At 45.5% G+C, this 144179-nt stretch overlaps 3 protein-coding genes and 1 pseudogene across 3 annotated transcripts; all 4 read right to left on the minus strand.

Annotated features, from left to right (window-relative positions):
• Window positions 1-18587: 18587 nt before the first annotated feature.
• On the minus strand, window positions 18588-37650 carry LOC136647747 (cytochrome P450 4B1-like). Its single transcript, XM_066623494.1, has 12 exons — window positions 37451-37650; window positions 34594-34738; window positions 32815-32859; window positions 31779-31906; window positions 31324-31448; window positions 29953-30104; window positions 29301-29407; window positions 27160-27350; window positions 26243-26376; window positions 23900-23964; window positions 21695-21777; window positions 18588-18822 (listed from the first exon to the last, which is right to left on the minus strand). Exons 1-12 carry the CDS (start codon window positions 37607-37609, stop codon window positions 18651-18653), a joined length of 1506 nt encoding a protein of 501 aa, XP_066479591.1. The 5' UTR covers window positions 37610-37650; the 3' UTR covers window positions 18588-18650.
• Window positions 37651-41769: 4119 nt separating this feature from the next.
• LOC136647748 (cytochrome P450 4B1-like) lies at window positions 41770-72439 on the minus strand. Its single transcript, XM_066623495.1, has 12 exons — window positions 72281-72439; window positions 62542-62686; window positions 60486-60530; window positions 56183-56310; window positions 55853-55977; window positions 51016-51167; window positions 49261-49367; window positions 47284-47474; window positions 45570-45703; window positions 44801-44865; window positions 43644-43726; window positions 41770-41941 (listed from the first exon to the last, which is right to left on the minus strand). The coding sequence occupies exons 1-12, from the start codon at window positions 72437-72439 to the stop codon at window positions 41770-41772; spliced, it is 1506 nt and encodes a 501-aa protein (XP_066479592.1).
• Window positions 72440-88125: 15686 nt separating this feature from the next.
• Window positions 88126-103815, minus strand: LOC136648506 (cytochrome P450 4B1-like; annotated as a pseudogene).
• A 5835-nt stretch (window positions 103816-109650) lies between these two features.
• Window positions 109651-133938, minus strand: LOC136647414 (cytochrome P450 4B1-like). Its single transcript, XM_066622940.1, has 12 exons — window positions 133729-133938; window positions 132351-132492; window positions 129653-129697; window positions 126835-126962; window positions 126383-126513; window positions 124581-124732; window positions 122942-123048; window positions 116289-116479; window positions 114443-114576; window positions 112031-112095; window positions 110148-110230; window positions 109651-109865 (listed from the first exon to the last, which is right to left on the minus strand). Exons 1-12 carry the CDS (start codon window positions 133936-133938, stop codon window positions 109697-109699), a joined length of 1557 nt encoding a protein of 518 aa, XP_066479037.1. The 3' UTR covers window positions 109651-109696.
• Between the last annotated feature and the right edge of the window lie 10241 nt (window positions 133939-144179).

A 144179-nucleotide genomic window follows, 5' to 3' on the forward strand; every position in this document is an offset into this window, starting at 1 on the left:
ATTGGCTCTGATTTACATACAGGTGGGGTTTCACCTTAAAACCTAGAAAAGTACAAAAGTTTCTAAATCCCAGCAGGGTGCACTATAATTTCATTTATCCAGTGTTGAATTTCATTCACATAAATCAGGCCAATTATACAGATTGTTTGACATCATTAAAAAAATCAGGTAACGTCATTAAAAAAGAGTTGGCAACCTTCAGTCTTGAGAGACTATGGTATCGTGCTCTGAATGGTGGTTCTGGAACAGCGTCTAGTGTGGCTGAAAAGGCCGATTCGGGAGTAACAATCCCTTCCACACTGGGAGCAAGTGCAGTCTGTCCCTGGTCTGTCTCCTTGGCTATGGGCCTTCCTTCTTTGCCTCAGTCTGTTGGCCAAGTGTCTCTTCAAACTAGGAAAGGCCTGCCTCCAAGCGGGCTGCTCAGAGGCCAGGGTTTCCCACCTGTTGAGGTCCACTCCTAAGGCCCACATCCCTCTTGCAGATGTCCTTGTATCGCAGCTGTGGTCTACCTGTAGGGTGCTTTCCTTGCAAGAGTTCTCCATAGAGGAGATCCTTTGGGATCCGGCCAGCAACCATTCTCAGGACATGACCGAACCAACACAGGCATCTCTGTTTCAGCAGTGCATACATGATAGGGATTCCAGCTCGTTCCAGGACTGTGTTGTTTGGAACTTTGTCCTGCCAGGATGCGTCGGAGGCAGCGCATGTGGAAAGCGTTCAGTTTTCTCTCCTGTTGTGAGCAAAGAGTCCATGACTCGCTGCAGTACAGAAGTGTACTCAGGATGCAAGCTCTGTAGACCTGGATCTTGGTATGTTCCGTCAGCTTCTTGTTGGACCAGACTCTCTTTGTGAGTCTGGAAAACATGGTAGCTGCTTTACCGATGCGCTTGTTTAGCTCAGTATCGAGAGAAAGAGTGTCGGAGATCGTTGAGCCAAGGTACACAAAGTCATGGACAACCTCCAGTTCATGCGCAGAGATTGTAATGCAGGGAGGTGAGTCTACATCCTGAACCATGACCTGTGTTTTCTTCAGGCTGATCGTCAGTCCAAAATCTTGGCAGGCCTTGCTAAAACGATCCATGAGCTGCTGGAGGTCTTTGGCAGAGTGGGTTGTGACAGCTGCATCGTCGGCAAAGAGGAAGTCCATGACACCTGGCTTCTCTGATGACCTGCAAGAAACAGACCACGCACGCAAAACAGCTGACATCGACATGGAGCTGAGCAGACTGCAGATGGACATCGTCACCCTTCAAGAGAGTAGTATAACACAAATACCGAGCAGTGTAGTATAACAGAGTATATAGTATAGTATAGTATACTCTATACTATAGTATATAGCAGGGGTGTCCAAACCCCGGCCCGGGGGCCACTTGCGGCCCTCAAGGCCTCTCAATGCGGCCCTCAGGGAGCCCCCTGTCTCCAATGAGCATCTGGCCCTCCAGAGATTTGTTGAAGCCCACACTGGCCCAATGCAACTTCTCTCAGTGTGAGGGCAACTGTTTGACCTCTCATGTGAGCTGTGGGATGAGAGCTCCCTTCACTGCTTGCTCTTTCACATCTGTGATGCAGCAGCGGCAGCTAAGGAAATGTCAGCCTTGCTTTTTGCAAGGCCTCTTATAGGCATTGAGCTATTGCAAGACCTTGATTCATTCATGTTCATGAATGAATCATGAACCTTATGTTCATCTTTATATGAAAGATGAACCTTATGTTCATCTTTAATATATTCATTTATGTAAACTTATGTAAATTTATTCAAATTTTAAATGTAAATTAATTCTTTATTTCCCCGGCCCCTGGCACAGTGTCAGAGAGATGATGTGGCCCTCCTGCCAAAAACTTTGGACACCCCTGGTATATAGAGTATACTAGTATACTCTATACTAGTATACAGAGTATACAGTATACTGTATACAGAGTAGAGTATAGAGTATATTATAGTGTACAGAGTATAGTAGTATAGCAGAGTATTATAACACAAATACCGAGCAGTGGAGGACGGGCGCCTGCCCAGCACTAGTCCAGTGCCGGCCAGCGCTAGGCTAGCATGGGCGCTGGCCCAGCGGTAAGCCTCGCAGATGTGCCTTACAACATGTTTGCAACAGTGCGCTCCAGTGGAAAGTCGGAGTGCCGAGCTCAGGATTGAGCTCTAAGTCTTCTCTCAATACCCGGTTAACTTTACGCGAAACATCTTCTGTCCAAACTTACTGCTTGGATGAAGGAAGAGAGGATTCTAGGACCAGAACAAATCGGTTTTCACCAGGGAGTTTCTATTTTTGATCATTGGACATGATCCCCTCTTTTTGTGTCCTAGACATTCATGTCCCGATACAAGTACAGTGGGCCTGCTGTACCTACAGATTTGGTATCCAAACCCACAGATTTCAGTATTCACGGGTCCCTGAACCTGCAGGTTGGATCCACACGGACCTTGCGAAGGCAAGGGAATCTGTGTTCCCCTTGCCTCTGGAGGGGATTCTGAGAGCCAGGGAGGCTACATGTGGCCTCCCCGCCAGTCAGAAATTATTCTAAGGCCTCTGAGAGGCCTCCAAAGATCATTCCAGTTTTACGGAACAACCGGCCTTAAAAGTCATTTGATGGGTCGAGGAAGCTCTCTCCAGCTCTCCAAAGGACTCTTAAGGCCTTAAAACATTACTTGTAGTTTTTCCATAAAACTGGAAATGACCCTCTAAGGTCCCTGGGAGGCCCTATACATTTATATTAGATGTACTTTTTAATGTGTAAAGTGCAAACGTAGGGTTAGGGCTGGGATAATAGGGTTAGGGATTTGTTGCCCAGTTATAACGAGATACAAATAACCAAGACCCCCCTCCCCCCCAAAAAAGACTCGAATGTCCAAGGATGCCAATGAGTAGGACGTATTTGACAGGCAGTGCAATCCCAACGTTTGCTGGAGCAGGCAGGGCATCAGGCCTGCGCTATATCCAGCACAAGGTCGGGCCTGGCTGAGGCTCTGCCTGGGGCAATTGGAAAAAATTCCCCTTGCCCCGGGAAGAGCCACGGTGGCCCCAATAAGTCTTTAAGGAGCTTTATAGGCATGGTTTGAAGAAAGCAGAAAGAACCTCAAAAAGTCACAATGGGGAGGGCCCCTATCCATGGATCTCATATCTGGGGTTTCACATAACCGCAGATGTGGGGCCCCCCACACCTCCCACACTCTCCATAGGCGAGGGGAGCTCTTCTGAGCCCTGCAAAGGCTATGTGTATCTTTCCATGGCCTCCGAGGGTGTCAGATGGTCATTTAGGCCAAAGAAGTCACTTCTCGGTTTTTTGTAAAAAAGGAAGTGATGTGTTTATGCCTTAAAAAGACATTAGGAGGGCCAGGAAAGTCTTCCAGGCTTTTTAAAGCCATAAAAATGTCACTTCCTGTTTTACAAAGAAAGGAAGTGACTTTATTTGGCCTAAATGGCCATTCTGAGCCCCACAGAGAGTGCAGGGAAGGCGCACATGGCCTCTGCAGGGGTCAGAGAAGCCTCTGGAGGCCAGGGGAGTGAAGCTTTCCTCCCCACTGAAGGGCAGGGGTTGACCTCAATATATGCTGATTTAGGTTTCCACGTTTAGGTTTTTGGATGTTTGAAATGTTTATATTACATCCTTGTGGATTACATAACAATCTAAGAACCATGAGAATGAACTTTAGAAGGGGAAGGTCCGCCCACCTTCTGGTAGTAAGAACACAGAGTTAAAAAAAACCCACACTCAGAAGGTATAATTGACTTGATTGGTGGTTCCAGTTAGGGGTGGGCAAACTCTGGCCCAGGGACCATTTGAGGCCCTCGGGGACCTTCAACCCAGCTCACAGGGAGCCCCCAATCTCCAATGAGCCTCTAGCCCATTGGAGACTGTTGGAGCCTGTGCTGGCCTGCAACTGCTGGTCACGACCGCCAGATGCAAGCCACGGGCCAAGTTAGAGCAAGGCCTTTTATAGTCTCCATGTGTTTTCTGCTTTTCTCTGGGCATTATTTTGAAACCCCCCTTGCCTCTGAACAACTTATGTCTCTGTGTGTTTCTGGCTTGATCTGTATGTTTTCACGGTGCAAGAGGTATGTGGCAAACAGTTCATAGTTCTCATGTGGTTCTCGTACATGCCTGTATTATAATTCTCATGTGTATTATAAATAAGCTCAGTAAAATTCATTCATTCATATTAGTTTCTTCTCCAATATATTAATTTATGCACATTTATTCAAATTTTAATGCAAATAAATTTTTTTCCCAGCCCTGACACAGTGTCCAAGAGAAGATGTGACCCTCCTGCCAAAATGTTTACGCACCCCTTTTCTAGTTCTATAAAGGTCAGCAGCAAGTAAATGGAGTAACAGTGACATCTGCTGGTGCAAAGTGGAAATACGTCTGGATTTTTTTTCTTTTTTTCCCCTTTGAGAAATATAGAGAAATATACTGACATTTTAAATTTATACAAACATGTACGAATGTAAGCACATCAATATGACGACACAGAAAAGAGCTAATACTATGGAGTAAGTTAAAGAACGATCGAAAGTGCAGAGATCTCTGTCAAGAGATCACCAACAAAGTGGAGCTTACTCTCAATACAGGGCACATATTGGAGGCAGTGGCGTAGCTAACCAAGTTGCTGCCAGGTGCCAAAACAAATTCTGTAGCCCCCCTCCATGGCAATGACATCAAATTGAATTAATTACATTGGGTCTTTCTATTTGTTAAAGTGAGTGAGAAATGTTAGCTAATATTTTGAAATAGCAAACACTTGTTGAAAGTACTTGTTGCACTTTTAAAGTGAAATCTATTCATGCCTACTCAAAAGTAAGTTCCATTATGTTCAATGGGCTTACTCCCTGGTAAGTGAAGTAAGGTAGGATTGCAGACTTACACAGTTTGAGATGTGCAGAAGACAATCATAAGAGCCAGCAGCTTAGAAAGTGGAATTGAGGAATTAATTAATTAATACTAATACTATTACTAATACTAATAATAAATGATGAGGCCAAGTCACGTGCTGCTCAGTGCTCCTGCTGCAACTTCCCTCCCATGCTGCTGTGCCTTGTGTGCTACCCTCTTCAGATTCCTGCACATGCACAGGTAGCATATCACAGTCCACCAACTCAGAGCCCAATTCTCTGCATGTCTACTTGGAAGCAAGCCCATTATAGTCAATAGGGCTTACTCCCAGGAAAGTGGGGAGAGGATTGCAGCCTCAGAGGGGAGCCCAATCCTTTGCATGAAGGAGACGGGGGGGGGAGAAATAGAGAGAGGATGTGTGGGGAGCAGAGAGAGCGCACCCTCCCGAGTGCCTGGCACTGGAAGGGCTGCCAGCAGCAGCCCAATTGTCGTGCACAGGCGCTGTTGCCTGCAAGTTGTTGCCCCCTCAGCCACGTTATTGTACATAACATAACAGCGTAATCCTAACCAGCACCAATGCAGTGGGGCCACCACAGCCATGCAGCATCCTATGCTAAAAGTGAGCAAGCAGGAAATCTCATCGCGGTCAGGGAATAACCTGTATGATGGGTCTACTTGTACCTGTGCCAGCAAAATCACTGGTGCATGTCCCAACAGCCTTGTGTCAGCAAGTGTGGCCTGGGAAGGGGAATAGGATAAGTGCGTGCCAGCGCTGCCAATCCTGCCCCTTCCCAGGCCTGATTTGCACACCCTGCCCTGGAACCTGGAACCACGGGGTTCTCTCTCTCTCGCTCTCTCTCTCTCCATCCTGGCAGAAAGATCTGCCTCTAAGGGATTATGATGAGACTTGGCTGCTCCTACAGATGGAATGGAGTGAACATCACCCAAGGACTTTTTCACTCTCATTTTTGTTTTTATTATTATTGTTATACTTTATTTTTACCCCGCCTTTCTCCCCAAAGGAACTCAAGGCGGCTTACAAACAAGGTTAAAACAAGTTAAAAACATTATTTAAAAGCAGATAAAAACATAACCTATCATAAAAACAGTAGTCAGATAAAAACTAATCAGGTAAGAGCATAGGGCAGCAAATTAGAAAAGGATCAGGCCTGTGAGCAGATGTTAAAAAATGTTAAGAGATGTTAAAAAGATGTTTACAAGGCCAGAAACTCAGAAGGCTTGTCTAAACAGAAGGGTCTTCAGGCCTCGCCGGAAAGTTACAAGAGAGGGAGCCGTTCTTAAGACAAGGGGAAGGGAATTCCATAGTGTTAGTGCCACTACTGAGAAGGCCTTTTAATAGCTGAAACATAGAAAAGGAGAGGTCAACACAACAGAAAACAAGGCTGTACTCCAACTTTGGTAGGTTTCTTTGCCTTTACCTTAAGCTATTTGCCTGTCCTCGCCAGTGGCATAGCTAATGAACGTGTAGCCTGGTGCAGATCTCAAAATGATGCCCCGGAAGTGACATCACACCCGGGCTTTCTAAAAAGTGCAAATTTGGGGGGGGAACCTACCTCCTTCCCCCAGCAGCTCACCACCCACTTAATCTGCTACCTCTCCCCAGCCAATAGCATAGCTAAGGCATCTATCTGCTACCTGATAGATGTCAGAAAATTTTGTAGCCCCCCATGACAAAATCAAATTTAATTAAGTAAACAAATAAAAAGTGTAACCCTTCTTGGTTAGAGACACTATGATGGGGTGAAGAGGGATGGTAATTCTCTTTCTGCTATATATAAGTTAACAGGAGTAGCTGTATTATGATACATGGAAATGAGAGCTGACTCATACTAACACCTTATTGGGTCCATACTATATCATAATAACATGTCATTGGCTCTCAGAACTTCCAGTGTCATAGGTCAATTAAGGTCAGTTTCAATTAAGAAAATCTACTTTAAGGCAGTTGTGTATTAGTTTTCTGGTTAATTGGCCATAACTTTTGATAGAATACAGATATTACAATGTGGTTTGTTTCATTGCATTCTGCATTAAATTACCTTTCCAATGATATATAACATGATGGTATTATTTGTACATACCAATATTTTCTCAATTTTTGCCACTCGTGTCAAACTCAGCTTGTTGCCCCCCTAAAGCTTGCTTCCCAGTGTGACGGCTACCCCCTGCATCCCCTTAGCTACACCACTGGTCCTCACAGCTGCTACCGCTCAGTGGTGGCTCTGTTGGCACACCCATCACCCCCCAAAGTGTCACCCAGGGTGGACTGCCCTCACCCTCCATTTGCGACACTACTGGCACAGTATTTCATTTTCCAAATACTACAATTTGCAGCATTTCCAGATTTGGCATGATGCATTTAAAACTCTGATTCCCAAGTAAGGCAGGCTGAAATGCACTAGCCAAACAAGAACAGCAAGCAGGCAGTGGCATAGCTAATGATCATGTAGCCCAGTACTAAGCTGAAAATGATGCCCCGGAAGTGATACCACAGCTGGAAGTGATGTCATGGCAAGGCTTTTAAAAAAGTGAAAATTGGGGGAAAACCCACCTCCTGCAGCTCACCACATACTTGCTCTGCCGCCTCCCCCAGCCAGTGGAATAGCTAAGACATCTATCTGCTTCCTGAGATCAAAGAAGGTTTTGTACCCCCCATGACAAAATCAAATTTAATTAAGTAAATAAATAAAAGCTGTGCCCCTTATTGGTTAGAGACACTGTGCTGGTGTGAAGAGGAATGGGTATTCTCCCCCTGCTAAAAATAAGAGGAGTACCACTGGAAACAGTGCCACTTTACCCTGTTAATGTAACTGTATGGAAATGAGATCTGCCTCAATATGACCTTATTGGTCATAACACCTTATTACACCTTATTGGTTCCATGCTGTATCATAAAAACAACTCATTGGCTCTTGGAACAATCAGTTTCATAGGTCAGTTGGGATTTAAGAAAATCCACTTTTTAGTCCATACGGCAGCTGCGTTTTCATTTTTGGTTAATTGGCCATAACTTCTGATAGAATTCAGATATTCCAGTGCAGTTTGTTTCATTTCATTCTGCATTAAACTACCTTTCCAATGACAGATAACATGGTGGTTTTATTCATATATACCAAAGTGTTCACACTTTTGGCCACTAGTATCAAGTTCAGCTTGTTGCCCCCGTGAAGCTTGTTGCTCAGTGCAATTGCTACCCCCTGCACTCCCATCGCTACACAACGGCAGACAGGTAATGCCACTGGCAGGCACCAGTTTGGTCAAAAACAGTAACCTCCTATTGGGTCTTTGAATTGCAGGATGCGGTCATGTAATACAGAGACAGCTGCAGTTTAACAAGGATGACAGAATATATGGAAAGTTATATATTTAATGAAAGACAATACATACCAATCCATGGAATTAAGAAGTTGCACATTATAAAAGGTTTAGAGTCTGAATAACACAATGAATAAAAAAAAACAGATACTGGCATGAGATGACATAAAGTGTTGGAAAAAGCAATGCTTAAGTAAATAAAAGCACAATCCTATCCAGTCCAATCCAGTGACTGCTCTGTAGACGCTAAGCATTTCAAACATGCTGTAAAGTACGAGCTGTAAACATGCTCGTACATTTGTGGCACTATTCAAGTAAGCAATGCCAGCGGAGAAGTCTGTGCCATCCCACCAATACTGCATCTTGTGGAAGGGCCAATGGATGTTATAAGAAATGTGCCAGGCAGCCAGGGCCTAGGGGTAATTTGTACCTGGGCCCAGGGTCAGAAAGGGGGCCCAGAAATTTCCTGGGATCTTACGTTCTCCAATCTCACCAGACCGCTACCCACACGGGATGCTGGGTGCATTACCATGAGCATGTGGCGGCGACTACAGCCACAAACCAAATGCACCAAGTCCAGGTATGCATACATTCCCTAACAGTGTCACATCTGGGAGGAAACTGACCTGCTACATTGTGGATTCGCTTCCCATGAAGGAGTGTAGAGGAGCTCACGCACACAGCTGCGGCACTACAGCTGCTGCTTAAGTCAGTTTTGGTGTACACAAGATTCTTTCCATTCTAGTGTGAGTCTAAATACAATGATACTAATCTCCTGCAATGATTTTCTATATTTGAAAGATTTTAAAGAGACTTAGGAGTGTGTTTGACTTTCTGTATTACTGAATCTGGCTGCCAACACTGGGCAGGCAGGTAGACCTGAACTCTGCATTGGGAAGACTGGTAGACCTGGGCTCCAAAGACTATTCTGGCTGTTGCCACTTTTCCTCTGCTTGTTTTGCCCCCGTTCTGCCCACTCCCACTGCCACCCCCCACTTTGTTTCAGCCCCTCCCTCTTTGGGAAGAGGCCCAAAGAAACTTTGTACCCCCTGATAAAATTCCTCTCAGAGGTCCTGCAGGAAGTGGAGGGGGCAGCAGGAGGGTGTAATGGAGGAGGGGAAGAAGCACTTCAGGATGGTGCGGGGGTGAATGGTGGTGGATCAGGCCCAGGAGGTTGCATGATCTGCAGAGCAGGTCACCACTGTATCCTGACTCATGTGGTGCACCTACCAGCCTCACATGGGACTCTTCAGACTTGCGCCTGCTATTTAGCAAATACAGATCTGATTAGCCCCAATGGGGCACTAATCAGGTCAAGGGGAAAAAGTATCCCCTTACCCCAAGGCCTCCAGCCTACCATAGTTGCACTGGATAGAGGCCATGCAGATCCATTACACCAGCAGCTAAACTTAGGATTTCACTGAAATTTCTAAATTGTTCTATCCTGCCTCCATCTAGGGAAGTGTTGGGAGGACAACATTTGGCATGCCACTTCTTGAAAAGAGCCTTTAAAAGCTCTGTTGTCAGGAAGTCTTGGACAAGCCCGGAGTTGGAACTCTTGAGCTGTAGCAAATGTAGCAATTTTAGGGTTAAATTGCCACTTTGTAGAGGCAATTTTCAGCAGAAAAAAACAAGCTAGTGATCATGTTGCTCCCTGCCCTCTGCAGTGCAGTCCCAGTCTATGTTGTGGCCCCATGCAGCTGATTACAAGAGCAAACTTCAGCCTGTAATCTGAGGCTTGATGGTTTAAAAGTCCAAGGAGACTGGAGCGTTTCACATCGTGTACTGTATACATACACATGCAATTGCTCAGGGTATTTTGATCAATAAATGGGTCCATCACAAACACTAGCACAGGCAGAGGTCACCTGTAAACTGAAGAGTTCACATTTTTATTTTTCAAATTGTAACATGTATCTGAAATTTGAATAAATCTAATTTGCATATGATTTTAGTGACTCTCTCTCTCTCACACACACACACACACAATCAAATTTTGTTCACAGGTACTTAAAATACACTTTTCTTACTGCCTTTGCATATTCAGGGTGGTTGATAAACAGCAAACCAAAGACTTCTCCAAGCCGTACTTGATGACAGTGTGGGTATTTTTTTGTCCATATTGCATTGTTCAAGAACTCTTCCTCTGGATCCATCTGCATTATTTTTGTTTAAAGGTCAGTTTGGATCATCATCATCATCACCATCACTGCGTGTTAATTAGTGTGCACTGTACCATGAGGCAATGTGTCACAATCTGCCGGAGGGGGTTCAGGAAAGTGGATCAGTCAACAATATAGGGTTCCCCTCTGTGGTTGGGTGGCAGCATGGTTGGCTCTAGGACTGCCCACTTCCTCTATGCTGGCTTTGGCAGGTTACCCCTCTGCCCCATAGGTGTCTTTAGACTTCAGATGGGGAGACGGTTTACCACGCCCTTAGCCTCCTCCACCTTGCTGGAGTTGACTCTCATCAGGCCCAGGACTAAGTCCTCAACACTGGCCCTCCAGTCACCTTGATGTCACTGAATTTAAGGAGACTTCTGTCTGTATCACAAAAAAAAAGTGGAAGACCACCACCTTTCAGCAACAGCCTCCCATTCTCATAGCAAATTTCAACCCCAAAACCCAAGGAAATGCTAAAATGCTCTCTTCTACATTGTAGGGTATAGGTTGAGTCTCATTATTTGGGAGGGTTCCATTCCCAGAACTCAGTGGATGGCAAAAATAGCATTAAAGCAAATCCATTTAAAAAACAAAGTCCCTTTGCTAGGTGATTTAAAAGCAGCCTTGCTAACTTTTGTGATGTAAAACAGGGTCATTAGGCAAACAATCCATCAATCAGTCTGTCTCTGGTCGGTTAGAAAGGCTTCACTCTGAGCCAGAGAACCCTCCCTTCACCAATGCAAAGTGACTATGTGACTGTCAGGTGCCAATGAGAAAGGGAGGGGTCATTTGCCTTTGAGAGAGTGTCTGGAGAGAGAATGATTGTTAAAGGACTGTTTTCCTTTAATTTAAAGGGTCCTTCTCATTGCATTGAGATAGAAAAATCCATGGATTTTTCCATGGGTGAAAAATCTGTGGATAATTAGGTTATACCTGTAATCACTTGCATGAATGTCTCTCTATAACAGTAATACCCCCCTCCCCCGTCAGCCTGGGAAGGCAGCTCATCTGAGAGAAGGAAAACTCTGATCCCAAACCTCCACTGCCTTGTGGCTACATCCAGTTATGGAAAAGGCTTCAGGAGGCAACCTCGAGGCAAAATCCGGAGCGGGAGTCCCTGAGGCAGTTCATGTCTGAACACAGTCACGTTCTGGCAACTCCTGCGACGCTGCTGGAACCAACCGTATTGGCCTCTGCCTTTCCATTGGGCGATTTCAGCGACGTGGAGAGGGGGGATTTGCTGCATGGGTAACAGCCTATCCTCCATACCTACTTTACTCAAGGCCATGTTACCCAGTTTGACATGGCCATAAGGCCATTGGCGAGGTGGATCTGGAAAACAGCTAAGGACTTTGACCATATTCTGCCTCTTCTGATACAATTGGATGGCTTTCAAGATCACAGAGAAAAGACCCAAAATAACCAGCAAGTAGAAAACTTGAGGAAAATTCTCAGGCATCCAAAACCAAGAAAAGTTTATATGGGTGTCTGGTACAGATTCCATTCCTCCTTCTGTGGAAGATGTGGTGCAGGTTGCTACAAAATGCCTACTGCTCACTGTGCCAGATGTTATCAGAATTCCCACCATTAAATATCCACATCCATGTTAAAAATGACTCAGGGCATTCCAAGACTCAGAACAAAGAGTGACTGTTTTAAAGGAGTACTCAGCAATGAAACCTCACAGAAGAGAATGTACCGCCTCTTAAGGCTGTACATGCCAAAAAGGGTGAAACGACAGAAGGACAGAACAGCCAATAGAATTCTTGATTTTACAAGGCAACAGAATCCTTTACAGCAGTGTTATTCAAACTGTGAGGCACAGCTCTTTAGGGAGGCACCAGGAACTCAAAGAGGATGTTCTCTCACAGTGATACAGTCACATCCCTGGGCAGAATAGGAGCCCGTCTTCTGACCGTTGTCTGCCCTTTTTTTTAAAGCAGAAGGAACAGGAGTTGCTCAGCTGCGAGAGGGGCTGCTGCCGCCCCGCCTCTTCTCCCTCCACTCCGGGGAGTAAGCCCCATTGACTCTAATGGGACTTACTTCTGAGTAGACACGCATAGGCTTGAGCTGTGCATCTCCTAGTATAGGAGACAAATCAGCTTCCTAACCAAACCCTTATCAGTTCTGATATATTTTCATGGTCTATTTTTGTTTTCCCCACCAGCTGCTGGAAAAATTTAATTTCATTAAATTAATAAAGGGTTCAGTCCTATCCAAGGAGAATGGGAGAAATGACTAGTTGAATTGGGGTCCACAGGGGTGTGTGTGTGTGTGTGTGTGTGTAATGTTGGTCAGACTGGTTGTTCACAAAGTTCATTTGATAAAACAATTCTATTGGTATGCTTACAAAGTTAAAAAATGAGTCCTCCTGGCCCAGACAAATCTACCTACTCCAGCATCCTGTCTCCAACAGTGATCAGCAGCTGATCATTTATAAAGCACGTATATTGCTGTGTATTAATAATATATAGCCCAATGGAGAGTGCTTGGCTGTGGAGCACAAGGTTAGAGGTCGAATCCCTCCCTAGCCAGCAGTGCGGGGCGGTGCGGCACAGGGAGGGAAAAAAGGTGGGGGCAGGAGGGAGGGGGAAAAAAGGTGCTGGATCATGCGTTCCATTACAAAAAAAGCCCTGATTAATATAATTAATATTAATATAGTTTATATATTTAATAGTTAATATAGTTAATATTTCTGGCCACCTCACTTCCTGTTTAATGATGTCACTTCCAGCCCTCAGGAACATGATGGGGAGTCATGGCCAACAGCCACAGGGGTCAAGGGAGCCACTGGCCAGAAAAGTTTGAGTACCACTGCTTTACAGGGTGACCGGATACAATGGAAGACAGAGTGCCTATACCTTTAACCATAGTATAGAAGAGGGAATTTTGGCACATCAAAAGGGATGCATGCATGTTAACCACTAGGTGCTACTCCACTTGGCAAGCCTGGTTTCTCCCAGGCATTCCTATTTCATAAAAGGGATACATTAGAACTCTGTGAATCCCCATACCACTTTGGCAAGAGCTACAAACAGGCACTCCACAGCACCATCCACTGAGATGCTGGCCAAAAAAAGAATAGAACCACTGCAAAGTAGTGCCCCCAGCCCCAACTCAGCCAACTGTACCAGAAGGTCACCATGGTAGATTTAACACTGAAATCTGCTGAAAAGTCCCCACAGGACCAACAAGGATGCACTCTTCCTACCCAGTTCCTGTTTTGGGTTGTCCATCAAGACAACTAGGGCTATCTCCATCTCAGAGCACAGCCCAAAGCTGAACTGAAGAGATCTAGATAAACCTCAGATAAATCATCAGGGGCTAAGTTCAATCCTACGGTATCCTACTACAATATATCAATCCTACAGTTCAAATATGGCTACTCAGATGTAAACGCCATTGAGTTTTCTGGAACTAAATTCCAGAGAAGTGCAGTTGTATGGCCCAATCCTAGAAGCCATTTACAACAGTGGATCTCACAGTCTGCCATCATAAATGACCCTAAGACAGTGCAAACCTCACACTGTTGTTGTTTGGGATGAGGACCCCAAAGGAAATGGCTGGAGGCTCTGTTCTCACACCAGAGCTGACCAGATGCTCTGCCTATCCAGGTAAGAAGAGGATGGTGGTGGCTTGGAAAAGGGGCATGTCTCCTTGGAACTGCTTGAATTTATGGTAGCAAAAAGCAGTCAAAGACCATTGCGTCCTGGACAATTGCAACCTGGTCAACTGAATCATGGCATTGGACATTTGTGTCCCCTCTTTTTGTGACCTAGACATTTGTGTCTCAATATATGTACACTGGGCCTGCTGTACCCACAGAATTGGGACCCACAGACTTCAGTATCCACATGGTCCTGAACCTGTAGGTTGGACCCACATGGACTTTCCAGAGGCAAGGGAATCTGTGCTCCCCTTGCCTCTGGAGGGGATTCTGAGAGCCAGGGAGGCTACATGTGATCTCCCCGGTACTCAGAAATCATTCTAAGGCCTCTGCCTTCCCTGTCTCTTCATGCCTGACACACGTACTATATCTTCAGTCCCAAGTAATGGAAGAGATGTTACGTGAAAATCCCCTTTTTCCCTTCCAAGTTGTGATTTTATATATATATCATGGACTAAGATACCTTACAGGCCACAAAAGGAGTCAAATCATAAGCTCACTCATTTCTCATGTTGTTGGCCACCTCCAGTCTGAAAGACTCATTTTCTCCAGAGACACTGGAAATATAATAATAATAATATAATATACAGTATTTATATACCGCCTTTCTTGGTCTTTATTCAAGACTTTATTCAAGGCGGTTTACACAGGCAGGCTTATTAAATCCACGCAGGGATTTTTACAAATTGAAAGAAGGTTCTCTCTTTCAAGAACCACCACATTCAAGATGTTACACTCCGATCTGGTTTAACATTCTGGCCTCCATCCTCCCACGCTCTGAGCAGATGGAACAGCTCAGCTGCAGCTTGCCAGCTGCTTCAAGGTCGCACGGTGCCGGTGGCCTCGAACTGGCGACCTTGTGGATGTTAATCTTCAGGCAAATGGAGGCTCTACCCTCTAAGTCAATCACTGAATATGCAAACACATTAAAGGAGGAGGACTTTGGCAGCAAAGTCTATTGTTAACTAAATCACAGCCATTAAGCCACCTCCAGACTCCAAAATCCAGTAGCAACAGGAAGCAAGCTACTCCCCCCTCCCCCAGAGTCAGGCTTTGCTGATAGCTGGTTTCTGGACCCTTCCACCTTTTTTTTCACCTGGTGTTACTGAGTATGTGCACAGCTCTGGGATACTTCCGGTCATTTCTAGATCAACTTCCAGGTCAGACAACCCTTATAAGAGAGAACTCAGAGCACATGTCTCTCTCTGACTGCCCTCCTGCCGGAGTGGCCATACACAGGACTCTCTCCCATCCAACTGCCCCCCCCCCAGACAGGTAAATATATCTTGCGTCTAAACTCCCTCCCTTCTTCCCTATCTATTCCTCCCTTCTCCCCCATCTTTAGTCAGCAACTGGGTTTAGCAGATTAAGGAACCCCTAAAATACTTCCCTACACCCTATCAGTTTCTGATTCCTTTTCGGATGCACCTAAATACATGGTACATGCAGCCACCACTAGCTAGGTACACTAGACAAGTACTAGAAATCTATACTCATCAATTCTCCATGTGTATTATGTTTACATTTGTGTGTTTTTGCAATAAAAATATATAATCCTTTGATTGAAAGTTACCTTTCTCCCAGTCTCCTCATTAAGCTAGACAAGGAATCTCTTTGCTTAACGCTGTCTTGGTATCCAGCCTATGGTCCCAAAAGTTTCCAAAAGGCTAATATACTAATTCCCCTAAACAAAGCAGCCTTTTTGGTAACAGAGAACCTGCCAATGGGGTCAATGACAGTCTAGTGCAACGTTAATCTTCACAGAAAAGACTGTTAACATAACTCTCACTAGTGACTGTAGTTAGCAAGCCTCGTGGATAGCAGCTGATGGGATACGATTTGCCTGGTCAGAACACCTATGATTCCTCCTCAGTTGGGAACTTATTTTTTAAAAGACATCAGGTAGACATTGTAAGAAGCACCATCTCTCCATTACATCTGATCCATCCTTATGAAGAGTAGGGATACGTATACAGCACAATCCTATATATGCCTACTTGAAAGTAAGCCTGATTAGGTTAAATGGAGCATACTCCCAATTAAATGGGTAGAGGACTGCAGCCTTAGGACCCAGTACTATCCTTGCCCACGTCCCAGCAGTACATGCGGCACCAAAATGGACACCTCTATATCCAGTGGGTCACGGAAGCTGCTGAAGGTCTCCTTGGGAACCGCAGTTCCTTTACCAGTGTCGAGCATGCCTGGCCCCCATGGGTCTACTTGGATCAGCGCCACCTCTTGAGCTGGTGCAGTTCTGAGGATACCCGTGTTGGGCAGCTTGGCTTGGGAGGCATAGGATTTGGAGGCAGCCTCTGCTGCTGTCCCCACCTCCTGTTCCCTGCGTCTCACCTGCTCCTGCCTTGTTTACAGATGGGATGGGACATCAGGGGGGTGTTTAAAGAGAATTCTGACACACACACAGACCAGCAGCAGCTCCATTTTTTTTCCATAACTGCATCTGGCTTTTTAAAGGTAGAGACTCGTGACTAGAGTCTTTTCACCAAAAGGCTCTAGGCGACTGGGAAAATCCCCCGTTAGGATTCGATTTTGAGTCAAGTCACAGTTGGATGGAGACTCGTAACTCAACTCAAGCGGTGTTGGACTTGCCCATGCCTGCTATTCCCTCTTCCCAACCTGGATCCTCTCTTCTTGGCTAACAGAGAGGTAAATAAACATGTTCTTTACTTATCTATCCTTGGCTGCCTGGTCTCCTTCCAGCTCATAGTATGCAGCACACATTCTGTCGGTGGCAGCACATACTCTAGGCAGCGGGGGATAGGATTGGGCAGTGGGAGTCATAAAGATGTACAGCTATTGTGGCAGCTATGCAGGTTCCCAGTGTTAAGGCCCAGTTCAAGATGCTGGTACTTGCCTTTTTAAGCATTACATAGATAGGGGTCTGTGTGACACAGGTGACTCCTCTCCTGACATGAGCACCTCACTTCTGACCACTTTTTTTTTAGTGAGGGGCTGGGGGCTGGTCCAAGTCTCTTCCATTTAAGAGTAGAGATCAGTGATGGCTAATAGCAAGGCCTTCTGTCTGATGTTCGGATGAGCAACTAGAGGAAGTGCATGACACACAGGCTGCATGGTTTTTATGCTACAGACAGCATGAGAAAAGGGCCCTGTCTGGAAAAACCCTTAAATATCTTCCAGCCCAACTGGAAGTGAAACTACCAATGAGTTGCTACAACATTCACCTTTGAACAAAGAAGAATATCCAGAAAGTCCAAGCACCTCTTCTTTAGGATCTTTTCAAGTTCTTGCTCATTCTTGAGGGACTCCTTCTTTGGATACTGGTGTATTTACGACCTGGACTACTGCGTCTTAGTCAAATGGCCTCAGTCATTGGCGTCCCTGGATATTTGTGTCTTCTTTTTGGGGGCATCCTGGTTCTTTGTGTTCCACTATAACTGGGCAACAAACCTCATGTTATATATCCCAAGCCTCTTATCCCAGCTCTAACCTTACCTCTGTGTTTTAAAAATTAAAAAGTACATCTAATATAAATATACGGTGCCTCCCACATTGTCCACAGGGGTTCCGTCCTAGAAACGCTCACAGATATGAAAACCCACGGATAATGAATGACCCAATCAATTGCAGCTCTACTCAGATGTAGTTCCATTTGCGCTGGTCATTCAGTGAGGCTTCCTCCTCATAAATAACAATGGAGCACACTAGGAGTACAGCTAGAGAAGGTGCAAAGCACTAATTTTTGCAGGAAGCCTCACCTCAGCTTGCAAAGCACTATGTGTTGCATGACCAGAGCAGAGCAGACATGCAAGTTGAGCAAGATGCAAGCACTGGAAGTTTCCAGGAGGTTTCTCCACATAGACATGAGGCAGAGGAGAATTGGCTAGTCATCCTTTTGATGAAAAAAAAAAATCCTTTTGAAAGCTGCTTCACCAAACCTTGGTGAAGAGGACCCGAGTCAGGTTTAAGTGTTGTGGCATTCTGGCACTTGCCCTGGGCCAGAGATATATAGGGGACAGCCCCTAAATAGCAGGGTGATTTTGTAACACTATTCTTTTTCATTTTTTAGATTGGATAATTACTTTCCACAGTGTTGGCCATCTTTGCACCTACACTTTTCCAGGACATGCTACATTTTCAAAACATCTTTTGTGTGATCAAAACACAGGCCATGGGAGCAACTGCAATGAGTCAAGAGAGAACTCTGCAAAAGATTTTCCTACAATCCACAGTGACAAGAATGGGTGCAAAGAGCCCTTTGTTAGTGACTTGGAGTGAGCAGCTCAGGTCCTGCTGCTTATAATCAGTTGTGAGAAATGCTTCATCAAATGCTTGCCTCAGCACCCGCCTCTGCAGTTGACTCTGTTTCTGGCACCGTGGATTGAGTTGCGGCTCCCCCAGAACACTGCCCAATCCCTGGCAAATGGTCATTTGAGCCCCTCCTTCTTAGCTTATAATAAGTTACAAGATGGTGGCAGTCTTGCAGGCCCTCAGCTTCTCTTCAGTCGTTAGACCTGAACATGCTTAAAAATTTAATTGCAGATCAACATTCTACGGCTTCAAAATGTTCACTAGCAAATGATTTAATTTGACAATCAATGACCACAAGAAGCACTTTCCCTACTTTCCTCCACCCATCACTACTTATTTCCTCTGCAGTGCCAATATCACACCACCTTCTCCAAGTGAAGATGTATCCCGTTCTCAGACCGCATGACAAGCTGAGGAACAGGCATTGGGGGAGGGTTAGTAGAATCAGGTAAAAGCTGAAATCGGAGCAAAGTCATGGCCAGAGCCACTTTCAGCTCATTCATGGCAAACTGTTGCCCGATGCAGTTCCTGGAAAGACAAGAGAGGACTGATTACAAAAGGGAACTTCTGCCTTGATACTCTTTTCCAGACTTGTAACCTTCCTCTTATCTCCTTAGATCAAGAGCAATAGCATTTCCATGGTCCCAACAATACACAGGAAAAATTTATCTAATACCACCAAGGATAATGGCATGGATCAGGTAGGCTCCTGTCTGGTTAATAAAGGGAAGGGGTGAGCAGCACATATGCCCCCCACATCACTGAGGGGTGCGCACACACACACATTGAGAGGTGGCACTGGGGCAGTACAGGGGCACACTGCCTCAGGTGCTGGGATGTTTTCAGCTGGTCCTAAAGAGTGGTATTGAAAGTTCAGCCTTACATTGTTCTAATCAGGAAGAAGAGGTTTTCTCAAGAAATCAGAATGGCTCCATAGGGAGTTTTCAGAGGAGTTCACAAGTAAGAAGGTGTGACAGCCACTGAAAGAGAGGAGCAGGGAAGCCCTCCCGGCCTTTTAAAGACATAAGAAGTCACTTTCTGTTTTACTAACAAACTGGGTTTTCTTTTGCCTATACGGCCATTCTGAACCCCACAGAGACTGCAGGCAGGAGCACGTGGCCCCTTCAGGGCTCAGAAGAGCCTCCACAGGCCAGGGGAGTGCAGCTTCCCTCACCACTGCAGGGCAGTGGGAGTCCCGGGTATCCTCTGATTCAGGTTTCAGCAGTGGCCTCACTACGATTCGAGTCACCCAGTGCGAGAGGCCTGCACGTCAGCCCATGTAGTGGGTGGGGCAATGCCCCAGGTGGGCGTGGTGATGTACCACTGCCCCTCCCCCACCGGCTTTTTGGCTGCACCTTTTGTTAGAACACAGATATTTCAATGTGGTTTCTTTCATTGCATTCTGCATGAAATTATGCATTGATTGATATATAACATGATGGTCTTATTCCTCCAAACTCTGATTTTAGTGATTTTGAAAACTTGTAGAGTCTCACATACACACACCCCATGTCAACTTACTAACACCTTATTGCAGCAGTTCTCAAACTTTTAGCACTGGGACCCACTTTTTAGAATGACAATCTGTCCAGGACCCATTGGAAGTGATGTCATGGCCAGATGTGACATCATCAAGCAAATTAAAATAAATAATTATAAATAATTAAATTAAAATAAAATAAATAATTAAATAAGGGGGAGCCAGTCTTGTTCCACCAAGTGAATATACGCTGAAGTAAGTCCCATAGTGGTCAATGGGGCTTACTCTTAGGAAAGTGTGGGTAGGATTGGAGCCTGTGAGCCCAATCCTATGCATGTCTACTCAGAAGTAAGTTCCATAGTGGTCAATGGAGCTCACTCTGTAGTCTGCCTGCAATAACAACCTCCCCAAAAGAATCAGTGAGATTTCCAGCCCTCCCAGTGCCCAGTTTAAAGTCCTTCTACTTCAAGATTATCAAGGTAAAGACCCACCTGACTTTGCAAGCACAAAATAGAAAACGTGCCCCTTACCAGTTCAAGCAACTTTTTTGTCCTTTTTAGTGGGGGGGGAGGCTGCCTCCGGACATTTGTTGCACTCCAGCTCCATTGGATCAGGACCATTCTGGTGTCCTCACATTCCCCTTTGCCTGGCCTGACCACCAGCCAAGGCACGTCTGCCTACTCATGAGTAAAAGCGACATGAGGCTGCTTCACTTTCCATAGGGCTTCATAGACTCACTGCTGGGAGGGGGGGCCTCCTTCTCCATGTTTTGGGGGGCTGCATTCATTGGAACAGGACCATTCTGACCTCTTTGGAGTCCACTCAGCCTGCCTCTCAGCCTGCCTTGACTAAGGCAAGTCCGTCTACTTACGAGTAAACGCGACCACATGGCTTCGTTTTGGGCTCAGACTCACAGCTGGGAGAGGGGAGCTTCTCAGGTGTTTTTGGGGGGCTGCATTCATTGGATCAGGACCATTGTGGTGTCGGATTCCTCTCAGCCTGCCCTTTCCGGCAGACTATGGCAAGTATGCCTACTCACTAGTAAACATGCGATAAGGCTCACTTTCACGTTCCATAGGGCTCCATGCATTTTTCCTTCCAGTTTTTTTACCATAACGTTTGAACGAAAGGAACTATTTCAATTCTGTTTTTTGCACTGCACTCCACCAGCCTTTCTGCATCCAAAGGTGTATGGCATGACGGGGTAACTCCTAACGCCACAAAGTTAGCGCGTCCTCCCCCAGGGCACGTCACCGGGTACGGCCCGCACCCCCCGCACCTCCCTAGTGACGCCAGTGGATTTCTGCAGGAGGTTCTGGAACAGAAACCCCCCCCCCCCAAGGATACCAGGGCACGTCTGTATATGTTAACTGGGCAAAGAGGCACTTTTTCAACTAGTGCTCCTCTTAGATTTAGTAGGGGGACAGTAACAGTCCTTCACCCCAGGAAAGTGTATTTTCTACAGGCTGTTTGCTGGTGTTCTGCATTTTTTTAGACTGTAAGCCCCTCTGGAACAGGGAGCCATTTAGTTATTTGATTTTCCTCTGTAAATCACTTTGTGAACTTTTTTGTTGAAAAATGATAGATGAGCATTCTTATTCTTATTTATAAGTATATTAATATCTCTATGAATACCACCCCGAAAGACACAACATCTGAAGGAAGATTATTCAAGATAAGGCTGCACTTCCAGCTTCAAACCTTGGCATGCCCAGGTAGGATCATGGTGACAGGATCATGTGCATGCAGATCAACCTCCTTTTTCCCCCAATCCACCCTTGCCCCTGCTTTGAAATTCCCTGAGCCTAGGTCTCTTTCAACTCTATGAACTGTTCCTTTATAGCCAGTGATTGTTTTTGTCTGTAATATTTAATATCTTAAGGGCTGTATTGACTGCCAGCAATATTATGCAAACTTTACCTTGGTCCAGCAGAGAAAGGCAAGAAAGCATGGGAGTTTCTGTTGGATATATTCTCAGGAGAAAACCTCAGAGGGTCATATGCCTAAGTAAGTAACAAACAAAATGACATTAAAAAAAACAAAAAACCTGTTTGCAAAAATAGGTTGACACAGCAAAATATATTTTTCTAATTCTCCTGCTATTTTAGTAGGTCTGGTTAACAGAGACTATCAATCTATTTTGTGGTCTGTCTGAGATGCCATGTAAAGGGCTAGCTCCCTAAGGCTGTAGTCCTGGACTGGATACACTTAGCTGGTAGTAAGCCCCAACAAACATAGTGGGACTCACTTCTCACTCACTTGTTGGTCCTGCTGGACGTCTTGGCGGCTTTCAATACCATCGACCATGGTATCCTTCTGGGCCGATTGGCCGAGCTGGGAGTTGGAGGCACTGTTTTGCAGTGGTTCCGCTCCTACTTGGAAGGTCGGTCCCAGATGGTGGTGCTGGGGGATGCCTGTTTGACACCCTGGCCACTGAGGTGCGGGGTGCCGCAGAGTTCAATTCTGTCCCCCATGCTATTTAATATCTATATGAAACCACTGGGTGAGGTCATCCGGGGGTTTGGAGTGGGGTGTCATCAATACGCTGATGACACCCAGCTTTATCTCTCCTTTCCTCCAGACTCCAGGGTGGCGGTTGAGGGCCTGGAGCGCTGTCTGGAAGCAGTGAGGATCTGGATGGGGGCTAACAAGCTGAAATTAAATCCGGATAAGACAGAGGCTCTCCTGGTTCGGAAATCCTCGATGCAGGTGCTGGATTATCGGCTTGCTCTGAATGGGGTTGCACTCCCTCTGAAGGAGCAGGTCCGCAGCTTGGGGGTCCACCTGGACTCGCAGCTGCTCCTGGATTCCCAGGTGGCGGCTGTGGCTAGGGGGGCCTTTGCTCAGCTTCGGCTGGTGCGCCAGCTGCATCCGTACTTGGATCGTGCAGACCTAGCCACGGTGATCCATGCTACGGTGACATCGAGGTTAGATTATTGTAAAGCGCTTTATGTGGGGCTGCCCCTGAAGACGGTTCGGAAACTGCAATTAGTGCAGAATGCGGCGGCCCGTGTGGTCACTGGAGGTAGGCAGTTTGACTCTGTCAGCCCGCTTCTCCGGGGGCTACATTGGCTGCCCATTCGTTTCTGGGCCCAATTCAAGGTGCTGGTTTTGACCTTTAAAGCCTTCTACTGCTCTGGGCCAGGTTATCTTAGAGATCGCCTACTTCCACACAATCCGGTTCGTCCTCTCAGGTCATCAGAGAAGGCCTTTTTACAAGTGCCGCCACCCAAGGAGGTTCGTGGGGCGGCGGCAAGAAATAGGGCCTTCTCAGTAGTGGCACCAACGTTGTGGAACTCCCTTCCCCTTGACTTGAGAATGGCTCCCTCTCAGGAGACCTTTCGGCGAGGCCTGAAGACCTTGTTGTTTAACCAAGCCTTCTGACTTTATGGCCTTTTTAACATCTTTTATACATCTTTTAGTTGCTTTTTTACAGGCCCGATTCCTCTAAGAACTGCTGTTTTATGCTCTTTTATTCTGACTTTTATCTGACTACTGTTTTTATGGGTTCTGCTAATGTGTTTTTTAATATGTTTTTATCTGTTGTGAAATTATGTTTTAATCTGTTTTATATGTTGTTAGCCGCCCTGGGTCCCTTTGGGGAGAAGGGCGGGATAAAAATAAAGTTTTTTTTTTATTATTATTATTATTCTAAGGAAACATGTATAGGATTCCACTGAAAATAGTTAGTCACTGGAAAGTACCATGCAAGGAAAGAACAAGAAAGGTGAGTGAAGTGGCTCACGGCTGACCATGATGTCTTTTCATGCTGTCCAATTGTGTGAGGAAGGAACTAAGGGACCCATTTCTCACTTGCTTTTAGTGAGTGGGAAGCAGATCAATGAGCTTACATGTGCAGTAGGCAGAAGGGAGTAGGAGGAAGATGTGGGGTGCAGGACATCCACCACCTGACCTGATGCAAACCACATCAGGTCACTCATGGTTTGTCAAGCCCTGCTCCATTTGAAGATTTTTTTAGATTTATGAGGAGGCATCTGCAGGATTCCCGAATGCCTGCTATATTGCTTTTGAGGCAGTTTCACATAGCCAGGACAAGTGCATCAGAAGTCAATTTTGGTGGAATGAATGGTGTCTGGCAACAACTTTCCATTCTTAACAACATACCTCTGGATCATTCCATATGCTGGGATTTCTGTGGATGAGATAAATGCTTAGCACAACCCAAGCACCTGAAAAGCAATTAATATAATAAAATAATCAAGTTTACTTTTGTTTTTAATTTATTCATGGGTTTAAATCTTGCCTTTCCTATGAATTAGAGTCCAATATAACAATATTAACATAGAAAAACACTTTAAAATACAAATAGAGATTGCAGAACTACATGGAAAGCACAAGAGACAAAATCAAGAAGCAAAAACAGATGATTTCAAAGTATAATTTAGCTGATTGACACCAAGATTTGGCACTAAGAATGGCTGCCGCCGGATCCTGCACCTCCCGGGCTACCGTGGGCTACCTACTTTCATCCCCTTCTCCCGGGTAAAGGCGCACAGCCCTACACGAGCACCTTGGATCCTGCAGAGCACAGCAGAGCTCCGCGGACCCACCTCCCATGCCTGCCCCCAGCCCCCGCCCAACCCCCTCCCTGCATCACAACTCCCTGCTACACCTCCTCCCCACCCTCTCTCCGCCCCCCGCCAGCCTCCCTCCTCCCCGGAATGCCTCCTCCCCACCCCCGTCCCCGCTTGCTGTGCCGCTGCTTGGCGGTCCAGGAGACCGCCGAGCTGCGGAAGCTGGGCGACTGCCCCGTGCTAGCCCAGCACCGGCGGGAGCCCAGCAGTAAAGCTGGCAAATGCGCCTTATGGCATATTTGCGACAGTGCTCGGCAGCATGGAGCCATGCAGCCGAGCACAGGACTGAGCTCTAAAACCAGTCTGGCAAAAAGGAAAAGCTCTCCATGTTGGTTTTAAAGATCAGAACTACTCTCAACCACCAGGAGACTCCAGAGCTGCCTTTGTTTCATCCACTTTCACTCTCTCTTCTCTCACACCAGTTTCATAATGGAGAATTCAAACCATTTTGCATCTTTCTCATCTGTACACTGAATATGCACAGCTACATCGAGAATGCATATATGCTTTAAAAAAGGTTCCCTTCCACTTTCCGTAGAACGTTAACAAGGTTCACACAGTAGCATTCCGGGGGGGGGGGCGTGACTGATAAGTTTTGTAGGCCTCTCAATGTGCCATACAAGTGGCTTCTTGCCTTCAGAGCTATTCTGGGGAGCAAGCGCAAAGTGGAGGAGATGCCTCTGCTTTGCTTTCACTGTGCAGAATGGCTCTGAAGGGGAGGGGCTGCTCACACAGGATGTTGAGGCACCTGCAAAACTTAGTGCTGTGCCCCCCCCTGGTCATTTGAGTTCACAAATGATGCAACCCAGACTAAAAGTGATCCAATTATGTGGTTCTCAGTATGTTTATTCAGTAAAGAGCCCCACTAAGTTCAATGGGGCTGGTTTCCTCTGAATTTATTCAGGGCAGCAGCCTTAGCTTCACCTGAAATATGCTCCAAAACTTACAGCATCACTTAAGCTTCTAAAATGTCTTTCATTCTACATAGATGTCAGTTCTATCAATGTGTTGCATCTAAAACAGATGTCTAGAAAGAAATTATGTCCATTAGGGCAGTGGTTCCCAAACTTTTTAGCACCAGGGCCCACTTTTTAAAACACTCTATTGCAGGAGTGCTCACACTTTTTTGGCTCAAGAGCTACTTTGAAACCCAGCAAGGCCCGGAGATCTACCAGAGTTTTTTTTACAATGTTCGCGCCATCATAACATATAACATTTATGTGTACAATGTATGTTGGTGTACCTTGAGCCCCACTGAGTATAACAGGACTTACTCCTGAGTAGACATGCCTAGGATTAGGCTGTGAGGCTGCAATCCTAGCTACACTTACCTGGGAGTAAGCCCCATTGAGTACAATGGGCCTTACTCCCGGCGTTTCCTCCCAGAGGCACCTGAAGGGGGGGGGGTCGGCACTCCGCGATCTACTCATTTTGCCTCGCGATCTACCGGTAGATCGCGATCCACCTATTGAGCACCCCTGCTCTATTGGGACCCACCTAGGTTTGCCAAAATTAAAAAAGGAGATCTAGAAAGAAATATTGTATTTCTTTCTTTGTTTATAAATAATAATAACCAGAAAAAGACCTTCAAACTTTATCTCTCTATACTTACATATGCTTATAAACCGCAGTAGCTCAGCAACTTGCAGGGTAGTTAGCAGCTATTTTGCAAATTGCAGGAGCTGAGCATTTTGCAGGGTAATTAGCCGCTCCAGTATCTGATTTTTCAGCAGCCTCAGGGATTGCGGCAATTAGCTATCTGATCTTTCCATCACTCTTTGGTGACCCACCAAAAATCAGGTCATGACCAACCAGTGGGCTCCGACCCACAGTTTGGGAACCACTGCATTAGGAAACATGAAGGGAATTGCACCTTCTGGTAAGCTGCGGCCATCAAAAAATGTGATGGGTTTGCTGAGCTGCCGGGACACTCCTGGTACGGGAGGGTAAAGGCGGAGGCTCTCTTTAATGCACATGGTGCAGTAAGTCATCTTACTGAGGTCATCCCTGGAATCAGGCAAAGACAGAGTGAGTCAGACAATAAGCAAAATCTGCACAGGCATTTCAGTTGGGAATATCTATTGTATTTTCAGTCCCTTTTCGAATGATTCCTCAAATGGAGATTTCACAACTACTGTTCACTATGATCCCATGCTCCTTTCCTGGTTAGCCACTGATAACTCTGACCCTATCAGTGTTTACGTTTATCAGTGTTGATGGGATATTTCCCTTATGTCTACGGGAAACTCCCTCATTTAAAAAATCTGAAACACAAGCTTTCCAAAGAGTGCCTCTAGCAGACAGAGTTTGGCACCTTGGTACTCCCTATAGCTTGAACTCCAAAGATTCACAAATGATTCCCAAATACAGTCATTTGATGCCTTGAAGCAAGCTGAGTGGATCCCGGAAGCTATGGCAAATATTGTAACAGGAACAAGAAGGTAGTCTTGGCCTCTGGCCTCCAACTTCTCTTTCACACTTACACACCCTTTCCTTCTCACTGTCATTGGTGGGCAACTGCAAATCACAGCAGAGACAGCAGAGCACTGAAAAGTGGCCATGTCTAGGGAGGCTACAAGAACCCCACTCTGATGCTCAGTTCTGGGCCATGAAACCATTGAGTGAACAGCCAATAGCTGGCACTGAAGTTAACCATGGAAATTTAAATGGGCTAATTTGGTCCCTCCTGCCAGTTCAGTACTATTCCTTGCTGCATCCATAGTTTCCCAAAGCACATAAGCTTATACTTACAATGTTATGAAGAAAGATTGATCAGACATGAGAACTCACCACTGAATGTAATCACGGTCCCCCATAATGGCCTTGACCTCCTCCCTGCATTTCTGCTGGTGTTCTGGGTTTTGCGCCATACAGTACAACAGCCAGGAGATCCCACTGGCCGTGGTATCGTGACCCCTAAACATGAAAGTGTCTACCTCTGCCCGGAGGTCTTCATCTGACAGTGGATTTCCCTTATCATCCTAAAAATGGAAACACTAGATGAGCAGAGGGATTTTATCCAGGAATTTGCTGCCTGTTGATGCAGCCACACATTATTATGGTGAAATTTGGTACATGCCAGACTGCATGATTTGCAACATTTATGTAGCAGAAGTTGGATTTTCTTTGCACGGAATATAGATGTTCATAATCTTTCTACGTAGGGTATGACACAGACATGGGAGAAAAAAGGAACATGAAGAAAGAATGCAGGATCAAACCTAAAACTGAAGAAAGGCACAAAATATCAGTCGGGTAAAACTTCATAGAGAACCTGGACAAGGCAAGCTGAATGCTCAAGGACACACTAGGGAACTGTACACAGGAGCACAGGGTTGCTACATCTAGATGCAGACAGGGCTCCTGTATTATTGTTTTGTAGCTGCAGAGAAGGAATAATTTTGCCAAAGGCAGCTTCTCCTATCATTCTAACACTGGAACCTGGAACCACAGTCACGTGCAAGCCACTTTTCAGGATATGATTCAACAAGGGTATGGCTGCACCAGCGTGAAGCAGCTACTTGGGTGGACTGACCGTGGGGGCCCTCTATCACCCAGTAAGCTTCTGGTGACTACCAAAGTCTCCACCTACCTGTGAATTACGGGGACAGTGACAGCACAGAGGCAAGAAAGAGTGAATTTCATATCCCCGTTTCAAGTAATTAGATATAGTGGGACCTCGGTATCCAAAGAGGGTTGTTTCCAAGACCCCCTGTGAATACCAAAATCTGTGGATCCTGAAGTCTCAGATAAAGGGGGCAGGGTCACAGCACCACAATACCTTGTTCTGAGGTCACACCAGGCCCACCGGAGGTTATGCTGAGCCCACAGCCCACTCCTTGACCTCCCAGCACCTCAGAGCACATCTGGGAAGTGACTTCTGGTTTATGTAAACTACAACAGGAACATACAGGTTAAATCTGGGACATTGACAGAAGCCTCCTTGGCTAAATAAGTAAACTTTAAGAAACATCTTGAATGGTGAGTGGAAGCCACATTTATTTATTTAGTGTATGGCATATAACACATGGGCTTACATAACAATTAAACTAGATCAAATATCTTTGTCCAGTTCGTCCAGCCATTCAAGGACAGAGTTAACTTTGGTAAAAAAAAGTCAGACCATGGACCAGTATAAGCCTTCAGTTTGCTGCCAGACACAATATATGGTTTGGCAGGGAAACCTGCAATCACACTGTGGGGAAGATACTAGCCCCCATTTAAACACTGAATCCTGACAAACACCACGTAGGGTACAAATCCTGTTCAAAGTTTTCCAATGCTGGCGAGGTAAGTTGAAACCTGGTCCCTTAAGTATAGGATTGTCTATATATCTCCCTGTTTCTGGACGTTCGACTGCCCATTTAACTTTCCACTGGGCATTGATGTTGAAATTATTGTGCAGAGGTTGTGTGAGTGCCATAGAAGGTTTCTGGGATTTAAGCCTACCAATTGATAGATGAGGGAGATCACTGCACTGGTAAAAGTGGATTGTTGGTGATTTTTCTCCATTCTTTCACTAAAGCCTCTTATCTTCGTAGGGCTGGTGGTGCTATGTGGCTCAAAAAGGGGAACCAACAAATAGGAGTGGATTTTATACAGCCACTTGTGATCCTCATGGTTTCATTTAATCTGGCACCAATCTTGCTAGTATGATGGCTATTATGCCATACTGGAGCACAGTATTCTGCTACTGCAGAATAGATCAATCCTAATGCTGATGTTCTGAGAGTAGTGGCTGAAGCGCCCCATCTTATTCCTATTAATTTCTGGAGTATGTTGTTCCTGGAAGTGGAAGCCACTGTTGACATGCTAGACACAGCATAACATTAGGTTCCTAGAATGTCTTTGATTCTTTCCCTCTGTTCTCCAACACACACACAAAAAATAAGGATAAAATGGAATTTCACACTTTCTGCCCCATTACTTACTTTGGCAAAGAGAAGAATATCAAGGAAATCCAAGTATCTTTTCCTCTGGATCTTCTGAAGTTCTGTCTCATCCTTCAGATATTTCTTTCTCTCCTTGATGATCTCATCTGTGTTAGAAAGCAGCTTTTATCATTTGTCAACTGCCGACACCTGTGCACATTACATAAGAAAAGCCCTGGAGTCCAGCTTTGTGCTTCTCACGGTGGCGACCAGCTTCTTCCATGAAGATGACAAGTTGGAGCCAACGGCATGCTTCTCTCCTGCTCACTGGGAAATTTTGAAGTGCAGGAACAAACACATCATGACACCCCATAGCCCTGCCTCTATAATACTATGCCACAACATAGTGGGAGAGGGGCCTCATGTCAACCTGAGCTGGGCAAGGAGACTGCATGTCTTGGCAGCAAATACCACTGCCTCTCACCCTTGGGCTTGGTGAGGCAGAGAGAGCTTCCAGGGATGCCAGGTGAGTCTGATATCAGATATTTTCCTTCAACCACTATGCTGAGGTTTACCTCATTTTGTTTTTCTGGCCACCTTGTTCATTTTGGGCGCTGCCTTCATTTATATTGTTCTACAATGAGTGTGTCCAGGAATGTTTTTCCTATTGCCCCACATTTAAAGCTAACAGAAAAAATACCAGGAAATGTACCAGTATGGAGGTGAGCAACTTGACATGCCTTCCGGAACCGAAATCCTTGTGGAGTGAACCAGTAAGTCAGGTCACTCAGACCCAGGATAGAGTGCATTCTGTCAAACAGCAGGGAGCAAAGGTCCAAGACAGCTTGGACATAGGGATTCTTCCTGAGGAAAAAGAAGAAAATCAAGCAACATGCAGAATTGGACGATCTCATCACTGTATAGTCCTAAAGCAGCCTTGAAACTACAGTGGGAACAATACAATCTAGGAACTTGGAAGCTGCCTTACACAGAGTGGGTTCACTGGCCCATCTGCTCAGTATTATCTATACCAGAGGTCCAACAGGTGTGTTAAAACCCAGAAGCGGGTCAACACCTGATCTCAGGTGGTTTGCAGCAGTGCTGCTGGTACACATTGTTTTGAAGCTTAGGACTACACAGTTTGAACAGCAGTCAGGTTTAGAGGTCCTCCATGATGCAAACCATGCCACAGACTTTGGTTCTGGAGGCCTTACTTTGGCCAAGCCTCGCAATTCTCTAGCACGTCCTCACAGTCTCCCACCTGCCTGCCTGCCTGCCTCCCTCCCTTGCTGCAGCATTCCCCTACTCTCTGCTTGGCCTAGCTTCCACTTTCTCTCCATCCTCCTTTCAAAACTGAATTCACTCTGTTGCCGCTCTCCTCTTTTTCCAAGAGGCCTGGAAGTACAGCCGGCCCTTCTGCGAAGTGAACAATGCCTTTTGTATCAGGCAGCAGGCAGGAACCCAGTCTGCTGTCAATGGAGCAAGCTTCCTTATCTGCCCCCTCCTCCATGTGGGCTCTTTAAACAAAGCAGGAAAAGTCAAGCATGCTGGAATTGCTCCCAGTATGCTCTGCATCTCCTTCTTAGTTGAAAAAGCCCACACAGAGAAAGGAGCCAAGTAAAGGGTGCACAAGGGGCAGAGACATTCCCAGTGCAGAGGGCAGCACTACACAGCTGTAGTGGTAAAAAAGTAGCACATCCCAACTGAGCACTGCCACACAGGAGCTTGGCACCTTGCCTGTCCTCCTGCCTGCTAGGCTCTTGAAGGGGAGGAGAGTCCTCCTCATGGCAAGCTGGAGACCAATGATCTATTCTTGGGTTAGACAGGAAAAGATCACATTAGAGATTGTGGTGAAATATTTACCAGCCTACAAGTGATACGTAAATAGTAACATGCCATATGTGGGAGAATACATGGCTCTGGGAAGGATGAACTGGGCGTTTCACAACCATGAACTATTATTTGGAAGGAAAATCCAGTATTCCTGGGAGACAGCTGATAGTTTTCTATCACTGCACAGTGTATCCTGAGCCAATAAGTTAGGTTGAATTAGTCTAATTACCCAGTGGTTTTCAATACTGACCTGTCCATTTGACAATTGCTGCTGTGACTGAAGGCACATTTCATGATGCTGTCAAGAGTCATCAAGCTCACATGTTCAAAGAGCTCCACTGATTTCCCCTGTGTGACCAGCTGCTCCCATTTATCCTGTCAGTGAGAAAAATAGTTATTATTATTATTAACAGTATTTATATACCGCTTTTCAACTAAAAGTTCACAAAGCGGTTTACAGAGAAAAATCAAATAACTAAATGGCTCCCTGTCCCAAAAGGGCTCACAATCTAAAAAATGAGTTTAGAGCTCATCCTGCCTCACAAGCTCTCCAAGGGTGCAAAGCTTCTTCTCTTGGTCCAAATGAGCAGTGTGACCACAGAAAAAGCTCACTGCACAGAGCATCCCTGTAAGGGGAATGTTGCTTCTCGGCTCCCATAACTGACTAGAGAGCAACAGTCACAGAACTGGAGAAATGGCACCTACCAGCATCACTTTTGTCGACTCTGCCATCAGTGTGACGTAGGGTTTCAGAATTGTATAATGGAAACCTGGAGTCAGCAGTTTTCGATGCTGAACCCACTTCGGCCCATCGAGGACCAGCAAGCCTTTTCCTGAGGAACAAATGAATCTGATCACTGAATCCACTTAGATCAACAGAGGAAAAATTTCATTTTAGGTGCAACTGTGTTTGTTTTTTTTTTGGGGGGGGGGGTTGCCATATCAGTTTCATGTTCCCCAGTAAGTGAAGGTGCAAGTTTTAAGCACAAAAATGAGAGGGCCAAAACTGGACCTTACTTCAATCACATCTTTGGCCCCAGCTATGCTCCTCATCCCTCACCATCACTAGCACACATAGCAGGGAGGTTGATCTGGATTGGGCCTCTCCATACATGCTATCTGCAAAGGAGGGAAAGTATGCCAATGATGTAATTGAGGTCACTTGTATCAATAAAGTCCCAGGAAGCTTCTAGACATTGCAACATCCTACCACTGTTGTCTCCATTCAAACTATTAGAAGCGACTCTGGTTTAAAACTAAAGAGCAGGATAAGAGTCTGTTAGTAGTCAAGCACAGTATTTTAGAAGCCTTACATTACACTTATAATACAACATTCATGTCAATATATTTTGTACTCTCCCCTCCCAAATCCTTAACGTGGGCGAGGTCAAAATTGAAGTTGTATTTGAAATGAAAACTAGAGGTGTGAACATGCACTCCAACTACCTTTCCAATGTCTCCATGTCCCAGGGGATTGTGCATTGCCCTGTACAATATTTTGCATAATTTTTCCTCCCTTTAAAAACTGGTGGGGAAGTTGCAACTCCAACTTGAACTATCTGGATCCAATCCTGCATTCTAATGGATGTCCTCCCTTATCAGAGTTGTCTTGTCAAGTTCTGTCCTAGTCAATAGACTCAGCATGCAGACCTTGAATGTAATTCAGGAACTAGAAAAGCCAGGCTACCTGTTTTTATCTGACTGTAACCTTTTGACACAAGAAGCCCTTGACTATACTTACCAATCCACGCAATCATGTTCCGATAGGTCATATTATCTTTTGGATCTATAAAGGACAAATGAAAAATAATTTTCATTAGTAACTCATAGCATCCAGCCATATTTAGGGAATTGACCACAACCTATAAGTAGAGGTGGGAGAAAATGATAATAAAGAAATAAAAACCATATAACACCACCTTTTGCACTTCTCATTTTTGTTTAAAAAAAGATGCTGGGAAAAATAAAACTGTTTGATTTTTATTTATTATTTAATGGGGGATGGGTAATGACTGTGACTGATGACCTATTATCATCAACCTAGTACCCTTTTAAACCAATTATGTTTATATAATTGTATTCAAAATTGTAATGCAAAATTTGAATAAAAAACGTAACACCACTTCCTGTATTTCTAACTTTGGAAAACATCAAAATCTGTGAAAAAATAAAACTGTTTTCACCCACCGCTAGCTATAAGAACTATATTGCTACAACAATATGCAGATGATTCACTTGTGAGCACTATATAAGAAGGAAGAACACAACTGAAAGACAGGGAGGATATACAAACATGCACATTGCCATGCTCATGGGATATGCTTTTTGGGAATACTAGCAGTGTTTTCATGCCTTATGAAATTAGCATCTCATGATTAGAATCTCCATTAGAGATACAGCTGTAAAGTCCTCTAAATAACTATGCTGCCTAACAGTGATGTGACTGATGGGGTGGTGGTGACTGGGGCGGATGCACCGCCCAAACTCCCTCCAAGTGGAGCTCCATGCCACATTTGGCAGCGAAAGGGCACCTCTCACGTCCCGCTCGCCCTTGTGTCCAAACCTTGAGAAGCAACTGCCAGTGGCACCAGGATGCCCCAACACAACTGCATCCAGCAGCACCCATTGCTTGGTAAGGTGAGTAAAGAGGGTGCTGGCAGCAGGGGGTGTTGTGCGGCATTGAGTGGGTGATACCTGCCTGGGAGAGAGAACACACTGGCAAACTACTGATGCCCACCATGAATATAGCCCATTTTCTCAGCATGTCCCTGCATCCTCATGAGGGTCTCTGTGAAAAACTTTTTCCTATATGCTAAGAGAGAAATCACCAGAAAAAAACTGTCAGTATCTCACTCACCTCCCAAGTCCTCCCTCTCTTTCATTGCCCTTTGGAAGAGTATGATGCCCAGTTCTCTGCCATAAACGTCTCACTTGCCAAGCAGAGTTTACCCCACACACCAGTACATCTCAGGTAGCTAATCACACTTCTGTTCCCCTTATGTTATGCTGGCCCCTGCACACCAGTGAACATGTGGCAACACTACTGTGTATGAATTCATGGCATGGACTCCTCTCAGGAGGTCCGGTTAATATAGCAGTACAGAAAGATGGTGCAATTTAAGGGGCTCCCATGTACTGCTTGCATAATGAACAAAGAGGACCTAGAAAGCTCTTACACAGCTAATTATCTAAATCAAACAACACAGAACATATCCTGGACTCTGAGCACTGCTCAAAGGACATTACAAAATGATCATAAAAGAGCTGAAGAGCCAATCACATAAACATTATCATCATCAAACATTATCAAACATCACCTGGTCATAAACATCTTGTCCAATTATGCACAGCTGCTGTTGCAAGCATCTCTAGTTTCTTTCCTTACTAAAGATGAATAACTAGAAATCGAAGCAGATAACTAGGAATTAACCTGGTATCTGTAGTGTGCAATTGTATTACAATCACTATGAAAGCAGATATACACACACTTATTTAAGAGATCCAATACATTGTCCTTTACCTGTTCTAGCAAGTAATGTCTTTGCATAATCAGGATGGGTGATGGTTAAACATGCAGAGAAGCTCCCATGCCATACTGGAAGGGCAAATGGGTACAGGCCACTCCATTTTTCATATTTCTTGAAAATCTCAGAAAGGGATGCAAACTGCAACAATACAAGAGAGCAAAGGAGAAGGTGAAGAAGACTGTGACAGTTTATGAAGCATTTTCGTGAGCTGATGAACATAAATATCGCTACACATGACAGCTATAGAGGACTGTCCAAATAAACATGTCCTGCACCCAAAAGGGCCCCCTTCCATGGTGATATGACAGCCTTGCCTCTACCTGTTTTCACCACTTTGATTGGGAAAGGAAGAGGGGGACCAAGAGGGAGAGGAAGAGAGAAGGAGTGTGCCAGAGCATCAATCAGTAAGTCCTCCCTCCTCCAAGTGTCCATTTCTGCACCTTTTCCAATTCACAGAGTGGCCAGTATTGGAATCGCAGAAGATCTGGAGAGGAGGTAGGATGTGGTATCAACAGTGGCCCCTTTAAGGGTAAGGCCTGGGCATCCAGTAGAGAGTGTGCTGCACAGCTGCAGCCACTTGAAGGCAATAGGTCCATCAGGCATAAAAGCACCTGATGAAGGGTGGTGTGGGTAGCAGAAGGAAAAAAAGCTTGAGGCAGGATAGAGGAATTGATGGCTAATAGTCTGATGTGTGAATGGACTTTGGAAGCTGCTGGAGCAGAAACTACTGGAGACACTAAGACTGGTGTTTGGCTGCTGTGCCCAAGATCTGCTGAGGACCAAGGGGCTGCTGTAGTGGCGGGAGCCTGCTGGCAGGAAGGAGGACCTCTGTAGGTTAAACAGGCAAGCTACCCTGGTGGTGGGGTCCTGCAGTACTGCAGGGCAGAACCAGGGTCATTTTTGAGGAAAGAAGGGGAGCTAACTAGCTAAAAGTGGGCATAATTCTCTAGGCAGAGCCTGGACTGGGAATCTGGCAGAACATGGCCCTGGTTTGTTACAGAGAAAAACTGGAAAGCCTCTTGGAGTGGGTTCTTTTATTGCACCAAATTCATGCCTGCTTGAAAGAATGTCTCAAGACTTGGTAAGCCTCTTCATGAAAGCTGTTCCACCCTTCACTCCCCCCCCCCACACTCACAGGGGTGGATTGGGTGCTGGGGGGCACGAGCACTACCTTAAACAATTTCTATCCAACATTGCATATACACAAGAAGGATAAACTGTGTACACCTGTGGGCTGGGCAGAAATGGGCTATAACTCCAGAGCCCAGTTCAATGAGGTGGGTAGACCTGGGTGCCCGGTTGCCTCCCCTGCCAATGTTTTGCTGGGCAGGTAGATCTGAGGTCCTGCCCAGACCTACCTGCTGGGTAGATTTGGGCTCTCATTTCAACTCAGCTTGCTGGCAGCGCCCTGCCCAGTGGGCATTCCTCTGTGTCGTGAATATGCACATGTTAGGCCTTGGTTAGTATGTGGAGCCTGAACCAAACTAAGTCAGTAATGGAGAAGTTGCTAGCGGTTCCTAGCTGCAAGAATGTGAGTAAACAAACAAAAAGATTGTTGTCTTTCCTCTGCTGGCCAGAAAGGACAGACAAGAATTACAACCATTGGAATGCAGCACCTTTGCAGACAGACTGGTGCCTTATCAAGCTGATGAAATGCAGCTGTGGATCTCCAGTTGGGAGGGGTAAGAACTAAGAGGGCTAGCAACCAGGCCCTCTACTTTTTGTCCTTTCTGTTGAGGACAGAAGGTTCTGTCCTCAAAGGTTTCTGATTGGACAGTCTAAATAAGTATGAAGTCACCTCAGCACTATTAGGGTAAGAAGTATAATAATGAGTGCCCCAAGGGGTGTGCTGCTCCTTCTTGGACAGAGGTTTTGGGTGCAACATCCTACATGAGGTGAGCTCTATTGTCCACCACGGGCATCTGGACTCACAGGTAGCCTGGAGCTAAGAGATCTACAAGAGTAACTGACCCAGGTGAGAGAGAGGGATTAATAGAGATAGCCAGCTAGCTTTATTATTTTATTGCTGATAAGTTTTGTAGATGTTTATGCCTCTAGCATTTGCTGCCTTATGTACTTAATAAACTAAAATCTCTCTTACCAAGTTGTTTCATTGTCTGTTGGGGGCACAGGTTCAGAATCCTGCCTAGCTGTTCAGCAAGTTACCAAGTGCTCATTGAGGTCTAGTAACTTGAGGACTGAAGCTTTAATTGGAGAAAGAGCTCAATGCCTGCAAGGGATAGAGTTAAGCCTAGAGGGTCTCAGTGTCCCTGGACTGAGGCACTGGCACATACAGGGTGGTGGCAGTACTACTGGACGGGGGGGGGGCCTTTAGGGCTTTAGGGTTTGAGAACCAAGAACTCTGAGCACCCCATACCCCCCCAAGTTTGCGACACTCTGCTGCCCAACTTTGCTGCCCATCCCTGCGGGGAAGGTGCAACAGTTGGGAGGGGAAACGCACCCATCCCCCCCATCCACCCCTGCACACACAACCACACCTTCATGTTTGCACGTGGCTAGTGCCATCTCCCTAAGTTTGCTGGGACATCTCAGCTGTCTCAGCTTCCCCGAGTTCAACGACGGAGTTTCCTTTCCAGGCTGGCGTTCAGACAAGGGCAGGTGAGTCCGCAGGGCACAAGAAGGACCCTGCAGGGGGGAGCGCGCGGTGTCCCCCATCTCCGCGTGGCTTGCACCGCTTTCCCAAGCTTGACCCGCCCCTGTCTGAAGCCTGGCTGGGACATCGCGTCCAAGGTGGGCACCTCCTCTCCTTCGGTGCAGGGGAACTCGGACTACTCCGAAGGGGAGGACGTTTGGCTGGTTGCAGGATGCAGCTCAGCTGGAGAAACCTACCTCGTGTATATGGCCGTACAGCCAGTGCGTGGGAGCCCCGGGGAAGCTGCTCAGCGTGGCCAGGAGCTCCTGCCTTCGGCGATACAGCTGCAGGGCTTTGAGCAGCAGGAAAGTCAGGCAGAAAACAGCTGCCAGGTGCCAGATCCGCCCGAGGTCCATGGAGCATTCAATGGAGATCCATTCAATCCTGCTTGCAAACGCCCGCTGGGGGACTGGCTGGCAGGCAAAAGAAGCCTCTTCTCCACCAACCAGCTGGGAGGCGCCAGACCAACCAAAGAGGAGCGTCAGCCACGAGGCCAGACTGCACATCAGAGCCACGCCTCCTGCCCTGCCCACTTTCCCGCAGCAGAGCGTGGGGTAGACTGCACGTCACAGTCCGCTAGGTACTGTGGTTCGGCGTTGGGGCCTCTTCAGCCTAGAAAAGAGGCGCCTGAGGGGGGACATGATTGAGACATACAAAATTATGCAGGGGATGGACAGAGTGGGTAGGGAGATGCTCTTCACACTCTCACATAATACCAGAACCAGGGGACATCCACTAAAATAGAGTGTTGGGCGGGTTAGGACAGACAAAAGAAAATATTTCTTTACTCAGCGTGTGGTTGGTCTGTGGAACTCCTTGCCACAGGATGTGGTGATGGCGTCTAGCCTGGACACCTTTAAAAGGGGATTGGACAAGTTTCTGGAGGAAAAATCCATTACAGGGTACAAGCCATGATGTGTATGTGCAACCTCCTGATTTTAGAAATGGGTTATGTCAGAATGCCAGGTGCAAGGGAGGGCACCAGGACGAGGTCTCTTGTTATCTGGTGTGCTCCCTGGGGCATTTGGTGAGCTGCTGTGAGATACAGGAAGCTGGACTAGATGGGCCTATGGCCTGATCCAGTGGGGCTGTTCTTATGTTCCTACGAAAGCCTCTGCCAGGGACTCCAGCACCACTTACCCTGGAGTATACGTCTATGGTCCCAGGTCATGCACACGAATGGTACGTGCGTAAACACCCATATCAATGCACTCCTGCATGTAAAGCCTGGTGATGGGAACTACGAAGCAAGAGCATTTGGCACACAAAGGGAACACTGTGTACGAACAGCCAGCTTCCCCTCATGGAGGCGGTGAATCGGACAACAGTCACACACTGTCTGGTTCTTATAAACCTCCCTGCCTCTCTTCTGTTCTCAGACAAAAATCACCTAAATGGGTGCTGCATGTCCAAGAAGACCCACAGGCATCCTGAGAGCTTGCGTGGAGGTGAACCACTCACTTTGAAACGGGCAGTGATTCGCCACCTCCTGAAGAAGCCCTCCCTGGATTCCACTGTGTTGGATAACTACCGGCCAGTCTCCAACATCCCGTTTCTGGGCAAGGTAATTGAGCGGGTGGTGGTGTCCCAACTCCAGAGGGTCTTGGATGAAGCGGATTATCTGGATCCTTTTCAATCTGGTTTCAGGCCGGGCTTTGGGACGGAAACTGCCTTGGTCGCCTTGGTGGATGACCTACGCCGGGGACTGGACGGGGGAGTATGTCCCTGTTGGTCCTGCTGGACCTCTCAGCGGCTTTCAATACCATCGACCATGGTATCCTTCTGGGTCGATTGGCCGAGTTGGGAGTTGGAGGCACTGTTTTGCGGTGGTTCCACTCCTACTTGGAGGATCGTTCCCAGATGGTGGTGCTAGGGGATGCCTGTTCGACACCCTGGCCCTTGAGGTGCGGGGTGCCACAGGGCTCAATTCTGTCCCTCTGCTATTTAACATCTACATGAAACCGCTGGGGAGGTCATCCTGGGGTTTGGAGTGGGGTGCCATCAATATGCCGATGACACCCAGCTCTATCTCTCCTTTCCTCCAGACTCCAGGGTGGCGGTTGAGGGCCTGGAGCGCTGCCTGGAGGCAGTGAGAATCTGGATCGGGGCTAACAAGCTGAAATTTAAATCAGGATAAGACAGAGGCTCTCCTGGTTCGGAAATCCTCGATGCAGGTGCTGGACTATCACCTTGCGCTGAATGGGGTTGCACTCCCCCTGAAGGAGCAGGTCCGCAGCTTGGGGGTCCACCTGGACTCGCAGCTGCTCCTGGATTCCCAGGTGGCGGCTGTGGCTAGGGGGAGCTTTTGCTCAGCTTCGGCTGGTGCACCAGCTGCGGCCATACTTGGATTGTGCAGACCTGGCCACAGTGATCCATGCCTCAGTGACATCGAGGTTAAATTACTGTAACACACTCTATGTGGGGCTGCCCTTGAAGACGGTTCGGAAACTGCAACTAGTGCAGAATGCGGCGGCCTGTGTGGTTACTGGAGGTAGGCGGTTCGACTCTGTCAGTCTGCTTCTCCAGCAGCTGCATTGGCTGCCCATTCGTTTCCGGGCCCAATTCAAGTTGCTGGTTTTGACCTTTAAAGCCCTATACTGCTCTGGGCCAGGTTATCTTAGAGATCGCCTACTTCCGCACAATCTGGCTCGTCCTCTTAGGTCATCAGTGAAGGCCTTTTTGCAAGTGCCACTGCCTAGGGAGGTTACGTGGGGCGGCGGCAAGAAATAGGGCCTTCTCCGTAGTGGCACCAACGCTATGGAACTCCCTTCCCCTTGACTTAAGAATGGCTCCCTCTCTTGAGACTTTTTGTCGAGGCCTGAAGACCCTTCTGTTTAAACAAGCCTTCTGAGTTCTCGGCCTTTTTAACATCTTAATCTTTTAATCTTTAATCTTTTAATATTTTTTACAGGCCTGGTTCTTTTATGATTTGCTGCTGCTCTATGCTCTTTTTACCTGACTATTTTTTATCTGACTGCTGTTTTTATGATATGTGTTAATATGTTTTTATTTGTTTTAAATTATGTTTTTAATCTGTTTTAACCTGTTGTAAGCTACCTTGAGTCCCTTCGGGAAGAAAGGCGGTGTAAAAATAAAGTTTTATTGTTGTTGTTGTTGTTGTTGTTGTTATATTCTTGGTAGAGAAAAAGGGTCAAAGGACAGGCATGCAGCTGGTGTTTTGCTTGTTGCTTTACCTGCTAACAAGCTTTCATTCCAAGGTATACAGGTAGATTGCTCCTTATTCGGACATCTGAAATCTAGACTATTCTGAAATAGATATTTCAGACAGATATTTTTGTCTAAGATTTGTTTGCTGTAGTGTGATCATTAGATTCTTAGAAGGTCTTGTGCTCATTCCTCTGTATAGATACAGGCTGCAAGTTCTGTTTTCTGCTCCATGGTGTGTACCTGTACAGATATTGTTGAAAAATATCAGAGGCCTATAGAAACCCATATGGGTAACAGTGAAAAGAGCAAGAGGAAGCATTGCTCATTTTATTTAAGCAATTATTCTGAAATCCAGACAAATCTGAAATCAGACACCTTTCATCCCAAGCAGTCTGGATAAGGGATACTCAACCTATATTATAATACAGTATATAGTACTTTTGCTAAGCACTTAGTTAGATTTGTCCTTATCAGTGGGGTGGGCTATCTATACCAGAAAAGCACCAGTGCTTCACCATTAGATTTGTTCATTAAATATATTGATACTCACTACAACTCCACTTATGTTGTAATGCTTCATTATTTTATGCAATACAACTTGTAGTTATGGCAGTAATCACATCAGATATATGTGTTTTGTCATTTTATGTATCTTTGTCTGGACTTTACAATGGTTTGCAGCTTGCTGTCCATACCCGCTTATTGAGTGAATGCTTATATTGTAAGTTACTCAATAAATGTATCCTTGTAAGTAAATCTGGATCTGACAAACTCTGACAAGGAGTTTGTTAGGCTTCTTGGCATCCCACAAACCTTTCAGCCCATAGGCAGGGCACACAAGGACATAAATGAGACTCAGCCCAAATCCTAACCAACTTTCCAGCACTGGCATAGCTGTGCCAATGGGACATGTGCTACATCCTGCAGTTGGGTGGCACTCATGGAGGCCTCCTCAAAGTAAGGGAATGTTTGTGCATTGCCTTTATGTCGGTGCTGGAAAGTGGGTTATGACTGTGCCCTCAGTCATTCAGGAGCTTGCTTGCAGACTCTGTTTTTGGCTCTGTGGTTTAAGTCGTGCTGCCCCGTAACACTGCCTATCCCTTGGTAAATGATCACTTGGTCACCTCCTTCACTTGTGCAGGAATGAGTTGGTAGGTAGAAGCAAACTTGCAGGCCCTTCAGCTGTTCTTCAATACAAAATGTGGCCACAGTTAAAAATTAATTGCAGATCAATATTCCATGGCTTCAAAATGTTCATTGCCAAATGATTTAATTGAACAACCCAGGAAATTGTCACTTTCTCTGCTTTCCTCCCCTATCAGCACTTGCTTCCTCTGCAGTGTCAATATCACACCACTTTCTCCAAGCGAAGGTGTATCCCGTTCTCAGAACGCAAGACAATCTGAGGGATAGGAATTGGGGGTGGATTAGTAGGATCTGGTGAAAGCTGAAATCGGAGCAAAGTCATGGCCAGAGCCACTTTCAGTTCATTCATGGCAAATTGCTGCCCAATGCAGTTCCTGAAAAGACAAGAGAGCTGGTTACAAAAGGAAACTTCTGCCCTGATACTCTTTTCCAAATGTGTAACTTTCCTCTGATCTCCTTGGGTCAAGAGGAATAGCATCTTTAACAATACCTAACTAAATTTGTCTAATGCCACCATGGATCATAAACCGTCCAATAAGTCAGCTTTAATACTGTACTTAAAACTGCAAAACAACTATTTACTGGCATTATTTTTAAAGTAAATATTCCTAAATTCAACAAACATATACCTTGTATCATTAAAACCATTTGCAATACAAGTTCTGTCCTTTACATGATTGAAAAGATGTTTTCATTTCAATATAAGAAGTCCTGTCCAGTCTCTCTCTGATAAGAATTTTAGGAGTCCCTATAATTTTTGCCAATTTCATTTTAATTGTGACTAAAAGCTTTTGAGCTATGACTCTACTTGTGTTGGAAAGGTCAAAGGGTTCTTCTTAATTTGTTGTAAGTTATCCCTTCATTACTCTGATATGGAAAAGCCAATCAACACAACAGGCTAGATCAGTGGTTCCCAAACTGTACAGGAATTTGGGAACTGGGGTAAGTGCTTGAGGGGGAGGGGCGAAGACAGCAATGTGATCACCACAATCATGTCACTGCCAGGACCAAAAGGGTTTTTTTGAGACTTATATACCTGACAGCACCAACCCTCCAGTTGGTGCAGGGAACCCACAGACCCCTTTGCATGGCTTCCCAAGCCTCCAAAATGCTAAAAATAGCAATTGCGACTCACTTCTGGTTTTGTATTGCAAACCGGCTCACAACTGCAGAGGAGTCTGCAAGCTTCCTGTACTATCCGGAGGGCCAACCCTGTCAAAGTCTAAAAAAATATTTTGGCCCCGACAGCAATGCGATTGTGGTGACTGTGTCACTGTCTTTGCCAACACCCTGCCCTTTAAGGGAGCAGAGATAGGGTTTCCCTGGCTGGGGCATCATGTCTTCCCAGTTTGGGAACCTCTGGGCTAGATCAATGTTTTTCAGATTCTTCCTGTCTTAACTTCCTTATCTCGCCATCTTGCAGTCTTGCCTGATCTCTTATACCTCTACAACCAAATCCCTCAATCTGGAGGTGTTCCCTTCTCTGTTATCATTGATTTGCTGTTACGATTTCAAGGAAGATGGGCAGCTTTGGGTCTGGCAGGTGAGTCTCAAGGGGATTTTGGAGATCACCCAATTGAATATTTGGTTCATTGAAGTCAGTATTGTGCAAGTCCATGTTGAATAATGTCAGCAGATCAGGCCTGAGAAGGGGAATAGGATACAGCATGTACCACCAGCACCAATCCTGACTCTCCCAGGCCCATTCCGCCCAATCCCTGTCCCCATTGTTTCCCTCCCCCTGCCCTATTTAACCCCCAGTCCAGCCCCCACCCCAACTCCACCCTCGCATTGCACAGTGCTAGACTTACCTGCTCCAGCAAGGGTCCTCTGCTGTGCTCTGGCTTTCCCACTGGCACCACAGGATACTGTGCTGGTGCAAAATGCTTTATGGCACTTTACAACAGGTTGTGCCAGCGGAGCGTGTGCTCCACCGGTGCTAGTAATGAATAGGATTGTGCCAAAAATTTCAGAATGTGTTACTGCAGGAACTGCCCCTATGTAACCAGTGATTAGTTGTCCATGATGTCTCATAACCTATTGGATATTCTGATGTCTATATTATACAAAGTTCACCTTGGTCCAGCAGAGAAAGGCAAGAAAGCATGGGAGTTTCGGCTAGCTGTGTTGTCTGGTGAAAACCGCAGAGGGTCAAATACCTAAAGTAAATAACATGAGAAAATTTTTAAAAACCTCTTTATAAAAGTATTTTTCCCCCAAAATATAATTTTCTTTTTCTCTTTTTTGAAGTCTCACTGAAATGCCATAAAAAAGAGTGAACTCCCTACGTCAGCAGTGCTCACACCGTGGACCATGACCAGATTTTTGGTGGGTTGCAAAAGGAAAAGCTGACAAGGAAAAGTATTGAACCCTGTGGAAACTGAAATGGAGCTGCTTGTGGGTGTTTACTCATGAGTAGGCAATTGTGACTCATTTCACTTTGAAGGGCAGGAACACAACACCACTAGAAAGGAACACAACTGAAAGGAACACAACACTACTAGAATGGTCCCCATCTGATGAATGCAGGCCCAAAAAACAATCAGCTTGGAGGGGGAGAAGGAAGTCCCCCCCCTCCAAGCTGACAAGAAAAATGTATTGAGCCCTATGAAAAGCTAAACAGAGCCACACGTGTGTCTACTCTCAAGTAGGTGATGATGCCTTTGCTATTATTGAAGATCCAGCAAAGGGGGATGAAAGATCACCAGAATGGTCCCAATTTGATGAATGTGGAGCTCAACAAACTCTCCAGGAGTGGGTCCCCCCAACCATAATAAAAAGAATTAAAACAGAGGCTTGAGCAGCTAGTAAAGTTTTTTTTTTTATATACTCATAAAGACTCATAAAGCTAGGCGGGTCCTGATAGAGTGTCATTTTAAAAAGTGAATCCTGGTGATAAAAAGTTTGGGAAGTACTACCCTAATTCACTGTATACTTTTGGTCATTTGGGGAACAAGATCCCAATGTTTCTCATTGCAAGGGTCAATCCAGTCTTGGATTCATTTGTTACAAGTGTCCCAACTCGATTGATGTAACTATCAAATATGGAGAGCTATGCTAATATCTAAACAGGGACTTCTCAGTTTGCTAAGAGGTGGAAAAGGATGTAATTTCAAGCTCCTTTTCAGTTCTGTGAGATGCCATTTGTAGTGTTCCTGATTTTTTTAGGCCTCCAGTTTGACCTAGCCAGGACAAGCTTGTAGGTAAATTGTTGTAATGTTAAAACAGCATACCTCTGGATCATTCCATATGGCAGGGTTCTTATGGATGAGATGAATGCTTAACACAACCCAAGCTCCTAGGAAGCAGTTAATGTGAGAAAGGAATTGAGTTTAGTTTAGTTTTTATGGTTATGTCCTACCTTTCCTATAAATTACAACCCAATACCATAATTACACAACATAAACATAAAAAGCATTTAAAATACAAGTACAGATTGCAGAATAACATGAAAAGCACAAGAGATAAAATCAAGAAGCAAAAACAGATGAGTCCAAAGTATAATTTAGCTAATTAAAACCAGTCTTGCAAAAAGGAAAAGCTTTCTGTGTTGGTTTTAAAAGTCAGCACCACTTTCAACCACCAGGAGGCTTCAGAGCCACCTTTGTTTCAACTACTTTCACTCAATTTTCCTAAATGAGAGTTAATGCCATTGTATTTTCCTTATGAATGAAACTACATCAAAAAGAATATACATCAGATTGAAAAGTGGCTCTTTTCCACTCTCTATACAGCATTAACAATGTTCACAAATGATGCAATCAAGAATAAAAATGATCCACCTGTGTGATTCTCAGAAATGAGTCTGCCAAGTTCAATAGCACCGATTCTTCTTGAATCTTTACGTTCACTGGAAATATGCTCCAAAACTAATAACAGCACTCTAGCTACTGAACTGACTCTCTTCTACATAGATGTCAGTTCTGTCAAAGTCAACATGTGCTGTATCTAGATATCTAGAAAGAAATTATGTCCAAAAGGAAAAAATGAAAGGAATTGCACCTTCTGGTAAGCTCCGGCCATCAAAAAATGTGATGGGTTTGTTGAGCTGCCGGGACACTCCTGATACGGGAGAGTAAAGGCGGAGGCTCTCTTTAATGCACATGGTGCAGTAAGTCATCTCACTGAGGTCATTCCTGAAAAAAGGCAAAGACAGAGTGAGAGCCTAATCCTGTCCAACTTTTCAGCACCAATGCAGCGGCAATGTGGCCCTGAGGTAAGGGAACATTTGTCCTCTTACCTTGAGGAAGCTTCTTTGACTGCCCCAACCACAGGATGCAGCACACACCCTGTTGACAATACTGCATTGGCGGTGGAAAATTGGACAGAATTGGGTCCTGAGTCAGTCAATAAGCAAAATCTGCACAGGAGGCATTCCACTTGGCAACACTGGTTGTATTTTCAGACACTTTCCTAATGATTCCTAGCATGGAGATTGCGTGTTTCACAACTGCTATTCAACATGACTCAATGTCCCTTTCCTGGTTAGTCACTGACAACTCTTATTGCATCAGTGTTTAGGATATTTTTGTTGTGGGGAAAGTGAGCCCTTGTCTTCATGATCTGAACTGTCTGTTTCTGGAAAAATGGATGGGAGAGAACAATGTTCAATGAAGTATTCACCTTTATGAACTTATTTTTGTTTAAGGGAAACTTCCTCATTTTAAAGGTTTTGGGGGAAAAGCCTTCTAGCAAACTCTAGTAAACACTAACAGCCCAATCCTACCTTAGGTTCCCTGCACTGATGCAGCAGCACCTGCACAGACTATGCTGCGTCCTGTGGAAGGGGGGGAGGGAGTTTAGCAGGAGGAAAGTCTACTCAGGGTACTGGGTCAGCTAAGAACTGCAGCAGCAGTATCACTGATACTTATCAGCAGATCAGGCCTGGAACAGGATAGGATATGGCACACACCGGCGCCACTGATTCTACCCGCCTCAGAGGCCCGATCAGCCCGCCCCTGCTTCCTTTTCACCCCCACCCCCACCCCCATGAAGCCTCTCATGACCTCTTACCTTTCTCACTCACTGCTCATACTTTTCATCTCATACTTTTTCATACTTTCCTTCTTGCGTACACTGAATGGTAACTGCAGAGCACAGCGGAGGCAGCAAAGTACTGAAAAGTAACCATGGCTGGGGAGGCTATGAGAACCCCACTCTGATGCTTGGTTTTAGGAATGCACAAGAGCCATGAACAATGGAGGGCTCAGGCAATCTCTAGTGCTGGGGTAGACCAGGGAGAATTGAACTGGGCTGGATGGGTCCTTCCTGCCACTCAGTGCTATTCCTTGCTGTATCCATAGTTTCCCAAAGCACATGTATTAAGTGGTTCTCAAAGTCCTACTTGGACGTTGAGGCCACAGTATTTGCAGAGGCAAGGGATTGCTGTAGCAATCACAGTGCTGCCTCAATCAAGGGGCTTGTAAACATAACTGGGGGGTAGCTTGCAGCCTCCTCTGTAGGCCTCCCTGCTGCTCCAAACTGCTTTCTTTGGTGATTGCACCCATCCCCTGCACCCTCCAGATGGCCAACGCTACCCCCCAGGTATGTTTACAAGCCCCTTGATCACTATAGCACCATGATTGCTATGGTACTGTTGCTGCAGTCATTATGGGCTGCTCCCCTTAAAAGGAAATGGCCTGGTTCTCCTGGCAACCCACCAGTTTGAGAACCACTGCTCCAATCCTTGCATTATTATGGAGACAGGAGAACTCACCACTGAATGGTGTCACGGTCCCCCATAATGGCCTTTATCTCCTCCCTGCATTTCTGCTGGTGTTCTGGGTTTTGGGCCATACAGTACAACAGCCAGGAGATCCCACTGGCCGTGGTATCGTGACCCCCAAACATGAAAGTATCCACCTCAGCCTGGAGGTCTTCATCTGACAGTGGATTTCCCTTGTCATCCTAAAAATAAAAAAACTTTATCAGTTGGGGATTTTGTCCAGGAATTCACTGTACTGGTCTGTTGTTGCTGCTACACATTATGGTGAAATTTGGTACGCACCAGACTACATGGTTCGCAACAGTTAATTTATAGGCGGTGGGTTTCCTCTGCATGTAATATAAATTTTCATCATCTTTCTATAGGAACTGGAACTAACAGAAGCAAAACAAAAGTAATGCTTTTGTTTATGTTTTTTTTTTGGGGGGGGGGGAGATATCTTCAGGAAAGGAAAAGAAAAATGAAACTTCTTCCTTAATGGTATTCCTAAATTAAAAACCTGCCATATTTGCAGGTTTCATTTGGGTTGAAATAAGTGTTTAATTCTATGTACACGCACACAAAATCCTACAGATACACATTAGAAAATGCAACAAGTAATAAAATGGTGTTCATCCCCTTCAGTTCTGGGCATCAAATCCAGCCCAAGCAACCAAAGTTTCACATCTCTTCTCAAACACACGCTTTGGCTTTCATGTGCTCCAGGGCAACAAACTCTGGAACAGCCTTGAAGAATGTTGCCAGTGCACACAGTGTACTTTAAAAGCACAGAGAGGCCATTACTGTGAGGGTCATCTTGGTTGTCCTCAGAGATCAAGAAAGAATGCAGGGGAAGATGCAGTCCTATACGTGCTTACCAAAGAGCAAATTTCATTGAGCACACTAGGGTATACTTCTAAATAAACATGTATAGAATTGCACTTTTAATTATGTTGGGTCAAAGATATTTGGGACCATACAGATCAAAACAAGAAATTTGACAGACAGCTCCTAGTAAGTAATTGACTAAATTTTAGCTCCAAGGATAAATAGGATACATATATGAACGTTAAGAATTTCTTCCCGGATGATGAGTGGAGGCCACTGTAGGCAAATGTGAACAAGTCTCTTGGTTCTTTCCCTCTACTCTCTCTCTCTTTTCCAAAAATAAAAAATAAAAAAATCAGAATAAAAATTAGGCTGCTTTCTGCATCACCTTACAGTTCCAAATACTCATCAAAACAAATTTCACATGCAGTACATTACAGTAGTCCAGCTTTAAGATAACAAGCTCATGAATGGCAGCTGCAAGTTCATTTGATTTAAAATGTTGATTTGATTTAAGTTGCAAATATTTGATTTAAAAGAGTCACAGGTGGTTCAGGTCATATGGACCCAATCCTGTCCTCTACTATCCTATGCAATGCAGCCACACTGCTGGAGTACAAGCTGCTTCCTATGTTTGGGGGATGGGATGGGGCAACAAAACTGACTGGAAGAGGTTAGTAAAAAAATTTTTTTTTACTTACCTCTCTGGAGGTGCAAGGCTGTCAATGGGTCTCCTTGGACCTACACCAGCTATTTTACTAGTGTAAGTTCAAGGAGAGGCAGGGGACATGTTAGACCTAGAAAACAGGAATAAGATTCCAGCGTGCGTTGCTGCCACTGACATCTGCCCCCTCCTGCCCTCAACATGCGCCCTGCCCTCCTGGTTCCCCACCCTGAACTTCCCCCAAACCACCTATGAACTGACCCCGCTGACTCCTTACCTGCTCCAGCGCGGACTGAATTCATCACTGGTGGGTAATGGAGCCTCTGGCTATTTGCATAGGGAGTTCCAGTGTGCACAACAGCAGCACAACATTTACAGCTCCACCGCAACACTTATGACAGTGGAGCAGGAGTTCCACAGTCACAAACGCCCAATAGTATTGGGCAGCGGGTCTAACAAGTTGGACTGTGGAATTCAAAGTTTTCCCCATTACTTACTTTGGCACAGAGAAGAATGTCAAGAAAATCCAGGTGTCTTTTCTTCAGAATTTTTTGGAGTTCTGCCTCATCCTTTAAAGATTCTTTTCTCCCCTTGATGATCTCATCTGTGTTAGAAAATAGTTTTCATCGTGTTAAATTAAATTAACAGAGATGTTCACGGTGCCAAGGTGAATTTCAAAATAGCAATATCTGCTATATATGGATATGCGGTTGTTTGCTGAACACCTGTGCATATGACACAAGAAACACCCTTCTTGGTCAGGCTAAAGGCCCATTTAGACAACCTATTTCGCATGGTCGCCCATCAACCAGCTCAGGGAAGACCATAAGCCAGCACAAAACACATACTTTAGTTAGGATTCAATCCTAATGAGGTCTACTCAGAAGTAAGTCCTATTTTGTTCAATGGGGCTTACTCTCAGGAAAGTGTGGTTAGGATTGCAGTCTTAATCACATTTGTTTCCATACACTGGTTTGTAATTTGTAGCCTCTGTATATTTTATATCCAGCCAATTCATATACACTTACTATGTACAATTCCTAGCAACATCTTGTCCGAATTCAAACTCAGAGGAATAAAATTTTGAAGGAGAATTTGTAACTGTAACCTCTGAGGAAGGCATTTTGTTAAACTGCAGTGGGCAATGCATTTGAAAGTGCATTTCAAATGAAATAGCTAGCTTGACAAAACAGCTAGCTTGACACAACTAGCTGTAATGCTAAACAGGAAGCTGAAGTTAACCATTTCTTGTTTAACATTGGAGCTATTTTCATTCACCATTCAAGCTGCTGCCAGCCTTCTCTGTAATGCTATAACCTATAAGCTTAAATGCCTATAGAGACCTGTTAAAACAAAAGCTTTCCCAGTAAGCTTTTTAACAATGTTAATGGACGCCAGGGAGGGGCGTGTGCGGGGAAGTCCCTGATCAGCAGATAACTGAATCTGCAGATATGGGATCAGCAGATACGGGGTGGGGGGGCCTGTCTGTATTAATTCTTCTTCAGCTACCAGTTGGAGGTTTGCCTTGTTTTGTTTCTTGGGCCCTCTGGGGATTGCCTTCATTTTCTTTATTCTAAAGAAAGTGTGTCCACTTTGGAACCTATAAAACAGCCATTTTCAACCACTGTGCCATGGCACACTGGTGTGCCGCAAATGGTCTGCAGGAGTTTGGGGTAGGTTCATTTATTAATAGGGTCTTTGGGGGTTGTGGGCCCCCCACCAACAGCATGGTGTGCCTTGTCCATTGTCAAAAAACTGATGGTGTGCCTTGACAATTTTAGTTCCTTATCAGTGTGCCATGAGACCAAAAAAGGTTGAAAACCACTGCTATAAAAGCATAACACTGCATAAATTCACTCCTATTACTCCTATTACTCCAAATTTGAAGATATAATAATGATACTAATAATACAGGTATTTATATACCGCCTTTCTTGGTCGTCAGATTTCTCCTCAGACTTTATTCAAGGCGGTTTACGTAGGCAGGCTATTTAAATCCCCGTAGGGATTTTTACAATTGAATGAAGGTTCTATCTTTCAAGAACCACAACATTTCAGATGTTTCTTTCTGATCTGGTATCACATTCTGGCCTCCACCCTCCCACGCTCAGAGCAGATGGAATAACTCAGCTCAGCTTGTCAGCTGCTTCAAGGTTGCACGGTGCCAGTGGCCTCGAACTGGCGACCTGCAGATGTTATCTTCAGGCAAACGGAGGCTCTACCCTCTAGATCTGACCTCCTGCCCAAAGTACCTGTATGGAGGTGAGCAACTTGACATGCCTTCCGGAACTGAAATCCTTGTGGGGTGAACCAGTAAGTCAGGTCACTCTGACCCAGGATGTTATACGTTCTGCTAAATACCAAGGAGCAAAGATCAAAAACAGCTTGAACATAAGAATTCTTCCTGGGGAAAACAAGACATAGAATCACCAAAATAGAATCTGACCTAGAATTTGACCATGGTCTGGGACCATGGCCTAAAGACTCAAGACCACAATTGAGCATAGGACTGTGGCAGCTGCTTTACACTGTGTTCAGACCATTGGTCCAGTACCTTGTTATTGTCTACACCAGAGGTCTTCAGCAAGTGCGTTAGGACTCAGAAGCAGGTCAACACTGCTTCAGATACAGTAATAGAAAACCACATGGCAACTGATCCACCTTGCCTACTTGAAAGGGAGGAGGATCCCCCCCTGACAAGTTGAAGAGCACTCATCTACTCTTGGATAAGAGAGAAGAAGGCCACATTGCAGATCATGGTGAAATATTTGCCAGCCAACAAGTGACATGTAGAAGGAATGTGACATATGTGGCTAGGCTGTGTGTTTCACAACTGTGAACTATTATTTGGAATGAAAATCCAATGTTCATGAAAGCCTGCTGATCATTGGGAGGGCACCAGGATGCAGGTCTCTTGTTATCTGGTGTGCTCGCTGGGGCATTTGGTGGGCTACTGTGAGATACAGGAAGCTGGACTAGATGGGCCTATGGCCTGATCCAGTGGGGCTGTTCTTATGTTCTTATGCAAGGAGCTCCAGGGTCTCAGGGAATGCGTCTGCTCCCTTGAAGCCTTGGTGGCCGACCTGGAGAAGCGCAGGCAGGCAGAGGAGGACCGTGGGGAGACTTCAGGGGACGATCAGGCTTCGTCCCAACCTCAGGCGTGCAGCTCCTCGGCTGCCCGGGTGGGAAGTCTCAGGACTGGAGGACGTCATCCTGGAGAGGAGGGAAACAATCCCCTAGGGGGGACCCCTTCTCCAGGGGATGGGCCCGTATCCGAACGCACTCGGGATACTCCTCGGCGGGAGGGAGGGTCGGGGGCTTCTTGTAGTGGGGGATTCAATTATTAGAAACATAGAGAGGGGGGTTTGCGACGGATGTGAGGACCGCATGGTGACTTGCCTGCCTGGTGCGAAGGTTGTGGACATCACTTCTTGTCTAGACAGGCTAGTAGACAGTGCTGGGGGAGAGGTAGCGGCTGTGGTGCATGTCGGCACCAACGACATGGGCAAGTGTAGCTGGGAGGTCCTGGAGGCCAAATTTAGGCTTTTAGGCAGGAAGCTGAAAGCCAGGACCTCAAAGGTAGCATTCTCTGAAGTGCTACCTGTTCCACGCGCAGGGCCAGCTAGGCAGGCGGAGATCAGGGGTCTCAATGCGTGGATGAGACGGTGGTGTAGGGAGGAGGGGTTTAGATTCGTTAGGCACTGGGGAACTTTTTGGGACAAGCGGGGCCTGTACAAGAGGGACGGGCTCCACTTGAACCAGAATGGAACCAGACTGCTGGCGCATAACATTAAAAAGGTGGCAAAGCAGCTTTTAAACTGATCCCTGGGGGAAGGCCGACAGGAGCCGAGGAGCATCCGGTTCGGGACTCCTCATCCCTATAGGATGAGGATGGGGAGGTTAGAGAACAACAAGACAAAGGCAGAGTAGGAGAAGAAATTGGGAAAGGTAGTGTGATGGGATGTGATAGACGGTTTGGCACAATGAGAGGATGCGGGGACAAAGGAGCGAATAAGCAGCGCATCCTGGGGCATTCCGTGCGAATGCCCGAAGTCTACGAGCAAAGGTGGGAGAACTGGAATGTCTGGTGACAAGGGAAAATATTGACGTAGTGGGCATAACGGAAACCTGGTGGAATGCGGAGAATCAGTGGGATACCGCAATCCCGGGCTATAAACTCTACAGGAGGGACAGGCAGGGGAGTGTTGGAGGTGGGGTGGCCCTTTATGTGAAGGAAGGGATAGAATCCAGCAAAGTAGAGATTGAAGGTGGGTCCGACTCCACCGTAGAATCTCTGTGGGTTAAATTACCAGGCTTGTGCAGCGATGTAATACTGGGGGCGTGCTATCGTCCTCCAGACCAGAAATCGGATGGGGACCTTGAAATGAGGAAACAGATCAGGGAGGTGACAAGGAGGGACAGGGTTGTAATCATGGGGGACTTCAATTATCCTCATATTGACTGGGTCAATTTGTGTTCTGGTCACGATAAGGAAACCGGATTTCTTGACGTGCTAAATGACTGTGGCTTAGATCAGCTAGTCACGGATCCCACCAGAGGACAGGTGACTCTGGATTTAATATTGTGTGGTACGCAGGACCTGGTTAGAGATGTAAACGTTACTGAGCCATTGGGGAACAGTGATCATGCTGCGATCCGTTTTGACGTGCGTGTTGGGGGAAGAATACCAGGCAAATCTCTAACAAAAACCCTTGACTTCCGACAGGCGGACTTCCCTCAAATGAGGAGGCTGGTTAGAAGGAGGTTGAAAGGGAGGGTAAAAAGAGTCCAATCTCTCCAGAGTGCATGGAGGCTGCTTAAAATAAAAGTAATAGAGGCCCAGCAGAGGTGTATACCGCAAAGAAAGAAGGGTTCCACTAAATCCAGGAGGGTGCCCGCATGGCTAACCAGCCAAGTTAGAGAGGCTGTGAAAGGCAAGGAAGCTTCCTTCCGTAAATGGAAGTCTTGCCCTAATGAGGAGAATAAAAAGGAACATAAACTGTGGCAAAAGAAATGTAAGAAGGTGATACTGGAGGCCAAGCGAGACTATGAGGAACGCATGGCCAGCAACATTAAGGGGAATAATAAAAGCTTCTTCAAATATGTTAGAAGCAGGAAACCCGCCAGAGAAGCGGTTGGCCCCCTGGATGGTGAGGGAGGGAAAGGGGAGATAAAAGGAGATTTAGAGATGGCAGAGAAATTAAATGAGTTCTTTGCATCTGTCTTCACGGCAGAAGACCTCGGGCAGATACTGCTGCCCGAACGGCCCCTCCTGACCGAGCAGTTAAGTCAGATAGAGGTTAAAAGAGAAGATGTTTCAGACCTCATTGATAAATTAAAGATCAATAAGTCACCGGGCCCTGATGGCATCCACCCAAGAGTTATTAAGGAATTGAAGAATGAAGTTGCAGACCTCTTGACTAAGGTATGCAACTTGTCCCTCAAAACGGCCATGGTGCCAGAAGATTGGAGGATAGCAAATGTCACACCTATTTTTAAAAAGGGAAAGAGGGGGGACCCGGGAAACTATAGGCCGTCAGCCTAACATCCATACCGGGTAAGATGGTGGAATGCCTCATCAAAGATAGGATCTCAAAACACATAGACGAACAGGCCTTGCTGAGGGAGAGTCGGCATGTCTTCTGTAAGGGTAAGTCTTGCCTCACGAACCTTATAGAATTCTTTGAAAAGTTCAACAGGCATGTGGATGCGGGAGAACCCGTGGACATTATATATCTGGACTTTCAGAAGGCGTTTGACACGGTCCCTCACCAAAGACTACTGAAAAAATTCAACAGTCACGGAATTAGAGGACAGGTCCTCTCATGGATTGAGAACTGGTTGGAGGCCAGGAAGCAGAGAGTGAGTGTCAATGGGCAATTTTCACAATGAAGAGAGGTGAAAAGCAGTGTGCCCCAAGGATCTGTCCTGGGACTGGTGCTTTTCAACCTCTTCATAAATGACCTGGAGACAGGGTTGAGCAGTGAAGTGGCTAAGTTTGCAGACGACACCAAACTTTTCCGAGTGGTGAAGACCAGAAGTGATTGTGAGGAGCTCCAGAAGGATCTCTCCAGACTGGCAGAATGGGCAGCAAAATGGCAGATGCGCTTCAATGTCAGTAAGTGTAAAGTCATGCACATTGGGGCAAAAAATCAAAACTTTAGATATAGGCTGATGGGTTCTGTGCTGTCTGTGACAGATCAGGAGAGAGATCTTGGGGTGGTGGTGGACAGGTCGATGAAAGTGTCGACCCAATGTGCGGCGGCAGTGAAGAAGGCCAATTCTATGCTTGGGATCATTAGGAAGGGTATTGAGAACAAAACAGCTAGTATTATAATGCCATTGTACAAATCTATGGTAAGGCCACACCTGGAGTATTGTGTCCAGTTCTGGTCGCCGCATCTCAAAAAAGACATAGTGGAAATGGAAAAGGTGCAAAAGAGAGCGACTAAGATGATTACGGGGCTGGGGCACCTTCCTTATGAGGAAAGGCTACGGCGTTTGGGCCTCTTCAGCCTAGAAAAGAGACGCCTGAGGGGGGACATGATTGAGACATACAAAATTATGCAGGGGATGGACAGAGTGGATAGGGAGATGCTCTTTACACTCTCACATAATACCAGAATCAGGGGACATCCACTAAAATTGAGTGTTGGGCGGGTTAGGACAGACAAAAGAAAATATTTCTTTACTCAGCGTGTGGTCAGTCTGTGGAACTCCTTGCCACAGGATGTGGTGATGGCGTCTAGCCTGGACACCTTTAAAAGGGGATTGGACAAGTTTCTGGAGGAAAAATCCATTATGGGGTACAAGCCATGATGTGTATGTGCAACCTCCTGATTTTAGAAATGGGTTATGTCAGAATGCCAGATGCAAGGGAAGGCACCAGGACGAGGTCTCTTGTTATCTGGTGTGCTCCCTGGGGCATTTGGTGGGCCGCTGTGAGATACAGGAAGCTGGACTAGATGGGCCTATGGCCTGATCCAGTGGGGCTGTTCTTATGTTCTTATTTTCTGTCATTGCATAGTGTACCCTGAGCCAATAAGAGTTAGGAGGACCTTTCTCTCCAAGAAGTTTGTCAATACTGACCTGTCCATTTGACAATTGCTGCTGTGACTGAAGGCACATTTCATGATGCTGTCAAGAGTCATCAAGCTCACATGTTCAAAGAGCTCCACTGATTTCCCCTGTGTGACCAGCTGCTCCCATTTATCCTAAGTCAGTGAGAAAAATAGTTTAGAGCTCATCCTGCCTCACAAGCTCTCCAAGAGTGCAAAGCTGCTTTTCTTGGTCCAAATGAACAGTGTGACTCTAGAAAAAGCTCATTGAACAGAGCATCCTGACAAGGGAGATGTTGCTTCTGGGGTTCCATAACTGACTAGAGAGCAACAGTCACAGAACTGGAGAAATGGCACCTACCAGCATCACTTTTGTCGACTCTGCCATCAGTGTGACGTAGGGTTTCAGAATTGTATAATGGAAACCTGGAGTCAGTAGTTTTCGATGCTGAACCCACTTCGGCCCATCGAGGACCAACAAGCCTTTTCCTGAGGAATACAGGAATCCGTGATCACTTTAGGCTCCACAAATACACTATGGAATTCCCTCCCCTTTGAATTGAGAGCAGCTTCCTCATTATTAGCATTCCGGCGGAGCCTGAAGACTTTTTTATTCAGGAAAGCCTTCGAGGCACTATAAGGGCTGCTGTTATAAATTTGTCTTTTACTGCATGCTATGTATTTTATCCATGTATTTTATCTTGTTTTAATTGTTTTAACTGTTTTGTATTTTTAATCTTTATCTGCTGTTTTGTATTTTTAACCTGATTGTTAGCCACCTTGGGTGCCCTTTGGGAGAAAAGCGGAATATAAATCAAATAAATAAATAAATATACAGTCTTGAGATCATCAGAGGAAACAATCTTCTGGGGTTATCTGAACTTTATTTTTGCACTGGAATTTCTTTGCCAGATCTAGTTCATCTTCCGTAAGTTCCAAGCACAAAAATGGGATAAGGAGTAGACTGAACTAGATTTGACTTCAATCACGCCACTGGCCCTGACCTGCAATTTAGCTGGTGCAAGTCCATTTAACCCAGGAAGGTGGCTCAAGGCCAAGGAGAGGGATATCGGCAGTGGTGCTACCACTGATGCTATCCCATTCCTGGCCTCAATCTACCCTCCTGCCTGCCCCCAGGCTCTTCCCTGTTCCTGCTCCTCCTTGCCCCACTCCGTCTACTCCCCCCCCACCTCTGTGTTGACTCACCGTTCCTGAGGCTGTTGTGAGGCCACTGGCACGTGGTGACAGCCACTTACCTCTTGCAGTAGAGGCCCAGCTGGACAAAACAGCTTGTCATGTTTTAAAACACCATCGTTCCAGCAGCGTGAGGCTCCCATACAATTGGGCCTAAGGTCTTATGAATCTGAGTACCTTCTAATATTTCTTGAAATTAATATTTCTAAAGGCTAGCAATTTTGCTCCAGGGTTTGTTTTCTTGCTTTCAAAATCTCCCTACGTCTGCTTCTAAGACCAAGATAAAATCAAGATAGCTTTTCGTAATGTGATTACCAATCAGGATGAAGTTCAAGGAATAGATTGTGCCAACAGCTATAAACCTGATATTACAAGATTCTAACACAGGAGTGTCACATGAAATGAGTCATATGAAATGTCATATGAAATAGGCCAAACAGTGAGCCTGCTGAGGGCCAGAAGTGACATCATTAAGCAGGAAGTGATATCATTAAGCAGACGATGGCCAGAAATTAGCACTTTGTTCTAAAGTAGGAACTCGTCAGCTGCAAATGACAGAAGAGAAAATATTTAAATCTCGATTATATTTGCAAGATATGGAAGAGCCCAATTATCACACAGTTCGCTCTTTCAGCAGTGCAGCTTCTGCAAAGGAGTCACTATGCAGTTCAGAAGCTCATGATAATTAGGGTCTTGGCAGTGTCTCCCTCCCTCCTCTTGGTCTGCTCTTTCCCCCATATTGTTCCTTGCCTTCTGAGGCCTCCTTTGTCTCCCCCTCAGAGGTTTGGTAGAAGCAGTGCTACTGAAAGGGCTACTGAGAGAGCCCAATTATCAGCTGGACAAAGAGCTTCCAAGAGCTATATCCAGCTTGCGGGCCTTATGTTTGACACCCCTGTTGTGACTTGTGTGTCTCTATACTAATTATTAGAAGCCACTTTGGTTTAAGATAGAAGAGCAGAATAAAAGTCAGTTAAAACGACTAGCCAAACATATTCTTCCAGAGACCTCAAATAACACTTATACTGCAGCTCTTATACACTTATACATTGACTTATATGTCAATGTATTTTGCATTCTCTCGCTCCCTAATTTTGAAAATGGGGGTGACATAGGGAGGAGGGTCAAACAATCAGTGGAACAGATTGCTGAGGGAGATGGTGGATTAAGAATAGAATCACCCCACTGAATCAGGCCAAAGGCCTATCTAGTCCAGCTTCCTGTACCTCACAGTGGCCCACCAAATGCCTCAGAGGTTGCACATACCCATCATGGCTTGTAACCTGTGATGAACCTTTTCTCCAGAAATTTATCCAGTCCCCTTTTAAAGGCATCCAAGCCAGATGCCATCACCACATCCTGTGGCAAGCAGTTCCACAGACTAATTACACAATGGATTACACAATGGAAACATATTTTCTTTTGTCTGTCGTAACTCTCCCAACACCCAATTTTAGTGGATGGCCCCTGGTTCTAGTGTTGTGTGAGAGGGAAAAGAACATCCCCCTATCCACTTTATCCATCCCCTGCATAATTTTGTATGTCTCAATCACCTTTCACCCACTGGAGATCTTTAAGCAAAAGTTTGACAAGCACCTGCTGAAGGTGGCCAACCTTGTCCCTCTAGGACAGGGGTGGCCAACCCACAGCACACCATGTGCCACTTTTTAACGTAGAGAATCTTGAATGTGCCACTCCACCTTAACGTTGCTTTTAGCTATTACCATTATGGCTAAATAAAGCCTCCAGGTTTAAGGGCAGTATATCTCCCTTACCAGAAGTGCCAGAAGATACAGAGCAAGAAACATGGGAGTACTTTTACCTATTTAGGTCTTTCCGGATAATACCTAGTTATACCTAATAAATACCTAGTTATTATTATTATTATTTCCACAGACAGCTGGCTGACTGCTGAAATGGTCAGAACGGTGTCCTGCATGGACCTTCAGTCTGCAGGACCCATTCTGAGGTCCACAAAAGTTGCATTCATTGCCCTTTTGAAATGCCCAGCCCCCCTCTGTCTGCACACCTTCTCGTTTTTCAAAATGGGATCTTAGCCAGGATCTGTTTGTGGATGATTTTCCCAAAGATGGTCTCTCCACCTGGTTGGGCCACCTGGGCTTTTCTGATCTCATCGGCCATCTTGGCACTGCTCCACTCACCCCCACCGCATTCCACAGCCTACCCCAGAACTTCTTGAGTAAGCAAGTGACCCAACAGCTATCGGAATGCAGCTCTCTAGCATCTGCCCTCTTGAATTTCTCTCCTGTCCATCATTCTTTTCCCACCTTTCTCCCCATTTTCCAACCAGAGCAACTCAAGCTGCCCTGAGTGTGCCCACTGCAGCACTAGAAACTTGGACGCATGCTGTATAAGGAGTAGCAAAGCTGTAAACTGCTGTGGTAGTTTCTTTGTTATTAATTTAATGTGTGTTTTTTTTTCAAAAATATATGGCAACTTTGCCTGTGCCACTCAGAAAGTGTCCATGTGCCACAGGTTGGCCACCCCTGCTCTAGGAGGATTTCCTTGTAGGTCCTTTCCAACTCTATGATATGAAGTGGAGTTTGTAAGTGATATGTAAAATGAAGTTCTGAATGTGCACACTGATTATCATTCCAATATCTTCATGTTCCAGGGGGATTGTGTGTTGCCTTGAGTAATATTTTGCATTTTCTTCCCTCTAAAATCAGGTGTGGAAGTTAGAATTCACACCATAACCGTAGAACTGTACCCTGAAAGCATAGAGCAAAATTTCATTCCAATATCTCTGTGCTGAACATGTTAGAGCACAATCCTAACCCCTTATGTCAGTGCTTTCCAGCACTGGCATAGTGGTGCCAATGAGACGTGTGCGGCATCCTGCAATTGGGTGGCACTCACAGAGGCCTCCTCAAAGTAAGGGAATGTTTGTTCCCTTACCTTGGAGCTGCATTGCCCTTATGTCAGTGCTGGAAAGCTGGGGTTAGGATTGCGCCCTTAGTCAAACTTTCTTCACTTGGCCAATCATACCTTTTGAGTAACATCATCCAGCAGATCTACTAAAATAAACAGAGCTAACCCAGCCACCACTTTTCCCTGTACCTACATTAGCAATTTGCCAAATTCAAGACCAGATTACAGAATATCAATTTCAAATGCAACATTGGATTGCACACCTATGGGGAGGAACTTTTTGTGATTCGATTCTTGAACACCAGCTAGTTAATTTTACTTAACTTATTTTAGAAATCACAAATAAGAACTTATCTACTATCTGAATCCAATACTGCATTCTAATGGATGGCTTCCCTTGATCAGAGTCCTCTTGGCAGGCTGCGCTTAGGTCATTAGTTCTAGCATGCAGATCTAGGATGCAGTCCAGGCACTAGAAAAACTGCTACCTGTTCCTACCTGAATGGAGATATTTTGGGATAAGAAGATATTTTGGGATAAGAAGGGAAAAGGGCCCACCTTAAACGCTTGAATATACCTACCAATCCATGGAACTAAGTGGCGATAACCCACATTGTCTTTTGGATCTGTAAAAGACACATCAGAAAAGAAAACTTTTCAGTACCAACTCATAGTACCCAACCATATTTAAGCAACAGACCACAAACCTATGAGCACTCTATCATGAATAAACTGAGGCAATACAAAGAAGATTAATCAATTATGAGACTATACAAGAAGAAAGTGTCATACTGAAAAAGTTGGAAAATACATACACATGCACATAAATACTGCAACATGCGTGGTATGACTAGTAGCAAAGTGTTTTCCTGCATTATGGGATGGCTTAAATCCCCACTGCACACACAAATGAATGGTCCCCCAAATTATTATGCTGCCCATATTAATTAACAAGTAGTGGCGCAATCCTAATGGATGCTTATTCCAGTGCAGCAACTGCTGCACTGATCTAGGATGTTGCAAAAGTGTCATAAAATGCTCTACAACACCCTGTGAGTAAGGAGCGCTGGCAGAAAGGCCTGATCTGTCTTACCAGTACTGGATCCAAACGGAGTACTTGATGGGGCAGGTAAGCCCCTGCCAGGCAGTGAAGGGTGGGGGAGGGGGAATGGAATGGGGGCATGAAGGGGTAGATCCAGCCCAGGAGGGAGTTGGGATCAGCAGCAGCAGTGCATGCCATATCCTATTCCCCCTCCGGGGGGGGGGGGGAGCCCAACACAGGGCTTCTCAGACCTGTGTCAGTGATTAAGCTGCCGAGGATCCAAGGAGCCCCATTGCGTAGGCTGCGGCGTAACCCTGGGTAAGGGGACAAATGCCCCCTCAGCTCGGTAAGACCTCCAGCCTGCTCCTTCCCACACAGAGTGAGCAGAGTGGCCCCACTGCTCTGGTGCCGGTTAGGATTGGGTTGCAATTCTCTTATAATAAAAACCATCCCCACTGGCATCCGTGAATAAACTTATTCCCTGTCTCCTGAGAAGTCACCTAAAGAACCTGTGAGCATCTCACTCAGCTCCCAAATTCTCCTTCTCTTTCATCGCCCTCATCCTTTGGAAGCATACTGCACCCAGTTTTCTGCCGTAGGTCTGACTTGCCCAGCAGCATCTAATCCATCATTCCTCACACAGGTACATTCCAGGTAGCTGAACAAACATCTTCAGTCCTCCTTCTTATGCTGGCCCCTGCACACCACTGTCGCACCAGTGAGGATGAAACCACCACACTGAATCCTCCCAGTTGTTTCAGTGTTTCTTATGACAACAGTACGAAAAGGTCGTGCATGTTAGGGGTTCTCATATACCATCAGCATAATGAAAAAGAGAACTTACAAAGCTCTTGTGTCTCTTATGCAGATATAAATGCTAATTTAAACAATTCCAGGGTTCTAAGCCGTGCCCCAAGGATGTTCTGCCTGACTACAATATCACAGCAGTGCTTAAGAGACTGGAGCAATGACTGCTGTATACAACATTCTCCAACTACATGCATATCCTGGCACAGGAATCTGTTTTCTTCCATGCTAAAGGTGGATAACAAGGAAATTAGCCTTGATTTTTATAGTATGCAATTGTATCACAACCACTATGACAGCAATCACAGAGAGAGAGAGAGACTAACAGTCCAATCCACCGTAACTCCTCACACAGCAATGCATTGGCGCTGTCATGGCCTCTACTGCATCCTGTGGGGACCTTTCAGCCTCTAGAGGCCTCTTTGGTGTAAGGGAAAATTTGTTACCTTACCCTGAAGGAAAGCCCATGCAGGCTTGGTGTGTCAACTTGGACCTGAGCCAGCTCAATAACTGGTTCAAGTCTGAGTTGATCCATGAAGGCAGATCAGGCCTGGAAAGGGGGTTAGGATTTCACCACCACCAAACTCATGCCACTCCTGACCCTGATCCATCCTCCTCCCCACCCATTTTCACATCCTGCACAGCCTTACCTCCTCTGGTGGTGGATGCTGCATTTCATCTGCCATAGAGCAGTTGCTGGTGCAACATGCATTGTGCGGGCACCCAACTCATTTAGGATTGGGCCATAATATTCCAAACTTTAAGAAAACCAATCTATTGTCCCTTACCTGTTCTTGCAAGTAATGTTTTTGCATAGTCAGGATGTGTTATGACTAAACTTGCAGAGAAGCACCCAATCCACAACGGGAAGGCAAATGGGTACAGACGGCTCCAGATCTCTACTTTCTTGAAAGCACTGGAAATGGGTAACATCTGCAACAATACAAGAGAGTAAAGAAGGAAATGAAACTGGCTATGACTGTTTATGAAGTCTTTTCTTGAGACTTGATTGAGACGATCAAAATAAATATTGCTACAGATGACAGCTAATAACAGGACCCAACTCTGACAGTTGAAAGGCTAAATGGAGATATCCAGCACAATACAAGACCTGACATCAATCTGAATTGTGAAATGTAAATTTAAAAGTCTGTCAAAATTAATAATTTTGACATGTCAGTACAAGTGAGTGTGAATAGAAGTACTATACTCCATTAAACCATCTTAGTTTTTCACCATTTTAGTGGTGAACTGATATTTGGGCATGTACATGCACAAACTCCCTGACTTAAGTACAGTCAACTTCAGAACTTTCAAGATACAAACATCCCTGGCCATATGCCCCTTGATAACATTAGCACCCATTCCCAGCATCCCTGAACATTCCCTATCTTATTCCAGCCAACAAGTCCTGTTAGCCTACTTTTCAAGCTAAGCCCATATACTCTGCCCCCACCATCCTTATGTTTGCTGTACAGATTTTCACTTACCATACCATGAACTTTAAAATGGTTTGGTGATTTTCACTATAAAGTCCAAAACAAAGAGTTAGGTGAAGCAAAGCGCCACCTGCTGGTAAATAAGAGAAATAATGGCACAAGGCACCTGAAAGATTCCACTTTGAATGAATCTACTGGAGCTGCTGGGTGATGCACTGAACGCAGTTCCCCTCTAATTTCACCCCTAAGTGCATGGAGCGCTACTGTGACTATAATTGCAGCATTCCAGAGCACTGCCCCTCTTGGTGCTCTATCAGCCTCTCTCCCTTTGCTTTTGCAAGAGAAGCCAATAGAGCGCTGTGACAAAAAGCCTAAGAACAGAAGCCAAATGGGAAAGCAATGGGAAAGGTGGCACTGCCTGCTGGATTCAGCCCATCCAAGCCTGAGTGCACAGAAATGGCTTTCAACAGTGCAGGGCTTCCAATATAGCTTCAGGCAGCTACGCTTACAGGGAACATGAAATTCACACTCCACTTCTCGGGTCATTCATCAGTCTTCCTCACCACTACCACCACACTCTCCCACTCTTCTTCCTCCAACTAACACCTTGGCTTTATTGATATGGTACAATACTATATATAGTGGTTCCTAAACATTTTAGCGCCAGGACCCACTTTTTAAAATGACACTATCATGACCCACCTAGCTTTGCTTAAAGAGCAAGAGAGAGAGAGAGAAAGAGAGAGGAATAAAATTTCCATTTATGTTTTTATTTATTTATTCACAATAAATAAAATTTTGTTTTTCTATTTATTTAAAAAAAAATCACTTCTTGTGTGTGAAGGGTGTGCTTGTTTCCAGTTACTGTTGATAATGGCATTGTCATCCACACAGACTTTAACTTACACTGGCTTTGCTAATATTGTAGTTAAATAGTAACTATTGCAATTTTGGAGTCCAGCATGCTGACTAGTCATTGCTTTGATTGCTAATATTTTAAGTGGCCAGTTGCTGTTTCCTAACAATCCTTCATGGCCCAGGATGCTCTTTTAATCAAAGCCTCCCCTAAAAGACAGAGACCACTTCAAAGGTTGTGTTTTCTGCCTCCGGCATACTGGTGGAGGGGGGAGGGTCAGAAGGTACAAGTGACCAAGGGTGGCATGCCTACTGGGAAGGTGCTGCCATCTACTCCCTCCCAGTTAGTCAGATCAGTCACTCAGAGCAGCAGCCAGCTTCTTTCAAGAAGATTCCCACTCTTGAAGGTCCCCTCCCCATGTGTAGCTCAAAGAGGCTGAGTCTCCCCCTTGTTTTAGCTTTGAAATAAAGCAGGCATCCCGACCGCTCTGAGCAATGCACAGCCACTTCGAGTGGCTGCTGTCACTCAGAGCAGCTGGGTCAACCACTTTTTTAGTTTTGAACAAAGTGGGTAGCCATTTCATTTGGAATGGCTATCTGCTATCTTTCAAAGCTAAAAAAAAAAAAGCAGATGGCCCTACTGTTCCAAGCAACTACAACCACATGGAGCATGCAGGAAGTAATTGCAATGACATCATCATGTTCTGGTGGTTTGTGACACATGTCCCAGGAACATCAGTGCTTTTTGCCCCTTCCTGCATGAGTTTTTTGGGGCCTGCATTCACCGGATAGGGACCATTCTGGTGGCCATAACATTCTGGTGGCCATGTTAACCTACTCCCTAGTAAACACGCACATGCTACTTCGTTTCAGCTTCCACGGATCTCAATACATTTTCACTGTCAGCTTGGAATGAGCGGTGGTTTTTTCGCAACCCACAGTTTAAGAACTGCTGCTGTATAATGTTATTAATTGTTATTCACTCTATTTCAGGCATGTCCAACTTCGAACAGGTCGTGATCTACTTTTTCCGGCTAAAAGTGCCAGTGATCTACCACCATGAAAATTAAGTTTCAAATTAATTTCAAATTAAATTTTAACCCAATAAAGTTGGAGGATTCCCCCCCCCCATTTTTAATGAACCTTCTGTCATTTACTTGGATGTGATCAGCTGTTAAGCAAATTAAGCAAAAACAAAACAGAGAGACGAAGATCCAGTAAGAACTGCGAGGGGAAATGGAAAGTACATTTTTTCTTAAAGTTTTATTGAGTAATAACTTTCTTTAACCATCTTAATAAAACTTTAACTTTTATTGAGTAATTTGTGTTAAATTTAGGTTGAATATTAATCCAGGCTGATCTTGCACAATCTTTAATATTTCGCTCTTCCTCTTTAGTGAGACATCTGAGCCTGCATTTCATCCACCAGCTTTTTGAAGTTGGGTAAATATTGCGTGAGGGCCAGTCTCGGGGAATCCTGGAGATGTTCATCTGTCATGTTGGAACATTGTGTACTCTTTGTCATTTTCAGATGGGAAAACACAGATCCACACAAATAAGCTGAGCCAAAACAAGAGTGTACAGCTTCACTGCATCTTCCAAGTTGGGAAATTTGTCTCTAGGCACTAGCTTCCAAAATGATTCTTGCTCAGCACGGGTCTTGAGAAAAATGTCATTTTTAAGGGTTAATATTATGTTTTCAAGAGATGGCTTGTTCAATTAGTAATTTTTACTGATAGCAGCTGCAGTTTCTTTAATGTCCACATCTACTTTGAATGGGTATGAAAAGTACTCCACAACTGTTCCAATTTTTTGGAAGTCACAGAATCTATTTTTGAATTCCTGGATAACAGAACAGATTTCTGTCACATACTTCTCATTCTGAAAAACAAAATTTGGATATTGTCCCAGATGGTCCTGCGTATTAGGAAAATGATCAAAAGTGTTATTTGCAAGGTCAGTCATCATTAGCTCAAATTTGCTCTTGTAGGATGAAACTGTACTCAGCATCTCGCAAATGCATTTGTTTTTACCTTGTAGTTCAAGGTTCATATCACTTAGTTCGCCTGGAAAGTCAGCAAGAAATGCCAGATCACATAACCACTCCTCATCTTCCAACTCTGCTTGGTCATCTCCCCTCTCCTTCAAAAAACTTCTTATCTCATTCAGCAAATCATGAAATCTTTGCAGAAATTTGTGCCTACTTAGCCACCTTACATCTGTGTGCAAAATGATTTCCACTGCCCCTTCATCAAGAGTAAGATTGAAAAGCCGTCTTTGAAGTGATCTTCCATGAACTGAATTTACAATTTTGAAATTGATGTCCATGACAGTCTTTGTATTGAGTCTCTTGCTTGCCAAAACTTGCTGGTGAATGATGCAGTGGTAAGAAAGGAAATCTGGGAAGTTGTCATGCTGTCTACAGAGGGCTATGAAACCGTTAACCTCACCTGTCATTGCTCTTGCTCCATCAGTAGTGATGGAAACAAGTCTATGCAACTGAAGATTACGCTTTGTCACAAAAGAATGGAAAGAACTGAATATTTCCTGACTGGTAGTTCTCCCTTTTAAAGAAATCATTCCAAGTAGTTCTTCTTTAACACTGAAGTCTTCAAAAACCATCTGGATAAAGACTAGTAACTGGGCTGTGTCTCTTATGTCTGCAGATTCATCCAGTTGGAGTGAGAAAGCAATTTGAAACATCCTCCAACAATTGTTCAGTTGTGTCTCCACACATCTTTTCAGTTTGCTGCACGATGGTGTTTCTTGACAATTGTACATCTTGAATAGCAGCTATGATCTCTTTCTTATTTTTAAATCCTTCAAAAAGGTTGTCAGCTGCTTCAAGAAAACAATCTTTTACAAATTCCCCTTCAGTGAAAGGTTTGCATTTCTTTGAGATCAGGTTGCTGACCTTGAAGGATGCTATGGTTGCATTGACCGAATGTGACCTTGTCTTCGCCATCAACTGTTGCTGAGTAGCCAATTTCAATTTAAGTTCTTTGAGCTTCAGTTTATGAATTTCACTTTTAGGTGGAAAATCAGCATCAAACTTATTGCTATGCAGAGCCTTATAATGACATTTCAAATTACCCTTTTTGGGCAAGGATACTGGAGCGTTACAAATTAGACAACAACACTTGTCTTTCACCATGATGAAGAAGTAGTCCATTTCCCATTCATCATGAAAGTGGTAGGTTTTGCTCTTCTTTGGAACATGCATCTTCGTTTTACTTGGGTGGCTGGATGTAAGAAGGCCAAATCTGCTAAGTTAGTATAAACACTGGCTGAATCTGGTCAAAACTGTCACTGTCCCAAAGTATTAAAGATCAACAGGAATTGAAGACCTCTGGATGATGTGCAATGCAAGGACTGGAGATGCCGAAACCACACATGCAGTTCTAAAAGTAAAAATAAGAATTCCTCATACTGGCACCAATAATCAAATACCACCAAACCATCATCAAAAAAACTCAAACACCTGTCCAGCAAACAATATAAAATCAAATACCGCCAAACAAGTTCAAATACGACCACACGGGATTTAATAAATTCTGCACACAGTGTAGAATCAACGCAAAGTCAAGGTGAAATAAAATTGCAGTGTAGCATCAACACAAAGGCTAGGCAAAATAAAATTGCAGAGGCAAGCAAAAGTCACAGTGGTTTGAACCAATTTGAAGGCAAGGCATAGGCAAATTAGAACAAAATTGGAAAAGCCAAAAGCCAAAATCACCAAATTCTTGACACTTTGTTGTGTCTGCCTGAACACATTTAATGAAAGCAAACTATAAAGCTACCAACGACCAGCTCACAACACAACTAATACGGTAAGTGTATTCAGCTAAAGCCCGGGCGAATGGATATCGCCCGGTATATAACACACTTCTAAGGGGTGTTGGGGCAGGAGCAGGAATGGGTGATTCTGAGAGGCAGGAGACCAGGTATGACGCCGGGCTTGTGGCATCTCGTTGCGGGGCGCAGGTAGCGGCCCCCTGGGGTACCCACAAACTATTGGCACGAAAACAACAAGTGCCCCCAATACACCCACAGGCAAGATTCCCGCAGGCAGGGAAAAAAGACAGGCAAAGGATCAGCAGTGGCGGCAAGCCCTCGACAGACAACCTGCCGGCACAAGCACTCTCCTAGCGATGGGGCGAGCTGCTGGAGAGATGGAGCCAAGTGGGGCTGGCGATCTACCTCTGACCCCTCCGCGATCTACAGGTAGATTGTGATCTACCTGTTGGACATGCCTGCTCTATTTTATCATGCCACACCACTTTTTTTCATTATGCTGTTAGGCATTTCGGATAATTTTTGGGTGAGCTTGCAATGGCTTTGGAACAAATTAGAATTTTCCCCTTTTAAATTAATGTAATAATTATATTCTGTGTCTGGGGCTGGACATACCCAACCCAGAGAGTTGCCTGTTCAGTGGACACAGGGCCAGGTACAAGCCAGGGAAGGCTGGAAAGGCCTTACTAGGGCAGAATGCAAGCCATTGGTCCATTGAGTGGGGCACGCCTGAACTCACTAGACCAGACATGGAGCAGCAAGTTATGGCAAGTATCCACAGGAGCCTTCCTGCCTCTCTGGAGAGGAGGGTTTGGACCCATAAGGTGACCAGGCTGGGTGGGTGGAACCAGGAAGGGGGAGGAACCAGCCACAGCCCCAAGAATATAAGGAGAGTGCCAGGGAAGAGAAAGGACTGGAGAAGTGGTTTTAGAACAAGCTGAGGTGGGTGCTGTAAATCCTCTTCCTACTTCTGTTCTGAAGAGGAAAAGAGCCCTGAGGAGACAAGCCAGGGGATGTGGCATTGGAGGCTCTACATAGGTGGCTGTACCTATATGAGTAGGAAGCCAAGTGAAGGGCAGGAGCCCAACACATGTGCACACACACACACACATTCCGGTGGCCCTGACACTTATTATCTGGATTTCCACTATAAGAGCCAATTTCAGGAACAGATTAGGAACGGCTAAAAAGGGAAGAATGTACGAGTACAATACAGAGCCCTGAACCTGAGAACATGAAGGGAAGGGCACCTTCAATAGCCTTGTGGAGTTTTCTGGCTGGTTGATTATCCAAAACATAGTGGAAGAGCAGTTTCCTATGTAGTAAGGACTACCCTATGCCCTCCTAAGGCTTCGGAAGTTCAGTTTCATTCCCACAATATCACAAAGAACCCAGTTTACTTCTGAATGTTTTTCTGCCCTTTGTCACTTTCTGAAATCTCCCCTTCAAGTAGAGTTTCCAGCACTCAAAGAACAAAGTGATTTAGATTTAGGACTCTGCACTTACTACATATCTTTCAATGTCTGTTTTTATTATTTTTGTTGTATGTTGTAGTGTGTGTTATTATACGTTTACGGTATTGAAGGTTTGTGTTTGTTAATTGTGTTTAGTTGTCTAAGAGCCCAATCCTATCCAATTTTCCAGCACTGGTGCAGCCGCAATGCAGCCCCAAGGTAAGGGAACAAATGTTCCCATGCCTTAAGGAGGCCTCTGTGACTGCCTCCCCACCACAGGATGCAGCGCATGCCCCACTGGAACGGCTGCACTAGCACTGGAAAATTGGCTAGGATTGGGCCCTAAGGCTGCAATCCTAACCTCACTTTCCTGGGAGTATGTCCCATTGAACAATAGGACTTACTTCTGAGTTGACCTGGTTGGGATTGTCCATAAGGCTGCAATCCTAACCACACTGTCCTGAGGGAAAGCCCCATTGAACAAAATAGGGCTTACTTCTGAGTAGACCTGGTTAGGATTGTGCCCTAAATAAATAAATAGGAAACCAACAGAACTGGCTGGGCCAGTTGGGCAGAAAGGAATCTCAAGAAGCCTGAGTTATGATGGATGAAAGAAGTGAAGGACACAGGAACAGAAAGGGAGGGGAGACAAAGGCAAAGAGTGATTCCTTGGGAGAGACATTGTCAATGGAGATTAAGGCATTACCCAGCCAAAGAACTATATATTTTAAAAGTGAGCCAGAGAAGGGGTGTGTGTGTGTGTGTATGTGTGTGTGTGTGTGAGAGAGAGAGAGAGAGAGAGAATTGTAAATGACTTACCTTTCTTATTCTAGGAATTAAGGGCTAGGAAGGAAAAATATGCTCGAGGGGGCAGAAGATGAACATAATCAGAAAACTACATACAGGGTATTTTATCAAAACAAATAAAAGAAACACATGGAAACTTTTTCATGTTTATCCCCTGCAGACGTTTATCCCCAAGAACTCTGAACTCCCACAGCCAGTTTTTCGACTTTCTCTGCCATCAAACAGCATTTAGACAGGGACAAGACTGGCTGCAAGTCAAGTAAACCCTTCAGCTGGCTAATGCTGTCACGCAGGGCAGGGACTCTCTGGAGCCTGATACATAGGACAGAGAAGTGCACACAAAGAAGCCTCCACTATCAGGTTGCTCATCTCAACCAGCCAAGAATGTGAAGGTGTTGCTTCATTCTAAGCAATGTTCCAGTGATGTGGCACAATATTAGCCCTTCTTTCCCAGAGACACCCAAGTTCTGCTCTCAGGTCTTAATATCTCAACCCACTGTAACAGCCAGCAAACACCTCCTTGTGTCTCCCAGCCCCTGGGAATTGTTTTCCCACTAAGCTGTTCCCAGGAGAAGCATGAGAAGTTGGACTCCAAACAATGAACTGAATTGCAGCTGCACTGCCCAATGTTATGTGCCCAATGTTATGTGCCCAATGGGATAATAAGACGTGTGTAGACCCCAAGGCCCAACGGTATGTTTATTCTTCACGTGTAAGTAAAACTTTCAGATTAAAGAAGAAATGGAAAGTGGGTGGGGGAGGAGTACAAAACTTTCAGCTTGGCAAGAACACCAATATAAGTTACTGGATTTCCTGTCCAGAGACATATTCTGAAGGTTGCATGAGCACTAACTTTCCTAGTCTGTCCGTCCCCCCCGTGGTGGCAAAGAGTTATGAAAATTGCTAATTTAAAATAGTATTTGGAATCCATCATAAGATGGGTGCCTCAGGAAACTTTCCATATTGCAAGCCTTCCCCCCCCCCCTCCATTTTTTCTACTTTAAGAACATAAGAACAGCCCCACTGGATCAGGCCATAGGCTCATCTAGTCCAGCTTCCTGTATCTCACAGCGGCCCACCAAATGCCCCAGGAAACACACCAGATAACAAGAGACCTGCATCCTGGTGCCCTCCCTTGCATCTGGCAAGGGAGGGCACTTGCTTCCTTGTTGGTGTGTTTCCACTTTTTTCTTTTTTTCTCTCTCCTTGAGATAGTGCTTGCTATCTGCCTTTTCTTAAAAGGAATACATATTTGATCTATATTTAAAAGAGAGAGGAGGGGATTATCCTCCTTTGAAGAATGAGTTTAATTTAGAGTCCTTTGACTGGTATTTTATATTTCAATGTTTTGTAATTATTGTTTACAATTGCAGGTCCCTCTGGTAATAATGCTATACTTCACATTAACACTCCCATCTAGTGGCATTACTAGGGGGTGCAGGCCACACTGGGTGACACACGGGGGGGGGGGATGTGACACCACTACTGGCCAAAAAAATTTAAATTTTGGGGTTTTTTAAAAATAATACCATCACGTTACGTATCATTCCATGTGGAGCTGAATGCAGAATGCAATGAAACATACCACATTGAAATATCTATTCTATCAAAAGTTATAGCCAAAGAAAATCTAGTTGGGGCACGGTGATGATATGTCACCACACCTACCGCCCAGGGCATTGCGCCGCCCACTGCATGGGAGGCAATCCATCATGGGGTTGACGAGCTGGCCTCCTGCCCTGGGTGACGCAAGCCCTAGTGATGACACTCCTTGCATCCTAGACATACAATACTGTATTTCATTTCAAGCAAGTCGATTTTTATGGGCCTTGCATATCACGGAAAGCACGTTTAGGGCTACAGACTTGAGGTTATGATTCTGCAGTAGGCATTGGGGCAACGCTATTCCTGGGGGGGGGGGCGCTTTCTGGCATCGCCCAAGAATAAACTCCATGGAAGAGAGAGGGATTCACTTCTGAATGAACGTGCATCGGATCTGGGCTGCGGATGGCTCATCTGTGAACCGGCAAGAGCCGAAGATCACGAAGATGGCTCACTCGTGGCTGCAGCAAGGATGCTCTGGTTTGCTGAGCCTGTGTGGAGCCGGCAGCAGCATCCTATTAGGGCTGCCTTAGTGCGCAAAGGCAGGGCGCTCTTCCCAGCTGACAGGCACCTACCTCATAGATATGACCGTGCAGCCAGTGCATTGGAGCCCCGGGGAAGCTGCTCAGCGTGGCCAGGAGCTCCTGCCTTCGGCGATACAGCTGCAAGGCTTTGAGCAGCAGGCAAGTCAGGCAGAAAACAGCTGCCAGGTGCCCGATCCGCCAGAGATCCATGGGGCAAGGTGAGGTCTAGGGCAGAGCAGAGCTTCCAGTACAGGCGCCTCCTAGGTCTTCTCTCAACGCTGCAGACAGGTCCGCGGGGCAAAGCGTGTGTAGAAGGCGAGGCAGCCCAGTCCCGCCACCGGTCAAATCAGCCAGCTCGTGCAGGTGGGAGGATGAAGCCAAGCGGCAAGGGAGACACTCAGAGCCTGGGGGGGAACCTCCACCTGGGATCGGAGCAGGAGGCTCAGCATAGACTCGGCGAAGTAAGGACACACACGCAGGCAGCCCGGAGAACGGCTTTGCAAGGAGCAAGCTAGTGACAACGGCGCATCTGCGCGCAGCCAGCAGGTTGGGCATCCTCCTCCTGGGGGCGGGGGCGGACGTGGGCGTTTAGTGCGCTGAGCAAGCTGGGAGGGGCTTCTGCAGTGCAATCCGATGCATACCTATTCAGAAGTCAGTCCTATTGCATCTGATGGGGCTTACTCCCAGGGAAGTGTGTACAGCGGTGTTTCTCAAACTGTGAGTCGGGACCCACTAGGTGGGTCATGAGCCAGTTCAGGTGGGTCCCCATTCATTTCAATATTTTATTTTTAATAAATTAGACTTGATGCTACCATGGGGTGTGACTTTGGAGCATTTGGAGAAATGTTACAGACCTGTACTTGTAACAAGCTATTCTGTATATTCTTTTAACATTAAGATTCAATGGGACTTATTCCGGGGACTTCCAGTCTAGGATTGTTAAACATTTTCCTGCTTGATGATGTCACTTCCAGCCATGACATCACTTCTGGTGGGTCCTGACATATTCTCATTCTAAAAAGTGGGTCCCAGTTCTAAAGGTGTGAGAACCACTGGTGTACAGGATTATAGCCTGGAAATCCAAACCGGCCGCCCCAGAAACGGGGGAGGGAATGACAACTTCAAGGGCATCGTTTGAAAGCACCATTGAAGATCAGCGAGGCTCAAACTGGAGTCCAGTTACTGAACATGCTTTGGGTGTTGTTGGAAGCTGATGAAAACAGTGAAGTTGTGGCTTGTGTGCAGCAGGAGATGCTAAGCCCCAGAATGGCCCTCTTCCAGCCAGGACCTATGAGAGAAGGGTAAAAGGGGGGGGGGGTATTTGTACCCAAGCCTAGAGTCAAAAGGGGGCCCAGGAGCCAAAGAAAGGGGCCTAGATTGTACATTTTCCTATCTCACCTGGACTTGATGCCTGCGTGGGATGCTGGGTGTACAACTGCTGCTACTGCCAAATGTGCTGAAATGCGTGGGAGGAAACTGGCCTGCTGCAGTAGTTCTTTGGCTTGTGGATCTTCTTACTATGAAGGAGTGTGCCGGAGCTCAGGGAGACAGCTGCGGGGCTACAGCTGCTGCAGATGGATGTTTTGGTGCACAAAGGACGCTTTCCATTCTAGAGTGAGCCTAAATACAGCTAATTTTCTGCAATGTTTTTCTGTGTTTAAAAAGATTTTAGAGAGACTTAGGAGTGTGTTTGGTTTTCTTTATTACTGTATCTAGCTGCAGATGCCGTGCATTGGGAAGCCCAGCAGACCTGCGCTCCAAAGACTATTCTGGCTGTCACCACTCTCCCCCTACCCTGCTTCTGCCCCCTAACCCCGCTGTTGCCACCCTCCCTCTTTCACTCTGTTTTCTTCCTCTTTATGAAGCATTAACATAGTTCTGGACTTTGAAGTAGACACTTCTTAATGAGCCCATAAAATAAGCAGGTGCAGCTGCTAAGGACCTTTGATTTGGATCCAGCTCCTCCTCATGGGAATAGTTCAGAGTGATGCAAACAACTCCCAGAGGCTGCTGAGACACACAGGAGAGGAAGACAAGATAGAAGATGGTTGCTGGGCCTTGTACGAGCCATTAAGCCCTCCCTCCTTCTTGTGTTGTTGTTGTCTAGAATGAGGGTCCTGCAAAGTAGCCAGCATTGTCAGCCCTCCTCAGTACTGCTCACCGGGCAAGCAGCCACCAGCCATTCTCCTGTGAGTCTGCACTAAGGCCAGCATGCCAAATGGCTGAGGTGCCTGCCCAGCTCATTCTAGCAGGAAAGGCAGGCAGAGGATTCCAGCCAGCTGGGATTGGCACCCCCTTGGATGTGGCATCCTTGTACAGTGCACTCCCAGGGGGGCCCTGAACATCCCAGCATATGCTGGGCAACTGTGTAGCAGGTGTCAGCAGTGATGTAAAGGCTATGGGGTGTAGGATGACCAACCAGAGAATGTGCCTATGGTTGGCAACAGTGGCTGCTGGGGGCATTGTCCCAGCAGTGGCTGCTCAATGGATCTGTACCTGCTTCTGTCCCCTGACAGCTTGTCTCTGGTTGCCAGTGTTGGTGCTGCATAGATGCAGTGATTGCCTCTTTGCACGTCAGGCTGACATTGTATTGACATCGGGTTGACACCCCATGATTGGTGGGCTGTGTCAGTGTAGTAGCAGTGATGTCTGTGCAACTTTGGTATATGATTGCCTCATGGGGTGGGGGCTGATTGAAACCAATAAAATTATGCAATGTGGAGAGAGAGAATTTTTTCTCCCTTTCACAAAACTAAAACCAGGTGGCATTCAGTGAAACCAGTGGTTCCCAACTTTTAGGAACCTGTGGGGCAAAAATTGGAATCATCGTGGGCCACATGAGGCTGTGGGGGGTCTGGTCTCCACCCTGCCTGGTGGTCTGTCCCCCAAGTGCTTCCTACAGATTATCAGAGAGGACGGAGAATGAATTCCCACAACCACAGCTGACACTTCAGTAGTTGTGGCTGTGGACAGTCTGTTCTCCACCCTCATTGGTAGTCCATGGATGATTGCTTGCTCAGTGAAACAATGGAAGTGATCAAAGGTGATTTAGTGTTAGGGTTTTCCTGAGATCTCATGGACCACTTCGCAGGGTCCTGTGGACAATCTATGGTCCAAGGACCACAGGTTGGGAATCAGTGACTGATTGGCTGGAGATATAAAATGGACAAAAGAGGGTATTTACACAGTTCATTAGGTTGTGGGATTCATTGCCACATGATGTAATGATGGCCAATACTTTGGATGACTTTAAAAGGGGACAGGAGTTAGATAATATCTACTAGTCAAGATAGCTATGTACTACCTTCTGGTTCAGTGGTGGTATGTGTTTGAATCCCAGTTGCAGGGAAGCAATGACTGAAGAAAAATATGCTGTCCCTCCTGATTGAGGACTTCCCTGAGGTAATTGGTGGGTCATTGTGTGAAACAGAAAGTTGGACTAGATGGGCACATGGCCTGATCCATCAGGTCTTTTCTTTTCCTATGTTATGCACAAAGTCTTGGTTTCTACATCTATTGGCATTCAATTTTTTTTCCTGATGGTGTTTCCTAAAGGACGCATCATGGTGTAGTGGTTTGGGAGGTGGACTTAGACCTGGAAGATCCAGGTTCGACTCTTCCCTCAGCCATGAAGCTTCCTGGGTGACCTTGGGCCAGTCACTTTCTCTCAGTTTCACCTCCCTCACAGGGTTGTTGTGAGGACAAAAGGAGGGGAGGAGCTGTGTACACTGCCCTGAGCCTTTGGAGGAAGGGCAGTATAAAAATGTGAAAAACAAATAAATACATTTAAAGTCTTGTTACGTTATTTTATGCAATGAAAAAATCCTCCAGCTTGTGAGCTATGTACCCTAAATTCACAGTATTGTCCCCTTTTCTCTGAGATGTTGGAGGATTGTGCTTGCTCCTTTGCTAAATAATATTGACAAGGGAAGATTTAAAACAGATAGAGTCCATATCCTACTATCTATATAGTTTCTATGTCTGTGCTGTCCTTATGCCTCCACCATTTGGAGGCCAGCCAATAAGAAAAGACTGCTATCTCTATGGGCTAGAGTTGAGACCCTCTACTACACACAGTCATCCCTTTGAATTCACTTTGGAAGTCTTGGGGTGGGGGTTGGGGACCCCTTAGAGCTGCCCATGAGGACACTGTAGTTGTGAGCAGACAACAGGATGTGCCTCTTTCCTTTCCCTCCTCCCAAATGCAGGCATTTCTGCTTTTTTTCAACTCAGGTTTTAGGCTGCAATCCTCTACACACTTTCCTGGGTGTAAGCCCCATTTGGCACAATGGGATTTACATCCGAGTAAGTAACTTCTGCAGAGGATTGTGCATAGGATTGTGCCTTACTTTTGCATAGGTTTGTGCTCTCCATTAATGAAGAAAAAAAAAGATTGTAACTATTTAGAAATGAGGGGGGAGCCCTCAAGTCTGCATGAAAGTCAATGGAATCCAAGACTTCTATTTGCAAAAGAACGCTAATTTGGCCTGGGAGGGGACTAAAAGCCCACGCCTATGCATGTCTACTCAGAAGTAAGTCCCATTACAGTCAATGAGGCTTACTCCCAGGAAAGTGCGGATAGCATTGGAACCTAAGAGCCCAAGCCTATGCATGTCTACTTAGAAGTAAGTCCTATTATAGTCATTGGGGCTTACTCCCAGGAAAGTGTGGCTAGGACTGCAGCCTAAGAGCCCAAGCCTATGCATGTCTACTCAGAAGTCAGTCCCATTACAGTGAATGGCTCTTACTCCCAGGTAACTGTGGAGAGGATTGCAGCCTTAGCTACACAAGCCTATGCAGGTCTGCTCAGAAGTAAGTCCCACTATAATCAATGGGTCTTACTCCCAGGAAACTGTGGCTAGGATTGTAGCCTAAAGAGGCAGTTCGAAGAGACTGGCTATTCCTGCAACTCCAGGAGTATTTTGCATGGGGAATTTCTGAGTACAGTTGCAAACTTCATCTCCATCTCCAACCTGCATGTTATTAACTGTGGACTACACTGCAGAGCTGTCATAAGTCGCTGCCTCTCAGGCACAGAGCCCCCCTCCAACCAGTCTGCAATGTGTAAACAGTGTTTCTCAAACTGTGGATCGGGACCCACTAGGTGAGTCGCAAGCCAGTAGGAAAATGCATAGAACATTAAGCTTTTAGAGACATGGCAACAGTGCAGGCACACCTGCGTTGGCATCTGGACACATCTAGAAGCCTCTGCCTTGTTCTAGTTAAGTAGAAGCTGCAGACTTCTGACTAATTGCTTAGTATTGTAAACAAGATTTGTATTGGCACCTTCAGTCTTGAAAGACTATGGTATCGCGCTCTGAAAGGTGGTTCTGGCACAGCGTCTAGTGTGGCTGAAAAGCCAATCCGGGAGTGACAATCCCTTCCACACTGGGAGCAAGTGCAGTCTGTCCCTGGTCTGTCACCCTAGCTATGGGCCTTCCTTCTTTGCCTCTTTGCCTCAGACTGTTGGCAAAGTGTCTCTTCAAACTGGGAAAGGCCATGCTGCACAGCCTGCCTCCAAGCGGGCCGCTCAGAGGCCAGGGTTTCCCACTTGTTGAGGTCCATTCCTAAGGCCTTCAGATCCCTCTTGCAGATGTCCTTGTATCGCAGCTGTGGTCTACCTGTAGGGCACTTTCCTTGCACGAGTTCTCCATAGAGGAGATCCTTTGGGATCCGGCCATCATCCATTCTCACGACATGACCGAGCCAACGCAGGCGTCTCTGTTTCAGCAGTGCGTACATGCTAGGGATTCCAGCACGTTCCAGGACTGTGTTGTTAGGAACTTTGTCCTGCCAGGTGATGCCGAGAATGCATCGGAGGCAGCACATGTGGAAAGCGTTCAGTTTCCTCTCCTGTTGTGAGCGGAGAATCCATGACTCGCTGCAGTACAGAAGTGTACTCAGGACGCAAGCTCTGTAGACCTGGATCTTGGTATGTTCCATCAGCCTCTTGTTGGACCAGACTCTCTTTGTGAGTCTGGAAAACGTGGTAGCTGCTTTACCGAAGCGTTTGTTTAGCTCGGTATCGAGAGAAAGAGTGTCGGAGATCGTTGAGCCAAGGTACACAAAGTCATGGACAACCTTCAGTTCATGTGCAGAGATTGTAATGCAGGGAGGTGAGTCCACATCCTGAACCATGACCTGTGTTTTCTTTAGGCTGATCGTCAGTCCAAAATCTTGGCAGGCCTTGCTAAAACGATCCATGAGCTGCTGGAGATCTTTGGCAGAGTGGGTAGTGACAGCTGCATCGTCGGCAAAGAGGAAGTCACGCAGACATTTCAGTTGGACTTTGGACTTTGCTCTCAGTCTGGAGAGGTTGAAGAGCTTTCCATCTGATCTGGTCCGGAGATAGATGCCTTATCTGTAAACAAGATAAGAGAATGGAAAACCCCAGCCTGTTGTGTATTGTTTGAGAGGGAATAAAAGCCAGAGAAGGCTGAATTCCAGCAGCCTTCCTTCTGCATCTTGCTTCCACACATGTCTGTTGTTTTATTCTTTGCTCTGGCCTCTATGCCACACCAAGCAGTCCTTGAATCCCAGGGTCTTGGACTGCTTCCCAAGTAGCATTGCTACACTGCTACAGGTCCCCATTCATTTCAATATTTTATTTTTCACATATTAGACTTGATGCTCCCATGGCCTGGGACTGCATTTGGGGAAGTGTTACAGACCTGTTCTTTTAACAAGCTACTATGTATGTTCTTTTAACAATGATGGTTACTCCTGGATAAGTGTGGGTGGGATCGCAGCCTAGGATTGCTAAATGATGTCACTTCTGGTGGGTCCTGACAGGTTCTCACTCTAGTCCCAGTGCTAAATGTGTGAGAAAACAAAAGGCTAGTTTGGAACTGGAATCCGAGGGGCATTTTGCAGAACACTGAGGCTGCAATCCTGCCCACACTTTCCTGAGAGTAAGCCCCACTGAACAAAATAGGACTTACTTCTGAGTAGACCTGTTTAGGCTTGCGCCCTTGAAAGCACATCACAAGTGACAGTTTTCATCTCAAAATTTCATTCAAAGCATTTCCATTCAGAGTGGGAAAGACGTTCAGCTGAAACCCGCCCGCAGCGCAACCACCACAGTCCTGGATGCTCAGAGTTCGCTCTAAGATTCCTTCATTGTTTTCTACGGGCAGCTCTCACTTCCACCCATTAGGCTGAGATAACCCGGAAGCTCCCTCCTTGGACCACAGCGTTTGCCTCTACCTCCTTCGCGCTTTCTAGCTCTACGAGCAAGGAGGCGTTCTGTCATCCAATCCACGCGCTCGATACTGTTAGGTGAGACCTGAAGGGCGAGCGCTCAGCGGTCCAACCGGATTCCTTAACACTGCCAGCCAATGAGTGCAGCCGATGCTGGGGGCGGGCGGCGCTGAGGGGAAGCGGAGGCGCCGTTTCCGCAGCTGCCATGGCTCGGACGGCTACCGGTGGAGCCGCAGCAGCCGCAGCTGCCGGGGGGAAGAAGCCGCGCCGGCCCCTCTGAGGCTGTGGCGTCGGACCGCCTGCCCGCCCGAAGGAGAGCCGCGGCGAGGCCCTGAAGCTGGCGAGGCGGGGCCCGGAGGTGGGAGCCCTCGCCGGGTTGCGGAGCTCGGCCGTCCCGAGCCCCGGCCCGGCAGCCCAGCAGAAGAGGATGAAGAAGCGCAAGGAACTGAACGCACTCATCGGGCTGGGCGGCGGCGAGCGGGCCGGCGGCGGGCGCAAGAAGAAGCCGCCGCAGAAGGGCTCCGCCTCGGGCCACCGGCTGCTCCGCACCGAGTCCGCCGAGAGCAGCAGCAGCAGCTCCTCTGACCCGGACTACGTGGACGGCTTCGGGCTCCCCGGCACCCGCTCCCGCTTCGCCAAGTGAGCCTCGGCAAGGGCTGGGGCTGCCGCTCGCGCAGGCTGTCGTGGGGTTTGCTTCTGAGTGGGCACGCCTAGCTGTGGGCCCGGGGGGGGGGGCGCGACGCCGGGGCTGGGAGTACTCTGTGCGGCCTCCGTGGGGTGGGGCTGGGGCGCAGGTGGGCTCTGGAGTTGTCGGTGTGGAGATACATAGCCCAATCCTTGGCACGTCTACTCAGAAGTAAGTCCCATTAGAGTCGGTGGGGCTTCCTCCCAGGAAAGTGTGGAGAGGGTTGGGCTGGCAAGCGGCAGCTGAGTGTGGGGTGGGAGGGACGTTGGGGGTGCCTTCCACCACAAACACACCTGGGTGGCTCCTGCCTGTCTCTGGACAGGTGACTAGTTGGGTGTGATGCCAGCAGCCTTGCTGACCTTTGTAATGCACACGGAGACAATCAGTTGCTCTCCAGGCGCTTAGGCTTCACTAGGAGGCAGCAATCCCTCCCTTCACCAGGAGCCCCAGCAAGGGGGAAAGAAAGGAGAAGGTGATAAACACTGCCATTTAATCTTCTTTCATGTTCTCAGGGGGAAGGGAGGTGTGAAGCTGGAGAGAGAATGATTGATGGATTGTCCGCTGCCTGCCTTCTCTGGCATTATTAAAGGACTGTTTTCCTTTAATTTAAAGGGCCCTTCTTATCAGCTTTGAGACAGAAAAATCTCTGGATAATTAGGTTATACCTGTAATCACTTGTATGACTATCCCTCTGCAACAGTAAAAAGCAGTTTTTTAAACTGTGATTTTAAAGGGGTGCATTTTTTCCCTTCTCCAGGGAACAGCACATTCCTTCTCATTTGTATGGGCCGTTTGTGTTGAGTCAAATCCATACATAAAAAATCAGTGAATAACAAGACTGGATATTCATAAGATGACTAGTTTTTGTGCATTTTGTGCTCTTCTCCAATGAGCGTTTTTCCTCTTGCTTTGTAATGAATTGTCATTAACAACAAGGAAAGACATAACATGTAATTTAGTCATTAACCTATGGAGTCATTGCAAGAAAATGTTGATGCCATGCCTCTTGACACAGTAGCAGCTGTTGGATGTAGTCTTTTGCTCCCCACGTTGTTTTTTAATTAGCAGAAATTACAGGGAGTTTAGAAATAGTATTGCAAAACTTCTTCCTTGAGCAGTGTTGGAAGTGGGGTAAAGTCCAGTCTTTTTAGTTAATCAACCCTTTTAGATCTCTGCAAATAGAAATGTCTTGTCTGGCAAAGTTTTACTTGGTTAAAAGAATTAATGGACTAGTAATTAAAAACCAGTACTTTCAGTATTATGGCCTAGGGCAGGTGTGTCAAGACTCATTTAGCATCCATGTTAGAAGTTAGCATTCATGGTGCCTGCTGAGGGTCAGAAGTGCCATTATTAAGCTGAAAGTGACATCATTAAGCAGATGGTGACCAGAAATAAGTGCTTGTTCTCACATAGAAACACATTAGCTGCAAATGACAGAAGAAAGAAAGTACAAATCTTGTTCCTATTTTCAAAATAGGAGAGAGCCCAGTTATCAAGCTGGGAGATCCATTTACAGGTCCAGCCTATTGATACACAGATTTGATTCAGCACCAATGGCCCCTGCAAATGAGAAGGAATCTGCTGATCCCTGGAGAAGGGGAAAAATGCATCCCTTTAAAATCAGTTTAAAAAACTGAACAGTCCTTTAACAATAGCCTCCTTAATGAGAGAGAGGGGGGGAAGCTGGCTGACAATCCATCAATCTGTCTCTCTCCAGTGGACGCCTCCCTTCCCCCTGAGCATGTGAAAGAAAGGTGATAGCTTTGCATTGGTGAAGGGAGGAACTGAATGTAAGCTGTAATCTCTTGGAGGAGGACTGATTGATGGATTGTCTTCTTATTGACTCTTATCTTAGAGTCAAAGGGTCAGCAAGGCTGTTTTTCAATCACCCAAGCAAAGAAACTTTGTTTTTTAAATTGATTTGCTATAGTTTGTTTTTTGCCATCCACATGGGCGCTTGGAACGGAACCCATGTGAATAATTAGTCTCAACCTGTATAACTGGGGTGGACAAATTGCTTCCTGGGGCTGCATTTGGCCTATGGGCTTTGTTTGACACCCCAGCCTAGAGATTAAAAACTATTTTTACTCATTTGTTAAATACATGAAGTTGGATTCATACATAGAATGCTAAATCTTTTCTGGATGTCTCTTTAAAAGAAATGTGAATTGTATAATCTCAAATGCCAATGTAACATCACTCTTGTGTTTCTTGCAGCCTTTAAATTATTCTACATATTAGTGATAACTGCTAAAAACTACTAGTAATTAGTATTTTAACAGGCACTGAAATGGTTAGATGTACATGGAATGAGTTAATGTTCTTATATTAGAAATGTGGTGTGGGAATCTAAGAACAAAGATGACAAAGTAAATCACTTTATTGTGGGATTATGGTTGTTGAAGGTTGTAATGGGACAATCAGAATATCTTTATATGAAGAAAATTTTTCAGTCCTTCAGTATATAAATTTCATTTTTCATAGCCCCAAATAGTTGAAGGAATAATGTTAACACAAATCTCTGAATAATATACTGACTGAGGGCGCAATCCTAACCCCTAATGTCAGTGCTTTCCAGCACTGGTATAGCTGTGCCAATGGGACGTGTGCTGCATCCTGCATTTTGGTGTCACTCATGGAAGCCTCCTCAAAGTAAGGGAATGTTTGTTCCCTTACCTCAGAGCTGCACTGCCCTTATGAATGCTGGAAAGCACTGACATAAGGGGTTAGGATTGCGCAGTTAGTGTTTGACATTCACAACCTAATCCTTTCCTCTGCAGGGCTGCTGGGTGCAGTGGCAACAAAATCACAAATGCTTTATCCAGTGGCCCCACCCACTGTAGATGTCCTTGGTGGAAGGAGACTTTCATGCCCTTCTCCTGAGGAAAGCCCCAGGTCCTGTATTAGGGCTTCTCAAATCTGCACTGGCTATTCTGCTGATGCAGACAAGAAAACCTCTGTGTTGGGCTTTTCCACCCATCACAGAAGATAGGATGTGGTGAAACAGGGCTCTGCCAGTTCCACCTCGCTCCTGGGCCTGTTCCTCCCTGCTCTCCCCACACTGCCGCCCGGCAGTGTGACTTACTGCTGGGTGCTCCCACTGCATCCACCAACTGGCGCTGGTGCTCCCTCCTCACGGGGTACCATAAACATGCTTTATGGCATGCTCATGACACCCAGCACTGGAGCTCAGTGTTGGCAATGGAGGCCCATTGAATTGTGCCCCGTGTAGTTGTGTGAAGTTTTTCCAAGTGTCATTCTGTAAGTACTGTACCTGTTGTACAGTGAGAAAAATAATTGGATTCAATACTGAATGCAGTATAATTGTCAGTTTTGTATGATAACGAGGATATAATTTGGCAAATGAAAAATAACAAATTATTACTTGTTTAGGGGTGACTACTTGAGATGCTGCAAGCTGTGCTACCCATTATGTGCTTTTGTCATTCTGGCTGCTTGTGTGGTAGCTTGTGTTGGCTTGGTATGGATGCAGGTTGCTCTCAAGGAAGACCTGGATGTATTAAAGGAAAGATTTCGATCCAGTAAGTATTGAATTTGCGTACTTGTTTTCTTAATGACAACTTTTATGAGAAAGCTGGTGTATAGGAAATTTGTTATTCAGTGGTGTCGCTAGGGGGTGTGTGGGCCACACTGGGAGACACGCACTGGGGGATGACGCGCTAAAATCACGGTTTGAGGAGCAACCCTGTCGTACCATGCACTATTGGATGCGGAATTCCCAGCAGAATGCAATGCAAAAAACCAGAGTGAAATAGATCCTTTCCTTCAAAAGTTATGGCCAAAAAATCAGAAAGAAAAAATGCATGGAGCCCTTTGGAAAGTGAAACAGAGCCCTATCCCGTGTTTACTTGCGAGTAGGCGTACTTGCCATAGTCCATCGGAAACGACAGGCCGAGAGGATCCAACAACACCAGAATGGTCCCTATCCAATATTTTTGGGTGCAGCTCCCCAAAAATGCCCAAGAAGGAGGTCCCTCCCTTCCAGCTGCGAATGTATTGAGCCCTATGGAAAGTGAAACAGCCACACGGTTGTGTTTACTTGCGAGTAGGCAGACGTGCCTTGGCTTTTGATCAGGCCAGGCAAAGGGGAATGTGAGGACACAAGAATGGTCCTGATCCGATGGAACTGGAGTGCAACAAATGCTCCAGAATGCAGCCTCCCCCCCCCCCCACACACTAAAAAGGACAAAAAAAAAGGTTTCAACTGGTAAGGGGAAAGTTTTCTATTTTGGACTTGTAAAGCCAGTGGGTCTTTATCTTGATATGCTTGAAATAGAAGAACTTTAAACTGAGCACTGGGGAGTGCTGAAAATCTCACTGATTCTTTTTGGGGGTAGGGTGTTATTGCAGGCAGACTGCAGAGAAAATTCACTTGGTGAAACAGGACTGGCTCATTTAATTATTTCTTTTATTTTAATTTAATTATCTATAATTTATTTTAATTTGCTTGATGATGTCACTTCTGGCCATGACATCACTTCCAGTGGGTCCTGGACAGATTGTCATTCTGAAAAGTGGGTCCCAGTGCTAAACGTTTGAGAACTGCTGCAGTAAGGATGCAGCCATTAGTTATTTGATTTTTCTCTGTAAACCGCTTTGTGAACTTTTAGTTGAAAAGCGGTATATAAATACTGTTAATAATAATAATAAGGTGTTGGTAGGTTGACATGGATGTGCGCGCGTGTGTGACTCTACAAGTTTTCAGAATCACTAAAATCAGAGTTTGGAGGAGTAATACCATCATGTTATATATCAATCAATGTGTAATTTCATGTAGAATGCAATGAAACAAACCACATTGAAATGTCTGTGTTCTATCAAAAGGTACAGCCAAAAAACCAGTGGGGGCAGGGCGATGGTACATCACCACACCCACCACCTGGGGTGTTGCCCCACCTACTGCATGGGGTGATGTGCAGGTCTCCTGCACTGGATGACGCAAATCCTAGTGCCACTGGTTATTAGCTAGTATGAACTTTAGTCCAGGGTCATACAGTCACAATATCTTTAATATGTTTGGAATTGTATCTCTAAACAAGTAAAGCCATTTTCTTATATTTATATTCATTGTAATTGGCAAGCAGTAGAACATTTTAATGATCTCAATTTCCTGAAGCACGCTGAATATTTGCAGCTTTTCCATTTTGTGTGTTACAACAGTGAACAGGTTCATGCACATAAATTCTTTTTCTTATCTGATGCTGAATATTCAAAGAACCATGTTGGTTAGTTATATAGACATTCCAAGGGAGGCAAGTGTCATAGATTGGTTAAAAATCATTTGGAGAAATATTTTCTCCAAAATCAATTTGGAGAAAGTTTTTCCTCAAATATTTTTGTAACTGTATGACCATGAAACATGACAGCAAGCTATGCATTTGTATTGCAACAAGAGCCTTGTTGCAGGTTGCAGCTTTTCACTAGCAAAAACACACTACTGTTAATTCTGTTGCCATTTGTAATTATAAGTGATACTGCAGATAAAATTGCTACTAATAATCTCTACAGTTATGGCTTGTGTTTTTTATCTTGCATATGAATTTCTGATTAATTGAAAGGTTACGGTGTCTGGGCCCCTTCAGCCTAGAAAAGAGACGCCTGAGGGGGGACATGATTGAGACATACAAAATTATGCATGGGAAGGATAAAGTGGATAGAGAGATGCTCTTTACACTCTAACATAACACCAGAACCAGGGGACAGCCACTAAAATTGAGTGTTGGGAGGGTTAGGACAGACAATAGAAAATATTTCTTTACTCAGTGTGTGGTCGGTCTGTGGAACTCCTTGCCACAGGATGTGGTGATGGCGTCTAGCCTAGACGCCTTTAAAAGGGGATTGGACAAGTTTCTGGAGGAAAAATCCATTATGGGGTACAAGCCCCATGCGCAACCTCCTGATTTTAGAAATGGGTTATGTCAGAATGCCAGGTGCAAGGGAAGGCACCAGGACGAGGTCTCTTGTTATCTGGTGTGCTCCCTGGGGCATTTGGTGGGCCGCTGTGAGATACAGGAAGCTGGACTAGATGGGCCTATGGCCTGATCCAGTGGGGCTGTTCTTATGTTCTTATGTTCTTATAGTGTCAGCAGATGCAGCCACAGTATTATTTCTAACTGGAAAAGTAATCGATTTTAATTTCTGGAAAATATGTTTAAAAACCAATGTTTTTATGCATTTTTAACAAAAAAAGAACCCCCACACCCCTACATGTGAGAGTGAGGGAGTGATACGAACTAACTGAATATATCCTCCATCTTATGAATGCTAGTTATTCTGCTAAAACAGTAACACACCTTCTGAAAACACAGCTTTACAGCACAATCCTATGCCTGTCTACTCAGAAGTAAGTCCTACTGTTTCAATGAGACATACTCGCAGGAAAGTGTGGTCAGGATTGCAGCCTTACAGCCTAGATAGGATCAGGCCCTAGTGTGGAAGGGTTTACAACAGTGGAAAACAATTCTGCTGTCATTAAATGGTTTCCAGCAGGGCACACAGCATGCTGCCAGCTACCATTTTAGGAGTACTGTCAAAATAATTGGTAATGCAGGAGTGGCAGGGGGTGGGAGGAATGGAGAAGAGAAAGGCTGGGGTGCAGAAAAAAGAAGAGGCAAAGAAGGGAGGAGAAAGGGTGCACTGAGACCAGTAAAGGAACAGTATTGGGAGTGTTTTCACCACTATCCTATTTCCCTTCCCAGCCTTGATCTGCCTTCCCAAACCCATAGACGATGGGGCAGTGTACTGGGGTTAAGCAAAAAAAAAAAAATACCTCCCACAGGCTGTTTGATTGTCCCCCACCACAGCATGCAGCATAGCCTCCATTAGCTCAGCTACATGCGGTAACATGCAAGGGGTTGGGCAGCCAATGCATTTCAAGCATCTGCTCTTAGTCAGAGAACTTAAAAAAAACACAACGCAACTGAAGAACAAACATCATAGCAAGAGCACCAAAAATATTTCTGAGTTCGGGTTCACTGATAAGATTTTAAATAAGTGCATTGCAAAATAGCAAATAAAACAGTTTGGCAAAGTAGTTCTTTTATGACACTTGCATGAGTCTAGAATTTAAAGATATATAGTACGAGGTTTTGAAATCTGGAAATCATTGTGGGTGTATGTTTATGAACTTTATGCATTTTGCCTTTCTGTTTTACAGCTTCTATTTAATAGCCCAATCTTATCGAGCCTTTGCAGCCCCATTATGGCAATAGAGCTGCAAACTTGCCCTTATAAGGTTGCAAACAGCATTTGGGGGGCATCGGTGCAAATGGCAGTGGAGACACTGGCATGCTGCCACAGAGGGTGACCTGCACTGAGGTATCTTTACCTGCACGGAGGCAGCTTATCTGAGGCAGATAAGCTGTTGTAGGAGGTAGGCAAGGGGCAGGGGAGTGGAGTGGGGTGGAAAAGAGGAGGATCAGGGGAGTTTCTGAGCAGGGAGGGGGAGGGCAGGAGGCTGAAAGGGTGAGGGTGGGAGCAATTTGCAGCAGTGACCTGGACTAGATCCCAACCCTGTTCCTTCTTCCCTTTCCCCTCCTCTCCTCAAACCTGTTCTGGCAAAATGGCTGGTACAGATCTGAGGAGACCTGTTTGAGCAGTGGAGGCTTGCTCCAGGGGATGAACATTCCCCCCCCCCTTTGCTTCAACATTCCCCCTTACCTCTACAACCTCTCCACCCTACAGAACGCAGCATGCACTGTGTTGGCACAGCTGGATCGACAGGGGCTTTTTAGTTAGGATTATACTATAAGTATATCAACATTATCATTCCTTTTTGTATTAAAAAAAAAGATTAGTGGTTACATTATGCTAGTTTTGTTTTGTTTACATATTAAGAGAAAGTCATTTTTACTGTTACTATTCTTTTTGTGTATTTTTATTCCCCTGATGAAGAGGTTGATGCTCAAAATTTGTTGGGACTGTAAGTCGATTCCTCTTAAATATTTTGTCTCCTGCAGCTTTGGGATCCTTTGCTGATTTTTTTGAGCATTTAAAAACCCAGGTCCCTTGTAGAATCTTTTACCCATTCATGTATAAGGAACTGAGTGAAAGTCCTTGTCAGTTTTTGTGGTCCAAGAAAATACTTGAAAAATACAATCCAATTAAATAGAAAGTCAAAGCATAAAAACAAAGTCCCAAGAGGAAGGGAAGAGTTCCATAAAATCTGGAGCAGGAAGAGATAAAGACCTTTAGGTAAACTTCGTCCATCAGCAAATGTCACAGGTGCATTCAGTTCTCGACTTATGTAGGGTACCGAAGGGTAAAGGCGAAGGCTCTTTAATACACATAGTGCAGTAAGTCATCTTCCCAAGGTCATCCCTGGAAGACACCCCAAAACATATTAGAACTCAATCTCATATACTGTTATAAACAATAATGCCAACTCAAAAATCCATGGACTAAGTCAGGTATCTGCAAACCCTGGCTCACAGGGCAGATGAATATCGGGGGGGGGGGGATAGTGGTCAGGATCACTGGAGGACTTGTTAACTTTTTGCCTGCTGTGATCCCATTCCAGATCCGGAGACAGCTGATATTCCCCCAAGGAGGGGTGATCTTTTGACACCATAAATGTTTAGCTGCGAGCACCCTTTTCCTGCTTTATCATGGCTGCAATCTTGTGCATAGTTAGACTGACTTATTTATTCAGCCTACACCTTTTGGTCAAAGGGCCAAATCTAATTTTCCAGCGCCAGTGCAGCTATGTCAATGCGCTGCATCCTGCAGTGGGGGGCAATCATGGAGGCCTCCACCAGGTAAGGGAACATTTGTTTCCTTTCCTCAAGGCTGCACTGCGGCTGCACCAGCACTGGACAGTTGAATAGGATTGGGCCCAAAGTCTTCCTAACCTCATGTGCAGTTTTGACTTGTCATGCGCACATAAGAACATAAGAAGAACCCGCTGGATCAGATGAAAGGCCCATCTAATCCAGCTTCCTGTATCTCACAGTGGCCCACCAAATGCTTCAGGGAGCACACAAGACAACAGGCACACCTGCGTTCTGGTGCCCTCCCCTGCATTTGGCAAACAGAAGCAGCCTACCTCTAAAACCAGGAGCTTGCACATACCTACCATGACTTGTTACCCATGATAAGCTTTTACTTATCGCCGACACTCTTTCTCTCGATACCGAGCTAAACAAACGTATCGGTAAAGCAGCTACCATGTTTTCCAGACTCACAAAGAGAGTCTGGTCCAACAAGAAGCTGATGGAACATACCAAGATCCAGGTCTACAGAGCTTGCATCCTGAGTACACTTCTGTACTGCAGCAAGTCATGGACTCTTCGCTCACAACAGGAGAGGAAACTGAACACTTTCCACATGCGCTGCCTCCGATGCATCCTCGGCATTACCTGGCAGGACAAAGTTCCAGACAACACAGTCCTGGAACGAGCTGGAATCCCTAGCATGTATGCACTGCTGAAACAGAGATGCCTGTGTTGGCTCGGGCATGTCGTGAGAATGGATGATGGCCAGATCCCAAAGGATCTCCTCTATGGAGAACTTGTGCAGGGAAAGCGCCCTACAGGTAGACCACAGCTGTGATACAAGGACATCTGCAAGAGGGGTCTGAAGGTCTTAGGAGTGGACCTCAACAGGTGGGAAACTCTGGCCTCTGAGCGGCCCACTTGGAGGCAGGCTGTGCAGCATTGCCTCTTCTAGTTTGAAGAGACACTTGACCAACAGACTGAGGCAAAGAGGCAAAGAAGGAAGGCCCATAGCCAGGGAGACAGATCAGGGACAGACTGCACTTGCTCCCAGTGTGGAAGGGATTGTCACTCCCAAATCGGCCTTTTCAGTCACACTAGACGCTGTGCCAGAACCACCATTCAGAGCGCGATACCATAGTCTTTAGAGACTGAAGGTTGCCAACTAAGGATTCTTTGCCCCAGTGTGCATGATGTTACATTTACTTACATTGAAACTTACACACAGCTGAACAATGCTTTTTCTACCATGTTTTTATAAACCTTGGGAAAAATAAAGAATACAACCTGGAAGGTATAGGCGTAAAGAGGGAGAGAAAGTGGAAGAAGAAGGTCTGACCATTGAATATTCATTTTCTCCTCAAGAAGCTCCTTTATCTCCTCTCTGCATCGCTGTTGATGTTCCGGATTCTGGGCCATACAATACAGGAGCCAAGAAATCCCACTAGCTGTGGTATCATGACCCTCAAACATGAAAGTGTCCACCTCAGCACGCAGATCTTCATCTGATAATGGAGTTCCATGTTCATCCTAACAAGACAAAGAAAACAGGGCTGAATGGCTTTTGTGAGACCAAAGTACTGCTTGTTTAGGTTCAACAGGATGATTCTAATCAATCATTCCTTTAAAGCAGGTTTGCACATCAGTTACCAAACCAATACAACCCATTTGGTGAGCCACTGAGCATGACTGAGGGACTGTATTCAGGGTAGTGGTCACAAGTGGTGCAGGTTTGTTCTAGAGCAGCGGTGTCCAAACATTTTGGCAGGAGGGCCACATCATTTCTCTGACACTGTGTCGGGGGCCGAGGAAAAAACAAATTAATTTACATTTAAAATTTGAATAAATTTACATAAATGAATTTATTAGAGATGGAACTTGAATGAATGAATGAAGATCTTGCGGTAGCTCAAGGCCTATAATAGTCCTTGCACAAAGCAAGGCTATCATTTCCTTCATTGCCACTGCTATATCACAGACATGAAATAGCAAGTAGTGGAGGGAGCCTTTGTCCCACAGCTCAGGTGAGAGGTTGAACAGTTGTTCTCTTGCTGAGAGCAATTGCATCGGGCAAGCACAGGCTCCAGCAATCTCCGGAGGGCCAGAGCCTCATTGGAGACTGGGGGCTCCGAGGGCCAGATTGGAAGTCCCTGAGGGCCGTAAGTGGCCCCCGGGCCGGTGTTTGGGCACCCCTGTTCTAGAGTCTAGAACAAGCCTGCACCAACCTGTGCCAGTTTTCTACCAGGGAGAATATTGCATGGAGAGACAAATGGCTGCATTTACCATAACAGTACTGCAGCAAGGGTTACAATGTTAATGTAATCAGCTCAGCAGATGATCCTACAGTATAAGCACAGCAGTAAGGGCAATAGCAGGTATATCAGGATCTGTTGCTAAATACAATTTCATTCTAAGGTCTCAAGTGCTGACATTCTAATAGGCATGGGTTCATGATCACACCAGTTGGTCTTGCCTCCTTAGCATTCAAGATTACATCTTCATGTTGAGTACTGTGTCTGCAGCAAAGAAGCCTTTTTTTTCTTTCCCACCATCCCCTCCGTAGTTAGCCATCTGTGTGATTTGGGGCCTGCTCCATCTGACCAATCTGGGAATGCGTTGGAGCACACATTCGACAGCTCTGATCATTTTGCAGGAAAAATTGTTCACTTCTGTCATGATTGGACTCCACATTACCTACTGATGTCCCTGAGGCATCTGATGGTAATATTGTCTAGGATTCTATTCAGTTTATAAGGTTTGAGGATGGGATAGTAGCCCTTGGAATATAAGACCATCTATCAGCCTTTTTGCTTTATACTAGCCCAGCTCAGCTTATGTGAGCAACCCAGAGAAGATTGGTTGGATGAGTAGGGAAGATGGTGAATGTTTCATTAAGGGAGGGGTATTGCCTGGGATGTAAAAAAATCATAATATTGTGCCACCTCCTGGGCACAAGCCCTTTGTGGACCTCACAGCTATGGACAACTCTCAGTCAGTTTTGAGCCTCTCCTTTCTGAGCAAGGTGATCAAGAAGATGGTGGTGTCTCAGATCTAGAGGGTACTGGATGAGAAGGACTATCTACATCTCTTCAGCTTCAGGCTGGGCTTTGAGATGGAGACAGTTAACCCACGTCAGGGACAGGTGGTGCATCCTTGTCCCTAGAGATCCTTGTCCTTAGAGATCCTCGTCCTTAGAGAGACGAGATCAGTGAAAGGTAATACAGCCAGGCCTTCTGTGTTATGTTTCTTGAGGAAGTGCAGGGAACAGGTTGTGTAGTGATGGCTCTACAGACTGCATGAGAAAAGGACCCTGTCTGGAAAAACCCTCAACATCTTCCAGCCCAATTTGAACTGAAACTACCAATGAGTTGCTACAAAATTCACCTTTGCACAAAGAAGAATATCCAAGAAGTCCAAACACCTCTTCTTTAGGATCTTTTCAAGTTCTTGTTCATTCTTCAGGGACTCCTTTCTCTCTCTTATTACATTATCTGCATTAGGTGTAAGCAATGAGTAAATATGTAAGGAAATATGATTAAGGTATATTGCATTATGCTCGGGCATCGGGAGATCAGGTCTGGCGGTCAAACTGTTTCCCTGCCTGAGGTCAGAAGCTAAGCAAGATTTGCTGCCTTGGATGGGAGTCAGAGAGAGATGGAGAGGCTGCTGATGTATCTCTACAGTGGAGTGATGGAATGTGAAGGAGTCTGCTGGCAAGAAATGGATTACATCTTGAGAATCAGTCTGAGGCTTGATTTGCAGCTCCCTTTGCAGCTTTGGAAGTGCAAGGCTGACTAGCCACAATGAGACTGCACTATGAATGGAAAATATCTAGAGAAATGGAGGTTTCTATGAGTCTCTCTCATGGAACAATACTTGTAAAAACACTGTTGGAAAAGTGGGGTTTGAGATTAACCTATATGTCAGGAGATGGTGCAAGTTCAAGGAGACTCATAGGGGCTGCAGTGGCTTACCCAGGGGTAAGGGGAACAGTTTCCCCTTACCTTCAGCAAGATAGGATTGCATTGTTAATTACTTTGTCTATTGACCAGGCTCCCTGACACTCATCTCTCAGCTTTCCTGCAGCTTGCCCCTCCAGAGATTTATTTATTACTGTATTTCCATACAGTATTAGCATTTATGCATTTATTACTATATTCCTATATCACCTTTCTCATATATTTAAGGTGGTTCACTCATACAGGTTAATCTCAAACCCCACTTTTCCAACAGTGTTTTTACAAGTATTGTTCCATGAGAGAGACTCATAGAAACCTCCATTTCTCTAGATATTTTCTATTCATAGTGGCGCAAGTCCCAAGAGAGTTTGAATCTGCTCCGCACTGCTTGAGTATGAGGGCTAGGATCTGTCATAACAGCCAGATCCCAGCCCCACCTCCCACTCCCTGCCCGCCTCCAGGGCCAGCCTTCACCCACCTTCCCCCTGCCCCAGAATGCCTCCCTTCCGCTACTTCCCTGCCTCCTCGCCGCCTCCACGGTGCCTTGCGTCAGCCAAGCTCAGCCGACGCAAGGCTCGCTCCCCCTGTCAGCGCTGAGACTGAATTCAGCCTACGCAGGCCAGCATGCCTCTACATGCCAGCCTAGCTGACTCTCAGGGAAGCGCAAATGGCAGCTTTGCAACCCTCCTGGGCTGGTGCAAGGGACTTGCGCTGGCCCAAGGGCTCGTCTAGATTGTACCCTAAATGTAATTTGGGGGATAGAGCAGGCAGTAGATTGAAAGCACAAAACAAGTAACAATGTGTGGTTGAGAGATCACATTAAAGAAAGAGGCCCCAACAAGAACGTAGAACTGATTGACGCACAGCTTTGCAGAGGGGGAGTGCATGTGTACTACTGGCAGCAAAGGGTGGTTTGGTGTGCTGGTCACTTAGCCATGCAGGTGAAGGTTTGCTGGCTCATCATTTTAATTAGCCAGTTCATGCAAGGAGACCCACTGGTAACTGCAGGACTTATAGTGGGGTAAAGGAAAATCCCTTACCTCTCTCAAGCCTTCCAATTGCCCCACTACCACAGCATGCAGTGCAGCCTGCTTTGCTGTGGCAGGGAAATGAATAGGACTGGGTTGTCAATGCATTCTTCCGGTAGCGGAAACATGCAAGATCCATCGAGGAGATAGGGTGTGGTGTCATCAGTGTCCCCTTGCTCTGACAGGTCAGGGAAGCATGGGCTTAACACCAGGACCTTAGAATATAGTGAGTGTGCTGCACAGCTGCAGCCACTTGAAGGCAACAGGGTCCTCAGGGATAAAAGCCTCACAGTGTCTTCAGGGATAAAAGGAGAGTGTGTGGGTGTAGAAAGAAGGAGATTGGAGAGATGAAGAGAGCAGAGGGAAGGCGTTTCAACTGATCAACCAATGAAACAATGAACCAACAAATGGAGACTGCTGGAATGGAGACTGTGGGAGATGCTGGAGACTGGTATGTGGCTGCCATACCCAGGAGCTGCTGAGAGCTACATTCTACTGTGGCTGGAGAAGCTGCTGACTGGAGCAGGGAGGAAGGAGGACCTCTGCAGTTCAAACAGGCAAGCCACCCTGGTGGTGGGGTTCAGTGGTACCTTCCGCCAAACTAGGGCCATTGTTGGGGAAAGAAGGGAGGCGAAGCCCTCTAGAGAATGGATTTGACGGGACACTTCCTTGTGATTGTGTGTAAACATTATGGCCAGGTGAAAGGTAACACGTGATCATGACTGGTGCATCAAATCAAACTGCCAATGAATGAAGATTATTTTCATTTCCATCCTTATAATAGCCACACATTAACAAAGAGTTCTACCCAAAATTTATTTCATTTAATTCTACCCTCCGCTTTCTCCTCAGAATCAATGACATAGCTATGCCATCTGGCACTTGGGGTAAAAAAAATTTTGACATCCCCCCCAGAAACACAGCACATTTTAAAGACCTGCTAAGAGTTGGGGAGCCCGTATGCAGCCCCCCTGACTCTCAGAAAGCTTGCTGGAAGCGTTACAAACTCACTTCCAGTGTTTGCAAAAACCAGAAATGTGTTTGTAAGGCTTCTGGTAGGCATTGTGATGGGGAAAATGCGGAAGAGGCCCCCCCACTCCAGAGGAGATAGGATGTGGTGCTAGCAGTGGCTAGCATTTTGATCTCTCTAGTCAACTCGTAATCCAGAGGTCAGGTAAACTCCAGAAATACATTCCTGAAACCAGGCAAAAATCCTGAGCTATAACTACCTCGAGGCAAAATCTGGAGCCGGAGTCCCTGAGGCAGTTCATGGCTGAACACAGTCACGTTCTGGCAACTCCTGCGACGCCGCTGTAACCAACCGTATTGGCATCTGCCTTTCCATTGGACCATTTCAGTGACGTGGAGTGGGGGGATTTGCTGCATGGGAAACAGTCTATCCTCCATATCTACTCTACCCAGGCTTCGTGCACTGGAGAGGACACTCTGTTCCAGAACCACCATTCAGAGCGCGATACCATCGTCTTCTGAGACTGAAGGGTGCCAACAAAAAAGAACTACAGGTCCAGCCTATTTATACATGGATTTTTTATACACAGATTTGACTCAACATGAATGGCCACTGCAAATGAGAAGGACTGTGCTGATCCCGGGAGAAGGGGAAAAATGCACCCCTTTAAAATCAGTTTCAAAAACTGAACAGTCCTTTAACAATAGCCTCCTTAATGAGAGAGAAAGGGCAGTTGGCTGACAATCCAACAATCCTTCTCTCTCCAGGCGACCCCTCCCTTCCTCCTGAGCACATGAAAGAAAGATACTTTGCATTGGTGAAGGGAGGGGTCTGAGTGAAGCCTTTCTAAGCACTTTGAGAGAGAATGATTGTTGGATTGTTGTCTTAATGACTCAATCTTAACATCACAAAGGTCAGCAAGGCTGTTTTTAAATCACAGGCGCAAAGAAATTGATTTGCTATAGTGCGTTTTTTTGCCATCCACGTGAGTGCTTTGAACAGAACCCATGAGAATAATTAGTCTCAACCTGTATGTTGGAAAAGAATCTTCATAGAATCACAAAATACTAGTTTTGGAAGAGACCTTGGAGGTCATCTAGTACAGCCTCTTGCTCAGCACAGGTGACTCCAGAGTAACTGACACTTGGCTAACCAGTCTCTGTTTGACAAAATCCAATAAGGGCTATCCTATATCTCCTTAGTCTTGCTTTCCCCAGGTTAAATATACTATGATCCCTTTAAACCATTCAGAGGACTTGATTTCCAGACCCCTCACCATCTTAATTGCTCCTACCCTTCTTAAAAGGCAGCGCCCAAACTGGGTGCGGTACTACAAGCCTTACATCCATAAAACGTACCTGTGTGATTATGGGCTAGTCTGCAGGCTTTGCGAAACTGACGTCCTTGGGGGCTGCACCAGTAAATGAGATCACTGTGGTATAGAGGAGTCTTTAATCTCTGATAAGCTAGGTAGGTGAGGTCCAGGACAGTATTAATGTATTTATTATCCCTGTGGGAAGAGAAAAGTTGGAAATGTGCAAGACTCATGAACAGATATTATCACAGAGGAGAAGACATGGTCAGGGTAAATATTTGCTCTGAAAAATGTTTCACTGAGGCCAGTAGTAATTACTTCCAAGTAAACATATGCAAGATCAGACTGAGTTTTTCCCAAAATAGTGGCAAATGTGCATTACGTAGTAAGATCAGCAGGAGATGTGCAAGTGCACCCATCATAATAACAAAACATAAATAGGTTTTTACCCACCCCCACCCCCCAATAATACACGGGAAACTTCCATTTCTTAAATAACTAATGGTTCAATATTATCCATATGATATACTGGCAGACCCTAAGCTGGGACAGGGGCAGATTCGGGTGGGGTTCAGGTTGGAATGGGATAGATGATGGCAGGACAGGGACAGATCTCAGTGGCACTGGTTGCTCTAAATCCTGTACTTCCATTGCAGGCATAAGAGTCTTGCTCCCCAAGACTCTTCAGTTGTACACCAGTAAAAGAGCTAGCATAGATCTGAGGAGTCCCATAGGGAACCATGTAGTGTCTGAAGAAGTAAGACTGTATTATAAAAAAAAAATCTGCAGGAATGTTGAGGAAGATGGTGAGATAAGGCAGTTGATATTTTAGTGACATTCACAAGCCAATCATCCTATCTATGTCTTGGGCTGCCAGAACCCACTTTCCAGCAGCCAAGGTCCTATATGGCATTGTGAAAGTCAGGGGCACCCAGAGGCTTCTGCAGCAACTGCCACAAATGGGCAGAGGTGCAATGTATGTGCCAGCAGCTCTCAGAGGACCTACTGTTCAGAAGCCCTACTGCTCTTCGAGGCCCTAAGTTGGAGGTGGAGACATGTGATGGGCAGGAAAGGTGGGGGCAGGGGAAGTTTGAGGGTGGATACAAGGAGGGCTGGGAGAAGAGTGCAAATGGATGCTGGCAGCACCAGCATGCATCAAGAACCTATCCCCTCTTTTTGAAGCCACACTGTCCTTCTCCCCTTGGAGAGGTTTTATTTACACCTGGCAGGCTTTCCGATCACCCCACACGCACCACTGGACGCAGACTCCATCAGCAGGGCTGCATCGTCGTCAATGCTGACAGATAGGACAGGGGCCTCAGTGTCCTAATTCACATATAATTTCTGAGGTACTATTGTACTGAGATGGAAAATTGCTTCCATATTATCAATCTCTACACTGAAGTGGAATCATGCAATTACAAATCTCGGGGTTGCTGGGATTGTGTGGTCTGTGATGCCACTTGGCACAGACAAGTCTCTTTGTGGCTTCCCCTTGCCTGAAGTATACTGACCTGTCTGTCTGACAGTTGCTGTGATAACTGAAAGCGCATTTCATTATACTATCGAGGGTCATCAAGCTGACAGGTTCATACAGCTCCAAAGACGATATGGTGCCTTTGGGGACCAGCTTTTCCCATTTATCCTAATATTGTAATCAAAAGACAGAAATGAGGTCTCCAGAAAGAACTGTTGATTCAGATACTGGATCTCATTCTATAGGTATCCATGTACCAACTTTAAACTGATGCATAGTTCTTTATTCTGCTGAGTGGAACCCAAGCTGAACATTTGAGGTACTTTATGGCATGTAGCTCTAGCCAATTCAACAATGTTAATCCATCACATTGATCTTCAAGACTTGCGTAGCCAGATTATATATGCCATGAACAAATTAAGACAGGATTAATTTTCACTTATGTTTAGAAAGGCGTTTTAAATTTGTGCTTGTGGCAGCTGCGATACTTACCAGCATCACTTTGACCGACTCAACCATGAGATCCAAATAAGGCTTCAAAATTTCATAATGGAATCCTGGAGTCAGCAGCTTCCGGTGCTGCCGCCACTTTGGCCCATTCAGGGTCAATAAACCCCTTCCTATTAGGAGAAATGGGAAGATGAAAAACACAAGGATACATATTTGATACGTGGCAATAGACACGCTTATTTTACTATTATGGGGGTGGTAAAGAGGAAGCCCCTTTTATGAGAAGCCACTGATGTCAGTGCTGGCAGCAGATCTCTGGAACACTCCAGTAAAGCCCTGCACTGGGAAGCGCCAGCAAGTTCAGGGGTTGGCCTGGCCAGCTGAGCCCCCTGATGCTCATAGGCCCTTGACCAGTGCCCAATTTAGCCATTCCCACCTGTAACCATGGGGGTCTCTCCTTCCTCATCCCAGGAGGGAAGATCAGCCCCAAAGAGGATGTGATGGGACTTGGCTGCTCATAGCAATTGAATAGAGTAAGCATCACCCAAGGAGCTCTTATTTTTTTAATAGTCCAAAGATAAAAAAAAGGGGAGGTCAACCCAACAGAAAACAGGACAGTACTCCTGGTAGGGTTCCTCCCCTTCATCATCGGCTATGGCTCTCTCTTTGCCTGCCCTCACAACTGCTGCCTATCTGGTGGCCTGTGCCCCCTCCCATCCCAGAGAAGGAGTTGAGTGGGTATCACAGAGCCCAGCTCACTTCCCACTGTACACCTAGGGAAGAGTCCCCTGTTGCCAGATGCATTGACTTGGATGAGCTCTGCCTCTAGCTCCAAAACTACCCAGGGCTTTGTCACACCTTCCTGCAGAGGGTTCTGCAGGTCCCCTCTACTCCTGCATGACTTCCTCTCTGCCTCTGGACCAGCACAGAGCGTCTGGCCAAACTGTCCGTAGGGGCTGCCTCCCTGTCGCAAATCTCTCTGCCCTGCCCCTCTTTTGCTCTGGTAGCTGGAACTCAGTGCCAATATTGAGCACCATGATAATGGGCTCCTGGCCCTGCCTCACTCTTGCTCACCCGTCTGGTGCATGCACTGAGGTTCACATGCCCGAATGCCATGACTTACTAAAAGTTCTTTTAAAATCTAAAAGAAAATTTCAGCTTTTATATTTCCCTATAATCCCACATGTGCAACTTTAATATATCTATTTCACTATCACAAAAGGCAAGAACAAAGCAGAGAAGCTTGGCTTTTGCAGCCGCAAATGGCTTGGAAGCCACAGGGGAGGGGCTGCTTTACATGGGTGTCCCACTGCCTTTTGCCCTCCTCCTCCAGGAACACCAGTGGGAATCAGTTTGGTAAAAATCAGCAACCTCCTATAAGAGTCTCTGAATTCCAGGATACTGTCAAGTAATATAGATAATTGCAGCTTAACATAGATGACAGCATAGTAAGTTATAAATTTAATGAAAGACAATACATACCAATCCATGGAATTATGAGGTTGTACATTGTAAGAGATTTAGAATCTAAATAGTACAATGAATTAAAAAAAAATATTAGCATGAGATTATATGATTGTTTACAAAAACAATGTTTCAGTAATTACATTTCTCATTTATTATCTGCTGCCTCCATCTAGGGATGTGTTATGGGAGACAACATTTGACCTGCCGCCTCTGTCGTCAGAAAGTTTTGGATCAGCCCTGGCTTGGAAAAACTGAGTTGGGTTAAATGTCATTTTTTGGGTTAAATTGCTGCTGTACAGAGGCAATTTTCAGCAGGAAAAAATATAAACTGCAGAGATAATGGTGTTCCCTGTTCTCTGTGCTGCAGTCCCAGTCCAGGTTGTGGCCCCATGAAGCTGATTAGATGAGTAAAATTCAGCCTGTAAACTGAGGCTAGACGGTTCAAAGGTCAAAGGAGACTGGAGAGTTTCACATCTCTTATCATACTATATATACATGCAATTGCTCAGGGTATTTTGATCAATAAATTGGTCCATCAAAAACACTAGTACAGGCAGAGGTCACCTGTGAACTGAATAGTACGTTATTTTTCAAATTGTAACAGGTATCTCAAATGTGAATGAACCTAATTTGACTTTAAAATCACAATTGAACTGAAAGTGCTGCACATATTGCTTAAAGATCAATGTTGATCAATATATAATTTTATATTATAAAATTACTAAATTTTTATTCAAGTTAAGAATAATCACAGTGATAACTGGAAGCGAAAGAAGAACACACAAATAAAAATCACAGTATCACTGGTACTGCCCGCGAAGATCGGGCCCCAACCAGAGGCCTAGGATCATTGCACGTATCGACCGATAATTGATGCAGGTCCAATAATAGCAGCTCTTTGCAGCTCAGCGAGTGTAATTGCTGGTGCATTCAGTAGTTGAAAATAGTTGTCAAAATTTGCAGAGATGGTTTCTAGTGTGCCTATGATTATATATATATTGATTATATTATATATATAATAATATATAAAATTATTATTATTATTATTAACAGTATTTATATACCGCTTTTCAAATAAAGTTCACAAAGCAGTTTACAGAGAAAAATCAAATAACTAAATGACTCTCTGTCCCAAAAGGACTCACAATCTAAAAAGATGCAAAGGAATACCAGCAGACAGCCACTAGAACAGGCACTGCTGGGGTGAGGTGGGCCAGTTACTCTCCCCCTGCTAAAAAAAGGAGCACCCACTTGAAAAAGTGCCTCTTACCCAATTAGCAGGGGTTATATATATATAAAACATATAATTCCATATATAATATTTAAAATCATACAATAATTTCATTATTATATAATAAATATATTTATGTATAGATTATATAAATTATAATTATAAATTATAATATAAATATAAAATATTTAAAATATTTATATTTAAAGTATAAATTAAATTATAAACAGTGTTGGGAACTTGAGTCAGGTGACTTGGATTCAGGTCATGAAAAGGTGTGATTTGGGGGTGACTCTGCGACTCATGACTCACGTGCATGGAAGACTCTGAAAAAGACTCAAGTCAGGGCCCTCCTGACTCAGCACTCTTCCCCATGCTTGTTGATTCGAGTCTGCCTGTGTCTGGGGGTGCTTACTGTTTTTGCTGCATGGAAAACCTTGTGGGGCCATAATTCTGACCGTCAAGCAGCAGGGAGCTCCAGCTGGGAGGCTGGAAAGGGTTAATGAACTGGGCGGGAAGGGGGAGTGAGCTCTTTTTCTCCATGTCTAATAGGAAGGAAGGAACCAACTATCAATGGATAAACTATGGGCATAAACTATGGGTGCCCTTCGGGGAGAAAAGCGGAATACAAATCAAATAAATAAATAAATTTGTTTATTGGCTGAGGGAGAGCAGGAGGAGGAGCCCAAGGAGTTTCTTGCCTTACAATTGGCTGCAGAAGCCCAGGAAGACAGGAGAAAACGCTTTTCCCAGTGCTGCTTTCCAACCTTATGGCTTCTCTTGGCTCTGTTGTTACTTGGAGGAGGAAGCCCCACTGAATGACTGGCTGAAGTGGGACTACTTCTGAGTAGAGCTGCAAGGATTGGGTTGTCCTGGTAAGCCTCCCAGCTGCTGCTTGTGACCCTCCTCCTTCCCTGCATCTGTCCGGCTCTCACTCAGTCCCTCCCACCCCTCCCGCCCTGTTTACAGATGTGCAGGGATAGCACAGGAGTGTTCAAAGAGACCTCTGACACACACTCATGGCAGCAGCCCCATTTTTTCCATGGAGGGCTTTTTAAAGGGGAGGGCGACTCGACGTGAGACCATTAGAGTCACTAAAGGGTGACTCGGAGACTCGGAATGTGCCCCCATTAGGACTCTTTTTCAAGTTGAGTCATGGGGGGGCAGTGACTTGGTGACTTGACTCGAGTCAAGCCCTGCTGGGTTTTCCCAACACTGATTTTAAATATAAATATTTATAATAATTATATAAGAATTTTAAATAAATTTTATGATTTTAATATTTATTTATAAAAATAATTAATTTAATAGAAATAAAACATATAAATTTAATGATCCCCCCATGTCAAATTTTGATCACAGGTACGTAAAATACACTTTTCTTACCGCCTCGGCTGTATACTGCCTTTGCATATTCAGGGTGGTTGATAAGCAGGAAACCTAAGAAGCATCCAAACCATATCTGATGACAGTGTGGGTATTTTTCTGTCCATGCGGCAACGTTCAAGAACTCTTCCTCTGGTTTCAGCTGCATTATGTTTGTTTAAAGGTCAGTTCAGGTTCCTATCATTTATTTGTGTGTTAAATCAATCAGCACTGTGAGCATCATGAGGCAGTGTGTCACATTCTGTTGCTGGGGGCTCATGGGGTGGGTCGGCCAGCATTCTATGGTTCCCCTCCATGGTTTGATGGGAGGCAAGGTTGGCTCTGAATACACTTTTCTTACTGCCTCGACTGTATACTGCCTTTGCATATTCAGGGTGGTTGATAAGCAGGAAACCTAAGAAGCATCCAAACCATGCTTCATATATGCTGGCCTTGGCTGGGTTCCCCCCTCCCCCATAGGTGGCCTCAGATTTCACAAGGGGTTTAGCACACCCTCTGCTTTCTGAACCTGGTCAGAGTCTGCTTTCATCAAGTACAAGCCCACCTACAAGCTCAACACCAGCCCTGCAGCCACCTTGATCGTCCAGAGATTTTTAGGAGAACTGCATCTTGTATTCTGTCAGTGTCACCAAAACAAACAAAAAAGGCACGTGGAAAACCATTACCAACTATCAGTAAAGGCTCTCTTATTCTTTTAGCAATATTTTATGGAAATAACCTTTCTAATGCTGAAGGGAAACAGACACTGTGGTGCTGGCACAAGAAAACATCAGCAAATCTGCAGATATTAAAATCTCTTTTTTCAAAGAGCACTTCAACCAAAATTGAAGTGCTCTTGCCCTTATCTTGGGCAGCTGGACACCTCTCCTAAAACCTGACTATATTCTGAGCTGTAGTTCACTGCATTTTGTGAAAGGAGAGAGAGAGAAAGAAAAATGTCAAGTGCAAATGAAAAGTTTGTTTCATTGGACATATAGAGTTTAATACATTAGATTAAAAGGAAGAAATGAGAGCAAAAATGGAAGAGATGAGAACCATTTATTTGCAGTTGTCATAGTTTTACATCACAATCCTAGGCATGTCTACTCAGAAGTAAGTTCCACTGTGTTCAGTGGTACTTACTACCAGGAACGCATGTATAGGATTGCAGCCTTATTCTATGTTTGAACCATTCTCAAAGGCAGACTTTTATATTTCTTTCTTATTTTTCTCCCTTCCTCTCTGTACATTTGTTTTGATTTTCCCTTCCCTTTTCCCTGTTCTCTTTCTTTTGGTTTGGAAAAGTCTCTGAGAAGTTTGTGGATTGAAGGCAAGCAACTGGAGGACCAACTGCTTGTGCTATGAGAAGACTTACAATATACTTCGAATAAACCCATCTTATTTGCAGAAGAGCCACAAAAACACACAAAAAGGAAAACCAGGCAGCACTTACCAATCACCTTCAGTACAATACAGAGCCCCCAGCTGTCAGCTTACCATTTTGACATGGCCATACAACCAGTGGCTGGGTGGTTCTGGGAAACAGCTAAGGACTTTGACCATGTTCTGCCTCCTCCGATATAATTGGATGGCTGTCAAGATTGCACAGAAGAGACCCACAATAACCAGCAAATAGAAAACATGAGAGAAATGCTCAGGCAGCCAAAACCAAGAAATTCTTTCCCGAGGCTCTGCTACAGCTTCCATTCTTTCTCCTGTGTGTACGGGAGACGCTGTGCAGGTTTCTATGAAATGTCTATTGCTCAATGTGCCTGATGTAATCACAGTACCAGTATCAGATTCCAAAACTCTGTGCCAGTTTTAAAGGTGAAGGAGCCCTGCTGTCTGCTGCATGTGGTCACTCTACCTCTGTAGTCTCACATTTGAAAGATGCTTGACAAATCTTTTAATTGTAAGTGGGTCAAAGGGCAAAGAAGACCTAACAATTAAAATAGATCATTTGCTATGTGGCCAGCATAATCACTCTTAATCTTAATCAAGTTCGAGTGGATCAAAGAAAGCAGATCAAGGCCGAGAAGGCAGAGGGTTTGCATCACCCAGTGGGAGAGCTCATTGAGTCACCCTATGATAGACCTTCTCCCATACCAGACCATGCAGAATAAATTACAATATCATATGCACAGCCTAAATGGAGTGATATCACTAGGGTTGGTGCAACCTAACCCCCATTGACTGTTTTTTTTTTTGTTTGTTTTAATATATAACAGTGCAGGTTACCCAAAAAATCAGTAACCAACAAAAAACCAGTAACTACGGTAACTTGCTGGCAATCACACAACTGAATAGGAGTTCTAGTATTAGCTCTGATACATGGAAATGAGAGCTGACACTTACTTATTGGTTCCCTGCTGTGTTATAATAACACCTCATTGGCTATCAGAACAATCCATCTCATTGGTCAGTAAACATTGCATTGTAGAAAAGAAGTTCTGATGAAGGTGCATTCCTGCACCAATAAGAAGACATGGGGTCTCTCCCCAAAATGTAGTTCCCACCATTTTTTTCTGATTCTTTTTTGTTTGGAGAGAGAACTGAAACGTGTTCAAAGAACTTTTTTCAGTGTGTTGGGGTCACCCCATTTTATGCACCAGGAGGGCAAAGATCACTGGTTTAGGGAAACTTGGGGCCCAATCCAATGGACCACATACCAGCCTAGTGCTGGCATGCAGTGTTGCAAACGTGCTGTAATTCTCCCCCCCCCCCCACCGTCCAAAAGTATTTTCTGTGGCTGAATGCAGCTATAAAAAAGGTTTTTGCACAGTTTTAGTTCCTTGAGTCAGTAGGTATCTGTTTACATTCAGTGACTAACTCTTTGTTCCTTGTCTGAGCTCTGCAAAACTGCCTGAGGCTACATTGCTTTAAAAAAATGACACAATCTCAGGGTGAACAGACACAGACTGAATTTGTTTATGATTCTAAACATTTCAGCACCCTCATCCTAGGCATCCTGTTTCAGGACCATGCCACTCTGTCCCAGTTGCTGATGCTGAGGGATGGGCAGTGGTGCTGAATTATTCCATGTTCAGCTTCAGTGAAATTTCATTCCTCTTTTACTCCTATGGTTAGTCACAGTGAATGACTCAGGGGAAGCAGTGAAGTTAGCTGGGTCCACTCTGCAGAAACAGTATAAAACAATGATGTAAAAATGGTGGGGTTTTTTTCCTTTCTCTGAGGGAAGCTAATTAACTGGGTCTGATGCCAGGACAAGGTTTAATAGCAAATTCCATGTTAAAAAAAATAGAGGTTTTTTTTTTAACCCTATTTGCAGGATCAAGGAGAGCAGGGAGCATCCCATCCTTGAGAATGGTTTTACTGAATACTGTTGTCTCCGGCTCCTGAGAGGGTGTTGGGAGATAAGCTGAGTAATGAATTATTATTATTATTTTATTAATTTGTACCCCGCCTTTTTGCCCAACGGGCACACAAGGCGGCTAACAAACAATTTAAAAATACAACATGAAAAACAGTTAAAAACAATTTACAATGATTAAAAAGCTAAAAACAAAACAAACCCCGTGGTTTTTCATATAAAAAGCAAGAACGCCAGCCAGCCTGTCAACAATTAAAAGCTTTTTGAAATAAAAAGGTCTTCAGTCCACGCCGAAACGTTAGCAACGAGGGAGCAGTTCTCAGTTCTAAGGGGAGGGTATTCCACAGTTCGGGGGCCACCACCGAGAAGGCCCTCTTCCTGGCCGCCACCCCTCTCACATCTCTTAGTGGCGGCACAGTCAAAAGGGCCCCCCCAGAAGATCTAAGAGCACGGGCCGGATTGTAGGGAAGGAGGCAGTCCCTCAAATACCCCGGACCCCGGACCCGAGCCATAAAGGGCTTTAAAAGTCAAAACTAGCACCTTGAATTGGGCCCGGAACAGAACTGGCAACCAGTGTAGCTGCTGAAGCAACGGCTCGACAGAGTCAAACCGACGTGCCCCGGCAACCACACGAGCAGCCGCGTTCTGTACTAGTTGTAATTTCCGGACCGTCTTCGAGGGCAGCCCCACGTAGAGCGCATTGCAATAATCTAATCTAGATGTCACTAGGGCATGGGTTACTGTGGCCAGGTCCACGCAGCTCAGGTACAGTCGCAGCTGGCGAATCAGCCGAGATGTTTTGGGAGTGGGAAGGGGCAATTTTGGGTGGTGGAGAGCGAAACGGGAGGAAAATTCCTGAGGAGACCTCTAGCCTGCTCCTTACCTGCACTGGACACAGTACAAGCCACTGTGACTTACCTGTTCCAGCACAGGTTAGAATTGGACTGCCAGTTGGTTCAGCAGCCAGTTTTCCCCCCCTCCTGGGTATTCAAAGGAGCACCCCTGAGGCCATGTTTTGCAAGACCTTACAACAGCTAGCTCAGTATAAAAATGGTTTTGGAGTAATTTTCTTGGGTGGGGCAAGGTTTGAGTATGACAGCCCAATCCTAACCTGGGCTGGAACAGGCAGGCCACCTGGTCTGCCCTGTAACCAGCACGAGGTTGGGACTGGCTGTGGCACAACCCAGAGCAAGGGGAATTGATTCCCCTTACCCAGGGTAACATGGCAGTGGCCCAAATGGGGCTACTCAGATCTGCGCCACCTAAAGAGGTGGCACAGATCTAAGCAGCCTGGCACTAGGCCAGGACTCCAGGGAGGGTTAGGATCTGGCCAAATTTCCAGATCCTGGCTTCAATTCCCACCTGGGCCTAGCTGCCCATAGGCCCATCCACTGCCTGTCTTCTCCCCAACCCAGAATGCCCCAGTTCTGCCCTCCTGCCAACTTGCAAGATCCCCACACCGGTGGCATGAAATTACTGGAGCGTGCCCACCTCCTCAACTCAAGGATGATGATGATGATGAAATTTCTAGGTGCTGTTTACAGCAGGGGAGGGAGTGAGGGTGAGAGGGAAAACTGAAAACAGCCCTCTCCCATCTTGATAAAAATGCTGACAATTTTTTTTGGGGGGGGGGAAGGGTTGGGGTGCGTTTCGCATGATGTTCTGGGGCACCTTAAGTTAGAAAATGGTGTTTGACAGCAGAAAAGTGGTGCTTTCACCATTGCCACTGTCAGAAGTAGCAGCTTTTCAAGTATTAAGGAAGAAAAGGCCAACACAACTCCATGTAAGGCCTCAATTCCCCCCCACCCCCAAAAGAAAAAAACACCCAAAGAAAACCATGGACTTTTGTAGGACTGTAATGAAAGTCTGGAAAATCCCACACTGTTTCCTTCAGTGTTCAGAAGTCTTCAGAAAACTGTGGGAAAGAGCTGGGTCAGGCCTAAGCAAAGGCATGAAAGGCTGGCATTTCAGAATATGGTAGATGATAATTGGCCCCAACACCCTGGTGACAACGTGGCCCTGTCCAGCCTGACGACACCCTGCTGGAAGTGGAGATGACTGGGGCAGTAGTGCTGCCACAGGCAAGATGTGGCTGTGCATCTGGCTGGTCCATCAAAAGGACACAGTTTGGGGAAGGTGGGTGTACTATTTATATGCACAGGCACTAAAGTTTAAGATATCTTTGCATATTTGGCATCAAGGACAGTCAGGCACGCCTGCGCAGTTGAGCACGCTCAACCAACCTTGAAAATATGTTGGGTCATTGAACTCTGTGCCTGTGAGCAGCAGAATGCTATGAAGGAGAATCTTATCTAGGAATGTGTTTGTGGTTAAGCTAGAACTAGCTAGTAGGCAGCCAGTATGAATCTGAGCATCCTTGTGGAAATTTTTCTATTACGTAACCTTATATCATGTGTTTTGAGACTTAATAAAAAGCTGGGTCAGGAGCTGGGAGACTTCACTTCTCCCTTGATTTCATTCCTGCTCCTTCTTCCAGCACTTTCAACCTCTCTGAAACCTGTGTCTGTTGTCTAATTCTTGCCATGGCTTCTCTGCAACATCAAAGCAGCATTTTAAGCTGCTCCCAAGTAGCACCAAAATGCTACAGGTGGGTGCAGAGCAAAGAAGAGATAAGGAGGCAACAGCATCTGAAGAAACCTCTCCCTTGCTACAGCTACCACTGTGGAGCCAGCCACCCACTCCCATGTCCAGCTGTTGTCTGTAGTGGTGCTGGTAGTGCTGCCAATGCGGCGCCCACAAAAAGGTGGTTCTGGAAAGTCCTGGCCAAGGAAAACCAGGCGTTTATTCACACTTTAGTAGGACTTCCTAAGTAGAGATGCAATTCACATTAATCCTCAGGGTTTCAGCATCTCCTGGTATTGAACTGTTGCAGCTACTCCCTTGGCTGTGGATCACTCCAGCACATGGTCTCACTTGCCTGCTGTTTGAAGATTGGAACCCAACCCATGATTTGAGTTGATCCTTTGCCACCCTCCACCCCGAGACTCCCTTATCTTTGCAGTGTTATTAAGGCGTAGATTTTCTTGGCTTATTGTGATGTAACATCTTGAGCAACAAGAGCAAAGGAAGCCCCTTCACCAAATCGCCAACTTATATAACCTACTTGCTGAATGTTTTTGTTGTTTTTCATTTCGGTTTTTGCAGTAGTTATGACAGGTGGATACGGAATGAAACAACCATGGTCAGCACTTTGATTTTTGTTCAACATCTCTTCTGCCCTTTGTTCAATAGCAATAATGAGGATTGCATAATTTACAGCATAATCCTAACTTGCGCTGGAAAAGGCAAGCCAGGAGGCTTGCGCTGTATTCAGTGCAGGACTGTGGCCAGAAGCGGCTTAGCCAGAGGCAAAGGGAAAGCTCTTCCCCTTAGCCCTGGGTAAGGGCTGCTGGTCCCAATGGTCTCCTCAGACTTGCGCCACCTCCTGAGGAGGCACAAGTCCGAGGAGAGTGGAGCAGCTTGAAGCCACTCCGTTCTCCCCGGGAACAGGGGTTGGGATCCAGCATAACTGCCGGATCCCAGCCCCGCCTCCCTCTCCTCGCCAGCCCGCCCCTTGCCGTCCCTCCCCCTGCCCAGGAACACCTCCCTCCCTCCTCCTCCCCACCCACCCCACGCCTACCTTTTCCGCTTGCATCAGCCCTGTGGGGCCGACACAAGCACCAGAGGGGAAGCCGCTGCAGAGGGAGGCAGGAGGAAGGTGGGGGAGGTTCTGGGGTGGGGGAGAGGTGGGGAGAGTGTGGGGGAGGCGTGGCCGGGAAGGGAGCAGGGTGGGAGGAGGACGGGATCAGCTTCACCAGATCCTGAGCCCTGTGTCAGGTCATGTGTACCGACACAGGACTCCTTGATTCTGTGCCGGCTCCAGAGCTGCCACAGAATCGAGTAGCCCCATTGTGGGGCTACTTTGCTTGTTTGAGGGAAGTGGACGAACCCAAGATATACCACACCCAAGATATAATTGCCAATTTTTATTGGCAAGCACTGGGAAAAATGAAGCATGACCAATCTTATATCAGGATTGTCAATAGCAAGCATTTTTATTATTATACCACTATTCGTGTACATGTGCAAAGAATGAAGAGACAAATCTCTTACAGGGATTTACAGGGGCAGATAGCAACACACAGATGACAGAGGAGGGGGAAGTAAATGATGAGAGCAGGGAAAATATGCTGTTGTTTCTGTTACATGTACTTAAGTTTAACTGCAGTGGGGAAGGCGGGCTAAGCCATTATGCACTCAGGGGAGAGCCTTCAGATTCACATGTATCCCATTAATGGAGCGGGTGACCAACTGTGGACTGGGAATGGGGGACTTGGAAGGGTCAGGAAATAGCTCAAACCGCAGAAGTGTCAAGGCCAGAGCAACCTTCAACTCATTCATGGCAAACTGTTGTCCAATGCAGTTCCTGCATAGAAAAGAAGAAAGGACAATATTGCATTGTGAACACTGACCTCTTTTAAAAAGGGCACTTCATTTATTTAAGCAGAAAACCCATTAATCTTGGAAAGTGGGTCAGGGATGGGGGTCACGTCCAAAAGTGTTTGGATAATTTTGGTTCAGTTCCCTCTATAAGTTTATAGGTTTTGAATGCAGTCTTGCCTTTCAGAGAAAATAATGGCAGAGACACCTTCATCGAAGAAATGTAGTTTTAAAAAGAAGTATGAAGGATAATGTTAAACATCTTTACCTTGATCCAGCTGCAAAAGGAAGGAAAGCATATGGGTGGCGACCACTTGAATTCTCTGGGGAGAACCTCAGAGGATTGAAAACCTGGAGCAGAAAATAAGAGTCAAGTCAGCCTGAACCAGTGTGGCCAGTGATCTTGGTAGAAAGGGCTATAAGGAGGAGTATCTCTTCAGGAAAACAGGTACACTGAGCAGTGTTTGACATAGTAAGCAAGCAAGTCAGAATATGTGCTGTAAAACAAGGTGGAAGATGGCCAACATAACCAGGAGAAAAGGTTCTTCAAAGCCACAAAAATGGTGATCAGTTAAACCCTACAGGGCAAGCAAATGAAGGAAAGCAACCCCCAACAACTCAAAGGACAGGAAAGAGTTAAATTGACTCCGGCCAATGTTCTAAAGCCAGCTGTTGTCCTCTCCTACAAACGTTTTCATCTGCTCCATTCCCCTCTTCCATTTTTAAATCCTGGAAATACACAAGAGGGAATGAGAATGACAGCAGCAAAGGAGGTTGCAGATACGGGTGGTGGCTCTAACTCTTTGCACCTGTTGACTCACTACTGTAATATTTTGGGTGTGCCAATTTGTATATTTTGTGATCACTTCACCATGCCTATGCCTTCCCAGGGAAAAGGTTTTTAGAATGTGGTGGCACTGAGTGGTTCCTAAAGTGGGATAGAAGGGAGGGAAAATTCTTGTAGGTCAGAAAATTATCTGAACAAATGAAGCAAACAAACTCCTCCCTGATAAGCAGGCAGGGACAGATTATAAATAACAGACAAGAAAAAAGAATGGATCAAATGTCGGATGAAACTAAAGAAACTGAGTATTTTGAAATGAGACAGGAGACGGAAAAAGCAACTGTCACTATAAGAATTAAGAATTTTAAGGAAGAAAAAAGAAGGAACATTCAGAGAGCACGCTGTCTCAAGAAGAGGAAGAATTTTTGGATTAAATTCAAAAACAACAGAATGAAGAAAAAGAAAGGAAAAAAGAGAGGGGCCAAGAAATTTAAGAGATTTAAGAAGAAAAAGAAGAAATGGAAGGAGCAGTGGTGGGAACAGGAAGGAAAACACCGTAAGACAGAGAACAAAGCAAGCACCAAGACAGAAAGTTAAAATGGCTGAAAAACAAGTAGAATTTTTTTCTTTTGTAGATACTAATGGATCAATTTTTTTTTTTTTTAGAAATGAAGAGTATTCTATTAATCATATTAAATCAAAGTAGATGTAAATGAAAATTTGGAATACAAATGTTGCAAAAATAAGATAAATAAAGGGGTTATTTTTTAAAAGAGAAGTTATATAAAATAATTTATAGATGGTATTTTATTCTAGAGAAAATAGTAAAAGTGTACCCTGGGTCATCAAACAAATGTCAGATGAGTAAAGAATTGAGGGAATTTTTTATTATATGTGGTGGACAGGTGAAAAAGTAAAGAAATTTTGGAAAATGATACATAACATGTTATAAGAGAATTGAACTGTGTATTACCATTTTAACTGGAGGCATTCCTCTTAAATGTGATATTAGAAACTAAGAATCAGACAAGAAAATTTTTATTTTAAGTATTAGCTTAGTGGCAAGAAGAGTGTATAAGTAAAAACTTGAAACCTTTTTATGATTGGATAGATAATTTTAGAGAAAAAATATTGATTGTTTAGTTAAACTATTAATCAGTGGATTAATAAATATGATAATTTTTGTATTGATGAATAATCTCGTTGGGCAATGTATGTTGTAATCAATGGCCAATATCCTCATGTGTAACCTGTGTAGTCCCAGCCCTAAGTTTAGCCAGTGTTCCTTACCTGTATCTCGTAAATAAAGTATTGCAAAAAAAAATAAAAAATGAAAAGACCATTACATTCTCTTGCCTTGTTATTACCTCAGGATTGTCCCAAACTTCAGCATTTCTGTGAAGACCGTAAATATTCAATGAAAAAAGAAAACCTAAGATAAGATAAAAAAGAATAAAGATCATCAGTTGCTAGCAGTGTTCCCTCTGATGTTTTTCTCTACCATGTGGAGCATTTAAGGACCTAAGCAGTTTATGACCCACTTTAATCTTAAAATGGCCAATGGCTAGTCTGACCATTAGGCAGTAATCCAGGAACTGCTGACAAATCACAAATAAGGTGGGAGGGTGGCACATTCGCATGTTTCTCAGGCATGATAAAGAACTGCGGCATCAGCCTGCAGTGAGCTTATTTTAGGGCATGCATGTTTCACTGGCGATGTCTGCTGTAAAGCAGCTGTAAGGTTGCTCTGGCAGCACAGAGAGTAGCATGCTTCAGGTTCACAAGCACAAAGGCCAAAGCCTTCCTGCCCTTGTCAGCAGATCCAGAGGACTCTGGGAAGCAGGCAAGATGGTGGGAGAGCTGGAATTGGGTGGGGGAGGGCGAAACAAGAGCAGGGCTGGGGTGAAACTAGGCAGGGAGGGGGGAGGAACAGGGGGTGAGCATGGTGCAGGAGGGGGTGGATCCAGGGGCGATGGCACATGCTGGACTCTATCCTTCCATCGGCAGCCTCCACACCCCATTTTCTCCTTGGACTTGCACCAGCAAAATTACTGGCACAGGCTTACACAGCGCTGAGCAAGAGGCTTATAGAAGTGTAAGGGAATTTAAATCACCTTTACCTTTCCAAGCATCCTAATCTGCCTCCTGCATCCAACCCGCCCCCATTGGATACAGTGCGCTTCTTTCTGAAGCAGCCGCAGCAGTGTGGGAGGGGGAGGGGTGAAGAATTGGATTAATCTGTTATTGAAACATTAACCAAACTCCATGAAGAGCCCCTCCTCCCAGTTTCTAGACAACCTAGAGCCGTGTTTCCCAACCTGGGCTCGCCACACCTCAGGGCTGGCAATGACGTTCATTTTGGGGACATTACCCCCTTAAGTAGGTTAGCGACCCGAGAGGCAACTCATATGTGCCGCTAGTATGGTTTCAGCACTGCTGCCACAGCCAAACATGGGTAAGTAAAGTGTTTTTGGGTGTTTTTTTTTAAACTTACATTTGGTGGTGGCGGTGGCGACAGTAAGACCTGGAAATGCTGTATTAAGGGGACCTATGGCTCCCCGGTTGGTTTGCTACCCTCCTTAAGTGGGTAGCACCTGACCAAAGGTTGGGAACCACTGACCTAAAGTCTAGGCCATGTGTTCATGTGAGCTCAGTTACAAGTCCACAGATAGGGTTAACAATGTTTCACTTTGTTCAGTTACAAGTTCACTCTCCCTCTTGCTCTCTCTATCTTGCTCAGCTATTCTTTTCTTGGTAGCTGTGTTGGTTGCATTTCCTCGGTAGCAGAAAAAATAACTGAAAATAAATGTAAGGCAATACCTTTAAAAGAGCGATTATGAAAGTCATAAAGTAATGATTGAGATTTTGAGTTCACCAGAAGTCCTCTTAATATTTCATGTTAAGGCAGAAAAGGCAGGAGATGTGGCTAGGTAAAAGAAGTAGTCCTATCTGCAGTATTCTTAATACAAAATGGAAGAAGACATGTCATGCCAGCTAGGCTGTGTAACACTCTTGCATTTTGAGTGGATGCTCCACTCTTTATTTCAAGGAGACTGCCTCAAGGACCGCTTACCTCCACAACTTCCCCACCACACAGGATGCAGCATGCATTCTGTTGGCGTGGCTGCATCACCAAGGTGGGATTAGTAACAATTACAATGTAATTGGCACAATTCTAACCACCTTTCCAGCACTGAGGTAAGGGCAGTGCAGCTGAGATCAGGGAACAAACATTCCCTTGCCTTGAGGAGGCCTCTGTGACTGTCTCCCAACTGCAGGACTCAGCACATGACCCATTGGAACATCTATGTCAGTGCAGGAAAGTTGGTCAAGATTTGGGTTAAGTGTATCAACATTGTTATCCCTATTTGTGTTTAAAAAAAGATTAGTGGCTTCATTGTGCTAGTTTTGTTTTATTTACATATTAAGAGAAGGTCATTTTTATTGATGTTTTATTTTAGTGCATTTTTTAATTTCCAGATGAAGAGGCTGATGCTCAAAATATGTTGGGACTATGAGTTGATATCTCTTAAGTATTTTGTCTTCTGCAGCTTTTGGATTCTCTTCATGATTTTTGAGAATTTAAAAACCCAGGTCCCTTGTAGAGTCTTTCACCAATTCTTATAAAAGGTCATGAGTGAAAGTCTTTGTTAGTTTTTGTGGTCCAAAGAGATATTTGGAAAGGACAGTCCAATTAAATAGAAAGACACAGCATAAAAACAAAGTCCCAAGAGTTAGTGAAGAGTTCCATAAAAGCCTGGAGAAGGAAGAGATAAGACCTTTAGGTAAACTTCGTCCATCAGCAAATGTCACAGGTGCACTCAGTTCTCGACCTAGGTAGGGTACCGGAGGGTAAAGGCGAAGACTCTCTTTAATACACATAGTGCAGTAAGTCATCTTCCCAAGGTCATCCCTGGAAGACACCACCAAACAGGTTGGAACTCAAGCTCATAAACTGTTATAAGCAAGAAAGTCAACTCAAAAATCCATGGTATAAATCGGCCATTCTCAACTCTTTTGCTATGGCCTCCAAAGAGCTCAGGTTCTAGCCTCCTCCTCCTCCATCAAAGGTTATAACACAAACATAAAAACATAAAATCATTTATTACTGAACACCAAGAAAACCTGTACATTCTAACATACTGGACAAAACTTTCAAATAGAATGTATGAAACTAAACATCTGTCAGGCCTACTGTGATCTTGGTGCTTGGTGAGCTTGCTGCTTTTTTGTAGGTTTCATGACATCAGGCTCCCAATTAGATAACAACAGTCAAATGTCACCTCTGTGCCTGAATTCTGTGCCTGAATTTTGTCAGGGGAACTACCTTGCTAAATCCACGCTCAACCAAATATGTTGAAAGAAAGGCAATAATTGGGGGGGGGGATCCCCACAGTGTTGGAAATTTATTCAGTAGATCACTTTTGAACCAAAAATCTTTTTGAAACAAACTGAACTGACAACCCCTTGTGTCCCACCACCTCCTGCCGCTTGTCCCACCGTGTTCTACTACCGACTTTCTGACTCACTCCACACTCATACATGAACCATTACACACACCAACCTACATCTTCTGAGCTGTACATGGTATGTTTATCATGACACCAGCCTGGGTAGGTTGAAGAGAAGACAGTATGCTCCATTCCACTGCAGTAACTTCAAGTGTGTGGCACAATCGTAAAATGCTGCTTGGTTATTTCATTGATTCAGTTACCAGGGCACCCCATAAAGCCTTGGGGCTCCCTTTCTCACAGTTTTCAGTCTGTGGCCCCCTTCAAATTTACTAGCGCTCTCCAGGGGGCCATATGGCCCCTGTTGAGAATGGTTGGTCCAAATCATTCCTGCTCAGAAACCCAAACAGTTCCTTTTCACCAACTGAAATAGGAAGACTTTAGATCCAAAAGTCACACTTGAGTGGAACAGGTGACAGCTAGGCTGAGGCAATAAACAAGAATTGGTCCTTTTAGCTATGCAGGAAAATTGTCTTTTGGGGAAATCCTGCCACACCAGAGGAGTTTTAACCATGCATGCATGCTGCCCTATGCTCCCTCCAAGAAAGCAGCATCCTGTTATGGGTTTCAGCTCCCCAGGACTGGGAGTTAAGCTGTAGATCAGCAATCAGCTGGCAGTTTGCTCCTCTTCAGCTTGAGTTCTAAAAGGGGAACTGTATACTGTAAGGCAAACACCCCCAGTCAAGGTAAAGCTACACATTATATTAAACACAATTTGGCCTTGTCTTGCTTTTACCAAGACATGTTTTTACTGGCCCTTGTTTTTATTAAGGTAATTTAGTACTTCATTTTCACTAAGCTAACTTGTTTTTACAAAGTAATTTAGCTCACATGGGGGACAGGATGGCAAGAAGGGAGGGCATTTTAATCCTTTAGACATCATATGTGTTTAGCTGTGAGCACCCCTTTTCTGCCTCACATGGCTGCAATCTTGTGCACAGTTAGACTGACCTCCATAGAATTTATACAGCCTACACCGTGTGGTCAAAGACTTCCTAACCTATTCTGCAATTTCGCCTTTGGTCCCTCCCATACTTGAGCAATGATATTTTCTATCTTGGGAAAAATCAACAATACAACCTGAAAGTTATATACATGAAGGAGGAGGACTGACCATTGAATATAGTTTTTCTCTTCAAGAAGCTCCTTTATCTCCTCTCTGCATCTCTGTTGGTGTTCAGGATTCTGGGCCATACAATACAGGAGCCAAGAAATCCCACTAGCGGTAGTATCATGACCCTCAAACATGAAAGTATCCACCTCAGCACGCAGATCTTCATCCGATAATGGATTTCCATGTTCATCCTAACAACACCAAGAACATAGGGATTAATGACTTTTGTAAGACCAATGTTCTGCTTGTTTAAGTTTAATAGGATGATTCTAATTCATCATTCCTTTAAAGCAGGTCTGCACAATCACCCATCAAGCCACCATAACCCATTTAGTAAGCCACTGAGCTGCTGGGGGGCTAGATTTAGGTTGGTGGTTCACAAGTGGCACAGGTTTTCTCTAGAGTAGGGCTCTCCATACCCCAACCTGTGGGCCAGATTCTGTGCACAGCCAGATCACTGGGTGAATGGTACTTACCGTTCTGCTGGGGAGCCGTTGCTTCATTCAGCCGATCTCCCCAAAACTACAGCCTGGTCAGCCACTTCTGGGTTCTGTCACCACAGCAGCCGTTGCGCCAGATTTCTGGGCAGGCACAGCTGCCTGGGGTGCAGTTTTGGGGAGATCGGCAGTGTGGAGCAGTGCTGATCGGGAGATGGCTAAGTGCCATTCAGCTGGGAAAGGCTTTCCCAGCATGCAGTGGTTTCCAGTTTGGACACCTTTGTTCTAGAGCAGGGGTGTCCAAAATTTTTGGCTGGAGGGCCACATCATCTCTCTGACACTGTGTTGGGGGCTGGGGGGAAAAAGAATTAATTTACATTTAAAATTTAAATAAATTTGCATAAGTTTACATAAATGAATATATTAAAGATGAACTTATATGAATGAATGAAGGTCTTGCAATAGCTCAAGGCCTATAAAAGGCCTTGCACAAAGCAAGGTTGGCCTTTCCTTTGCTGCCTCTGCTGCATCACAGACATGAAACAGCAAGCAATGGAGGGAGCCCTCATCCCACAGCTCACACAAGAGATCAAACAGTCACCCTCATGCTGAGAGCAGTTGCATCGGGCCAGTGCTGGCTCCAACAAATCTCCGTAGGGCCAGAGGCTCATTGGAGACTGGGGGCTCCCTGAGGGCTGCATTGAGAAGCCTTGAGGACCGCCTGTGGCCCCAGGGCCGGGGTTTGGGCACCCCTATTCTAGAGTGATGAGGGGATTCTTTAGCTGCCAATTTTCTACCAGGGAGTGTTTTGATCATACAGAAAAATCATACAGTACAGAAAAATCAAAAGCACAGGCGTGATGGCAACAGCAGATACAGCAGAATCTGTTGCTAAGTACCATTTTTTGTCTTAAGTCTAAAGCAATGGTTCCCAACCTTTATTCACCTGCAACCCAATCTTTTTTTTTTCACTTGCATACCCCTTGGCAGTACAATGGGGCAGTACCCCATTTCAATAAATTGTACCCCTATATTCTCAAAGTGTTTGTAATTAATATAGTTGCTGTTATTTCAAATTTATTTGTTGTAACTGTAAACAAATGACCCAATAATGGGATTAAAAAGCAATTTTTATAAAACATGCAACCAATATTTTATACACAATAAATGTTCAGTGTGATACTTAAACCTGTTCTGAGGCACATAGATTTTTGAAATCAGGTTCAACTGATGTAAGATATGATAGATAGGAATTTCTTTTTCCTGGTTCTTTTAGCTGAGCAGCCAAATAGAATGACAGAGACTTGTACTGTTCTTTAGTCCATCTTTATTGCTCCATCAGATATACCATACAGGACAGAAACAAGACTGTCAGGACATAGGACCAGCCCTTGAAATAGCCTCCCCTTTGAGCACAAATTTATAGCAATGTGTAAACAAGTCTAATGAGACCCTCTGATGCAAGCTTTGGCTCTCATCCTGGGACTTTTCACAGTTCTCAAATCAGGAGGTCACTTCTCCCTGAACGTCTTGACATATTCCCTTATCTGTTCTTCCAACAAAAGTCCCTGACCCCCAGCCGACTGAGCCCTTGGTCATAAACATGTTTTTCACTTTATCTGCTGCGTAAGCAGGCTTTAAGATAGAGCCGCAAGCCTCTGCCTGCAGCCATGACACTAGGCCCTCAGCCGTCAATTTGCAGAGTAATATTCATTTCTGGCTCCTTAGGATAACTCACTGGATATATGATTTAATAAAAAGATTATAAAACAGGTAAAACACTAAAATTTCCCACAGATACAGTCTTAAATCTGGAAATGCATTGAGTTTTCCTCAACATTTATTTATTTATTTATTTTGAAGGCATAAGAAAAGCCCTGTTCACAAACTCCATATCCTTGTTTTGTCTAGCTGTCATGTTTTGTTTGTAAGGCCGCAATCCTAACCAACTCTCCAGCACTGACATAAGGGCAATGCAACTTCGAACAAACAAATACTGCCTTACCTTGAGGAGGCCTCCACATGACTAGCCTCCAACTGCAGGATGCAGCACATGCCCCACTGGCACAGCTATACCAGTGCTGGAAAATTGGTTAGGACTACGCCCTAAATGCCATAAGTGCAGAGAACATTTCATGCTACCCCACACACTATACACTGGGGCTTAGGGCACTTCTCATCTCCTATAAACGAAAAACCATGCTTCACGTATTCATCACAGTACTTTCTCTTTTTACCTGTTTGAAAAACTGAAGACTGTACCTTCTCACTTCCACCAAACTGTTACGTGTGTCCTGTGAAATTCTTAGTGATTGATCACTTGCCACATTATGTTTCAGTTTTTTTAATGTCCCAACTACTGAACCACATCAAATCAAATCAAAGCCTTTATTGGCATAGACAATGAAACCCAAATAATACACAAACTGATGATCAAAAACTAGCAGTTGGTGAAGCTTTCACAGCCAGCTTGCTGCCTTCCTTCTTGTCTTGCCAGCTCAACCAACATGTGCTTTGTGCACTTTCATAGTCAGCTGACTGCCTTCCTTCCTGCCTTGCCAGTCCTGCAAGGCATTCTGATACAGACCTGCTTTTTCCTGCCTTTATTCAATTCTTTTTTTAGTACCCAAAAGGTTCTGGGAAGTGCTTCTAGGGGTACACGTAGCCAAGGTTGGGAACCACTAGTCTAAACTGTTGACATTCTAGTCTGCATGGGGGAGGGGGGCGATTCATAAAGAGGCTGGTCTTGCCTCCTTAGCATGATGTCACCTGCACATTCAACAACATTATCTGTCCATGTACCTTGGGTGGAATCTGATGGTAGTACTCCATCCTACACACATTGAACTCGCATCTTGTGAAATGAGGGGATGCAGCTACCTAGCATGATTACCATCCCCTCATTAACATACAGCTTATGAAACACTTATTTAATCTTTCATTTTCTTGTCTCATAAAAACCCTGTGAAGTGGATCATGATTAATTCTTTGCATACATAGAGGAATTGAGACAGATAAGCATTCCTACTCATAAAACAACTCAATGAATCAACTGAGCTGAGCTATCCCATAATTCCTGTAAACATGATTCTTATAATACAGCCTGTCCAGCATGGGCTACTGCACGGAGGGAAGTGGAAGTAGTTTGGAACAGACTTGTCTCTTACCTTCATAGTGCTGCAGATCAAGTTGCATGATCTGCCCCCAGAGTTGAAGACAGCCATAGTCCTGGTGGACAACCCATGTCAGAGTCTGGACAGGGAGAGAGTATCCCTGTTGGTCCCGCTGGACTTCTCAGTCACTTTCAGTGCCATTGTCCATGGTGTCCTTCCAGGGCAGATGGCTGAGCTGGGGCTTTGGGGCACTATTTGCAGTGGTTCTGTTGCTTTTTGGCCAACAAGTCCCAGAAAGTGGTGCCAAGGTGTGCCAGTTTGGAGCCCTGGCCAATGTGGTGTGGGCTTCCACAGAGTTCTAATGTATCTTTATCAGGGAACAGGAGTGCCTGGGAGAAGCCAGGCTTGACCACAAGGGAGTAGCGCCTAGTGGTTAGCAGGCACACACACCTTCCTGCTTCCTACTTTGCCTTTTCTGGACCAGCAGCTGAATGGAGGAAAAGCCTTGGTAAACTGTATCCACTACCACCATTCCAGATTACAATGACAAGTCAGAGAAAGGCCATCTGGCAAAAACTCACCTCCCAGGATAGCACTGAACCCCAGGAGTTCTTATTAAAAAACCAAACCCACTGCAGAACAAAGACAAAGCCCAAGGGACACTGGACACAGCCAGCAATCTGGACACAGCCAGCAATCTTCCATAGTCAGGAAGAGAGTGAGACATGTGGAAGAAGGAAAGAAGGAATTCCTGCAAAGAGACACACCTCCTACAAGTACCACAGAGGAAAAAGTAAAGGGGGCATCTGGACAATGTCCTACCCTCCAGAGTCCTGCAGGCAGAGTTGTACCTATATTGCGACATGTTTCTGGTCTTAATATTTATGAATTTATGCAAGACATGAACAACAGGACTTTTAATGACATGACCCTCTCCGCTATCTCTTCATACCTGAAACATGCTATATATTCAGCCCCGAGTAATGGGGCATCTCTAGTTGAACATTAATCCTCACAGAAAAGACTGTTGACGTAACTCACACTAGTGACTGTAGTAGCAAGCTTCCTGGGTAGCAACTGATGGGATAGGATTTACCTGGTCAGAACAGCTATGCATTCTGGAAGTTGCTCCTTGATCAGGAACTTTTTAAAAAAACAACAACAGCACGTAGATATTGCAAGGGCTGCACGTAGATATTGCAAGGGCTATCTCTCCATTACAACCGATCCATCCTCATGAACAGGAGGGATTTATAGTACAATCCTATACATGTCTACTTGGAGGTAAACCTGTTTCAGATCAATGGAGACTACTCCCAAATAAATGGGTACAGGATTGCATCTTTATGGCCCGATCCTATCCTTCCGTGGCTCCTAGAAGTACAGCAGCACTGAAATGGACGCCGCTATATACTGTGGGGCCAAGGAAGGTGCTGAAGGTTTCCTTGGGGTAAGGGAACCTCCATTCTCTTACCCATGTTGAGCATGGCTGGCCCCCATGAGTCTACTTAGATCTGCGCCAGCTCTTGATACCAGTGTCGGATAGCTTGACTTGGAAGGCATAGGATTTGACGGTAGCCTCTGCTGCTGTCCCTGCCTCCCTCCTAAGCCTGATCTGCCCTCCGGCCCACCCTCATTCAGCCCGGTTTTGCCCCCTCCCCACCTTCCCCTGTCCTTCCCTCACCCCAAAAGTCCTCCCCGCAGTCCTGCAGGGAAACATACCACTCACTGGTCCTTAGAATTGCCAACTGGCACTGGCCTCTCTGCTGGCACAGCGGGATCACCACTGGCACTGGAGTGCCTTCCCAAACTTTTACAATGCTGAGCACGGGTAGTGGAGCTGGAGCACCAGTGCTGGCAGCACGAGAATGGGCTGCCTGTCCCTGACATCCATGTCCTTAGCGCCGTGTTTTTCAGCCCTGTGGACGGGACCTCAGTGAGATCACAAAGCCTCAGTTGTGGGGTCATGGCAACTTCATGGCAATGAAAAAAGTTGAAGATCACTGGACTAGACTAGAGCACCAACATGTAAAGGGAGAGGCATAGGGTGTACCAATTGAGCTATCAGGAGATTGTGTCCCAGTCCTGATCACAATTTAGCAATTGTGCTAAAACAGCACCAGGCTTCATGGTATCTTTTTCTGCTCTCTATAATAAGAATATTTGGTTACAGTAAACAGTGCTGGAAGGGCATAATGGGGACGGGGAGTGCTTAGTGATAGGACAGGGGTGGGCAGATAAGGTCTCGGGAGTGAGGTTGGATCAATAGTAGGTCCTCAGTCTCATATTTCATTCATTCATTCATTCATTCATTCATTCATTGGGGTTGTGGCAAGACCACTGCCTTAGAGGATCCATTACTGTAATGTGCTTCTTCAAAGCGTTGCCCTTGACGACAACCTGGAAGCTATAGCTGCTGCAAAATGCCCACATATCCACTGTTGCCAGTGAATTAATGGTGGGGAACCATCAGAGGGGGATTGACATGGATCAGGGGCAGGAGGGGGGAGGATTTGGGCAACAGTTACACATGGTAGATCAAATCCCCCCTTCCCAACCTGGACCTCCCTTCTTGGCTGATGGGGAGGTGAATAAACATGTTCTTTACTTAACTCTCCTGGGCTGCCTAGTCTCCTGCCAGCCCATCCTGCCTGTGGAAGCACATACTCTAAGCAGGCAGAGGCTAGGGTTGGGCTGTGGAAGTCATCAAGACATACAGCTATTGTGGCAGCTGAGCAGGTTCCCGATTAATATTAAGTCCCAGTTAAAGATGCTGATTCTTTTCAAGCCATACATAGACCAGTGTGACACAGGTGACTCACTCCTGACATGACCCCCTGCCCACTTCCCACCATCATTTTTATCTAGTGGTGGGGTTGGTTGGTGATCAATTCCCTTCCATTCGAGAGTTGAAATCAATGATGTGTAATAGCAAGGCCTTCTGTGTGATGTTCAGATGAACTCATGAGGACGTGCATGCCACACAGGCTGCGTGGTTTGACTCTACAGACAGCATGAGAAAAGGGTCCTGTCTGGAAAAACCCTTAAATGTCTTCCAGCCCAACTGGAAGTGAAACTACCAATGAGTTGCTACAACATTCACCTTTGCACAAAGAAGAATATCCAGAAAATCCAAATGCCTCTTCTTTAGGATCTTTTCAAGTTCTTGCTCATTCTTCAGGGACTCCTTTCTCTCTTGTATTACCTTATCTGCATTGGGTGAAAGCAACAAATAAAGATGTAAGCAAGTATTGTATTGTGGACAGGCAGGAGATGTGGTCTGGAGGTCGAACTGTCACCCTGTCCGAGGTCAGAAGCTAAGCATGATTTGCTGAGTTGGATGGGAGAAGGACAGTGGGAGAGACCCTGAGAGGCTGGCGAGGTATCTCTGTGGAGGAGTGTGAAGGAATATGAAATGGATAACACCTCAAGAATGAGGCTTGATTTACAGCTGCCTGTGAAAGCTTGGAAGTGCAAGGCTGGCAAGCCAGGATGAGACGGCACTATGAATGGGAAACATCTGGAGAAATGGAGGGTTCTATGAGTCTCTCTCATGGAATAATAATTGTAAAAACCCAACTGAAAAGTGGGGTTTAAAATCAGTCTGTATGTGTGAATCACCTTGAATCTATGAGAAATGTGTTATATAAATACAGCAGTAAAAGAATAAATCAATAAGCAAAGGAAAAAACAAAAGTCTGGAGGGGTGGCAAGCTGCAGGAAGGGGGAGAGACGAGTGTCAGAAAACCTGTTCTACTGACAAGGTAATTAAATGAAGGGGGAAGCAGGCAGAATCTTGAAAGAACCAAACAGGAAACAATGAGGGGTCAAGAGATCACACTGAAGAAAGAGTCCCCAATGCAAATGTAGAACTGAATGACCCACAACTACGAAAAGGGGAAATGCACTGTAGGGTTGTGCAGTATTGGTAGGAAAGGATGATTTGGAGTGCTGGACACTTGGCCAAGCAGGGGATGGGTTGGAGGGTTGAGGGAATAAGAGGGAAATTCTGTCAGTGAAGCTTCTGTTACTGCAGCACTGTGACCTTATGGGGCAACATGGGCTCAAAGGCTGCATCTGTGCTGCTGCTCTGCCCTCCACTAAGGCTCACTAGAAAGGAAGGAACGGGACTCTGTTTACATTATGGCCAGATGAAAGGTAACACATGATCATGACTGGGGTGCCAAATCAGATTGCCAATGAATAAAACTTATTTTCATTTCCACCCTCACAGTAGCCACAGTAGCCAACAAAGAGTCCTTCCACAAAATGTACTTGTCCTAATTCTGTTCCTACCCTCCTCTTTCCCCTTTGAACGTTTTGACATCTATAGTCAACTTGTAATTCAGGGATCAGGTAAGTTCCAGGAATACATATCTGAAATCAGGCAAAAATCCTGAGCTATATGTGGGATAAGGACACTTCATCATATAGAATGATAGAACACTAGTGTTGGAATGGACTTTGGAGGTAATCTAGTGCAGCCCTCTGCTCAGTGCAAGCAGCTATAGAGTATGGGACAAACAGCTGTCGAGCCTCCATTTAAAGAAGTTCAATGAGGGCTATCATATCTCTCCTTAGTCTTCTTTCTCCAGGTTTAATATACCAAGCTCTTTTAATCATTCCACAGAGGACGCGATGTACAGACCCCTCACCATCTTAGTCCCACTGTCCTTTTTAAAATGTAGTAGTACCACAAACTGCATGCAGTGCTACAAGCCTTACATCCATTAAAAAAATACCTGTGTGATTATGGGCTAGTCGGCAAGCCTTGCGAAACTGGCGTCCTTGGGAGCTCCACCAGTAAATGAGATCACTATGGTATAGAGGAATTCTTAATCTCTGATAAACTAGGCGGGTGAGATCCAGGACTGTATTAATGTAGGAATTATCCCTGTGGAAAGAGAGAAGGTGGAAATGTGGAAACAGAGTGGAGGTTGGTGATAGGGATGGGCAGAATGTTGGCAAAATGAGCGGGGGTAAATATCAACAGCCAGAATAGTCTTTGGAGCCCAGATCTACCAGTCTTCCTACCAGCCTACCCTATTGGCAGCTAGATACAGAAAACCAAATACACTCCTAAGTTTCTCCAATATCTTTCAAATATAAAAAAATCAATGTAGGAGATTAGTATCATTCTACTTAAGCTCACACGAGAATGGAAAGTGTCCTTTGTATACCAAAACCGACTTCTGCAGTAGCTGCAGTCCTACAGCTGTGTCACTGAGCTCCTAAACATTCCTTCATGGTTAGCAGATCCACAAGCCAAAGAGCTGCTGTAGCAGGTCAGTTTTCTCCCAGATGTGACTTTTTAAGGAATATATGCATTCCTGGGCCTGGCTTACAGCAGTGATCACCGCCACATGCCCACGGTAATACCCCCAGCATCCCATGTGGGCAGTGAATCTGGGTGGGATTGGAAAATGTGAAATTCCAGGAACTTTCTGGGCTCCCTCCTTTGGCTCCTGGGCCCCTTTCTGACCCTGGACCCAGGTACAAATTACCCGCTTTACCCTCCTCTCCTAGGCCCTGCCTCAGATTGCCAGATGGAAGGGAAGGCACCAGGATGCAGATTGTATCTTGTCGTGTCTTGAAGCATTTGTCAAGTCTTGACAAGAATAGTCCAGTCTTGTCTTGAAACATTTGGTGAGCCATTGTGAGACACAGGAAGCTGGACTAGATGGGCCTTTGGCCTGATCCAGCGGGGCTCTTCTTAAGTTTTTATGACAGTTCTAAACCAGCAAAAGAACTAGCATAGATTTGAGGAGTTCATAGGAAGCCATGCAGTGGCGGAAGAGTTAAGACTGCATTTACAAAAATCTGCCGTAGAGCTGAGGAACATGGTGAAATAAGGCAGATGACATTTTAGTGACATTCATGACCCAAACCTATCTGGGCCTTGCACTGCCCAGAACCTACATTCCAGGACCCAAGACATGGCGGTGTGAAACCCAGGCGCTCCTCCAGGCTTTTGTAGCCTGCTGCCACAAATGGGCTGAGGTGCAGTGTACACTCCAGCAGCTCTCAGAGGCCCTACTGCTCTGGTAAGTTGTTGGGGACACGTGATGGGCAGGAATGGTGGGGAAGTTTGGGGGTGGTGATGGGAAGTACATGGGGAAGAGTGGGGATGGATTCTGGCAGCACCAGTACGCATCAAGACCCGGTCCCCTCTTTACAAAACCACACTGTCCTTTTTCTCTCCCCAGAGAGGTTTTACTTACCTCTGGCAGGACTCCTGATCATCCCTCGCGCACTGTTGGATGCAGTGCATGCTCCGTCAGCATGGCTACATCATGACCAATGGTGAGGGATAGGATTGGGGCCTCAGTGTCATAATCCATATGTTGTTAATACTGAACTAGTATTGTACTGGGACCGTATTGTGAAAAATTGCTTCCATATTATGACTCTCTACGCTAAAGCGGAAACATGCAATTGCAAATTTTGGGGTTGTTGGGACTGTATGATTGGTTTTTCAGGCCAGAGCTACCACGTGGCACAGACAAGTCTCTTTGTGGCTTCCCCTTGCCTGAAGTATACTGACCTGTCTGTCTGACAGTTGCTGTGATAGCTGAAAGCACATTTCATTATGCTATCGAGGGTCATCAAGCTGACATGTTCATACAGCTCCAGGGATGATGTGGTTCCTTGGGGGAACAGCTTTTCCCATTTATCCTAATATTGTAATCAAAAGACAGACATGAGACCTCCCAAAAGAACTGTTGTTTCAACATCAGATACTGGATCACATTCTGTAGGTATCAAAGTACCTATGTTAAGGTTTAAACTGATACATAATTCTTTATTCTTCTGAGTGGAACCCAGGCAGAACATTTGAGGTAGTTTACGGCCTGCAGCTGTTGCCAATTCAATAATGTCAATCCATCACATTGATCGTCAACATTTACATACCCAGATTAAACATGCCATGAACAAATGAAGACAGGATTAAAGTCTAGAAATGAATCTTTAATTTGTAGCAGCTGTGATTCTTACCAGCATCACTTTGACCGACTCAACCATGAGAGCCAAATAAGGCTTCAGAACCTCAAAATGGAATCCTGGAGTCAGCAGCTTCCGGTGCTGCTGCCACTTTGGCCCATTCAGGATCAATAAACCCCTTCCTACCAGGAGGAATGGGAAGATGAAAAACACAAGGGTACATATTTGACACATGGCAATACACATAACAAACAGCCCAATCCTAGCCAGCACCAATGCAGTGGGACCACCAAAGCCCCACTGCATCCTATGCTGAAAGTGAGCAGTCTGGAAATCAGGGAATAACCTGCATCACGGGTCTACTTGGTCCTGCACTAGCAAAATCACTGGTGCAAGTCCCAGCAGCCTTGTGTCAGCAAATCTGGCCTGGAAAGGGAATAGGATACAGTGTGTGCCAGCGCTGCCATTCCTGCCCCTTCCCAGGTCTGCTCTGCCCACCCTGTCCTGTAACCTGCAACCATGGGGTTATCTCTCCATCCTGGCAGTAAGATCTGCATTTAAGGGATTATGATGAAACTAGGCTACTCCCATAGATGGAATGGAGTGAACATTACCCAAGGAGGTTTTAACTCTCATTGATAGTCGAAACATAAAAAAGTAGAAGTCAACCCAACAGAAAACAAGGCTGTACTCCAACCTTGGTAGGTTTCTTTGCCTTTACCTTCAGCTATTTATATGTCCTCACAGCTGCTGCCGCTCAGTAGTAGCTCGATTGGCACTCCTGTCACCACCTGAAGTGTCACCCAGGGTGGACTGCCCTCACCCTCTATTTGCTAGACTACTGGCACAATATTTCATTTTTTAAATACTACAGTTTGCAGCATTTCCAGATTTGGCATGATGCATTTAAAACTCTGATTCCCAAGTAAGGCAGGCTGATATGGGCTAGCCATCAAGAACAGCAGGCAGGCAGTGGCATAGCTAATGATCATGTAGCCCAGTACCAAGCTGAAAATGATGCCCTGGAAGTGATACCACAGCTGGAAGTGATGTCATGGTAAAGCTTTTAAAAAAGTAAAAATTGGGGGAAAACCCACCTCATACTGTTACATACTGTTACTGTTAACAGTTACATACTGTTAACAGGGGTAACTGTATTATGATACATGGAAATGAGAGCTGACTCATACTAACACCTTATTGGTTCCATACTGTATCATAATAACATGTCATTGGCTCTCAGAACTTCCAGTGTCATAGGTCAATTAAGGTCAGTTTTAATTAAGAAAATCTACTTTTTGTTCCTTAAGGCAGTTGTGTATTAGTTTTCTGGTTAATTGGCCATAACTTTTGATAGAATACAGATATTCTAATGTGGTTTGTTTCATTGCTTCTGCATTAAAGTACCTTTCCAATGATATATAACATGATGGTATTATTTGTACATACCAATATTTTCTCAATTTTTGCCACTCGTGTCAAACTCAGCTTGTTGCCCTCCTAAAGCTTGCTTCCCGGTGTGACTGCTACCCCCTGCATCCCCTTAGCTACACCACTGGTCCTCACAGCTGCTACCACTCAGTAGTGGCTCGGTTGGCACACCCATCATCCCCTGAAATGTCAGCCAGGGTGGACTGCCCTCACCCTCCATTTGCGACACTACTGGCACAGTATTTCATTTTCCAAATACTACAATTTGCAGCATTTCCAGATTTGGCATGATGCATTTAAAACTCTGATTCCCAAGTAAGGCAGGCTGAAATGCGCTAGCCAAACAAGAACAGCAAGCAAGCAGTGGCATAGCTAATGATCATGTAGCCCAGAACTAAGCTGAAAATGATGCCCCGGAAGTGATACCACAGCTGGAAGTGATGTCATGGCAAGGCTTTTAAAAAAGTGAAAATTGGGGGAAAACCCACCTCCTGCAGCTCACCACATACTTGCTCTGCCGCCTCCCCCAGCCAGTGGCATAGCCTATCTGCTTCCTGGGATCAAAGAAGATTTTGTACCCCATGACAAAAATCACATTTAATTAATTAATTCACAACTGACACAACAGTGTCTCTAACCAATAAGGGGCACAGCTTTATTTATTTATTTATTTATTTATTTGATTGATTGGTTGGTTGGTTGGTTGGTTGGTTGGTTAAATAAATAAATAAATAAATAAATAAATAAATAAATAAATAAATAAAAGCTGTGCCCCTTACTGGTTAGAGACACTGTGCTGGTGTGAAGAGGAATGGTTATTCTCCTCCTGCTAAATATAAGAGGAGCACCACTTGAAACAGTGCCTCTTTACCCTGTTAACAGGGGTAACTGTATTAGGATACATGGAAATGAGAGCTGACTCATATTAACACCTTATTGGTTCCATGCTGTATCATAAAAACATCTCATTGGCTCTTGGAACAATCGGTCTCATAGGTCAGTTGTGAGTTAAGAAAATCCACTTTTTAGTCCATACGGCAACTGTGTTTTCATTTTCTGTTTAGTTGGCCATAACTTCTGATAGAATACAGATATTCCCTTGCAATTTATTCAGTTTCATTTTGCATTAACATACCTTTCCAATGATAGATAACAGGTTGGTTTTATTTGTACATTCACACTTTTGGCCACTAGTGTCAAGCTCAGCTTGTTGCCCCCCTAAAGCTTGTTGCTCAGTGCAATTGCTACCCCCTGCACTCCCATCGCTACACAACGGCAGACAGGTAATGCCACTGGCAGGCACCAGTTTGGTCAAAAACAGTAACCTCCTATTGGGTCTTTGAATTGCAGGATGCAGTCATGTAATACAGAGACAGCTGCAGTTTAACAAGGATGACAGAATATATGGAAAGTTATATATTTAATGAAAGACAATACATACCAACCCATGGAGTTATGAAGTTGCACATTATAAAAGGTTTAGAGTCTGAATAACACAATGAATAAAAAAAAAGATACCAGCATGAGATGACATAAAGTGCTGAAAAAGCAATGCTTAAGTAAATAAAAGCACAATCCTATTTTGCCGATGCACCAATCCAGTGACTGCTATGTAGACGCTAAGCATCTCAAACATGCTGTAAAGCACATTTGTGGCACTGTGCAAGCAAGCATGCTGGCAGAGAAGTCTGTGCCACCCCACCAATGCTGCATCTTGGCCAATGGATGTTGTAAGAAATGTGCCAGGCAGCGGAGGGGCAGCAGGAGGGTATAATGGAGGCAAGGAAGAAGCATTTCAGGATGGTGTGACGGTGGAACGGGGGTGGATCAGGCCCAGGAGGTTGCATGATCTGCAGAGCAGGACACCGCCGTATCCTGACTTCTGTCATGCACTTGCCAGCCTTACATGGGGCTCTTCAGACTTGCGCCTGCTATTCAGCAGGTACAGATCTGATTAGCCCCAATGGGCAGGCTGGGGATTAATCGGGTCAAGGGGGAAATTACCCCCATACCCCAAGGCCTCTTCCGCCACTGGCAATTTCTTAGGGCGTGTTACATGAAAATCCCCTTTTCCCTTCCAAGTTGTGTTTTTATATCTAGTTATGTATTTTGGACTAAAATGCAGGCCTAAAACTTCTCTTACAGGCCACAAAAGGAGTCAAATCATAAGCTCACTCATTTCTCATGTTGTTGGCCACCTTCAGTCTATATTATATTGTATATATTGGCAACCTTCAGTCTCGAAAGACTCTGGTATCGTGCTCTGAAAGGTTGTTCTGGCACAGCGTCTAGTGTGGCTGAAAAGGCCAATTCGGGAGTGACAGTCCCTTCCACACCGGGAGCAAGTGCAGTCTGTCCCTGGTCTGTCTCCCTGGCTATGGGCCTTCCTTCTTTGCCTCTTTGCCTCAGACTGTTGGCCAAGTGTCTCTTCAAACTGGGAAAGGCCATGCTGCACAGCCTGCCTCTCTGTCTGCCCTCCCACGGGAGTGGTCCTTCCTAGGACTCTTTCCCCTCCTGCTTCCCGGGACAGGTAAATATATCTTGCGTCTAAAACTCCCTCCCTTCTTCCCTATCTATTCCTCCCTTCTTCCCCCATCTTTAGTTAGCAATCTGGGTTTAGCAGATTAAGGAACCCCTAAATACTTCCCTACAACCTATCCGTTTCTGATTCCTTCTCGGATGCACCCAAATACATAGCACATGCAGCCACCATAAGCTAGGTACACTAGACACAAGTACTAGAAATCTATACTTATCAATTCTCCATGTGTATTATGTTTGCCTTTGTGTGTTTTTGCAATAAAAATGTAATCCTTTGATTGAAAGTTACCTTTCTCCCAGTCTCCTCTTTAAGCTAAACAAGGGATTTCTTTGCTCTACGCTGTCTTGTATCCAGCCTGCGATCCTAGGGGTTTCCAAAAGGCTAATATACTAATTCCCCTAAACAAAACAGCCTTTTTGGTAACAGGCGCAATCCTAACTTGCGCTGGAACAGGCAAGCCAAGAGGCTTGTGCTACAGCCAACACAGGATTGTGGCCAGCAGCATCTTTGCAGCAGAGCGGCTTAGGAGCAGCACCTCGGGTAAGGGCTGCCGGCTCCTGAGGTGGCGCAAGTCCAAGGAGAGCGGAGCGGAGCGGCTTGAAGCCGCTCTGTTCTCCCCAGGGATGGGGGTTGGGATCCGGCATAAGTGCTGGATCCCAGACCTGCCTCTGGCTCCCTGCGCGCCTGCCCCCGGGGCCGCCCATTGCCCTCCCTCTCCCTGCCCAGAAATGCCTCCCTCCCTCAGCCTCCCTGCCTCCCCCACGCCTACCTGTCATCCCTGCGTTGACTCAACCAAACCGAAGCAAGGAGCCGGGAGAAAGCTGGCGCAGGGGCCTCCGTCAGCCTCCAAAGGCCGGCACTTCTTGGAGCACCGGCCTGGCTTCCTCCCACGGAGGCGTAAACGTGCTTTATGGCATGTTTGCAATCCTCCCAGGGGACTTGGGCTGACCTAACCTCAGGTTAGGATTGTGCCCTGAATTGTTCTATCCTGCCTCCATCTAGGGAAGTGTTGGGGGACAACATTTGGCATGCCACTTCTTGGAAAAAGCCTTTAGAAGCTCTGTTGTCAGGAAGTCTTGGACAAGCCCGGAGTTGGAACTCTTGAATTTTAGCAAATGTAGCAATTTTAGGGTTAAATTGCCACTTTGTAGAGGCAATTTTCAGCAGAAAAAAACAAGCTAGTGATCATGTTGCTCCCTGCCCTCTGCAGTGCAGTCCCAGTCTATGTTGTGGCCCCATGCAGCTGATTACAAGAGCAAACTTCAGCCTGTAATCTGAGGCTTGATGGTTTAAAGGTCAAAAGAGACTGGAGAGTTTCACATCGTGTACTGTATACATACACATGCAATTGCTCAGGGTATTTTGATCAATAAATGGGTCCATCACAAACACTAACACAGGCAGAGGTCACCTATAAACTGAATAGTGCACATTTTTATTTTTCAAATTGTAACATGTGTCTGAAATTTGAATAAACCTAATTTGCATATGATTTTAGTGACTCTCTCTCTCTCTCTCTCTCTCTCTCGCACACACACACACACACACACACACCATCAAATTTTGATCACATGTACGTAAAATATGCTTTTCTTACCGCCTTTGCTGAATACTGCCTTTGCATATTCAGGGTGGTTGATAAACAGCAAACCAAAGACTTCTCCAAGCCATAGTTGATGACAGTGTGGGTATTTTTTTGTCCATATTGCATTGTTCAATAACTCTTTCTCTGGATCCATCTGCATTATTTTTGTTTAAAGGTCAGTTCGTATCATCATCATCATCATCACCATCACCATCACTATGTGTTAATCAGTGTGCACTGTACCATGAGGCAATGTGTCACAATCTGCTAGGGGGGGTTCAGGGAAGTGGATCAGTCAACAATATAGGGCCCCCCTCTGCGGTTGGGTGGTGGCATGGTTGGCTCTAGGACTGCCCATTTCCTTTATGCTGGCTTTGGCGGGTTGCCCCTCTGCCCCATAGGTGTCTTTAGACTTCAGATGGGGACAGGTCAGTGGCATAGCCCTTCTCATTGCCTTGAGACAGAAAAATCCATGGATTTTTCCATGGGTGAAAAATCTGTGGATACTTAGGTTATACCTGTAATCACTTGCATGAATGTCTCCCTATAACAGTAATAAAAGCAGTTTTTTAAACTGTGATTTTAAAGGGGTGCCCCACTGGATCAGGCCATAGGCCCATCTAGTCCAGCTTCCTGTATCTCACAGCGGCCCACCAAATGCCCCAGGGAGCACACCAGATAACAAGAGACCTCATCCTGGTGCCCTCCCTTGCATCTGGTATTCTGATACATAGCCCATTTCTAAAATCAGGAGCTTGCACATACACATCATGGCTTGTAACCTATAATGGATTCCTCCTCCAGAAACTTGTCCAATCCCCTTTTAAAGGCGTCCAGGCCAGATGCCGTCACCACATCCTGCGACAAGGAGTTCCACAGACCAACCACACGCTGAGTGAAGAAATAATTTCTTTTGTCTGTCCTAACTCTCCCAACACTCAATTTTAGTGGATGTCCCCTGTTTCTGGTGTTATGTGAGAGTGTAAAGAGCATCTCTCTATCCACTTTATCCTTCCCATCCATAATTTTGTATGTCTCTCAATGATGTCCCGCCTCAGGTGCTTCTTTTCTAGGCTGAAGAGGCTGAGAATCCTAGACATGTCTACTCAGACGCATGTTCCACTGTGTTCAATGGCACTTACTCCCAGGGAAGGGTGTTTAGGATTGTAGCCTTATTCTTATTCACTTATTACTCCATTCTTTACAAGGCAGTCTTTTGTTTTTCTTTCTTATTTTTCTCTCTTTCTCTCCTTCCTGTATCTCTATTGCATACCCAGCCTATTAGCAGAAAGGCCACAAAACACACATTAATTTGAGAAACAAAAGGAAAACCAGATAGCACTTGCCATCACACACACACAAAATACAGAGCCCCCAGTTGTCAGCTTACCAGTTTGACATGGCCATAAGGCCATTGGCGAGGTGGACCTGGAAAACAGCTAAGGACTTTGACCATATCCTGCCTCTTCTGATATAATTGGATGGCTTTCAACATCACAGAGAAAAGGAACAAAATAACCAGCAGGAAGAAAATTTGAGAGAAATTCTCAGGCATCCAAAGCCAAGAAAATTTTATCTGGGTGTCTGGTACAGCTCCCATTCTTTCTCCTAGGTCTACAGAAGATGCTGTGCAGGTTTCTACAAGACGCTCACTGCTCTGTGTGGGAGGTGGAATCCAAATTCCCACCATTAAATATGCATTCCAAGACTCAGGAGGAACTCATAAGTGGCTGTTTTAAAGGAGTGCTCAGCAATGAAACCTCACAGAAGAGCATGTACTGCCTCTTGAGGCTGTACATGCCAAAAAGGGTGGAAGGACAGAACAGCCAATAGAATTCTTGATTTTACAATGGCAGCAGGATCCTTTTCACAGGATGACCAGATACAATGGAAGACAGAGTGCCTATACCTTTAACCATAGTATTGAATAGGGAATTTTGGCACATTGGAAGGGGTGCATGCATGTTAACCACTAGGTGCTTCTCTACTTGGTGAGCCTGGCTTCTCCCAGGAGTTCCTGTTCCCTGAGACAGATACATTAGAACTCTGTGGAACTCCATACCACATTGACCAGGGCTCCAAACAGGCACTCCAGAGCACCATCTACTGGAACAGAACCACTGCAAAATAGTGCCCACTCCAGCTCAGCTAACTGACCCAGGACATCATGATAGATTGCACTGAAATCTGCTGAAAAGTCCCACCGGACCAACAAGGATGCACTCTCCCTGTCCAGTCCCTGATATGGGTTGTCCATCAAGAAAACTAGGGCTATCTCCATCTCTAAACATGGCCTGAAGCTGAAGAGAACTAGATAAACCGTCTCATCCAGCACCACATCCTCCTCTATCACCTTGCCAAGAAAGGAGAGACTCAAAACTGGCTGAAAGTTGTTCATAGTTGTAGGGTCCAAGGAGGTGGTTTTTGTTTTCTTACCAATAGAGGGCACACTACAACCATTTTTAACATCCCAGGCATCACTCTTAATTCCCCATCTAAGGTAGGAATAATCAGTGCTTTTTTTGTAAATAAAAAGGTGCAGGAACTCACAACTTGTTAATCATTTATTTATTTATTTATTTATTTATTTATTTATTTGAAAACCATTTTTTATTGGAGAAATAAAATATTTTTTATGTGCTTCCCCCCTAAAGATGAACTTACTTCTGAGTAGACATGCATAGGATTGGGCTGTCAATCTCCACATCCCCTTCCCCCTAGCTACTTTTTCTACACATGGGGAAAAATACTGTACAGGTGGACTTGTAGCATGTAGTATGTAGTGTGGCACTACTTCGAGGAGAGGAAGCAGTGAATGGATTCTGAAAAATGGCTTACATGAGTTCCATGTAGTAAAATTACTCTAAGCAACTGTGGGAGTAAGAACTAAAAAGGAATTCTTGCACGAGAGGGGTCCTTAGGTGCACATAGAAACAGCTATGTTTGCAAACAAGTGATTAAATATGGTTTAATTCAGGTATGAGAATACTCTGTGTCTTTGGGAAGGCACTTGGCATGCAATTGTATGTCCTCTGCTGCCCTGAGCAGCTGCTGTGCATTGCTGGAGAGGAGCTGCAAACGCTGGCTGTCGGAGGGCATGCTTGTGGGGGAAGGATGAGGAGGATCTCTGGCTGGACAGCACGTTGTATACATGTAGAATCCCTTTTCACCTGCCCTTAGCATGTGACAACGGGCGCAGATATATATCTCTGCCAGGATTAAGAGCCCAATCCTAGGTATGTCTACTTTGAAATAAGTCTTGTTCTAGTCAATGGAGCTTACTCCCAGGAAAGTGCCTAGGATTGCAGCCTAAGAGCCCAATCCTATGCATGTCTACTCAGAAGTCCACTGTAGTGAATGGGGCTTACTGTGGATAGGATGGCAGCCTCAGGGCCCAATCCTGTGCCTGTCTACTCTGAAGTCAGTCCCATTAGAGGCAGTGGGGCTTCCTCACAGGAAAGTGTGGAGAGGACTGCAGCCTCAGAGCCCCTCCTGTGCCTGTCTACTCAGAAGTCAGTCCCACTAGAGGCAGTGGGGCTTCTTCCCAGGAAAGTGTGGAGAGGACTGCAGCCACAGAGCCCTTCCTCTGCCTGTCTACTCAGGCTGCAAGGCTATGACACTTTCCCGGGAGTAAGCCCCATTGAACACAGTGGAACTTACTTCTGAGTAGACTTGCTTGGGCCCTCGGGCTGCAAGGTTATGCACCCTTTCCCAGGAGCAAGCCCCATTGAGCACAATGAGACATACTTCTGAGTAGACATGCCTAGGCTTGTGCTGCAGATTGGCACGAGGCTGCACCAGCCAGTTTCCTTCCCCTCCTCCTCCGCCAAGCCAGTACCTGGGCATTCCATGGGTGCCGCAGCCCGTCTCCCTGGCTGGCTGGCTGGCTGGTTGTTTGTCTTCCTCCTCGGCGTCGGCACGTGTCCCCCGCGCCCTCCACAGGCTTGGAAGCTGTGCTGGGAAGCAGAGCGCGGGGGGAGGGGAGGCGGGCTGGGCTCAGGCAAGAGCTTGGAGATGGGGACAGGAGGGGGTCGTTGTGCGGTCAGGCAGGGGCCAGGCGCCTGCCCACCCTGCACACCCCAGCACCCACCCAGCGAATGCCTCTATTTTGCTCCCCCCCTCCTGGAATGCCTCCAAAGGGGAGGGGCCCCTGCAAAAAGGTGCCGGAACTCCGTCCCCCCGCGTTCCATTAGAAAAAAAGCCCTGGGAATAATCATGATCACAGGGTTTTTAAGAAGACAAGAAAGCGGAAGATTAAATAAATAAGCTACTGGGGAGATGATAATCATGCTTGTTGACCACATCTCCGCATTTGACAAGATGCATAATAGGAACCCAATGTGTGTAGGATGGAGCACTACCATCAGATTCCACCCTAGGTGCCTGGGCAGGCATGCTGTTCAATGTGCCGAGTGTCAACACTTTCAACTTCAGAATGAAATTGTATTTAGCAACAGATTCTCCTGCATCTGTTGTTGCCTTTACTCCTGTCTTCATACTGTATGATCTTCTGCTGACCTGTTTACATCAACTTTGTAGCCTTTGCTGCAGGTTTCTTATGGTAAACACAGTCATGTCCCTTAGTGCTAATTTCTCCCTGGCAGGAAACTGGCTGCTAAAGAAGTACCCGATCACTCTAGCAACAATTTTCAAACAGTATACCGTGGCACATTGGTGTGCTGTGAATGATTCTGCAGGTGTGCCATGGGGGTTTTGGGGAGGTCATTTATCCGTAGGGCCATTGGGGGATGTGGGTCCCATACTGGCGGTGCGGTGTGCCTTATCAAAAAACGGATGGTGTGCCTTGACAGTTTTAGAGCCTTCTTAGTGTGCCGGGAGATGAAAAAGGTTGAAAACCAATGTTCAAGAGCAAGCCTGCACCATGTGTGACTCAACAAGCAAGCCTGTGTGACTCAACAATCTGAATACAGCCCCACCCGCCCGTCATGCTCAGTGGCTCACCAAGCAGGTTCTGTTGGCTTGGTGGGTGATTGCACAGACCTGCTTTAAAGGGATGATGGATTAGAATCATCCTGTTAAACCTAACCAAGCAGTACATTGGTCTTACAAAAGCCATTAAGCCCTATGGCAGTGGCTCTCAAACTGGGGTGTCACAATGCCCCAGCCAGAGGGCCCTGGATTCTGTCCCCTTAAGGGACGGCAGCAGGGGGAAGGCAGCGAAGCGTCCTGAGGATTGCACCGCTGCAGGTGCAGAAGGGGCTTTCCCTAGCAAGCCTTACCTGCTGCCAGGGCCTGGGGGGTCCGGGGAACCTCACAGAGGGCTCAACAGATTTCCCCACAGTGTAGAAACATTGAAAACCGCAATCACCACCCACTTCAAGTTTCACATTCCCATCCCAGAAGTGGGTCAAGATCACATTTTTCATTCATTCCATGCTGTGGGGAGCTCTGCAGAGCCCCCCACAGGGCTCCCCGGAACCTCTGAACCCTTGCCTTGGAAAGCCCCCACTGCGCCTGCAGCAGCACGATCCTGGGAATCACATCACTGTCTCCCCCCTGCCCCCACAAGCAGTGGCGTCACTAGGATTTGTGTCATCCAGTGCTGGAGGGCTGCGTGTCACCCCATGCAGTAGGTGGGGCAACACCCCAGGTGGTGGGCATGGTGATGTACCATCGTCCCACCCCCACTGGTTTTTTAGCTGTACCTTTTGATAGAACACAGATATCTCAGTGTGGTTTATTTCATTGCATTCTGCATGAAATTACACATTGATTGATATATAGCATGATGTTATTACTCCTCCAAACTCTGATTTTAGTGATTTTGAAAACTTGTAGAGTCTCACACACAACTCATGTCAACTTACTAACACTTTATTGCAGCAGTTCTCAAACTTTTAGCACTGGGACCCACTTTTTAGAATGACAATCTGTCCAGGATCCTTTGGAATTGATGTCATGGCCAGAAGTGACATCATCAAGAAACTTAAAATAAATAAATATAAATAATTAAATTAAGATAAAAGAAATAATTAAATAAGGGGGAGCCAGTCCTGTTCCACCAAGTGAATTTTCTCTGTAGTCTGCCTGCAATAACACGCCCCCCCAAAAAGAATCAGCCCTCTCAAATCTCAAATCAGTGAGATTTCCAGCCCTCCCCAGTGCCCAGTTTAAAGTTCTTCTACTTCAAGCATATCAGAATAAAGACCCACCTGGCTTTACAAGTGCAGAATAGAAAACATTCCCCTTACCATTTGATGCCTCTTTTTTTTGTCCTTTTTAGTGGGGGGGGGGAGGCGGCCTTCTGGAGCATTTGTTGCGCTCCAGTTCCATCAGATCGGGACTATTCTGGTGTCCACACATTCCCCTTTGCCTGGCCTGATCGCAAGCCAAAGCATGTCTGCCTACTCGCGAGTAAATGCAACTGCGTGGCTGAGTTTGCTGTCCATAGGGCTCAATACACTGGCAGCTGGGAGGGAGGGGCCTCCTTCTTGGGTGTTTTTGGGGGGCTGCATTCATTGGATAGGGACCATTCTGGTGTCGTTGGATTCCTCTCAGCCTGTCCTTTCAATGGATAAGTCTGCCTACTCACGAGTAAATGCGTGATGGGGCTCAGTTTCACTTTCCATAGGGCTCCATGCATTTTTCCTTCCAGTTTTTTGGCCATAACTTTTGAAGGAAAGGACCTATTTCACTCTGATGTTTTGCATTGCATTCCGCTGAGAATTCCACATCCAACGGTGCATGGCAAGATGGGGTTGCTCCTCAAACCACGATTTTAGCTTATCATCCCCACCAGTGCACGTCACCCCCCTTGCACGTCACCCGGTGCGGCCTGCACCCCCCACACCCCCTAGCGACGCCACTGCCCCCAAGCACTTAGAGCGGCTCCAACTTTCCCTGAGAATTTGAGAATTGCTGCCCTATGAACAATGACAGCAAAGCATGTGACATCTAAATAATATGCAAGAAACTATGCATATGTCCTTCATATAATACAGATCATAGAAACTGGCCTGAATTCAAAGCACTGCCCAGAGTGTTCCACATGCAAATGTTTGTGCTTCTGCATTACACCCAAAGGCTGGCTGCAGCACGTCTGAGGCTGCTGCTAAAAGAATAAATCAGACACCCACAGCCACACCCCCATCAACGCAAGAAAGTGCTTTGCTCACAGCCCTCTCAAGATCTTATTCATAGTAATCTCCGTACTATATCAAGCTGCCACAATGGACAAATGCAAGGAGAAAGTATCATTCGTCTTGCTTTTTCCCTTTTGAAAAATTAATGGGATTTAAACCAGTCACTATGGGCTTTATAGGACAGTATTACATTCAGGTACTGGTATCAATGTACCAAATATAAAGGCTTCGCCTCAGTGAATAGTGCAGCAGCGATAAAACCGCCTGAAGCAGCAACAGGGAAAAGTTGCCCAATGTCCTTGATTCCACAAACACCAAGAAGTAATCCGAGGCATGCCTCGTTGTCTTTTTCAGAGGCCAGAGAATTTTGGACTCAGCTCTGCCTCTGGTGCAATGTCAGGCAAAGTAGTTAAAAAAGGGGGGCACATGTCCCAAAAGAATGCAGTTGCCCAGAGCTAGGTTTCCAATCTGAGCAGCAAGAGTACACTAGTTTTATGCAGAGTATTCAATGCATTCCAAAGATCAGCACGTCAAAACGGGAAGGAGAGATGAAGGGGATAGCCTTCACTATCAGAGCCATCTTGCCCCTGCCGCTAACTTACCAAGTCTGGTGGGTGCAGCGGGGTTTTTGACGTACAAAATTGTCACCAACAGAGCACTACATATGCTGTCAGCAGCCATTTTACAATAGCCAAAGAGTCTACTGCTGTTGTAAACCCCTCCCCTAACAGCCCAATCCTATAACTTTGATAACCAAAACTTCTGCTGTAAAGTCTCACATTTCTGTGAATCTGTATGGCCTCCTCTTCCCCTCCTTTTGCTACAAGCTGGATTGGTAACGTCAGAGCAGAGACTGAGGTGAAGGAAACAATAAATGTACCAAAATAATCACACAGTTTCAAAGACTGCAGAAGGCTGTGTTACGTGAAAATCCCCTTTTTCCTTCTTCCTTTTGTAATTTTTATATCTGGTTATGTATTTTGGACTAAAATATTATGTAGGCAAGACCTCAACATACAGGCCACAGCCAAGTCAAGTCACAAGCGCATGGCTACAGATCACCTAGTTCTATAGGGACAAGCAAATGTCTCCTATTCTCCTAAATGTCCCCTAAAAATGTGTATTGTTTTAACCTAATCAGTGTGCCTCCTGGTCCAATCACTGCATATGCAAACACCTTACCTAGCCTCCACCTAAATCATTGCTTAAGTATCTCCTATTGTTAAATAAATCACAGCCATTAAGCTACATCCTGACTCCAAAGTCCAGTAGCAAGAGGAAGCAAGCTACCCCCCCTCCCCCCAGGGTCAGCATGGCTGATAGCTGACTTCCGATCATCCTTTTCTGGCATGCTCCATGTGTCCCAGTGTGCATAGTGAGCATGCACATCCAGGAGGCCACATCCGGGTCATTTCAGGTCAGCAAAAACCCTTAAAAGAGAAAGGCTGCCATGTGCGCTCTCTCTCTCTGGCTGCCCTCCAAGGCACAGGTCCTCCATAGGACTCTTCCCCCCTCCTATCCATCTGCTCCCCAGGACAGGTAACTATATCTTGCATCTGGAATCTTTTCCCTTCTCCCCCCCCTTTTTTTCTCCCATTCTCTCCCCATCTTAGTTAGCAACTGGGTTATGCAGACCAGGGACCCCCTAAAATCCTTCCCTACAACCTATCCTTCTCTGATTCCTTCTCGGATGTAGCAAATACATGGCACATGCAACCACCATAAAGCTAGGTACACAGGATCCAAGTACTAGGAACCAAGAAACATATACTTACCATTTTCCATGTGCATTATGTTTACCTGTGTGTTTTTTGTAATAAAAATATAATTGTTGATTGAAAGTTATCTTTCTCCCAGTCTCCTCTTTAAGCTACAAGGGATTATCTCTGCATTATGCTGTTTTGTTATCCAGCCTGCGATCCTAAAGTTTCCAAAAGGGTAATATAATAATTCCCCTTAAAACATAACAGCCCTTTTTGGTAACAGCTGGCAAAAGAGATTTCAGTTTTTCCCTTATGATGACTTGTCTGCTGAGAAGCTGTTTATTCTCATGTGTGTACGGGGGGGGGGGGGGCGATTGAAACCTGCACACTGAGCTTCTGCATTTTAAAGGAAAAGTCAGAAAGAAGTGAGGCTAAAGTGGATTGACTGGTCCCAGTTTCATATTCATAACTCCTAGCTGTACACTTGTTTTCAGAAAAATGGAGCTTATATGTAAGTTCAATGACAGGAATCAACAGCTACAAGACTGCTGAAGATAATGTTTAAGGGCCCAGTCCTGAACTTCCTCAGCTCCAGCACTGGTGCTGGGTGTTGTAAATGTGCCATAAGGCACATCCACGGCACCCAGAGAGGAGAGGCCACCAGCATTGGCCCAGTGCTAGTCAGTGCTGAGCCTCAGTGCCGCTTGGAGGTCTAGCCAGCACTCCAGCTATGCCAATGGGTGAATTCCAAATCTGAATTCCGTGTTGAGACAAGGAGTCTCTCTGGTGCAGACTTGAGAAGCCGATTGCAGGGCTTGGGGCTTTCCCCACAATAAAAAATCTTTCTGCAGTAAAAATCTTGAGAGAACTGTATCTGTGACAGTGCAATCCTAAAGAGGTGGCACAGGTCCAAGCAGCCCGGAGCTGCACCAGGTTGCCCAAGAACTGGGTCAGAATCCGGCACAAGTGTAGGGTCCTGGCCCCACCTTCCGCTCTCCTGCCACCCACCCATGGGTCCGCCTGCCCTCCCACACCCCAGAACGCCTCCATTCCTCCCTCCCATACCCCCAGACCCTGCGCTGACCCAAAGGTTGGCAGTAAAGTAAAGGCGTTCGTGTAGGGCGCTGAGCCCCAGCAGAGCTCCACAGAACCCACCTCCCTCCCTCTGTTGCAAGGTTGAAAACGCAACTCAAGAATAACTTGAACTCAGGAGTGAAGGTTCACAGGCTTTTATTTGAATTGCATGCAATTGGTCCACAGGACTCCTGTCTCAAAGCAAGGACCCCTCCCTAATGGAGATTTGGACATTTATACACTTTGCCGTCCTTTGTCCTCAAATCTAGACAATTCATTGGCTGAAATTTTACATCATAGATGGGGCAAACACCTAATAGGGTACAGATAAAATATAATTTGCATTAAACATAGGAAATAGGTGGGCAACAAGTGGGCAAAACAATTGATTGGCTCTGATTTACATACAGGTGGGGTTTCACCTTAAAACCTAGAAAAGTACAAAAGTTTCTAAATCCCAGCAGGGTGCACTATAATTTCATTTACCCAGTGTTGAATTTCATTCACATAAATTAGGCCAATTATACAGATTGTTTGACATCATTAAAAAAATCAGGTAACATCATTAAAAAAGAGTAGTTGGCAACCTTCAGTCTCAAGAGACTATGGTATCGTGCTCTGAATGGTGGTTCTGGAACAGCGTCTAGTGTGGCTGAAAAGGCTGATTCGGGAGTGACAATCCCTTCCACACTGGGAGCAAGTGCAGTCTGTCCCTGGTCTGTCTTCCTGGCTATGGGCCTTCCTTCTTTGCCTCAGTCTGTTGGCCAAGTGTCTCTTCAAACTAGGAAAGGCCTGCCTCCAAGCGGGCTGCTCAGAGGCCAGGATTTCCCACCTGTTGAGGTCCTCTCCTAAGGCCTTCAGATCCCTCTTGCAGATGTTCTTGTATCACAGCTGTGGTCTACCTGTAGGGCGCTTTCCTTGCAAGAGTTCTCCATAGAGAAGATCCTTTGGGATCCGGCCAGCAACCATTCTCACAACATGACTGAACCAATGCAGGCATCTCTGTTTCAGCAGTACATACATGCTAGGGATTCCAGCTCGTTCCAGGACTGTGTTGTTAGGAACTTTGTCCTGCCAGGTGATGCCGAGAATGCGTCAAAGGCAGCGCATGTGGAAAGCGTTCAGTTTCCTCTCCTGTTGTGAGCAGAGAGTCCATGACTCGCTGCAGTACAGAAGTGTACTCAGGATGCAAGCTCTGTAGACCTGGATCTTGGTAGGTTCCGTCAGCTTCTTGTTGGACCAGACTCTCTTTGTGAGTCTGGAAAACGTGGTAGCTGCTTTACCGATGCGCTTGTTTAGCTCGGTATCGAGAGAAAGAGTGTCGGAGATCATTGAGCCAAGGTACACAAAGTAATGGACAACCTCCAGTTCATGCGCAGAGATTGTAATGCAGGGAGGTGAGTCCACATCCTGAACCATGACCTGTGTTTTCTTCAGGCTGATCGTCAGTCCAAAATCTTGGCAGGCCTTGCTAAAACGATCCATGAGCTGCTGGAGGTCTTTGGCAGAGTGGGTTGTGACAGCTGCATCGTCGGCAAAGAGGAAGTCCATGACACCTGGCTTCTCTGATGACCTGCAAGAAATAGACAATGCACGCAAAACAGCTGTCATCGACATGGAGCTGAGCAGACTGCAGATGGACATCGTCGCCCTTCAAGAGAGTAGTATAACACAAATACCGAGCAGTGTAGTATAACAGAGTATATAGTATAGTATACTATATACTATAGTATATAGAGTATACTAGTATACAGAGTATACAGTATACTGTATACAGAGTATACAGAGTAGAGTATAGAGTATAGAGTATATTATAGTGTACAGAGTATAGTAGTATAGCAGAGTAGTATAACACAAATACCGAGCAGTGGAGGACGGGCGCCTGCCCAGCACTAGTCCAGTGCCGGCCAGCGCTAGGCTAGCATGGGTGCTGGCCCAGCGGTAAGCCTCGCAGATGTGCC

Source organism: Tiliqua scincoides, chromosome 4, assembly GCF_035046505.1.
Source record: "Tiliqua scincoides isolate rTilSci1 chromosome 4, rTilSci1.hap2, whole genome shotgun sequence".
Lineage (NCBI taxonomy): Eukaryota > Metazoa > Chordata > Lepidosauria > Squamata > Scincidae > Tiliqua > Tiliqua scincoides.

Bases quoted from the DNA above. Each gene is read 5' to 3' on its own strand.
- LOC136647747 (XM_066623494.1), bottom strand. From the start codon at position 37,609: ATGGACCTCGGGCGGATCTGGCACCTGGCAGCTGTTTTCTGCCTGACT. The intron at 34,739-37,450 runs GTAGGTTTCTCC...GTATTGTTGCAG, and splicing joins TGTACGGCCATATACACGAG to TTTGCATCCCTTTCTGAGAT. The intron at 30,105-31,323 runs GTCAGTATTGAA...CTTTTTCCTCAG, and splicing joins AGCAATTGTCAAATGGACAG to GAAGAATCCCTATGTCCAAG.
- LOC136647748 (XM_066623495.1), bottom strand. From the start codon at position 72,439: ATGGATCTCTGGCGGATCGGGCACCTGGCAGCTGTTTTCTGCCTGACT. The intron at 62,687-72,280 runs GTAGGTGCCTGT...GTATTGTTGCAG, and splicing joins TGCACGGTCATATCTATGAG to ATGTTACCCATTTCCAGTGC. The intron at 51,168-55,852 runs GTCAGTATTGAC...TGTTTTCCCCAG, and splicing joins AGCAATTGTCAAATGGACAG to GAAGAATTCTTATGTTCAAG.
- LOC136647414 (XM_066622940.1), bottom strand. From the start codon at position 133,938: ATGGGAGCTGTACCAGACACCCAGATAAAATTTTCTTGGCTTTGGATG. The intron at 123,049-124,580 runs GTATTTTTTTAA...CACCCAATGCAG, and splicing joins ACTAGCCCATAATCACACAG to ATAAGGTAATACAAGAGAGA. The intron at 110,231-112,030 runs GTAATAACAAGG...TTTCTGCTCCAG, and splicing joins AAGTTTGGGACAATCCTGAG to GTTTTCAATCCTCTGAGGTT.